Source organism: Protopterus annectens, chromosome 7.part0 (genome assembly GCF_019279795.1).
Source record: "Protopterus annectens isolate FY-2018-M chromosome 7.part0, PAN1.0, whole genome shotgun sequence".
Taxonomy (NCBI): Eukaryota; Metazoa; Chordata; order Ceratodontiformes; family Protopteridae; genus Protopterus; species Protopterus annectens.
In genome coordinates this window covers 273,782,874-273,927,052 of record NC_056739.1, presented here as the reverse complement: position 1 = coordinate 273,927,052, position 144,179 = coordinate 273,782,874, and positions in this window count along the sequence as shown.

Sequence of the window (144,179 nt, the reverse complement as noted above, 5' to 3'; positions counted from 1 at the left end):
GCTTAGGAAGGGTTAGAGAGAAAGGGGAGGGTAAAATATTGCAGAACACAGATAAGAAAAAGATACTGAGGCTGTAAGGAGAGAGGGAGATAGAAATGAGGATAGGTCAATAAATGTGTGAGTGTGTGTGTTAGAGTATGTGTGTGCATTGGTGTGGGAGGGTCAGTTTGTGTAGTAATATGAGAGTAAGAGGTGCAATTGTTATACAAATGCTAGAAATCAGTAATGCCACTGCTGTAGTTCTGTGGAGGGAGGGTAAATCTAATGGTTTCCAGAAATATCCTTCTACATAGTATTGTTACACTGAAAGGCAGACTGATCCAAATACTGATACCACAGACGTGAGGGAAAGTCTCCTGGTCTGCTATGCTACACTGATATGGTGGCTCAAAGAAACTTAGATAAACAAAGATTGTCTGTGGGAGGTGGACCATTTCCTTGATGACTGAAGGATAAAACATGCAAAACATGGTTTCGTAGCACTGTGGACAAACTGCTAGCACTGCTGACTCACACTTCATGGTTCTCCAGTTTGTTTCATGCCTGTGCAGACTCTACAAGGCCTCTATGTGTTTATGTACTACTCCTTTTTTCACATAAGAATGGCATGTTGTTGTTGAACTGATGGCCTTCCAAAACTGTAAGTATGCGTGCGCCTGTGGCAGGCTGGTATCCCAATCAGTATTAGAGACCATTGAGTGGAGAGACAGCTCTAGCTCCCTGCCATAGCCAATAATCAGAGAATGGAGGAATGGATGAATGCATAAATGAATGAGAATGGTGTGTGCAGTTCATAAAAGCCTTGTGTTACAGTATTTTTTTGAATTAAAGCCAGTGAATCTCCCACAGCAAGGTATACTGAATGAATCACTAATTGATAACCTCATGTGAATTTTGTACTCTTTTTTTAGGTTTGATTCAGTTCTGAGATGAGCTGAGGTAAGGAGAACATTAGATGATTATACAAGATTAGGAAGTAAATCTGTTTTAGTTGTTCATTGATGGACATGATCATGCAATATCCAGGACCATGGTGAAAATAATAGATTTGTGCTATCCAGCGAGTTATTTTTTAAAACTGAAATTGAGAGAATTGCTATATTTTTAGTACTGATTAGTGTAAGCCTACTGAATAAATTATATTCTGTGATTTCGTCTGTGGGTACAAAATGATGAATGGCTGAGTAATGTTAATGACCTGTTGAACATTTCATCTCTTTCCTTTCTTTTCTTTACATTTCTTTCTGTCTTTCTTTGCCCTTCTACCACACTTACTTTCTCTCACCCTGGATATGCAAAATAAAAGTGTCTTTCATAGATGGCTCTGTTCATAACTCCTTATGTCAGGGTACAGCAGTGATCCCTGCTGTACCACCAGGTCTGTATATAAATTTCTTAGCCAGAGTCTTATAAAAATTAAAGTATCAAAATATAAGTATCAAAATGCATACCTTAATTTCTATCTAATATCATGTAAACAAGCTGAAAACATCTCTTCAGTTTTTGTTTCTTTGTTAAGTGCCCATGTTAGGAAGCTTTTTAGACTGGCTGGTTTGTCCTCCTTGAGTCCTTTAAACCATTCAACAAAGAGACAGAAAGCTTTGTCATATCCCTTACAGTGTCTCTAAGGAATTAAACATGAGATTATAAAGGGTCAACAGCAAAATTACAAAATAAGAAAAAAAAAAAAGAAATATAAATTAAAGTAGGATGGTATACGTTTTAATAGTCCTGAGCTGGAATATGTCCCTTAAGGTTGCTATGAAGGATTGAACCCAAACCACTCCATCAGAGGCAGAGTGCAATCAGTAAGATTTGCATTTCACTCTGGACTATTACTAGCCTGAGGCCACTGTTTTTACATTAGACATTGCTTTCATTCTCTTTAATGTTTGTCAGCCCATGAGACCTACAGTGCAGTCCTTTTTGTAATTGGGTCTGTTTCATAAATGTGGCCCAGTTTCGGTCTGCTGTGTAGTTCAAAATTTGTCATTTAATTTTAGTTAAGTTTTTTCTATGGATGTCCCTGCTAATAATTAACAAATTGTGTATAGGACTTAAATAGCCACAGCAAACTGTTGCCCGAATATGGCCAACTATAGGAAGCACAGAGCCTCAGTTGCATGAAGGTGTCTTAACAAATACTGGCACTTAAGGTACAGCTCACTTGTGTATAAAGTATAAAAATGCTCCTATATACTTCCTCCAGCATAGATTTTTCACAGTACAACATGAGCAGTTCAGAAATACTCTTCATTTGCTACAATATTCCTATGATTTTATTTTTAATAAAGACTCATCTCACCCATTTCAAATACAGTGTAAATAAAATATGTACAGAATAGCAGTATAATGTATGTGCAGGCAAGTGGAATGGGTGCCATTTAATATATTTATGACAGTCAATGCATCTGCATTCTACATGATTTGTTGTTTATACATGACAGCCAGATAAAATCTTAATTTCTGGGAATCCCAGAGTCTGGTTTTGGTAAGGGACCTCTTCAGGGTTAAACATTGTGCAGTAAAAGGATATGGTAATGAAATTCAGGCTTATAGGATGCAGATTTCTTACAGGTGTAATTGAAATTTAGATTTTTTTGTTTATATTCAGATGATTGTGTTGTAGCTTTTATTTTCTGCCTGGCCTTATACCTAACTCATAACAGTCCACGTTTCCACCACTGTTACTACAGTGGGCACTTTTAGAGTCTAGTATACATTGCTTGTGTAGCAGAGGCTTTACTATAAGGGGAATGTGGCTTAACTGTCATTAGCAGGAGTTTGTAAAAGGATAATACTAGTCACATGCGGTGTATGTGTGGTGAAAGCTCCTTAGATAGTTCCCTATTTTGTCATGTAAATCAGAGTGTTGATGTCAGGCACCTATTACATTCTCCAGATGTAAACCATGTATGCACTGCTGAAGCCAGCATATCATACCAATAATGATTACTGGCGCTCTCGTTTGCTGGAGTGCCATGCTCATCAGTGGTGCATTTGGATACATTGCATATGTACATACAGATCTAGGTCGTTATAATTAATTAGCTTAATACTTAATACTGTGTTATATTACTATATGGAAAATATGCTTCAGTTAGCTAGTATTCTTTAAGGAAAGAGAGGGAATGGTAATCCTTCAGAAATGACAACTTCCCAGTATTTATGGGATTAAACTATACATTTTTCCAGTCTGCTGAACAATCAGTCTAAACATTGGAGAAGCTGGCTGTATATGTGATTATACCGCTATCTTGCCTGCCCATCTTTGGGGCACTGCGACTGAGTGTAACCTTTTTTCAGGTATCACTTGATTGCAGTAACTACCATATGCAGTAATTGTAGAAAACCAGTACAGCTTCCTGTTTCACCAGTTTAATACTGGAAATTCTGCTTACTGTCTGCCACATACTATTCAAGTAGCTTTACTAATAATAAGGAAGTTTAATTTCTATCAGAAGAGAACATCTTTTGTCAGTCAGAAGCAGCTATATTACATTGTATTATATGTGCAAGCAGGATGAGCCTAATAGCCATTCTAGTCTACTAATTTTTACAAATCATGCTACTTATTTATGATAATTTCATTTGCTTAGCAGCACATTTTTATACAGCATGTTATTTATTTAGTTTATGTTAATTTCATTAGCTTAGCGGCACATGACAAGGATCCAAGTAGAACATTTTCAGGTTCATCTCAGGAGACAGAAGCAACAAAGCTGATATTTTCAAATGGATTCCTGCATAGCACTGAACAGCAAAGATTGTTTTGCAAAGTAAAAAGACTCATAGCTCATATCATTTTCATCTGAATAGTCTTTTTCATTGCACACTGGACTCAAGGTAAGATCTAACAATTACTTGATATAGTGGAATCACTGCATCTTTGTATCTTGAATCTTTCACTTGTGAAATATACCTTGGCAGTAATGTTACTCCTGCAAGCAGTTTCTAAGTCAGTTGTTAATTATCAAAGTCGCATATAATAATTACCCTAAATCATTTGTTGTCTTATCTTTTAAAAATAATCAAACATTCTCTGCCTGATATTTCACCATAGAGTTATGAGTGTTTTTCCATGCCATCTATCTGTCCATCTATATAGTTTACCTAATGCTTTCCTGAGACTTTTCCCCACTGATGCACTTGTCTTTCTGTTATCCTCAAAGTGAACAATTCAATTTTCTATACCTTCCTGGCTTCCTATATGTCTGAAACAAGCCCAGCGAAGAAAAATTGCCTGACCTTGAGGCACATCATTAATCTTCATTAATCATCATTCATCATCGTTATCATCAACATCCTTCATCGTTATTTGCTTGTCCTGGTGAGGGTCACATTAATAGCAAGCTAAGCAGAGTAGGCTAGATGTGCTATCCCCATCAGCACCCTCCAGTTCATCCTGTTGGATCCTTGGGCGTTTCTATGAAAGCAGAGGAATATAATCCACCTAATGCATCTTGTTGTCACCTTTATTCCTTCTTCCAGTGATCTGTATCTGATGCACATACCAAGCTGCCCAAACCACAAGTGACTCCTCTCAACATTGACAATTAGCGGCTGTGCTCTCATGTCCACTTAGTGTGCCAGGCTCCTCATTCTGTCATGGACAGTGAGCCCAGCTGTCTAGACAAGGAATCAAATTTCTGTAAACTGTATCCATGATTTCAATTATTTGGTCATTACATACTGTTCATGCCCATAGAGAGGATGGAGACACAGAATGACTGGTAAACTGAGAGCTTAATCCTATGACTCAGAGCTTATTTTAACATCATAGTCCATTACAATGCCTATAGCACCATCACAGATCATATCTCTCAACCTCTTAGAGTAAAAAATCTGGACAAAGCCATAAATAAAAGTGGGTCAAATTCCAAAAATACGGGCAATGTTTAAATATTGCTATTACAAACTTAGAAAATTGATAGAATAACAGGTTTTGCATTAGCATGAATTTTCTGAGGGATATGAAGTCTGAAACTGAAATGTCTGGCATTATTTCCTAACTTCAATCATTAATGATTTGCCACTAATTTGCCAGAAAACCACAAATTTATGAAAAATGGACCAAAAATTAGAGGCCAAATTCTGGACATTATGAGAAAATCTGTACAGTTGAGAGGTATGAGAGTCCAGCAGTTCTATCTTAGCATATACTAGTGAAAAAGCACAATAACCACGTTTATATCACATTATTGAAAGATGAAAATAGCGAACACTATTTCATCAAACCTAAAATATTGAAACTACAAAATATCGAACATTCAGAATAGCAAATTTTTTCCCATGGAAAACATTTGCTATTCCAAAACACATACACACAACACAAGCACACCAAACAAACAGCAATCCACACACATACACTTAAAATCCTACATCTAACCCTACACTAAACTGTACATACACTACTATCTATCCACTTACCTTAACCCAAACCCTAGCACTAAAGTCTGTCACTATCGCACACACACCTCACCCATGCCCTAACCCTAACTCACTTAATCCACCCCTAACCCTAACTCACCTAACCCGCACCCTAACCCTAACTCACCTAACCTGTGCCTTAACCCTAACATCCACACAATCGCACACTTACCTGAACCCAACCCATAACTTTCCACCACAGCGCTGAAAATAGCAAAGCCACAGAAATGGCCTACCAAATTCATTCCCTAGGAAGAATTCGGTGTTCTGCAGCTTCACTATTTTTAGCGTTCGCTGAATAGGGGTTGATATTAGAACATTCGAAGTTTTAAAACTTTGATGTTCTGATATAGACCCCAATAACCATGCCACCCTAAAGATGTCCAGTATCTTTAACATTTCTAGATGGATTTCACCCTGTCCCACAGCCTTGAAGAAGAACATTTTAGTCACAGTGGTTACTTCATCTAATGCAGCGGATCTGTAGAAAGTAATTCATACTTGAGTGGATTGCCATGAGTAGTTTCCCATATTCTTGTCACACCATAACCCTTGAATTCCTAACTTTAATTCATACTGTAATATAGTCCTTTATTTTTGACCATATCGTAACTCACACACATTTTCTATCATATATGTTGGAGGTTGTTATATAGTATGAACTTTTTTTCTCAGAAATAAGGTTACAATGATATTTTATTACAACATGGAATTTCAAAAATAAGAGCATCTTTAACTGTAAAGTGGAAGTAATCTCTTGCTGTAGTTTTTGACCATTTTCTGCAGATCTCTGCGAACTGCTTGAAGACATTGCCTATAAATTTGAATTAAATTTTTAATAGGTGGCAAAAGATGATTTGGATGCTAAGTAAATTCAGTAGATGAGAGTGAGTATAATATTTGAAGCTGGGAAGATACATCATGTAGCAAAAAAGAAGGCTGAATAATTAATGTATGTCTGAGGGGTCCCTATTGAAATGTCAGCACCCAAAATACTGAGTGATAAAAAGCCCCAAAAAAGACAAAAACTTGGAGAAGAACAAATCTCAAAAAAAATTCCTCTCCTTAAAACTGCTTTTTGCAAGGGGACGGTAAGCCCCCGTGAATCCCCCATTTAGGGGGCAAGCCCTCCACCCCCCAATTTATATATGCCAACTCTGAGATCACTATACCTCATAAAAGGGAATATTCTGAAAAATGGCTTCTCGGACTTAGTATATGTAAACCAATCGATTCCCCCATTCAGTCTCCTTATTTTGGGACTGAGTAAAAGAACTAATAATTTTGCATGAACATTGACTCTTGTTGATATAATTAATTGAAAATGGTGTTTTGATATCTGTAGAAAGCAAACATGAAAAAAAGATCATAAGAACCATACATACTTGAATATCTGAACACTACTTTTGATCAGCTGATATAAAATATTTCTAATATTTTTTTTTTTTTTGCGCTATGAGCTAAGGTAATTTCTGGAAATGTGATGAAGGTTGATGTATAAAGTAATGTAACTGCAAAGTTCAAATAAAAAACAGTAAGGTGAGATACTGCAAAACTCTCTGCCTCATGTTATAAAAGAAAATATTGCAGGAACTCCTGGGGGACTACTCGCCTTAAAAACTTTCCAAATACTATGCATAATCACAATGAAACAATGTATTCTAAATGTAACATATCCAGTCAGATAAGAATTTTATTTTAAGGATGTTAATTCTACCTACTAAGGATGCATAATATGAAACTAGTTCTTTATATGCTTTGTTTTCGTGTAAACTTTAGGTATTTGACTCTTAGTTATTACATTTCCAATCAATGGATTTAAATCAGTCAACCAGCATAATCAAACAATGTAGTTTTGTGCTCCATTAAATAATAATAGTTTTTTCTTATCAAAATTATCTTTGTAACATCAAAGAGGCCAACTTATTCAGTTTATACAAAAAATGGATTAATATTATATTATTTGTTGGCTGGTATTTACAGTCCTGGTTTTTGAACTTTCGTAGCAGTAATCTTCAAAGTCATATTTTGATAAACATTCCTATTTTTAGCAGAAACAAAAAGTACTTGAAGATGAGCCTTAAGTCAAGATCAATCAGCTGTGTAAAGTGCCCTATGCATTTGTGTATTACTGCAGTTCATACAGATAAATGCAAAGGGATCTAATTTACATACAAAATGCATAAAGGACACTAAACTTACATGAATAGGTTTAACAGCACTGTATTGCCTTGGGATTTTTTTGAGTTAGGGTGCAAATAACTTAGGAAACTGCAGATTTTGTAAAGTCACAAAAACTAACAGAAATATTGGAAATTATTATTAATACTTCAAAATTAGGCAAGATTATTGAGTTCACTACAGGAAATGTTTGTTTTATACATATGGTGAATAAGCTATCATTTGTAAATGGGTAATCATTATAGCAACTATGGAAATGATTAGTGATTTGTGAGAAAACAATATACTTTGGTGTCTTTTAGAGATTGTGCATACAAGGTAGAAATGCATTGATTTAAACCTGACGTACTAAATTGGTTCAAGATGTGTCTTTACTTGGAGATTCCAGAGTGTCACTGATAAATGAGAATTGTCAATATTATAATTACAAGAATGGGGTAGAGGCTAATGAAGGGATGACTGTGTTAGTAAAATGCTTCCTTTACTCTTTTTAATTTCTCTAAGTCTTTTGGGTTTGTAATACCATGACATGAGTGGATGCCATTCCTAAGTCAAAGTATGATTAAAGTTAATGAAATTAGTATTGTTTAATCATTTTTAGCCAGCAGTGCTCTTCGCAGCACCCTCAGTGTGCCCAGAATTGGCTTCTCCTGCAATTCATACAGAGTTACATGTATTGGTAAGATATCTAAGTACAACTGTAAATTTTTTTTTATAAGACCCATTGCTCCTACTACTATTGAAACTGTCTGGGTGTCTTTCTTCTACATCACCCTCATTTCTGCCTGTAAATTCTAATATTTTTGACTTTGTATCTCTCTGTACATAAGACACAGTAGTCACTGAGTGTAACTGTTTTAGTGATCAATGCTACTTTTGTCTTCTTTTCATGGACTACTATATGTGGTTTTCTTGCATCTATTTTTGAACTGTTGGTGATGGGTAATCCCATGTGATATAAACTTCATCATTTTCTATACTGCTTTGTGACTCATGTTTCCAATGCTTCTCAGCTACCTCAATATATATAATGTTTACACAATCTCCAATGCAACAGTCTTGTCACATTATTATGCCTTTCATTTTACACTCCTGCTGCCATTAGTGTATCACACCAAAGATGTACAGCTGTTGCCAATTTGTTTTACAAAACCTGCATTTCTCCTACATGTTCAATGGATTTTGTAATCCAGTGTGTATGTAGTCCATTCTGGGCATCCAATATTAACCTTTCATCTTTTGGTTTAAATTCACCTCTCCTTAACCATTCTTGCATTCAATCCTGTTTGGCTTGAGGTTGTTCCAAGAGCTTTCTATACTTAAAACTATATTTATGGATTTTCCACATTTCTTGTCTGTCATTGGATACTTCACCTTATGTTCTTTATCTGTTTTTTTTGCACATTCAGTTGCTGCCTGATTTTTTTATCTACTTCTGGTTTGATTTCCATTCCTGCTTGATACCAATATGTTTCTGCTAAACTAAGCAGGGATGTCATCTTAGACATTTTCCTCATGTTTTAAAACCTTCACTATGTTAGGATCTTGTGAGGTCAAAAGATATGTATGCAGTCCTACAATTGTGGATCTATACATGTAATCAATTTTGAGAAGGCCCATACCTCCTACAGCATGGGGAATATATAATATTGGTATACAGTGATTTTTATAAATAATTTGATAAGCAAGAAACATTTTTCTTGTTTTCCTGTCTAGCTGATTGAATACCTTTTGGGGCCAGTCATTCACACCCAAACTATAAGTCTGGACAGGAAGAACAAACTGTTTTATTGCCTAGACTTTGTTCCTAGATGTCAGAGCTCTTTTCAATATTAATTTCGGTCTTTTAAAATGTTCCTTACTAAAAGTTTTATTCACATTTGTTCATGTTTTATAGTTGATCCCTTATCAATTTCCATTCCCAAATATTTATACACTCCCTATTGCTCATCACATTCCTGTCCCAGACTGATATTTTCTTGGTGCTGCAGCTTTCATGCTTTAAAGGTTGTTTTTAAACATTTTCAAGACCAAATTACATTCTTTTATCATCTGAGAAAATTTTGACCATTTCCAGTTGTGCTTTCGGCTCCTTGTCTGATGAACTATACAGTTTTAAATCATCCACAAAAAGAAGCTGAGAAGTCTTTATACTTTGCTGTTCCCTGGGAGTCAAGTTGTAACCATGCCTAATCTATTAAGTAGACAGTTTAACGGGCTAAGGGCAAGACAAAAGATCTGCAGTGACAAAGTTACCCCTTTGAATTTTTATCCTTGGAATAATCATTTCTCCTTTATCAGACATTAACTGCAAAGTGGTTTGCCACTGTTTCATGGTTGCTGTAATATAATTGATCAGTGTAGGTTGTATCTTATACATTTATAAGCACTCTGTTATCCATGAATGTGGGATGCTGTCAGATGCTTTTTTGCAGTCTGTCCATGTCATACTGTGATTCTTCTTGGTATTGCAGTTCTCCATTATGAGTTTATTTAACAACAAATGATTCTTTATGCTATATGACTTTCTTTTCTTACCCTTTTGTTCTATTACCATGATTGAGTTTTCTTCTAAATGACTATAAACTCTAGTGGCATCGATTCCAGTGTGTAGTTTATACATAATCAGAAGGCAAGTTATCAGTCTATAGTTTTTAGGACAGCTTGCAGGCTTCCTTTTAAGGAGGAGTATTGTTTTTCCTATTGTTAACCAGATTGGCATCTGTTTGGAGTGCTCATATAAATTGTTTTTATTCATGGCTAAATCTTCATGTAAAAATGTTAATACTTTTAGCCAGAGGTTGGGCACTGCATCTGGGCCTGGGTTTTTTCAATTAGAGGCTTTTCTTAACTTTGCTTCAATTTCTCTGGCTGTTACTTCATTCCATTTCATATTCTATGCATTTGAACCTCATATTCTTTCTTTTACTTCTTTTCTTCATTTAGCATCTTTATATTCCACAGGATCTTCATAGATATTTCTCCAAAATGGGTATATTTCTTCTTTTGTTTTGGTGGTGTTTTAATTCCTTTTGCCTTATTTCCCAGTTTTCTATAAAATGTTTTTGGGTCATCAATAAATTGCTTATTTTGCATTTTTCCTTTATACTTATCTGCATATCTTCTAAGTTTTTTCTGCCTGTGCTGATATCTGTAGTTTATTTGCATTACTGTGCTATAGATCCTGATCTGTTCTGATACTGCACGTTGCTTTTATCAAGTCTGTCTTTCTGAGTAGTTTTGTTGATCTGTTCCCTTTTCTGTTCTCTTCTAACAGTGACACTTCTTATCTTAATTGCTTTATAGTTTTTTCTGTTTGATACGTTCATGATGGCATTTGATTCCTCCCCATCCTTTCACTTAGTACTATATGTTTTTGTGGTAAGAATTTATCTCTTATTAATTCACTCGCACAGTAATATATCTTATTTCCCTATGTTATATTGCATGAATTTCTATGAACAGTCCTGATTACTGTGTCTTTCTGTGGTCTATTTTTTTCATTGATCTTAATGCATCTGTCCATCTGTATTAAATCAAGCAACTCTTCCCTTAGATCATTTTCTTCTAAACTGAGGGCACATTCTTTGTTTTCCATTTCCTGTAGGCATTCTACAGAAAGTTCCAAAGCATCTTCCTGTGCCACATGCTCTTCAGTTTCATCCTCCTGTCATCTGTTGCTCATTCATATGGGAACTCATTGACCTATCATTCACAACATTGACTGTGTCACAGTTGCCAGAGTTTCCTATTCCTTCCCTTGCTGGGGATCTCCAACTGAATTTTTATATTGGGTTCCTACTGAAGGCTCCAATGTATCTTCATATGGCAACTGATAAGATGTTTCCCACTCCACCGGTTTCTCCTTAATTTGGAGAATCATTGTTATCAGAGTTAGATTTTCTACACTAAATCCTTTACTTTTCAAGTAATCCTTACTAATACTGTTTTCTATTTTCCCTCTTAGTTTACTTATTTTTGTATTGTAAATGTTTCCATATCTGGATGCTTTTGCCTGTATTTCTCTTCAAATATCTTTGGTGTTGCACTTTTTGTACTGATTAGTTTTGCTTTCTCCTTTGCATAAATATTACACCATATTAAATCTTTTTTTCTTTCTCATGTCCATTTTTCTTTTTCAGATTTCTCCCGCTCCTCCTGTTTCTCCTTACTTGGGAGACTTATTGTTCCACCATGCTATAATATAACTTGTGTTGGACTTTCTACACTAAATCCTTCTCTTCGCAGGTATTCCATAACTTCTGCTTCTGTTTTTTTTTTAACTTCTACTTTACAAATCTTCTGTTCTACGTTCTGCCTTTGTGATATTATTTTTTTATATTGTGGCTTTGCCTGTATTTCCCTGCAAATATATCTGGGGTTGCTTTTTTGTATTAATTAATTTGGCTTTCTACTTTGCATAAATATTGCACCACATCGGAGCTCTCTTTCTTTCACATGTCTGTATTTCTTTTTTATACCTTTCAAAAATCTCGAGAATTTGTTCTTTATATTTTCACACTTTCTCAGTTACTTCTTTTTCCAAACTGCACAAGATGTTTTGGTCTATATAATGTTTTTCATGAATCTATTGTACTAATAAATGCAAATTTGCATTTGAAGCTGTTGACAGTTTTTCCTGTGCAAGTATTTTTCTTTCCTTTAATTTCTCACTTTATGTTTTTGTATATCTTCTGTCCGGAAATTCTGGGCTTCTTGCATTATAGTAACAATGCATAATTTCTTTCTTATCCTCAATAGTCCAAAGAAAACGCGGCAGGACACTGCTATTCCTCTAAAAACTTTTATTAAAACGTAATATGAACACAGGATGAGCGCTTTTGGAATACAACCCTTCATCAGATAAAGCTCTCAACATTACTGAACATTTTTAAAAGAAACATAATCCAATAACAATCAGTAAAAAACTCGCCTATTCTGAAGGGCGGGCTTCATGTGTATTACCTCATTTAATCCTGGTTTTCTATGGGCCATTAACTCAATGATCCACCTGGACTCAGCTAACTCTGTTAGATGCTTAATGTCCCCTCCCCTGTTATTTAATCTTACATTCACTATTGCCCTGAACTTGAACCTATGTGTGGGGTGGTCTTTCACATGCCTACTCAGGGCATTTCGCATATCACCATTTCTGATGCTGGAGAGGTGCTGCAGAATCCTCACTTTCAACATGTTATTGGTTTTCCCCACATAAAAACAGGGGCACAAACAGCATTCTGCTAGATACACTATATCCGTAGTTCGGCACGTAGCCCTCCCCTTCCAAAGGAAAACCCTATCAGTAACTGGAAGTCTAAAGCTAGTCTCCTTATTAATACAGCCACAAGCTTTACATATCCCACACGGTATAGTCCCTACTGTTGTCATTGCTGGGTTACCAGTGGTGACAGATCTCTCTTTACATAGCAAATCCTTCAGGTTTTTGTTCCTCCTATATCTGAAACTGGGGTTATTCCCCACTATACCTTTAAGGCCATCATCACTTGTCAGTATATTCCAATTCTTTTGTACTATGTTACAGATGTCTCCGATAGGTGGGTATTTTACTGATTGTTATTGGATTATGTTTCTTTTAAAAATGTTCAGTAATGTTGAGAGATTTATCTGATGAAGGGTTGTATCCCAAAAGCGCTCATCCTGTGTTCATATTACGTTTTAATAAAAGTTTTTAGAGGAATAGCAGTGTCCTTCCGTGTTTTCTTTGGATTATCTTGGTTCTGTTTCGCTTGGCTGGACATAGGCACAGTACTGAAATTTTCTTTGGGTTATCCTCACTAGTCCACTCTATCTTCTTCATGGCTATTTTTTGGCCCATCAATTTTTTGTGATTTTGTAAACTACTACTTTTTTCTATAAGGAGGGGGGTGCAATCCAATTGTGAATATATTCATGACAGTGCAAAGATTACTTCAGTTCAATATTACTTGCCTGGACTCTGCATGTGTATATAATTATGGGGGTTGTGTTACATTTTTTCTGAGAATGGCAGGCATGCTTTCATTCTTGTATTGTTTGACAGATGATTATGTTAAAAGTTTTTGTGTATGACTGTCACATTTTATGTGCAGTAATAATACAGAGCAATGGATCAAGGCAGAGGAAGGACAGCTGAAATCATTTTTACAAGGTCAGCAATGGAAACAGCTAAGCTGATGGCAAGTTTGTGGATTGCAAAGTACATGTAATAGACAGGACTCTGTGGACAGTGTGGAAATTTAACTATAAATCATAAGAAGGTATGAGAATGCTTTATTAGCATATGCAGGGTTTCATCATTTCTCATTTACCTCTCATTATGAGTTCATTTGCTTATGCTAACTCATGGCCCAAGTTCAGAAATATAAGTGGCCTGTATGAATCACAGCTTAGCTGTACTCATTTGCAAATAAGCATGGATGGCCATAACATGTTTGAGCAATAACTATGAAGACTGCCCGTTATTGTTAATGGCAGATTGTCAGCATGAACTGGTAACATTTGTTAAAACCTAGTAGTGAATCTCTAAGAATACAGTTATTGTATCTAAATGTCATCAAGCTATGAGATAACATAGGATGTTTGCTGCCCTTTGTTATGTCTAAATATTGGTAACTCAGAGGTAATTTCTTACAGTTTATGCTTAAAAGTGGGAGGGGTTGAATGGAAAAATATTTGGTGCAAATTAATAGAATCTAAAGGGTAAAATCCTGAAACACAAAAACCAAGTCAGCAGCACCAAGACCCACCACAGGAAGTATCAGGAATCCAAAAAATATAAAATAAAACAATTTATTGAAGCACTTTTCGTTGCTTGTAATGTAGCAACTTCTTCAGAAAAGATACACAGTTTCAAACAGTAGTTTATAAGTAATTAAGACATGTCATGTGATGACCACACCTCCAGTAAGTCAAGTTCTGAAAGAAACATTTGCTAAAAAAACACGTGTTCATAAAACCTGAATACAAAAGCTACAAATTTGTCAGATTGAAAGTGTCATCAAAACTATTATAAATAGTTATACAGAAGGCATTAAACTGTTAGACTCAAACAGTAACAAAGTTAGACTAAACTTCAAAAATACGGAATAATCAACCGGGTATATCTCTCTAAAATATTGTGGAACTAAAATGAATGGAATTATATTCAAACAAAATACCAATTACCGTCTCAAACTTCTTAGTTTCAGAAGACAGGCAATGTTACAAGCATGATTTAGACCTGGTACAACAAATGCATTCAAACGGATTTGCCATTCCAGTTCATGTTCTTCTAAAAGTAAATTGAGTAGGCCACCTCTCAAATTAGCTTGAACTTAATCTATAGCTTTGAAGGTAAATTTGTGGCCCACATTGTTTGCTATATGTCTTGCTAGTGGGTTGTTAATTTTATTGACTGAAATAACATAGGTGTGTTCATAAACCCTGTCCCGCAGTCTACGTTCAGTCTACCCCACGTAGAATGCGGGACAGCAGACACATCTTGCTATGTAGACTACTAGTCTAGAATTACAGTTGAGTTTAAATTTAATATCATACTTGTTGTCACCTATACAAAATGTATTGCCCACTTCCATGAATCTACACATCCTACAAGATTCACACAAATTCATTCCAGCATACCTATGTGTTTTAAGTTGTTGCCCCGCACATTCAAGTAAGTTTTTAAGGTTGTGGCCTCTACGAAATACAATATTTGGGACTGGACCTAGTTTACTGGATAGTGAAATGTCACTCAAGATAAACTGCCAGTTTTTACATAAAATATGTTTGACTTGGCCACTATCATTACTGAAGGTAGTGATAAATCCACCTTTGAAGTTAGGGGCTAAAGTTTGTGATGGAATTTGTGTTGGGACAAGTACACTGTTTTGACTATCTACCATGAGAGGAACAAGACTGGCCTGTTCTAAACTGTAAGCCCAAGGATGGGAGAGACAATTCCAAGTCTTCTTTTATCAGAGACTTCACTGACTACAGTTCCAATAAGGTCTCTAGGATACCCACTCTTTTCAAACATCTTCCTAAGTAAATCAAACTCTTGATGGAAATCGAGCTCAAGTGTGGTCATTCTAGCTGCCCTTATCAACTGGCCTTTTATAATGGACCACTTCTGGTGGAACAGGTGGCAGCTGGAAAAGTGTAGCTATATGGGTTATATCCTGCCATGCACTCAAATTGTCAGGCAGCTCAAGATGAGATGGCTGAAAGGCATGTTTGGGTGTGAAGTCCTTCAGAGCATTCCTGCCAGCAGAAAGGAGGAGGCTGAGGCCTGAAAGAACTACGCTAGGAACAACAAAACCTAAATGACCATGCCCTGGCATAAAAAACACACCAAAAACAAGGGGATGGAAGGACCATCTACTGCATCAGTGATTATTCAAACATCTACTGTTATGGTAAGTTTAACTTACATAACTGTAATTTGCTCATAATATTTATCACCACTGCAGTAGCCTGAGCTAGATGGGTAGATTACCATGGCTAACTACATTTGGGAGGTGGAAGGAGAAAAGTCCAGGAAGCTCTGAAGAATGGTCCTTTCAAAGCTTGATCTGGACCTAGAGAAGGAATCAATCATACAGTGCTTTGCAAAAGTTTGTACAGAGGACCAAGTAGTAGCTTCTAGAATATTTCTAGAAGCCAACCCTTTACAAAAAGCCATAGATGAAGCCAAGGCCTTGTTGAGATCCTGACTGAAATAGATTTGTCATGGTGAGTATAATAAAAGGTAATAGCCTAAGACAACCATTTGGAAATAGTCTGTTTTGACATAGGTTGTCCCTTCTTCTTACCTTCACAGGAAAGAAAGAATTAATCAGAAGATCTGAGAGATATGGTTTTGTCAAGATAGTCCCTGAGTTGTCCGCAGTCTAAAGTACAAAGAATATCCTTTTTCTTTTATTTTCAGATTCAGTAAAAAAAATGAGGAGATGGATATTTTGGCTTAAAGTAAACTTGTACACTACTTTAAGCATAAAGAAAGGATTAGCCATTAAAGAAACTCTATTGCTATGGAAAATGAGCTTGGGTTGACTCCGATGACTCACCATAAGAGCTTGCAACTCAAGATACAATTCTTACAGAGCTCAGAACAATCAGTAAAATTGTTTTTCATGTTAAAAATCCTCAAGTCACCCAGATTAGCGGGTTCAAATGGAGCAAGTATTAGGTTTTCTGACCCAAAACTATGATCCCAATGAAGTGCCACCAATTTATTTGGTGGTTTCTTATGCAAAACCCCTTTCACGAACATTTTGACATGAGACTACCTTGACAGAAGAGGATCTATGGGCAGACATGTTGAAATGCACAATAAATGTACCTTGATAGAGGAATAAGAAAGGCCATGAGATAGTAACTCACACAAATATTGTAAAACCAGAGAACATGTAGTCCTGAATGGGTACTGATTATGTTGTTGGCACCAACTAGAAACAAACTAAAAAACATTTCTGTTTGCTAATATATGATTTTCTAATAGCAGTCTTTCTGTCTTCATTAGTACGTGTTGCACATCTTCAGGAAACAGATACATAAAAACATGTGCCAAAAATAATTAAGACCTTATCATCCTGGCTAGCAATTGAAAATAATTGATGTCAGAGTGTAGCAAACACCCCTGTTCTTGTGTGAATAGATCCAATCTGCAAAAAAGCTTGTGGTAATTGCCAGTGGTCATTTCTGAAAGAATGGGAAACTGCAGTTGCCTAGGCCAGAAAGGAGTCACCATGATGATCTTGAGGGATTCATTCTAAATCATCAGAAGTACCCTGGATATTATTGGAAAGAGTGGAAAGCATATAGGAACACTCCTGCCCAAAGAAAAGAAAAGACATCTTCCAGGCCTTCTTGCATAGAGTCCTGGAACAGACTCTTGCCAGCTGATTGTTCCAAGAGGAGTTACTTAGGTTTACTTGAACTTAAACTCTCCACAGTTGGATCAAATTCTGAAAGAACCCCCTGATCTAGTTTCCATTCATGAAGGTCTGCCCTGTTCAACGTGTTTGCTCTAATGGAATGTAGGATGCCTGTAGAGTGAGATTGTGCTATGTTATGCACATGACTAGTCTGCAAAGGATGTACAGTCTGTTTCCCCCTTGCATTTTGATGTATCACATGACTGTTGTATTGTATGAAACAACTTTGAAGAGATCATGGGGGCCAAAGATGGTTCAGAAGTTGAATGCCTTGATCATGGCAAGCATTTCCTAGATATTTATGTGCTTTTGTCTGTCCTTGGTGTGCCACACCCCCACACTTATATTGCTCATAAAACTGCTCCCCAAAGAAAGTCCAAAGCATCTGCTTTGGAGTAGGGAGGGAGAAGGTGAGATCTGGATTTAAAGATATCTGTTGTCTTCATCAAAGATTTCTCTTCTGACATACCCCAGTAATGGGGTTTGAAAAGACAAAAGGTGTTGATGTTGGGACCAAAGAGACTTCAAATACCACTATATCTTTCTCTTGTGGTGTCTTGTTAGGGGTATCATGAGAATCATAGATGCCATGAGACCCAAAATCCTGAGGTATTCCCTTGCAGTGACCAAAATTTGAGTGGATATCCTCACAAACAGATCTAAATAAGGATCTATTTGTAGAGGAGCTCTGCCACAAGACCCTACACCTACAAGCATACAGAGAATTTTGACAGTGTTTAATGTAAGCATATTTATCATGAAGAACCTTGCTGTGTATTAACTTTAATCAGTTAAATTATATATGTTCCACTCACCAAGCTAAACAAGGAGGAAGTTGGGTGCCAGGATCTGCCACATAACGCACACACTCAGGTCACTCCACAACTAGTACAAATATGACTCTGTCAATATCCATGTTGATGTGAATGACCTGAGATGTACCTTCCTGGACTACATGAAAAGAGACATGGAGGAGCTCTCCAATCTTGTAGCCTAGGCAGGTATGACTCTATCCCTGAGTAGCATCCTGCCATCACTCAGAATGATACCACAGTACAAGGAAAAAATGATTGACTTCAGCAATTGGCTAAGCTTCTGGTGTCATTCTAAGGGGATCCAGTATCTGTCTGCCTGGGATGACAAGATCAACAGACCGCTATGCTTTGCCAGAGATGGCCTGCACCTGTTGCCCTTGGGATTCCGGATACTGGCTAAGGCTCTTGCCACCCCTATAGTGCCTTTTTTAGGCAAGGTTCAAATGGCAAATTCACCACCATAACAGGTAAAAGCAAGCAAAATCTGAGGGTAATGCTACTCAATGCTAGAAGTCTAAACCTCAAAATGCATTCACTGGAGGCACTCCTTAAAATGGAGAACATTGACATCTGTGCAGTGACAGAGACCTGGTTCAAGGCTCCAGTGAGCACCCCTGCATTATCAGGCTATAATTCATACCACACCTTTTGGCCACCTAACCTCAACCGAAACACTAAAGGTGGAGGTGTATCCATATTCATTAAGGATATCCACACCTCCGGGCTAATTGCTCAACATAATGCATCCAAGATTATCCAAGTGCAACTAACTCTGGGCAAAACCGCAATCAAAATTGTAACTTGCTGCAGATCCTCTACCATGCCCCAGGATTTCCACTCCTCATTTCTTGATACACTGGAAAATATTAGGGTACAACCCAACACCCTAATAATGGACGATTTCAGCTAACCCCACCATTAATTGGAAAACTACTCATGTACCAACTCTTTTGCACAAAGTTTTCTGGAATTCATAAATTCCAACGCCTTGGATGAACTTATTCACACCCCCACCAGGGACAGCAATATCCTAGACTTGGTCATTACCAACATGGGTGTTGGTGTTCCACACCAGAGGTCAATTCCTTGTTGGTCAGATCTGACCACAAGCTAATCAGCCTAGACATCCACATCCCACCCCTGCCCCCCATTAGTGAAATCACCGTAAAACATTTCTCCAAAGCCAACTTCATGCTTCTTTAGACAGAAGTGGCAAACTTCACAATACCCATGCAGACAGACAATAGCTGTACAACTGCTGAATCCTACACAAATGCACTTTATAAGCATTTACTCAAGTGCATGGATCATGCTATCCCTAAAAGAACCAAGATGCTATCCTCCAAAAAAAAAAAGAAGCTAATCTGGTGGTCCCCTGCCATAAACAAACTCTACAACAGAAGAAAGAAACTGTTGCAAAAAAGAGTAAAAGCCCAGGACTGGAAGAACTCCCTGGTCAGCCTCAGTAAGAAGCTGAGATCCTTCATAAAATCCTCCAAAGCTAGTTATGAAAACAAAATTGCCACTGATTCTATAGACAACCACAAAGCATTCTATAGCTATGTCAAGAATCTCAATGGCAACACTCAGATCTGCTCTGAGTTACAGCACAATGGCAATAAATATACAAAACCAATTGATATTGCCAACATCCTGGCAGACAGGTTCAGTGCTAACTTTACCCCCCTAAAGGGCCCATCTCTATACTGGAAGAATGCAAAGTTCCTGTAGTCACGGCTGCACAGGTAAAAACTACACTCTCCAAAGCCAAGAACACAGCATCCATGGGACCTGACAACATCCCAGGCTGCGTTCTACATGAACTACAGAATGAACTGGCACCCCACCTAAGCACCATGTTCAATCATAGCCTCACCTCAGGCTTTGTGCCCACTGAATGGTGCACAGTGACGGTTTTCCCACTCCACAAAGGGGGAGCCACCACGGACCCCAGGAACTACGGCCCCATTAGCCTAATGAGCCTGGTCTACAAGGCCATGGAATGTATCATCATGGAACTTATAAACAAAGACATTGGTAATCTCCAAACTCTGGATCCCTCCCAGTTCGGGTTTGTAAAAGGCAGATCATGTCTCCTAAACCTGATTGACTTCTTTGAAGCAGTCACCAAAGCTGTAGACGAGGGTAAGGTGGTTCACACAGCCTATCTAGATCTCACCAAGGCTTTTGACACCATCTCCCACTCAGGAATTATAGATAAACTCACTACACTAGGTATAAATCCCTATGTCACAAGATGGGTTGCCAAATGGCTCACTGACAAAACCCACACTGTGAAAGTAGCAGACTCCAAATCTGACTTCAGACCAGTGACAAGTGGAGTACCACAGGGTTCAATCCTGGGTCCTCTCCTGTTTGGTATCTACTTTTCTGAAGTACAGGCTAACACAGTAGGTCTTTGGCTAATGAAGTTTGCAGATGACTGCAAACTAGGAGCCATAACTGAAACTCCTAACAATGTGGACATCCTACAAAAGGGCCTCACTAAGACAGATGCCTGGTGTCAAAGCCATGGCCTTAAGCTCAATGCCAAAAAGTGCATTGTCATCCCCTTTGGTAAAAACTCTGTACCCATGAGCTACCACATAGGTGGTAGTCTACTTAACACTGAAAGTATGATAAGAGACCTTGCGACACAGGTGGACAGCAGTCTCTTCTTTGATAATCACATCACCACAGTAGTCAGGAAATCCTTCTACATGGCACACCTCATCACAAAAGGTTTCTTATCCAGGAAAAAAGAGGTCATTGTTCCCCTCTACTCGTCACTCATTAGACCTATTATAGAGTACAATGCCCCTTTTGGTATGTACCTCACAAGACATCTACAACAACTGGAGAGGCCAGCAGAAATACCTCACAAAGAGGATTACTGGCCTCAAACAGATGGCCTACGCAGACCATCTCAAAAAACTCCAGCTTTACTCCGTCGCATATCGTCTACTCAGAGGCGATCTCTGCCTAACATACAAAGCTATGTCAAACCCAGAGCTGTTGGACATGCTCCACTTAAAGAAATCCCAATCTCTCCAAGTTACATGCTCTAGGGACCTAAACATTGTCACCACAATAAGCAGAACATGCTGGAGGGATAGATTCCTGTCCCAGAAACTTCCCATACTTTGGAACAAACTACCTCTCTATATCAAACAAAGCTCCTCATTAGCACTCTTCAAGAAAAATCTTGATGATTGGATGGGAAATAGGAAATTCACCCCGGGATCAGCTCTGTGGCTCTGCTTGACAGGGGCACAGGAAAATAATTTTCTGGGGTGGAAAGCCAGGGTACCTTTTTGGCTAGGCTTGTATAGGCTCTAGGGCCGATAGCCTAGTACCTACCTATGAACCTATGAACCTCTATGCCTGTTCTGTGATTGAAAGCCTTTGTGACATAGCCCATGTACTCTAAAGACCTCTTACTAAGTAGGCTCCTATTATCTTTTGCTTGACCAGTAGACTTAATTCTCCCTCCAGGCTATAATATCCTAAGACTAGATAGGATAGGAAAGAAGGGAGGAGGTGTTGCAATTGTCTATAAAAATACACTTACCTTTCAACTTCTTCTAATTCCTCTACCAAAAGTTAATACTGCTGAGATAAAAGGCTCATTGCTACTCCTTAACAAAAGGTGCGTAAAGCCCTCCAGGTAATAACTCTCCAATGTTATTGTTGTGTCTTTCAGCTTTTCCTGGTTAGGGGTCGCCACAGTGGAATTCCGGTCCGCTAATTATTGGCAGTAGATTTTTACGTGCCGAGTTGCCAGCTCTGATGCACAACCTTCAACGAAGGTACACCCATTCATGCATGTCTCCACACAGAAGATGCTTTAGCTAAGAATCAAACAGGACAACGTCTTACTGTGAGGCGACAACGCTACTGCAGCACCACCACCAAACTCTCCAATAATTGAGGAAATTCTTCAGTGGGTAAAAGACAACCTCCCACAAGAGACTATTCTACTAGGAGACCTAAACACTGATTGGCTAGCTTGCAATTCTACAAACCCCACTAATAACATCAACCTGTATGGATTCTTTCAACACATTCAAGAACCTACTAGACTAGATAAAAAGTCTCAAAAGCAATCTATACTAGATTGGACATTGGTAAACTACCCAAAGCAAAACTACCAAACAGGTTGTCGGACAGATGGACTTAGTGACCACCTGCCAACTTTGCTCCTATGCAAACGTATTAACATGCCCAAATCTACAGTCTGTAGACAAGTCAGAAATTATTGCAATGTTAATCCTCTAGAGCTCAACTCTACATTATAAAAATGTTACTGGGAACCACTACGTATCCTCCACTTGGACCAAGCAGTAGACTATTTTAATAGTACTCTTACTAAGATCCTTGATTTAATAGCCCCCATATGAACAATTAGATCTAAACTTCAGCATGCTCCATGGCTTAGTAAGTCCACTAGAGCCCTATTAAAATCCAGAGATAATGCATGGAAAACCTGGAAGAAAGACAACACAAGTCTTTCCAAACAAAACTACCAACAACTTAAGAATTAGGTCAAACAACAAAGTTTGATAAACAGAACTACTATCTAAATATCCAAAACAAATACTCGCAACAACCCTCACAAGTTCTGGCACGCAATTAACACCCTACTAAAACCTGGTAAAACCACCACACCAGCTCCCACCTCAACCTCCACAAATACAGATAGCGAAATAGCCTCCAAATTCAACCATCACTTTACTGAATCCATTAAGTCTCCATCTACTCACCTATCCAATAATAGCTACTCATCCATGCCAACAGCTCCTAACCGCTCATCTCCTTTTACTTTCTCACCTATCCCAACCTCTACGACAAAAACACTCCTCTTAAAACTTAACCTACTACTCTTGCAGCAGATAGTTTACCAGCAAATTTCCTAAAAGTGGCTGCCGGCTTCATATTCTTCTCAGTCTCAATCCTGATTAATCGCTCTATACAGGAATCCTATATCTGTAAACTGTGGAAAATTTCCTACATTATTCCACTTCATAAGGGTAGAAACTCCTTTGATTTCTCAAACTACTACCCCATTGCCATTCTGCTCCCTTTGTCAAAGATACTGGAGAAATGCATACACTCCCAAGTTATGCATTTCCTAAATACAAACAATCTCCTCTCCCCTACACATGGTTTCCGCTCACACCACAGCACAACCACTGCCCTTCTCTCCTTCACAAACATGGTTAACCGACATAGAAATAACAACAAATTTGTTTCTGCCATGTTCTTGGACCTCTCAAAAGCATTTGATATGGTTTCTCACCCTATCCTAATAGATTCTCTAACTTCGTTAGCCTTTACCCCTAACACTATTGCTTGGTTTGATAATTACCTATCAGACCGACACAAGCTGTCCAGTGGCAAGGAGTTCTATCCCCTTTACTCCCAACTACCGTTGGTGTACCTCAGGGTCCCATAATGGGTCCACTGCTCTTTTCTGTCTTTACCAATAACCTACATACCTCCACCCTGCGGGCCTCTTTAATATAGTATGCAGATGATTCCACCCTAATCTGCTCAGCCCCATCTTTCACCACCCTACACCACCTGGCCCAAGAATCCTTTGCCTCTGTAGAAAGATGGATCACTAATATTCAACTCATCCTAAATCCTAACAAAACAAATCTACTTCTTTTCACTCCAAACAAAGCAAAAACCTCTCCATTTTCCTTCTCTACACATCCAATAATGGTACCGTCATTTCACCCTCCCCCACACCAAGCTCCTTGGTGTTGAAATAGTAGCAACCTCCATTTTGACATCCGTATCTCTCACACTATAAAAAAGGTACACAAAAAAATGGGTTCCCTATACAGACATAAACACTGTCTATCAGATCAGGCCAAGGTCACCCTAGCTCAAACTCACCTTCTTTCCACACTAATGTATGCAACCCCAATTCTCACTTATATAAGAAAATCTGACCTAGACAAACTTGACTCTTGTTACAACAAAATCGTCAAGTTTGCTACTAATTCCCCATTTCAAACCCATCACTGTACACCTCTTAAACAACTTCACTGGCTTGAGCTCCTACAACTACTAATCTATTATCAACTTGTCATAGCTTACAACAACCTAAAACAATCCAACAAAACTCCCACTCTTAGCCAATTGCTGACTATCTTCACACCAAATCGTCCACTCGGCTCTGTCAACAAGTCACTTCTCTCTATCTCATCAGTTAACTGCACAGCAGGCAAAGCTCTATTTTCACACTGTATAGCAAAAGCCTGGAATAATCTACTTCCATCCATCACTTCTGCATCTAATACCACACAATTCAAAAACTCCCTGAAGGCCCACCTTTTAAGTTCTTGGCTCTGCCCATGTGTCACATAATCCCAAAAAGTGCTACCTCTACACTTTCTCTCTTTCTCTCATAGTATATGCCTTCAGTAAACATGCTTGGTACAAATGGTATCCCTCAACAAATATGGACTTGTAATCTCTGTATGTTATTTTTATAACATACGAATTGTTCATATGTAGTTATTGCTGATTTTAATTGCTTTTTCTATTTTTCTGTTTTTCTTTTCTCACTAGATAATACTTGTATAACAATATTTTAACCCTATGTATAATATTAGTATTGTTGTTATTTGTGTTCATGAATTTATGTGGAGCTTTTCTCCCCGGGCCTCCACTGTAAATGGACCTCGTCCAATCGGACCATCCCGGTTAAGAAAAGAAAAATAAAATAAATAATTAAAATAATACAATTTAGTCTCAGGAAATAACAGACAACCTGTTTCACTTACATGTCTTTGTTAATTGCTTTAAAAACTGATTGCTCTCTGTTATAAATTGATCTGAGGGTCCATTTTAGCCTCATTCCCAACTGTCTTTCTCCCTCCCCATAGTGCTTTGCACTATATCCATCTATAATCACAACCCTCCCTAGTAGTACCTATCTATTCCGCATTGCATATTTTTCTTTTCTGAAGTAAACCCTCATTTCCTCTTATTTTGACTACATTATTATACTCTAGCCTTTAATACCGGGATAACCTACCTCTCTTCTTTTATAGAAAATACATCTCTCCTTTTACCTATCCTCTTCCAGCTTTCACTATCCACCATCACTGAATCTTCTAGAGTCCTTGAACTTGTTGTTTCCTTCGTTATTGTTACTTCCCCACTACCTGACATCAGTAATATAAACATCCCTGTACTTAATCATGTTACTCTTCAGCTTATCCTCTATTCTTCTCCTCCTACTGTGCCGTCGTTCATCCTACCATGACTCAATATATTGTGACATCTCTCTAACTCTGTCCCAACCATCTATCCATACTGCCTCTTTACATTCTCCACAAATTGCACCAAACCTATTTAATATTGCCCCTCATCTTTATTTCAAATATAGGCTGATTAATTGTACTTCAGCTCAAACCAAAACAAAATTAAGTTTAAGAATCCTCTCCAAAAAACAAGTATGCATAATTCCCCAATATGCTAAAATCCTTCTAGGAGGAGATATGCACTCTAATCCTGGCCCCACCTATCACAATGAACAGAAAGATAATTCTTTCCCACACACTCCTGTAACCCAACAACAGACAATCCCCAACCCTGGTGATCTAATTTTTGCTGCAATAAATGTTAGAAGTATAAAAAATAAAAGTGCTGAACTACATGCCTAGATTACCCAACATAAGCCTGATGTTCTCACTATAACTGAGGTTTAAACCCAGCATAAACAACTCTAAAGTTATATCTCCTTGCTATAATATCATCTGTAATAACTATATAAAGAGGAAAGGTGGTGGTATTACATTAATCTTTTCCAACACTTGCCACATTCCCTCTTACAGCAAACCAACACCAAAATTCAGTTCAGCAGAGCTTCTTATTGCTTTCCTCAAAATAAACAATTATAAACAAATACGTATTACTGTCCTTTATATCCCTCCTGGCAACAAATACAGCTATACTGGAAGATATTCTACATTGGATATCTATAATATTTCCACAAGAAAAAAATTTACTAGGTGATGTGAATGTCAACGGGTTGGACATAAACTCTAACCCCCCTACATCTAGTATGAATTTATATGGTTTCAGACAACTAATTAATAGCCCCCATATTATAGCAAGACATCAAATTCTATGTTATTCTGGATCCTAGTATCAAACCCTATTTACTCCATCACAGGTACAATGTCAGACTCTCTCAGTAATCATCTCTCAATCTATACAACTATACATCTCACACATCCAGTTAAACAGCATATTCATAAAACAACATGTAACCTTTCCAAGTTTAACCCAGAAATGTTCATTACTACAGGGATCTATTAAGAGCAACTTCCTAAAAATCCTCCCCTTAGATGATGCTGTAATTGAATTCAATACAACTTTTCAATATATTGTAAAATTCATTGCATCTCCAAGAAGGAAGACACTGAAAAGAAATAATGCAGTTTGTCTGTCCAAAAGAGTAGAATGCTAATGCAGGACAGAGAAAAAGCATGGAAAAAATGGCAAAATATAAAGAAACCTCAATATCTTGAAAACTTCCGAATGCTTTGCAATTGTACTAAAAAGCAAATAAATGAAGACAAAGAACTATACTATAATAACTTTCTGAATAATACTAAACGCGACCCTAAATAACTGTGGCTATCCATTAAAGAAATCTTACATCCCAACCAAAAATTCAACCCAAATCTGATAATTCATTATTTGAAACTGCAAAAAAGTTCAACTCTTTTTTTGTAGGTAATATATCATCTTTAACCAAGGATTCCTCAACATCTAACCCCAACTCTGCCCAACAGCCACATATCATCACATCCACTTTCACCTTCAATCCTGTGCCCAAATCCTGAATAAAACTACTTTTAAGCAAGCTTCTTCAGCTGATGACCTTCTATGCAAGTACTTAAAATAGCTGCCAATAACTATCCTGTCTCAGTCCTTAATTCCGGAATCCCATTGTCCCTCTCTATGGAAAAAGGCACACATTTACCCTCTGAACAAAGGAGGAAATTCAGCAGACTTTAATAAATTTTAGACCTGTAGCGATCTTTTCTTCCTTGCCAAAATACTTGAAAAATGTATTCAAAAATGATTGCTACACTATCTACTGCAGGAAGAACTCCTCTCCCCTACACAATGTGGCTTTTGTCCTTCCCATAGTACTAGCTCTGCCCTTCTAGCCTATATAGATGATGTCAATAAAGCTGGAGATAATGGCAAAGTAATCTCTTCCTTATTTCTAGACTTGTCTAAAGCCTTCAACACAGTTTGTCAAAGCAAACTTCTACTTCATATGTCCTCACTAGATCAAAAGCTACCTGTCCAATAGGTTTCAGTCAGTAACATGGCACTCCACACTCTCTCCTCACCACAGTCACCAGCAGTGTACCACAAGACGCTATCCTTGGTCCCCTTCTTGTTAAAATTTTCAGCAACACTCTTTATACTTCCAGACAACAGGCCACTCTAATACAATATGCAGATGATTCCACTCCCATTTGCACATCTGACAACATGATACACCTCCAAAAAAGGAAGCTTTAACAGCCACTGAAACATGACTTCTTAACTCACAACTCATTATCACCCCCAGAAAGACCAAATTATCCCCCCCCCCCCAAATCTGTCTCTCATGAAAAAACAAAATTTAAAGTCCACTCTCTTGATAATACAACCATTGAATTCACTTCAACTGAAACTACACTTGTCACTACTTATCTACTCAGATGGCAACCGGGGTGACAGAACAGCAGATGTATTAAAATAGACACAACTTTACCAAAAAATATTAGCCCTTTTGTCTTACAATTAAGACTTCTTCTTGTCTTGCAATATGTTTAAATGTCATGCATGTGGCCAATGCAGCCATATATTGGTCAGTCACTGTATTCAGATAAATGATAAAACTTTATTTATCAAAGGGAAATTTAATTGCCAGTCAAGTGGTGTGGTTTACATTGCAAGATGTGGGTCTTGCCCTGCTTTTTATGTTGGCAAGACAGAAAGAAAACTAAAACAACATATCTATGAGCACTTTTCTGACATCAAGAAATGTAAGGAAACCAATGCCCTTTATAGACATATCACATTATTTCCAGAGAATACATTTTGCTTTTGGGTCTTGGAGCAGGTGAGACCAAAGCCTAGGGCATGTCCCTTGGTCCCTATTGCTGGACGAGTGGGAGCTGTGGTGGCAGATATTGTTAAATGCATCTGTGCCACTGGGTCTGAATGATGTTATCAGTATTAAGTGCTCTCTAAGAAGGAGAGCGTTGGACAGATAGTGATGTTTTTTTTTTAATATTTCTGATTAATCTTGAATAGTTGTTTTTTTATAATTTTTTAAGGATTATTTAAAGCACTTTTATTTTAGTTTTGCTATAATTTTGTGTTATTTTCATGGTTTGTGCAGGCATTCTGTGTAGTTTTTTTTTTTTTGCAGTTACTGCCTGTCACTTTAAATTGATTTGCCTCTCTTTCGTACTTATAAGCTCATTGTGTTTTTTGTATCATGTGACCTTACTGGTCTTTTTAAGCTGAGTACTTGTTTTGTTGCACATATCTGAAGAAGTCTTAATTGTAAGACAAAAGTGCTAATATTTTTTGGTAAAGTTGTGTCTATTCTAATAAATCTGCTGCTCTGTCATCCTGGTTGCCGTTGGTGAAGTGCAGTTTGGCTAGTTTTGTTTTACTATTATCTCCTCCCCGCTCTTCTTTATGGCCCTCCCATCCTTACTGACCTCCAGACTTCACAAAAACTAAAACTTGAACAACACTATAACAAAGCTGTATAATTTGCAGCACATACCCTTTCCAGAACCCACCACTGTATAACACTGAAAAGCTAAACTGGTTAGAACTGCCACATCAACTAACATACACAGAACATCTTACCACCTATAAAATTATCCAGCATCCATCTGCCTGTCCAGCACTAAAAAACATTCTACACAGCTGTATTCCCAGTTGGTCATTGCTATCTAGTGATCAAGAACTCCTGTCAGTCTACAAAGCTAACAAATCTGCGGGCATTGTCTGTTCTGGTACAAAGTTGTTAAGGTCTGGAACTCCTTACCTGTATTCATCAGGTCTATATCCTCTCTCCCATCTTTGAAAACCACTCTGAAAGACCTTCTAGCTAAAATCTGGCTCTGTTCTTGCTCAAAACCTAAATGTGAAAAAGTATCATTTTATTCATTATACCTCCTTACTCTCCCCATTTCACTCACTTCCTTACTGCTGTCTAATTCTCTTCCCCGACTTTCTCTCTAAATATACCATAAGCCTTTTTTTCCCTCACTTCATATTGCAGTTCCTATGTGTATTAGACTAACTAACCTGCAATTTCTCTACAAACTGTCTTAAATTTCTCTAAATATGAAATGGTTGTCATATACCTTATATTAATTCTTAACCAATGTTTTTATAATGTCTAATTTGTTAAAATTATTTAAACTGCAGATGTTTTGTTTTATTTTTGAAGATTGCAAAATTATTGTTCTTAAAATGTTTTGTAATAATTTGGAGCTTTTCTCCCCAGACTTCCGATGAAAATGGACTTCCACCCAGTCTGACTTTCCCAGTAATCAAATGTCAATAAATAAATATATTTTTTTGTCCTGTAGAAGTAAATCTCTTTGAACTGAGGTGTCTAGTTGACATCCCAGGAACACAATCATGGGTGAGGCAGTCAAGAAAGACTTTTGGAATCCCAACTTATAAGACATCTCTCATTCAAAAGATTCCTGACACTTTGAAAAATTATCAAGTCATCTAAATATGGGAAAATGTGGATAACAAGTAGCCTACAATGAGCTATAACTGGAGCTTAACACTATGCGATCACTTTTTGTGTAGAGGATAGTCCAAAGGTTAAGCCAGACAACTGATATTGTGATCTAGACATACAAAATCTTAAGAAATGTCTGAATGCTGTATGGAGAGGGATATGATGATAAATATCGTTTAAGTCTGATGTTATCAGGAAGCTTGAAAGAGGAAGAAGAGGGAACAGGTTATGAAGTGACATCATTTTGAAATAGGGCACGATCACAAACAGGCTTAGGAAGGAAAGATCCAGAACTGGTCTCCAAGCATTTTCTGTCTTAAGCACTAGGAATATCCTTGAATAAATATCCATCCTCACTTGGGAAGGAGAAACTGGTTCTATCAGTCCTTGGGACAATATCTGATGAAGAACAAGTGTAACCAAAAGAATCTGATCTGGAAGATAAGGAACAACCCACCTGGAAAGGAGGAATTTCCTCCCACTGGCATGTGTAACCTTGATGAATGAAATTCAGAAACCATTTGTCTGAAGCAATGTGTTGCCAAGAAGAAAAATGGAGATTAAGACTCTTTGGATGAAAAAGGAGGCCAGGGTGGGAGTGGGACTCAAGGTCTCTTGAATAGTCATTCAGACATATTGGAATGCCCTTGGTTTGGGGGTGATAGAGACTTCTTTTTGGAACTCACTTGTCATTCCTTATTAAATGTCTGCTTAGCTGAATTTTGTTGAACACTGTTTTTTTCTGCTTTCTGCCAAAAATGGAAGAGGGGAAAGAAAATCCCTTGGACAGTTTAGAAAAGGAGAACTGAAAATCGCAGCGATTTCCTGGATCAGCTGGCCCCTTTTGTCATGCCTTTTGATTACCCCTGCAGCAGAGGGGCCAAACACTAAATCTCTATCCAAGGGAAGATCATACCTCTCATCCTCTTAGAGTAAGAAATCTGGACAAAGCCATTAAAAAGTGGTACAAATAGGGACAATTTTGAAATATTGCTCTTACAGACTTAGAAAGTTGATAGAATAACAGGCTTTCGATTAGCATGAACTTTCTGAAGGGTATGAAGTCTAAAACTCAAATGTCTACCATTATTTTCTAACCTCAGTCTTTGTTTTTTTCACGTTTCATTGTTTCTCTGGAGACTCGGAGTGTGGTTTGGTTTCTTTTTGCAGACTTAGAAAGTTGATAGAATAACAGGCTTTCGATTAGCATGAATTTTCTGAAGGGTATGAAGTCTAAAACTCAAATGTCTACCATTATTTTCTAACCTCAGTCTTTAAAGATTTGCCACTAATTTGCCAGAAAGCCACAATTTTATGAAAAATGGACCAAAAATATAAGGCAGAAATCTGGACATTCTGTGAAAATCTGTACAGTTGAGAGGTATGGGGAGGATTTAAAATCTCATTTTTAAAAAACAAAGAAACTAATGGTCTTAAAACTTCATTCATGAGCTCAGTCACAATAATTTCCAGAAATCATGAAATCCAGGTAGGGTTCCAAAGCTATAAGCCTTTATTCGTCATAGACAAGCAACCCTCAGAAGAAGAAACTGTAGTGGATGGGAGGGAAACTAGGTGGAAGGATGACATAATGATTAAGGTATTTACCTTAAAGACACAAGGTGCAGGGTTTGATTTTCACATAGGGTAATTGGCTAGGCTTCAAATGGCCCAAAAGGGCAGTTAGCTTAGTACTAATCTATGAACCGATGAACCTAAAATAGAACAGTCCAAATATTTTCACAATTTGTTAGAATGAACTTCAACATATGAATCTGACAATTCAAAATTATGAAAACCAAAAATCCTGCATAATACACTTTTTCCCATCCCTATCAATAATTGCCCCCATCAATATCAGAAAGAGTATGATTGGAATTATCTAAGCATTTAGCAGCGGTGGGATCAACTAGAGCTATAGCTGCTGGGTTAGGTTTGGGAATAGTGTATAAAAATTTAAATGACTGAGAAATTTTATACATCCTATATGCCTTTTTAGGTGCAGCTAGCTGACTAAATGGGAGATTACAGGCCATAACATACATATCCTCTAAAGCTAACAGAACAGGAGGAATTGGTATAGGATATGGAAAATCCCTATGTAACAACTCATATTATTTTTCTGAGGGACTGAGAAACCACAGTGTCCTCCCACTAAAAATACTGGTGCATTCTAGCAATAGTCTCAGAGAAAAAGAACCTCCCACAGGGAGAATCAGAAACTGATCTCTCCTCTGAGTCTGAATCAAAAATCTGAGGGGGAAAAAATGAATGCATCCATGCATCTTCCTAATCAGGTTCAGAATCTTGAATCTCTTCAGGAAAAGAGGAATCCCTCTTTCTTTTACCAGAAACTACTTTAAAAGAAGGTTCAATCTGAATTAAACCCTGTGCTAGACCCAGAAAACTATTCCTGTCTAAAGAAATTGGAGGAGGAATAGATACATACTTGTTTTTCAGTTTCTTTTTGACAGGAAAATGGGGCCAGTGATGTTATTAATGGCAGCAGTTGATGGGCACAGCATTCTGTCACAACAGGGGAGTCTTCTCTGTTCCCTCTCCTGGGACTAACAAGAGTGGCTTTCCCTTGCCCACTGAGGGTGCTCAGGCAGCTGCAGAGAATGTGGTTATCCCCCTGGTCCATAGTGACTATACCAGAGGGTTCCAGAGTAAAATGAGTGGTCTACAGTACAACAAATGCCCACAGCAGTCACCCACCTGTGGCTGAGGCAAATTACTATCCTGCTATGGTGGCAAAGGCTGTTTGCTTAGCTTTTCCTTTTTGTGACTGGAAGAAGGACTGACCATGGGGCAGATAGTCTGTTCCATGGTCAAGGTGAAAATGGTGCCTCTTTTCCTGGAGAAGACAAGTAGCAAATGCCAGTAAAACTGCCAGTTCACAAAAGTTGCTATTTTTTTTACAGAAAAAAACACAGTAAAAAGCACTTTCGAACATTATGCCAGCCCCACCAAGGAAAAAGAAACACAATTTCTTCAGAGAAAATATATTTTCAGTTAGTTAAATATATTTTGAAACTGACACAAAAATGAGTGCTCTGTTTAAAAGTATGTTATAGTCTCAAGACAGTCTGTTAAAACAAAACACTCCTAGCTTTAAAATAACTTTCCTGAATAGGAAAGTAATATATTAATTTAAGAAACTGGATTTTTTTTATTCCCTAAAGGAAACTTATGTTCCCGGCAAAGGAAAGGACAAGATTACCACTGATCCTCAAAAGCCTCAGAGGAGCATACTCCATTCACGCTCTTGGAGTCTTCTCATTGCATTTTGTGAACTGATTATCGAATCAGACTTTATTGATGTACTTTATTTTACTTTGACTTCCTGGGCATGAGTGCTGCCAGCTAGACGCTTCCTTCACAACCGATGGGGGTCTTAACCCACCCATGCCAATTGACCATAACAGATTGGAGGCAACTATAGGATTCAAACCTCTCTGAGACAGCCAAACATCACATTTATTAATGGCAGTGGTGGGATATAAAACCACACCTGTGCTAAATGACTATGATATACAGGTGATCGTGGTGAAATTCAAAACCTATCCATGCCACCTATGCCACATTCATATACATTGCTGCTTTTTTCCATTTCACTTTTACAAATCTTTCTTCTTATAACTTATAACGCAATTATACAATGATGATGACAGAATACAAAAAATCCAGAGTTATATTCTCAACAAAATAAAGTTGGATTTCTCTTATTTTTCCACATTATGTCATGTTATTGTTTAAACAACCTTAGACCATCCCATATGTACCACACTCAGAATAACACATATTTATCATATTCCATCTTTAAACCATTTTATCTGATCATAATATCGCTACAATATATTACTCAGATCAACTTTTTCTAGACTTTGAATTTTCAGACATTTTCTTGCTTTTTCCTAAATCCCAGTTTTTCTATTAATTCCTCTTCATTTATTTATTTGTTAAAAATACAAAGGTCCACTGCTCTAAACACTTCAAAGGCAAGATATAAACGATAAAAAGGCCAAAATATCAACAGTAAAATGTATTACTAGAGGTTGAATGCTTTTGTCAGTATTATCATTTAATTGTACTTCATCAGAACAAATGAAACTATCTCAAATAACTTTTAAATAACATCAACATGTAGTCACACGGTAGACCTAGGAAACTGAGAGCATCCTTCTGTCCGCAAACATAGTTATCATCTTTCAACATAAAATTTGATGCTAGTAATTAGGACTATTTAGGAGATACATAGGAGATCTAAGTGAGGAGATGAAAAGACAGAGAAGGTACACAGAAATGATGAAAACAGCAGAAGGTGTGAGTCAAAAGTGAACTGGATGAATTGTCAAGAATGTAAAAGAAGGCAAGAAGTTAATTAGCAAAATAGAGAACTGAAATGAGTGACCGTACTAGGTGAGCTGGGATAGGAAGAAGCACTCAGGAGATGGTGATAAATTAGTTACATTGAGTAAATACCTCTCCTCCCTCTTCATCAATAAAAAAGGTATGGAGATGCCATGTTTGGTGGATGGCAGGTCAGAGTGGGTTTAGGAATAGAGGGGGACCTAGAAAAGACTCAGAGATGTGGCGATCAAATTGACTACCTGTAAGGGAGGATGTGGCATGTGACCAGATGGGCTGTCTGCCATAGTTCCCACAAATCTGGCCAGCATGTTAATGGATCCCCTAGTGAAAAGGAGCGGATTGTCAGTAGAGCACGAACATGCAAAGAAGAACCTGCAGATTGAAACATGACAAGCATGGCGCCACTATATATTAGAGAATGTCAGAAAAATCCAGTGTATCATTAGCCATCTATACTATCATCAGCATCAGTGAGAAAGTGACATACTTTATCTTGAAGAAAAGTTTATTTGCTTTCCTAGATGACAGCGTACTCTGTTACAAAAACTAACAAGGGCTCATGGCCATAGAGGTTGTCGGCTGGTCTTTATACAGCTTCATGAACAGATTACAGCCTAATTTTACTATGAACTACAAGTATTTATAGTCTTTCTCTTCTTGTATGCCTTTGTGTCAGTCACATGCACACATTTGCAAGAAGAACTCAGACATAGAGGAAAGGACTGAAAATAAGGGTGTGGACTATGGCATGTTGAATGCCAGACAGAATTGTGGTGTGAGGGATAATGCTATGTTAATGCAAGTGAGTAGTGAGTACTCCAGTCTTTGGTACAGTATGTGATATTTTTCAATGTATTAATTTCAGACTTATCTGAATACATAGCGAATTTTCATCTTCACTGATGGTATTAGAATTGATGAAGTATTGTTGTGTAGATGAATGACTAAGGAGGGACATTGAAGGAATGGTCACTTAAGTAAATATGTAACAATAGGGATCAGTGTAGATAAGCGAATATTACTTCAAAATTGTAGCAAAACATATCATCTATTCATACCTCTTTACCTCTTAAAAGAAGAAATCTGGACAAAGCCAAAAATAATGGAGGGACAAGGATCCAAAATCAGGCACAGATTTCAGATACTGCTATTACAAATGTAGAAAGTTGCTAGAATAACAGGTTTTGTGTTAGCATGCATTTTCTGAAGGATAGGAAGACTGAAACTCGAATATATGTCATTATTTACTGACTTGAATAATTGGCCAGAAAACCAAACATTTTATGAGGAAGTGACGAAAAATATAGTGCAAAAATCTGGACATTCTAAGAAAATCTGGACAGTTAAGAAGTATGCATCAGTATTGCTTTCTTGATTTTTATATTCAGTGACTGTTTTTTCCATTATTTTGTTTCTGGAATCACAGCTGTATAATACTTTGTACAGACTTTCTGGACGTTGTGGACTATATCTGAGTAATAGAAAAGTGCTATATTTATGCATTGTTGAAGAAGGTTGTGGTTTTCCAGAATTTGCAAACACAGCAGAATTGTAAAATATTAGCATTCATCATGTTCCAATTAGTAAGCAATCACAGAAGTCCAGAATTTTGTAACATTACTTCAAATATTAGGACTGCCATAGAAAGGAAATATTGCTGCTGCCCTACTAATTACTTTTTCTAACCATATGTATTTTTTCTAAGAAGACACTTTCTCAAGAACAGAAATCTGGAATTTGTGGAGAAATAATATATCATTACAATTGGCTTAGCTACTGGTGTTACTCCAAGAGGGTCCAGTATTTGTCAGCCTGGGGGAACATGATTGACAGGCCAAGCTGCTTTGCCACAGATTGTTTGCATCTGTCACCACTAGGTTTTCGGATATTGGCCAAATCATTATTCAACTTTATAGTGCTTTTTTAGGCATTGCCAAACAGATAAACCTTCCAATATAGCAAAATCTACTCATGATAAGCTAAAGGTATTACTGCTCAATGCTAGGAGTCTAAACAAGGAACTATACTCCCTGGAAGCTCTCCTCACTCTAGTGAATGCTGACTTTTCTGCAGTTACTGAAACATGGTTCAAAGCCACAGAAAGCATCCTGGCAATGCAAGGCTATAATGCCTTCCATACATTCAGACCACCCACTGCACATGAAAGGACAAAAACTGGACTTGTATTAATCTAAATAAAATAAAAAAATGAAAAAGCACAGGAATCTGCCTGCTTTCAACCTCCTCACCAGCACAAGTGGGTTTCATGATTTTTGGAAATTATTGTGACTGAGCTCATTGATGAACTTTTAAGGCTACTAGTTTTTCTGTTTTTTTTATTTTTGTTTTTTAATCTACATAAAATAAAAGCATGCCTCAAGACTGGACAAACAATATGACATGCTTGAGCTAGTACACATCTAACTAACCATAGGTAAAATCCCTTACCACATCTTTACTAACTACAGGTCCCCCACCATAACCCAAGGAAACTATAGCTTATGCATTAGAATCGCTTACCATTCAGCCCGACACCATACTCATGGGTGATTTCAACTACCCGTCCATTAACTGTAAAGCTTACATGACCACTAACATGAAGGCTCAAAGATTTCTAGACATTGTCAATACAAATGCCTTGAAACAGCTATTCTGCATTCCCACTAGAAGAACAAATATCCTAGACCTGGTACTTACAAACATGGGGGAGCACTGCACCCCTCAAGTGTAATATCCATACTGGTTAGATCAGATCACAAAATGGTCTCCTTTGAAATAAATATACAGATAAAACCCCCATCTAAACCCCAGAACCTTTAAAAACTTTTCTAAGATTTCCTACCTTATATTTGGTTCATAGGTTCATAGGTAGGTACTAGGCTATCGGCCCTGGGACCTATACAAGCCCAGACAAAAAGGTACCCTGGCTTTTGCCACCCAAGAAAATTATTTTTCTGTGCCACTGTCGAGCAGAGCCAAAGAAGTGATCCCCAGGGTGAATTTCCTATTTCCCATCCAATCATCAAGATTTTTCTTGAATCAAGTGCTAATGAGAAGCTTTGTTTGATATAGATAGGTAGTTTATTCCAGAGTATGGGAAGTCTCTGGGACAGGAATCTATCCCTCAGGCATGTTCTGTTTATTGTGGTGACAAGGTTTAGGTCCCTAGAGCATGTAGCTCGGAGCGATTGGGATTTCTTTAAGTGGAGCATGTCCAACAGCTCTGGGTTTGACATAGCTTTGTATGTTAGGCAGAGATCACCTCTGAGTAGGCGATATGCGACGGAGTAAAGCTGGAGTTTTTTGAGATGGTCTGCGTAGGGCATCTGTTTGAGGCCAGTAATCCTCTTTGTGAGGTATTTCTGTGGCCTTTCCAATTGTTGTAGATGTCTTGTGAGGTACATACCAAAAGGGGCATTGTACTCTATAATGGGTCTAATGAGTAATGAGTAGAGGGGAACAATGACCTATTTTTTTTCTGGATGAGAAACCTTTTGTGATGAGGTGTGCCACGTAGAAGGATTTCCTGACTACTGTGGCAATGTGATTATCAAAGGAGAGACTACTGTCCACCTGTGTCCCAAGGTCTCTCATCTCACTTTCAGTGTTAAGTATACTACCACCTATGTTGTAGTTCATGGGTATAGAGTTTTTTGAGCTTGAGGCCATGGCTTTGACACCAGGCATCTGTCTCAGTGAGGCCCTTTTGTAGGATGTCCACATCGTTAGGAGTTTCGATTATGGCTCCTAGTTTGCAGTCATCTGTGAACTTTGTTAGCCAAAGACCTTCTGTGTTAGCCTGTACTTCAGAGAAGTAGATACCAAACAGGAGAAGACCCAGGACTGAACCTTGTCGTACTCCACTTGTCACTGGTCTAAAGTCGGATTTGGAGTCTGCTACTTTCACAGTGTGGGTTTTGTCAGTGAGCCAGTTGGCAACCCATCTTGTGACATAGGGATTTATAACTAGTTTAGTGAGTTTATTTATAATTCCAGAGTGGGGGATGGCGTTGAAAGCCTTGGCAAGATCTGGATAGGCTATGTGAACCACCTTACCCTCGTCTATGGCTTTGGTGACTGCTTCAAAAAAGTCTATCAGGCTTAGGAGACATGATCTACCTTTTACAAACCCAAACTGTGTGGGGTACAGAGTTTGGAGATTACCAATGTCTTTGTTTATAAGTTCCATGATGATACGTTCCATGGCCTTGCAGACCAGGCTCATCAGGCTCATCAGGTAGTTCCCGGGGTCAGTGGTGATTCCCCCCTTGTGGAGTGGGATAATCGTCGCTGTGCGCCATTCAGCAGTCACAAAGCCTGAGGTGAGGCCGTGACTGAACATGGTACTTAGATGGGGTGCCAGTTCGTTCTATAGTTCATGTAGAACGCAGCCTGGGATGTTGTCTGGTCCCATGGATGCTGTGTTCTTGGCTTTGGAGAGTGTGGTTTTTACCTGTGCAGCCGTGATTACAGGAACTTTGCATTCTTCCGGTATAGAGATGGGCTCTTTAGGGGGTGAGTGAGGGGTAAAGTTAGCACTGAATCTATCTGCCAGAATGTTGGCAATATCAGTTGGGTCTGTATATTTAGTGCCATTGTGCTGTAACTCAGAGCAGATCTGAGTGGTGCCATTGAGATTCTTGACATAGCTATAGAATGCTTTGTGGTTGTCTTTAGAATCAGTGGCGATTTTGTTTTCATAACTAGCTTTGGAGTATTTTATCAAGGATCACAGCTTCTTACTGAGGCTGACCAGGGAGCTCTTCCACTCATGGGATTTTACTCTCTTTTGCAACAATTTCTTCCTTCTGTTGTACAGTTTGTTTATTTTAGGGGACCACCAGACTGGCTTCCTTTTTTGGAGGATAGCGTCTTAGTTCTGTTTGGGATAGCATGATCCATGCACTTGTGTAAGTGCTTATAAAGTGCAGTTGTGTAGGATTCAGTAGTCATAACTGTATTGTCCATCTGCATAGGTGTCATGAAGCTCACCACTTCAGTCTTAAGAAGCATGAAGTTGGCTTTGGAGAAATTTTTTTACCATGGTTTCCTTAATGGGGGGTGGGGGCAGGATGTGGATATCTAGGGTAATTAGCTTATGGTCGGATTGGACCAATGAGGCATTGATTTCAGGTGTGGAACACTGGTCACTCATGTTGGTAATGACTAGATTTAGGATATTGTTGGCCCTAGTGGGGGTGTGGATAAGTTGATCCAGAGCATTGGAGTTTATAAATTCCAGAAAGCGTTGAGTGAAGGAGTTGGAACATGAGCAGTTTTCCCAGTTAATGGTGGGGTAGTTGAAATCTCCCATTATTAGGGTGTTTGGTTGAACCCTAATATTTCCAGTACATCAAGAAATGAGGAGTGGGAATCCTGGGGCATGGTGAGGGATCTGTAGCAAGCTACAATTTGGATTGCAGTTTTGCCCAGAGTTAGTTGCACTTGGATAACCTCGGCTGCATTATGCTGAGCAACTAGTCTGGAGATGTGGATATCCTTAATGAATATGGACACACCTCCACCTTTGGTGTTCCGGTCCAGGTTACATGGCCGAAAAGTGTGGTATGAGTTATAGCCTGGTAGTGCAGTGGTGCTCTCTGGAGCCTTGAACCAGGTCTCAGTCACTGCACAGATATCGATGTTCTCCATTTTAAGGAGTGCCTTGAGTGAGTGCATTTTGAGATTTAGACTTCTAGCACTGAGTAGCATCACCCTCAGGTGATGGCATAGCTAACTTCCTAGCACCTCCAAATCCAGAAGATACAGACACCTATGCGGAGGTGTACACAAAACCTCTGTGCAACCATGTAAACAGCTGCATAAAAATGACAATACCAGACCAAAATTAAATTAGGTCAAACAGCACAAATAAGCCACCCTGGTGGACCCCTGGTATAAATAGGTTGTGCAACAAAGGAAAAGAAAATCCTGTCCAGCAGTAGGAGAGGACATGAACAACAGGGCAAAAACTCTCTCATTATTCTAAACAAGTAACTGAGGGGCCTAGTCAAATCTTCAAAAGTCAACTATGAGGCAAAAATAGCCTTCCAAGCAAAGGAAAACCATAAGTCATTTTTCAGTTGCCTCTGCAGTCTTAAGGGCAACACCCAGCAATGTGTGGAGTTAGTTGTAGACAGCACCGCTATACTCAGCCAGAAGATGTAGCAAATCTACTGGACAATACATTCAGCTCAAATTTCACCCCACCATCACCTCCAGTTACCCCCAGGAAATTTCCTTCACCATTCCTCTACCATTTATAACAAAAAGAATAGGTCATCACTGAACTCTTTAAAGCTAAAAACATGGCCTCGATGGATCCCAGCAATATCTAGAGGGGCATCTTAAACATCTTGAAACATGGCTTATCAGGCCCACTAGGATCTCTATTTAACCACAGCCTTCAGACAGGCTTTGTCTCTGTGGAGCGAAGACAGCAACAGTCATCCCTCTGCATAAAGGTGGACTGACCCAGGAATTTAGTTTGATTAGTCTCATAAGCAATGCCATGGAAAGTATAATCATGGACTTGAAATACAGTGACAGAAAATCTCCAAACATTGGACCCAACCCAGTTTGGCTTCATCAAGGGCAGGTCATGCCTGCTCAATCTGGTGGACTTCATTGAGAAAAGTCACCGAGACTATAGATGAGAGTAAAACAATGCATACTGCCTGCCTTGTGCTGGCTAAGGCATTCAGCAGAATTCCCTATTGGATATTTTAGATAAATTTACAAAATTGGGCATACATCCCTATGTCACCAGATGGATACCTAAATGGCTCATGAACTGGACCCACATTGTAAGAATGGGGAAATCCAGATCCAACAAGAGGCCAGTAACTAATGGTGTACCACAGGGTTCAGTGCTGGGTCTTTTCCTGTTCAAAATATACTCCTCTGAATTCAAGACTAATGTGGATGCCCTTTGGCTGACCAAGTTTGCTGATGGCTGTAAGTTGAGGGCAATCACTGAATCCTTCAGTGACACAGCTATCCTTCAGAAAGGTCTGACTGAGACAAATAATTGGTGTCGGAGTCATGGCCTAAAACTAAAAGCAAAAGAATGCATAATCATACTCTTTGGGAGGTTGAGTATCCTTGCAAATTGCAACATTAATAGCACATCCCTAAAAGTGGACACAGTGGTGAGAGATCTAGGTACACAGATATACAAGCAACCTGAATTTTGACCACCATGTGTCCACAGTGGTGAGGAAGCCCATCTATGTGGCACTGCTTATAGGGCATGGGATCCCAAAGAGGTTATAGTCCCACTATACTTGGCCCTCATCAGACCAATTATTAAGTACACTGCACCTTTCTGCATGCACCTGACCAGGCACTTGCAACAACTGGAGCAGCCTCAGAGACTCATTACAAAAGAAATACAAGATATACACAACATGTCCTACGCAGATCACCTACAAGCCCTTCCCCTTTACTCTGTCTTCTACCAACTATTAAGTAGTGATCTATGTCTAATTTACAAGGCATTCCTGATGGAACTGTTACACATTTGCAAACAAACAACACAAGAGCTGTCCGATCCACGGATCTAAACCTGGTGAGGCTGAACAAAACATACTGGAGGGACAGATATGTATCTCAGAGATTACCCCTTCTGTGGAACAGGCTACCCATTCACTCAAAACAGAGTCCTTCCCTGACCATCTTTAAACACAATTTGGATCAATGGATCAGAAAGCATAAATTCAGTCATGGGATAGTGCTTATGTCTCTTATGGACATTGGCAGTCTGTAAAATAATTAAAGGCATACACACAAAGCTAAGCCATCCTCTAGCCCTATGATATTGAAAATCTGGGTAATAATGGCTAGGCTTATAAGGGCTCTTTAGCCATTAGCCTAGTAATCTCCTATGAACCTATGAACAAGTGCTACATGCAGAATATTAACTTCGTTGTCTGCAAGCTGCGACTTCATTATTAAAGTCTATGATGACCTGATTTTCATGTGAAGCATCTTGGCTGTACTAAAATTAAACATAAGTGGAAATCATTCAGGTAAGACTCTTAATTAATTGTTTTGCTTAAAAGTTGGCTGCAGAGGTGTATTAGAAATTCAGATACTTTTTTGTCTTATTAATAGAGAATGTTGAAACGGTGGGCAGAAATCCAAACCACTACTGCAATATTAGTTATTGACATTTTCCTGTTATGTTTGATGAAATCAGTGACACTGTTAATTAACTTCTTTCTGTATTTTAATGTGAAATTGTATAGTTTCATCACTAGTAGTGTTATGGGAAAACAAAGATGCACTATTTAAAAGGTTAGGCATGACAGAAATGTAAATATAAGATGGAGAAACTGTGACTGAAAAAAGTTGTTGACTATAATGAGGAAATTAAAGGTATAGCGGTATGTGGATGTGATATTTAAAAAAATGTATCCTAGTGTTTGCTCTCACTAATTTGGTTTCATGATTTCATTTTCAGATTTTGTTTTTACATTTATGATCAATGCTGAATACCTCTTCTTCTTAAACTATTTCTGTTTCCTAATAAAATGCATTTCTATCTTTATCAATAAATGCCATTAATGACCTTCTATGGTACTACAAACTCAGGCAGATGGAACAAGCCGCCTAACTCTTGTGCTAACCAAGCCCTGATACTACTGCCGCCCCTTATCCTAACTTATCTTTGAAACCCCCCTTTCCCTAGCAGTACCACTACTCACACAAATTTGATCTGATGACATTACTGTTATGCTTTGGCTTCAGAAAAGGAAACAGTTTTTTTTTTTGATCACTTGACGTTTTATATATATATATATATATATATATATATATATATATATATATATCCCATTCAGAAGATCAACTCAATGGAAAATCTATGTTTTTGCTGGGGGTAAGATCCCTGCACCCCTCCCACACCTCCTGCATATTATATATACCAACTCTGAGAACACAGAACAGTTGAGAAAAGGGTAAATTCCGCTATCCCCATTGTACCACATTCTCCATTCAAAAGTTTTGACAATGTCTTGACCATATGAAGTTCAACTTCCCATTGAGACGATCTTCTGAATGGGACCCACACACACACACATTTATATATATATATATATATATATATATATATATATATATATATATATATATATATATATATATATATATATATATATAGATATAGATAGATAGATATATATAGATAAATATATATATATACACACACACACACACACACACACACACACACACACACACACACACACACACACACACACACACACACACACACACACACACACACACACACACACACACACACACACACACACACATATGTATATAGATTTTCTACCATTTGATCACCATTTGGGACTTGGAAGTACTGGTACCAAGATTTTAAATGGTCACTGAACTAAGTTCCATTCATTCAAACATTAGAGATGTTATATTTGATAACATTTAAACAATGTAATTTTTGCAAAGTGGCAAGGTAAAATGGACTAGCTATGTCCTCCCAAGAGATCAGATCAAATGTTGTTCAAGCCACATATGTTATTCATCAGAAGAACAGATGCATTAACCTGGTGTGATGGCCAGCTCTCAGTTTTTTTTTTTTAGGATGCGGTATACATGTCAGACCACAAATCTGTCAACTTCATAATAACAATCAATTATGTGACCCCGGCTAACCCAGTAACATTTAGGAGCTATTTTAAGGCAAACTTCCTACTACTAAGTGATAACTTGTCAAAATGTCAAGCCCCCCCAAACCCTGAGAATGCTGCTGTCTGTGCAGAATTGTTCACAGAAACCCTGTATAATTATGGCAATATATTCATAGAGTCAGCTGTGCCTACAAGAAATAAGCCGTGAACTAACTCACAAAAAAAAAAAAAAAAAAAGGCTCCCTGGTGGAATATACAACATAAGCAACTTGTACAACAAAAGAGAAAAAAAGTCATTGCCATGATTAGGAAGTGCTACACCCAGCATGATAAAAACCCTCTCATCAATCTAAACAAATAATTAAGAGGGCAAATTAAGTCTATAAAGCCAAATTTGACATAAAGATAGCCTCCTAAACAAAGAACAACCACAAGACGTTCTTTAGCTATGTCCAAAATGTGAAAGGCAGCAAAGAGCAGTGCACAGAACTGATTCTAAATGGAGCCACTTACACAGAGCCAGAAGATTTAGCAAGCAACCAACACACTAGTGTCTCACAAACACAGCCCATAAGGCAAAACAATAAACCACCACATCCTACAACGCATAACAATAAACCAAACATATTAGTCATTGGCGACTCAGTTATGAGACACACCAATGTCCCCCTCAACAGGCTCGACAAAGAGAAGGTCACAGTCAGTTGTTTGTCAGGTGCCAGAATCCGCTACATTGCGCACACACTTAAGTATCTCCACAACAAGTACAAGCATGACTCTCATTATCCATGTTGGTGTGAATGACTAGAGACATACCTCTCTGGACTATATGAAGAGAGACATGATTGAGCTCTCAGCATATGTGTCCCTGGCAGGTATGACTCTATTCCTAAGCAGCATCCTAACTTCACCAGGAATGATACCACAATGCCAACAAAAAATAATTGACTTCAACAATTGGCTTAGTTTCTGGTATCATTCCAAGGGGATCCAGTATCTGTCTGCCTGGGATGACATGGTTGAGAGGCCTCGATACTTTGCCAGAGATAGCCTCCACCTTTCACCACTGGGATTCTGGATCCTGGCCAAGGCTCTCACCTCCCCCATTGTGCCTTTTTTAGGCAATGTCCCAAAGACAAATCTTCCAACATAAAAGATCTGTTAAAAAGCAAATTGAAGGTCATGCTGCTTAATGATAGGAGTATTAACCTGAAAATGGACTCACTGGAGGCTCTCCTTGCACTGGAACATGCCAATGTCTTTGCAGTCACAGTAACTTGGTTCAGGGCTCCAGAGAGAACCCCTGTCTTACCAGGCTATACCTCATTCCAGACATTTTGACCCCAAAATGAGGTTGTGAAGACTAAGAGTGGTGGAGTCTCTATCTTCATTAAGGACAGGCACACCTCCAGACTGGTTTGCCAGCATGACACACTGAAACTAACAGTTGGAAAGACACCCATCCAAGTTATAGCCAGCTATAGTCCCCCCTTCATGACTCAGGACACCTATTCCTCTTACCTGGATCTACTTGAATCCATCAAGATACCCTCTAACACCATGATCCTTGGTGACTTCAACTACCCCACCATAGACAGGGTGAACTATTCCTGCTCTAATGCACTCACTTAACAATTCCTTGACTTTATCAGTTGTAATGCACTAGACCAGCTAGTCTCATCCCCCACAAGGGGAGATAACATTCTGGACTTGGTTCTCACCAACATGGGTGACTGCTGCACCACTCCCATAGTATGTTCTTCCCTGGTGAGATCAGATCATCGATCATTGGACTGTTTCATTCGAAGTTTGTATCCAACCCAACCCCCCCCCCCCAGCTATAATCAAGCTAAAAAACTACTGAAAAACTGACTACAACCTCCTAAGGGAGGGCATCAGTAGCTTCACACTACCGCCCTCCTCAGATGATGCAGGCAGCTATGCTGAACAGTATGCCAATGCACTATACAAGCACCTGTACAACTGCATGGACTCAGCCATACCCAACAGAACTAAAACCTGCTCCTCAAGGAAATACAAACCTAATTGGTGGACATCCTCTATCAACAGGCTTTACAACAAAAGGAAGAAACCGTTGTCCAAAGGTAAAAAGGAACAAATTCCAAATTGGAAGAACTCCCTCCTTAGCCTCAACAAGCAAACTAGATCACTAGTGAAAACCTCCAAAGCCAGTTATGAATCGAAACTAGCCTGCAAAACAAAGGGAAACCACAAAGCCTTCTTCAGTTATATCAGGAACCTCCATGGCAAAGCCCAGGTTTGTTCCGAATTAGTACTTAGCAGTAACACTTACACTGATCCTGTTGACTTAGCCAACCTGCTAGCAGATACGTTCAGTTCAAACTTCACCCACCCTTCCCCCCAAAGGCCCGTTCAACATCCCAGATACTTGTCCTGCACCTCACATCTCCATAGATCAAGTGTTAAAGGCCCTAACCAAAGCACAAAAACACATTCCATGGGACCTGATAGTATCCCAGGCTGTATTCTACACCACCTCCAGCATGAACTGGCTTTGCCATTGAGCACACTATTCAACCACAGCCTAAGTACAGGCTTCATTCCAGCAGAGTGGAGAACTGCCATTGTCATCCCCTTGCAAAAAGGTGGTGCCACTACTGACCCTGGAAACTATCGCTCCATTGGCTTGACAAGTCTGATCTGTAAAGCCATGGAGTGTATTATTATTACAGATCTCATAAAAAGGACATAGGCAATCTCCAAGCACTTGACCCCACTGAGTTCAGATTTGCCAAGTGCAGATTTTGCCTGTTGAACCTGGTTAACTTCTTTGAGACTGTCACCAAGGCCCTGTATGAGGGAATGTCAGTACATATAGCTTACCGTGACTTGGCCAAGGCCTTTAACACAATCCCCCACTTGGTCATCATTGAAAAGATAATACAACTTGGCTTAAATGCCTATCTCATCAGGTGGGTGGCAAACTGGCTCACTGACAGGACCCTCAAGGTCAAAATAGGTGCCTCCACCTCCAATAGCAGACCTGTCACTAGTGGTATTACCCAAGGATATGTCCTTGGACCCTTACTGTTTGACATCTACTTCTCAGATGTTCAGGCAAAGACAGAAGGCCTGTGGCTGACCAAGTTTGTGGATGACTGTAAGTTGGGTGCTGTCATTGACTCCCCAAATGATGTTTACATACTGTAAGAGGGTCTCACAGCAACTAATGACTGGTTCCAAAGTCATGGCCTCAAGCTAAATGCAAAAAAGTATCATCATACCATTCAGCAAAAAAATGCCACCTACTGATTACCACATCAGTGACAACCTCCTAAGCACACAACCTGTGGTAAGAGACCTGGGTACTCAGGTTAATAACAATCTCACATTTGACCATCATGTAGCAGCAGTGGTCAGAAAAGCCTGTTACTTGGTTCATCTCATAAGCAACGGGATTGCATCCAGAAAAAAGGAGGTTATTACCTCTCTATACTCCTTCCTCATTGGACCAGTAATTCAGTATAATGCCCCATTAGGTATGTACCTCTCCAAACGTCTGCACCAACTAGAAAACCTACAGAAATACCTCACAAAGAAAATCCATGGCTTCTAACACCTGTCCTATGCTGATAGGCTGACATCACTATCACTCTATTCGGTATCATACAGATTGCTCAGAGGTGATCTGTGTCTTGCCTACAAGGCAATTTGGACCCAGCCCTACTAGAGATGCTCCATATCCATAAGTCTAACTCCTTGCACATTACCTGCTCAAAAGGCCTGAATCTAATATGCAACAATGCTCGAATTTCAAAACTACCTTATAATTCCTCAACTCACTATTGCCCACAACATTTTACACCTACCTGACAACACCCCAATACTCTCTCAACTTCTAATCCCTTACAACAATCTCAACTCACTTCGCTCCTCTTGCAAACTCATGACAAAATCTATAAAGGCAAACAACACAGCAGGTGATTCTTTATTCACTAACACAATAGGTAGAAGTTGGAATCTCCTACCTAGTGACATAACTCTGACCACATCCCTGCCACTTTTCAAACAAAAAATTAAACACTACTTCCAAAATCATTGGCTGTGTTCCTGCAATGCAACTGACTAACCATTTTCTCTTACCCTGTTTCCCCTCCACTCTTTTCTTCTCTACTCACCTCTGTTTTGTTTCTTTCACTGTTTTGAGATTTAAGTATGTACTTTTTGTACAATTGTGTATATTTAATGAACTGCTTATTGTAAACTTTTCTTTTTTAAATTATCTTTCCTTTTGTTTTTGTAATATCTGATCTTAGCTATTATCTTAGAGTAGTAAATTTTTTATGTAATGTACTTAGTATATAGTGGAGCTTTTCTCCTCGGGCCTCTGCTGAAAATGGACATGTATCCAGCCAGACTAGCCCGGTCAACAAATGTAAAATAAATAAAATAAAATAAACATCAACAAAACTTGCTGGAGACACAGTTTTGTCTCTCAGAGGTTGCCCCATCTCTGGAATAGACTTCCCATACATGTCAAACAGAGTACCTTGCTGACCCTTTTCAAACAGAACTTTGATGAGTGGATGGGAAACCACACCTTTGTCCCAGGCGTTTCACCTTTGTCTCTCACTGACAGGGGCGACAGGTGCTGACTGAGGTTTCTTTTTGGGGATAAACTCTTGGCTAGGCTTGTAAGGGCCCTTACGATCCTATAAATCTGCTGGCTGACAAATTTAGTTCTAAAACATTTCATACGCAAAGCTAAGGAAAGATTTATCATGGAAGCTATTAGTAAGGACATAAAAAAAACTTCAAACACCGAATTAAACCCAGTCTGGTTTTGTCAAGGCATTTCTTTGAGAAGGTGACCAAAGCAATGGATAAGCACAAAACAAGTTATACTGCCTACCTTGACTTGGTTAAGGCATTTGATGCAATACCCCCACTTGGGCATTGTAAACAAACTCATGGTCTTGTGCATAAACCCATATATTACATATATTGCTGGATAGCAAGCTGGCTTTCGAGCAGGACCCAGGAAGTAAAGATAGGGGAGACCACTTCCAAAAAGAGGATGGTCACTAGTAGAGACCCTCAGGGCTCTCTGTTGGGTCCACTTCTTTTTGGCATCTACATCTTGGAAGTCAAGGCTAGTGTCAATAGCCTCTGGCTGATCATGTTTGCAGATGTTAGCATAGTAGAAGCAGTCATTAAATCCCACCAAGACACTACCGTTCAACAGGAAGCACTATCACAGACAAATGACCAGTGTCAAAGCCATAACCTTAAAACTCAATACCTAGAAATGTATAATAGTATCCTTTGGGAAGTCAGCAACCATAGTAAATTACCTCATTGATATCATAACCTTAAGAGTAAAACCAATAGTCAGGGATTTGAATATCCATGCAGTGAGTAACCTAGCTTTCGTCCAACATGCGACAAAGGTAGTAAGGAAATCATTCCATGTTGTTTAACTTATAAGCAAGAGCATGGCATCTAGGTCCACGGAAGTCATTGAACCACTATAATCGGCCCTCATCAGACCCATCATTGAGTATAACACCCCCTTCGGTATGTATTTGACCCCGCACACACATCAGTTAGAATGTCCACAGAGGTTTCTCACAGAAGGAATAGAGGGTGTAAACAACATGTCCTTTGTAGATCACCTCAAAGCCCTATCTCTATACTGTTTCCTACAGACTGCTGACAGGTGATCTAAACCTGGCATATAAGGCATCCTTATATCCCACTCTGATGGACCTTTTGCATATCTGCAAAACAAGTAACATCAGAGTTACTGAATTTAGGGATTTAAACTTTGCTTGTCACATAAATAGGATGCATTGGAGGGACAGGTATGTGTCTCAGGAAATTTCACTTCTCTGTAACAGGCTTCCCATCTATGTGAAGCAGAATTCTTCCATAACCTTATTTAAGAGAAATCCGAACAGTGGCTAGAAAATCATAAATATACCCTGAATCTAGCACCTATGTCTCTAATGAACAGAGGCAGCCTGTAAATCTTGCCCTAGCGTACATATACCACTTATAATAACTTCTAAGGCACATAATGATGCAGTATACAATTGGGATGCTTGGCTAGTCTTATAAAGGCCCCAGTGGCTGTTAGCCTAGTGTACACTTGTGAACTTATAAAATGTATTCCATAATTTTAGACATTGTACTATTTAAGGTTGTTTGACCTGAAGTGATATCATCCAGAATAGCTGAGGATAACCTGAAATGACATGAGAAAAAAATGTAAGACAGGTGAGAACACTAAACATTTTCAGAAAGAAAATAAAACCTTATCTAGCAAAAGAATCCTAGTATCAATGGTTTAGATGTACTGATTAACCATTAATAGAATAACATTCTTGTCATAAAGTCTTCAATAAACCATTTAAGTCCATTGTGACAAGCCACAAGCTGTTAGTAGATGCTGCCATGATTATATGTATATTACTGGGTAGTGTAGGGAGGGCACATGCATAGCTTGCTTTGTAATTGCTAGACACTATCATAAATAACAACACTACTATAGGTACTGTGTTTATCAAATGTGTTATATGGCTGATATAACTATTTTGATAACAGTGAATCATATCTAAGTTTTCTTAGATATACTGTCTACAGTGCTTTGTGTGTACATTATCTACGACCCAATTATGTTCTGATGTGCTATGATTCATGCTAGGCTACATCGCTGTGTAACTGCTGCATAGCATTTTATTGTGTTACAACTCATTTTCATGGTCTTTGCCAAACATTCTGGGTTGTGTCTAAAATGATCTTAAAACCATTTCACTTACCTGTAAACAACTGAAAGATAATGTAAATAAAGAATAAAGCATGACTGTTTTTCTTTACTATTTTAAATGCATGTTGGCAGTCTTAAAGCCAATATTTCAGCAAAATATCCCAATAAATAAAAATAAATGGGCACTTCTGAAGGCCCATTAGTGAGTGTATAATGACATAATTGGGGACAATAGAATAAGAGACTGAAACTCTCATGATTATTTGACAGAACACTATCACAGCACTCACCAACCCCTTCTATTTCAAGAATCTGTGTTTCTTTTCATGACCCTTTTACCTTTTTGTCTCACAGGAGAAAGCACTGCTTTGCTGGAGGGCACAGACTGTAACATACAACAACACAGAAATCTCTAAGTCCTTTTTAGGATTCCTTTGAGAGGGGAGATCTAAGAATGCCTGACACAGAATATGCCTCCAGCAATGTCAGCTCTCGAACAGCTTGCTGACAATATTCACAGCAAGGATTAAGGCTAAGATTAAGGCACAGGGAGATGGATGCAAAAAGCTGAAATAACATGCAAACAACATCAAATGGCATTGGCTTTTGAAGAGGTAATTTATGGTGATATAACTTCCCCTAAAAACTATTTAAAGTACAAATTCATTTTATTAAATATTTCATATGACCATCTAGAAAGATATGATATCATTAATGTAGGGTGCAAATCTGGCATATTCTTCAAAAAGTTTGTTGCTATAGGTAATATTCCTGCTTACTTCAACAAACATATAAATGTAGTGAACTCTGTTTCCACACACACACACACACACACACACACACACACACACACACACACACACACACACACACACACACACACACTTCTTTTGAGAATGTGTCGGTAAATGCACAGAGATATCTAATGTATATGTGGAAAGCACTTGGCTTTCATTGCAGTTGCATATTTGTACTAATAGACAGGAAAAGGAACATGACTTTATAGCAATAAACTAGTTCAAAAATGTGTCATATCTTCATTGAAGTTCATATGAAATACCTGTAATTAACTTTTGCACATATAAAAGCGCGCGAGTGCACACACACACACACACACACACACACACACACACACACACACACATACACAAGTATGTGTATAGTCAGACAGATAGTATTTTCTACTTTAGTTAAGTGTTATGTAGAATTTTTTTTAATAATTTCAGTGGTTTGTGTTTCATTCTGATTTCATTTTGTTAAAATGTGAGCTTGTTTCATTATTTTCCCTTCTATGATGGTTACTCTTAACTGAAGTCAGGCAATACTTATATACTCATGGGTACAGGTTGAAAGAGTGAACACCCATATGAGCGAAAATTCTTTTAAATGGAGTCTTTGCTAGCAGCACTTTATATAAGATCAAGTTGCAGCAGGGAATATGACATTAACCTGTACTGTGCAATCTCAGAGTTAGCATATATGATTAGCAAGGGAGTGTGGGTGCAATATATATATATATATATATATATAGATGTTTGTCTATATATCGAAAAAAAATAGACAGCAAGTGATCGAACACAACCAGTCAATCCCTTGTCAATCAAAAATTACAAAAAAAGAAAGACTTTTTTCAGGGGCCAAGCCCCCTATATCTCAACATCCCCTGATAATTATATATACCAACTCCCAGATTTCGCAATATTGAGGAAATGACAAATTCCCCAAGCCTCACTGTACCATGACCTTGCATAGAAAATAAGCCAGTATGTGAGATCAGCTAAGTTTCAATCAGTTTCAATCAGCTGTAGCAGCTTTTATTTATTTATTTTTTTGTTCAACAATTTGAATTGTTGGTTACTTGTCTGTAACTCATGTGTATACTATATATATATACATATGAGTGCACCATCTCACAACATCAACCTAAATTGATCACTCTAAAAAAGTCAAAATACTGACAAAAAAAAAAACAAAATAAACACACAAAAATATTTTCTTGTCCCCTGCTATATATATGTACCATTTTCAAGATTCACTCAACGGTGAGGAAAGGGCAAATTCCTAATTGCTTGTTCTGCAATCCCCATAAAATAGTGCCAGCTTTCTGTGATCATATGACTGACTATTTGATTGCTTGTGTCAGCATTACAAACATTCAATATTCCAAATATTCGACCAAAGTGCTGTTCCCATAGATATATATATATATATATATATATATATATATATATATATATATATATATATGTATATATAAAATATAGATCGATAGATATAGAGATACATAGATATATATAGATATAGATAAATTATTTTTATTTCTAAGCCCTGTAGTCAATCAATTGCATTTTTTCAAGGCTTCATTCATCAAATGCCTGATTCATCAGAGTCAATGTGTTACTTATCTTGACATAGTTACAGTAGTGGTAACGATGTTTCACCTCCCCCCACTCACAGACACACACACATACACACACATATGTGCAAGTCATACCTCTAAGCATCTTAGCACAAAATATCTCGACAAAGCCAAAATTAATGGTGGGACAAAGGCCCAAAAATAGACACATTTTAAATATTGCCTGTATAAACTTAGAAAGTTGCTAAAAGTTTTGTGTTAACATACATTTTCTGAAGGATAAGAAGTCTGAAACTTAAATGTCTGTCATTATTTAGTGAATTCAGTCCTCACTAATTTGCCAGAAAACCACAAGTTTTATGAGCAAAAGGTCAAAAGCATCAGGCAAATATCTAGTCATTTTGTAAAACCCTGGACAGCTGACAGCTGTGTGAGCAGTGTACATTCTCACAGGCTACTGTTAGCTATGACTATCTTGCTTGTGTGCTATATACACTATTATGAAACAGTATCTTGATTCTATAAAATGAACTAATATCATAAGTCAACCTCAAAAGATAAATATCACGTGTCTTTTTCACAGTATAATGCTTTGACTTTATATTGTGGACTGATACCATAATCCAGGAAGATGCATGAACAATCTTTAAGGAAAGATCTGTGCATGCAATAAGGTATGCAAGAAAATGCCATGGAAGTTGGTTGCTATAACATTATAAATTTGGTGTGTGTGTGTGTGTGTTTGTGTGTGTGTGTGTGTGTGTGTGTGTGTGTGTGTGTGTGTGTGTGTGTGTGTGTGTGACCCTCCGGGTCTGAATCAAATGGTGTCGCTTAAACCATTTTTAAAAACTCAACCATTGAGGCATTGAGTTTTTTGAATGGCACGTCCAGTATATATATATATATATATATATATATATATATATATATATATATATATATATATATATATATATTTTTTTATATTTTTATATTTTTATACTTATGCATGTCTATATGCTGCTTTTATGTGTATGTAAATACACAAGCATATTTTAGCATTAATTTATATATTATTTATTTATATATTTTTCACTATTTATATTACGCCTATATACTCTTAGCAAGGCACATGCATTAGTACATATACTCATTGGTATCAAGTCAGATGTATTTTGTACACATTTTTCATAGATATATTTTATATATTTTTTATATGTTTTTTGTATGTATTTTTTCTATGCATGTTTTAACAGTATCATTAGCTTGGACAAGGAATGTGTGATGTAAGATATTCTTATTGCATTATTTAGTTTTATATTTTTATTCTGCATTGGCAACTGTGTTTCTTTTCAATTAACAGTGATTAGGGTAATTGCTTGTATCATCATGTGACTGACTCAAGTATTTAAGGGAGTGTGGAATTTCAACAGTTGTCTGATGAAGGGGTAGATCCCTAAAAGCGCTAACCTGTGTACTGTTTGTACTGTTTAACTTAAATAAATAGCTGTGGTACTGTCGGTGCTTCTTTACGTTTGTAGTACCTTATTTTCCGCTGACAGTTTTGTGCCTAGAGAGGACTCTGTGCACCTATTTGTATTGCTCTTAAGTAGGACTATTATTTTTCCGGGTCTATATTAGAACATCAAAGTTTCAAAACTTCGAATGTTCTAATATTGACCCCTATTCAGCGAAAGCTAAAAATATCGAAGCAACAGAAAACCAAATGTTTTCCTATTGAAAGAATTTGGTTGTCCGTTTCTATTGCTTCTGTATTTTCAACGCTGTGGTGGAAAGTTACGGGTCGAGTTCAGGTAAGTGTGCGATTGAGTGCAGGTTAGGTTAGTTAGGGTTAGGGTGCGGGTTAGGTATGTGTGCGATTGTGTGGATGTGAGGGTTAGGGCAGGTTAGGCGAGTTAGGGTTAGGGAGCGGGTTAGGTATGTGTGCGATTGTGTGGACATGAGGGTTAGGGAGGGTTAGGTGAGTTAGGGTTAGGGCACGGGTTAGGTAAGTGTGCGATTGTGTGGACATGAGGGTTAGGGCGGGGTAGGTGAGTTAGGGTTAGGGCGCGGGTGAGGTGAGTGTGCGATAGTGACGGACCTTAGGGTTAGGGTTAGGGTTTGGGTTAAGGTAAGTGGATAGTGGTATGTGTATAGTTTAGTGTAGGGTTAGGTGTAAGATTTTAGGTGTATGTGTGTGGATTGCTGTTTGTTTGGTGTGGGGAGGGGGTAACTTCATTACTAAAAGTGACAGTGTCATTCCTGGAACTTAAACCTAGCAGGGGAATATATTTATTACCCCATTCAGACAGAATGACTTCATTGCTACCCTGAATAAAATGTAGGGGGTAACCTCTCTCCAAAAACATACCATCTAATTTATGAAATTCCTTTTATAAATCTTCTACATTGATCTCATACAAGACTCCTTTTCTGGGGCAATGGGTGGAAGCTATTAAAATGATGGTAAGAGTTACTGAAAGTGGGCTTGCAATATATTCTAGATGTAACCCCATTACTGTGCATACTAACATAAGTATCTAAGTATTTCATATAATTTTTGTTGAATTGCCATGCACATTTCAAAAAATGTTGTGGTAGTTTTTAAGTAATTAACAAACTCACCCCTCATGGACTCTGGACCTGACTATAAAAAGAATATCATCCACATATCTGAGAAATAATTTATAATATTCAAAACAAGGTGAGTTAAAACATGGTCTTTTTCCCAGGCTAAAAGAACAAAATTGGCATAGGTGAGAGTGCACACTGTTTCCATTGTTATGCCTTTAACCTGCCTAAATTATTCATCCTCAAAAAAAAAAAAAGAAGTTATTATTTACAACTAAAGTCATGAGGTTCATAAGTAGTAAAACATCATCACTTGAAAGGTATGTGTAATCCACAAGACTGTCACGAAAAAGCTCCAATCCTTCTGCTTTAGGAATACATATAAATAAATCTGTAACATCAATGGTAGGGAAAGAAATGTCCTCTGACCAAAGTGAAGGGGAAATTCTACATAGAAAATCTCATGAATTTATCAGTAAATGTAATGTCTCTTTAAAAATAGATTTCAATTTTTTGTCAACATATGTGGCTAATGGATACGTTTTTGACCACTGGGCTGCCACACTCGGGTTATATTTTAAGTTTCGATGCCCTTATGAATATTTAGAATTCCAGAGAAGGAAGGAATCAGTGGATTTTTAATTGTAAGAAATGTATGCATATACAAGTCAATTCCTCCCTTTAAAATTAGTTCTTCCAAAAAATAAATCAATTTTATTATGAGCTATATTAATCTCATTACATGAAGGTGTAATGTATGTGTAATGTATGTGTTAAAGCCACACATTTTCAACATCTTCACAGAATATTGAAGAGAATCATGTATAGCAGTTACTCCACCCTTGTCTGGTCTCATCACCCTTATAGATCTATCCAATTTAAGTAAGTCAAAATAACATGTTCTTGGGTACTTACATTTTTAATTTTAGGGGGTTTACATTCATTAACCAATTTGCAATAGTCATTGGTACCTGCAATGCCTGTAGTATGGGGTGTGTGGGGGATTAAAAATACTTTTTTCTTTATTCAGTTACTTGCAACATCTTCCTTCTCCGTATTATTAAAAAAGGGCCCAAATTAAGATTTCTTAAAAAAGGTTTAAGCTCAATAAGTGAGTCAGCCACATTAAATTGAGGGGTCAGGACAAATCTGAAACCTTAGGAAAATAAACTAAAATAGGTGTGTCACTAAAATTATAAATATTATATCCATTATATGACATTATAACACAATCATTATGTAAAATAATTACCATCTTCTCTCATTCCTTTTCCCTCACCCTTTCATTTTCTGGTTATCTGAATTATATACCCTCTGTCAGTGGGGGTATCAGCATGGACCTGGGTCTTAGGCATAAGAGGTTTGGGCATCTATTCTTTCTGACCTCCTAAGGTCTGGAAAATACTGTTTATCATGTATGTCAAACGTTTGTACATTAACTATGTGATTGGTCATTAAAGTTAGAATTTAAAAAACGTATTTGACATTGTAGGTTAAATGCCAGTCACCCTCAAGGTTTGAATGAGATGGAGTCTACTTCTTCAGTTTTAAAACTGAGGTCATTGCAACTATAATTGGATAAGTTTTTATATATATATATGTGTGTGTGTATATATATATATATATATATATATATATATATATATATATATATAGACAAATATTTACACACACACATACACACACATATATATATATATATATATATACATATATATATATATATATATATATTTATATACAAGCTCATATCATATATTAAACACTACATATTTAAGATAATGAAATGTATTTATTTATGAATTCATTCATGGATTTATAGGATCAAGTTGTAATTTAATACTGTTTTAATTATGTATGTTACGCAATGATTACTATTATTTTTTCAAAACAGAATATTTTTAAAGAAGATGAAACTGCATTTTAACCGTTTGGATCATCATGTTCACATAACACATTAGTTTAGATGTATTTGTGCTTGTCTCTTTAAGGGGTAACTTCTTAAGCAGCAGGGTGACATTTTAGATTGCAAGGAAATTCCAGTTAGTGGAATGAAAGTATTTAATCAAGTTTAATAAAATGTGATTTGCATACACATGGTGTGCTTTAGAGACCTTTTATTAAGTTCTTGGTGGAATACCTGCACATTGTTTAATGAACTCTATGTTCTTCTATTAAATGGCATGTGTTACATATTCAGGCATAATTTTTTTACTAAATGTGACATCAGCCATGCCATCTTTCTGCTTGCATATGTTGCACGCTAAGGCCACTATATTTATTAAAGATTTGCATTTTTGAACTTTTTTTATAAAACCTCAGATTAGTTTATTTTGCAAACCTTGTAGCATTGCACTAGGCAAATTATTTTATAACAAGTCCATTTTATGTAACTTTTTTATATCCAGATGATACTTTAATTTTGTTATAAAATTGTATAGTTATCCCATAGTTTCTATACTATGCAACCTTTCTGGTGTTCCTTCCTAAACATATCATCTCTACATGAAATTCAGTGAATATCTGACGTTTTTGTATCCAAAAATCAAGCTGCATTGACAGTATACTCATATATATTGGTATAGTCACAAAATCACTGTATGATCACATATTTGTAACTAATTCCTCTAAATAATCATTTGCAAGTATAAAACCAAAGTATATTTCTTACAGAATTAGCAAGCAAACTCATTATGGAAAAACCCACATTGTGTTCCTTTTAGAAAATTATTTTGTATATGCAATCCACTATATTGGAAATGAAGTGCTAAAGCCGTTCTACTCTCATCACCCTATGCACATAATGTTTTACAGGATATCAAAAAATAAATAAAAAATAAATTAATGAAGGCACATCAGAAGTAGTATGCTATCAAATGGAGTATACTACTAATTTAGACTGTAGCTGTTCAAAGTTTGCCATCAGAGGTTTTTAATACACCTCATACACAGGTTATACTGTAAGACTAAAGTAATGAGTCTTATTCTCTAAGATCAGTAAAAGATATTAAAAAAATGAATATTACCCTTTAAGTCAAATTTGTATTTTACATAAGGAAGAATAGGAGTTTATTGCTGGAACAATTTCACTGCTCAAGACAATTTATTTAGTCAACCAGCAGAACTACAAAATTATTATTATGGGTGGAAGAACATAACCTACAAAATCAACTGTCAAGTATCATAGGATCAAAGGATCATAGGAATTCACTAGACTATTGGGCCTGAAGCCCTTTACAAGCCAAGCCAAGAATTTAGCACATGTTCTGACAAGTCAGCTCCCGATGCCCCTGTCCAGCACAGATACAGGTGGAATCTCAGGGATGTATTTTCTGTTGTCCATCCAGTTATCTAGGTTGTGCTTAAAAGGGTTAATGAGGTACTTTGCTTGACATGGAGAGGGACTCTATTCCACAGAAGGGGGAGTCTCTGGGACACAAATCTGTCCCACGAACAAGTCCTATTGATGTCACAGACCAGGTTGAGGTTGCATGTTTGGTTTACTCGAGTGGAGCTCGACTTGCGGATGTGCAACAGTCCCATCAAGACAGGGTCTGAGATTCTTTTGCATGCCAGACAGAGGTCAGCTCTGCAGTGTCTGTGTGAAATTAGGTAGAGGGACAGGGCTTTTGGTCTATCTGTGTAGGGTAGATGTTTGAGGCCCTGGATTCTCCTGGTGAGGAGCCTCTGTGGTCTCTCCAGCTGCTGCATTTGCTTTGTGAGGTACATGCCGAAAGGGGGGTTGTACTCAATAAAGGGTCTTATAAGGGAAGAATACAGGGATGTTATGACCTCCTTGACCCTGGATAAGATATCCTTCCTAAAGAAGTGGACCATGTAGAAAACTTTCCATAGAACAGATGCAATATAGTGGTCAGAAGTCAGTTTGCAATCAACCTGGGTACCCAAGTCCCTCACGACTGATTTCATGCTTAGGATCTTGTTATTAATGTGATAATTTTTGGGGACATCACTCTCCCCAAAGAGGATTATGATGGCATTCGGTTTGAGGCCATGTTTCTCACACCAGTGATTTGTTTGGGTGAGAGCCTCTTGGAGGATGTCCTCATCACTAGGGGAACTGATGACAGCATCCAACTTGTCATTTGCAAACTTGGTCAGACATAACCCACTGGTTTTGGCCTGCACCTCAGAAAAGTATATCACACAAACAACAAAGGCCCCAAGGCCAATCCCTGGGGCACACTGTTTGTTACAGGTCTACTGCTTGAAGTGCTCTATTTTGCCTAGGTGGGTTCTATCAGTGAGCCAGTTTGCTACCCATCTGGTAACATGCAGATTTATGCCTAGTTGAGAGAGTTTATCTATTATACTCAAGTGGGGAATAGGATTAAAGGCTTTGGCCAGGTCAAGGTAGGCAGTGTGTACCATCTTTCCCTCATCCATGACTTTGGTGATTCTCTCAAAGAAGTCGACCAAATTTAACAGGCATGATATCCACTTGACAAAACCAAACTGTGTGGGATCAAGCATTTGGAGGCTGCCAATGTCCTTGTTAATGAGGTCTATGACAATCTCTTCCATGACCTTGGATTGGATGACAGTGGCCGTACTCCACTCTGCTGGGATGAAGATAGTACTCAGGCATTGATTGAATAGGATGCCTAATGGTGCTGCAGGTTCCTGCCTGAGTTCATGTAGGATGCAGCCTAGGATGTTACTGGGTCACATGGAGGCTGTATTTTTTCCTTTGAGAGGGCAGTGATGACTTGTTCCCTAGAGATAATGGGAGGGGTGCTGGGGATGTCCTGATTTACTGATGGGGGGACAGAGGGATGACATTTTCACTGAACTAACCTAGCAGGTTGGCTATATCTATGGTGTTTGTGTATGTGGTGTCCTTGACTACCAGTTCTGAGCAGATCTGAGTGCTTCCTTGAGATTAAGGACAAATGTGAATAAGGCCTTATGAATGTCTTTAGCAGTTGTGGCCAGTTTGGACTCAAAGTTAGCTTTAGAAGATTTCAGTAGTGCTATTATTTGCTTGTTCAGGCTAAGGAGAGATTGCTTCCAATTTGGCACCTGCTTCTTCTTAGCCCTGGACAGCATTTTTTTCCTTTCATTATAGAGTTTATTTATTGCAGATATCCACCAGACACATTTACTCTTCCTTGAGGAGGAGGATTTTGTCCTGTTGGCTATTCCTGACTCCATGCAACTATATAAATGCTTGTATAATACTTTGGTGTAGGTTTGGACATATGTGCCAATTCCTATAGAGGGTGTAGAACAGAGTATGTGTTGTAACTTTAAGAAGAATTTCCAAGTCTAGGCAGGTGCATATAAATAGTGAGCACGTGCAGGCAGCAGTGCCATTTTGAGAGAACAGCCAGAGTGCTAACTTGTATGAGTGCAGTAGTCAGTCTGTTTATAAGTTTATTTAAGTTTAAGTTACAAAGCCTTAATTCTGATGTGTTTGTATATAATAAAAGCTGCTTGAACCAAACACACAACTGTTCATCTGTTTTATCCTGACTGGACGAGTGACATGGTGTCAGAACTGGGATTAAGAGTGCAACTTCTTCAACCCATGAGGTGCAGAGTTGACAGTGAAAGTATATTGAGCAGGTTGTGTGATACAGTGCTCAGACTGTTAAAAAATGCCAGAAATGAGCTTCAGATAGCCAGTACTTGCACAAATGATTTATTTTGCAGAGAAAATGATACGAAGCATTCGTAAAGCACAAAACACATTGTTAATCAAACGAGTAGCACAAAATGCATTATTAATCAAATGAAAGGCACAAAATGCATTATTAATTAAATGAAGTGCTAGAAACCACGATATTTGATAAAATTATCAGAAATATTTATATGAGGTTCATAATTACCTCCTGTTTGCATAACCAGCATGTTTAAAGTAAAACAAGCTCAAGAAAAGTATAATAAGTATGATAAGAGGTCAAATGGGGATAACGAGTACAATAAAAGGGCAAAAAAAGCTTAGAGAAGCAAGGAGACTGCATGTTTTTTAGTAAAAGGCCATAATTTGGCATGAGCTACTATTTTGTATTGGCCAAAGCCATTCAAAGCATACCTAGAGTTGTTTGAAGTATTTCAGAGTGAGCTACATTCAGTACTCCATTTGGTAGATACAGATTTCTCAGAATTCCTTTTGGAATAAAGTTGGCCATTTTTTTGGGTTATCCGTGTGCTATAATAGTGGATGATTTACCAGTTGGAGGTAATGGAGAAGCAGAGCATGACTGGAACCTCAGAAAGTTCTGGACAGAGTGTGTGAAGTGAACTTAAAGCTCAATCCTCTGAAATGTAAATTCAGACTACCAGACATTACTTATGTAGGTCATTTATTTACCAATACAGGCTTACGACCAGACCCTTCCAAACAAGCAGCTATTCTTGAGATGCCAGCTCCAGACAATGTCCAAGCCCTACAGTGGTTCCTTGGTATGGTTAATTATTTGGGCAGGTTTATACTTGACTTTAGTGAGTTATCAGCACCTTTAAGAGAGCTGAAATGCAAAAATGTTGCCTGGTCATGGTTGGAACAGCACCAGAGGCGTTTGATAACCTTAAACAGCAAATTCCCAGCCCATCTACATTGAGATACCATGATCTTCACAAACCAGTAATTCTTTCCTGTGATGCTTCAACATTTGGGCTTGGTGCAGTTATTCTTCAAGAGGGCAGACCAGTTCCCTATGCATTTAGAAGTCTTACCCCAATTGCAATGTAGTATGCTCAAACTGAGAAGTAACTTTTGGCAATTGTGTTCACATGTTCAAAGTTCCATAATTATATTTATGGCTGAACTCTCCAGATTGAGTCTGATCATCTACCTCTAGTCATTTATTTAAAGAAGTCCATGCATACTGCTCCAGCAAGACTACAAAGAATTACAAAAGCTCAGATTACAAAAATAAAACGTCAAAATGGTCTATACAAAAAACAGACTTCTTTATCTGGCTGATACCTTATCCAGATCACCCAGAAATATTACAGAAAGGCTTGATGCAGAGAATTTTGACTTTGATGTCAGGGAAGTGCGTACTTTTTCTACCATGAGATTTGATGAGCTGAGAAATCATATAAAGGCTTTTCCAATTTTGCAGACCCCCAACCACTTCATCAATGTTGGATAGCCATTATGTCAAAGAAATCTTGTGTACCCCCAAAAGTACAACCTTATTTTCCTTACAGAGATGAGATGCTGATGGAAGATGGTATAATTTTCAAAGGTTCTAAAGTTATTGTTTCTACTTCCTTACACCATGAATGCGTTCAGATTCTGCATCGTGGCCACCCAGGTTCTGAAGCTACCAAAAGAAGGACAAGAGGACTATTATACCATGACCCCCCATTAATATTCCAAAACGTGCACGCTGATTGGCCAGCGTGCACATTGTAAATCGAGTTATACTAATGGAAAAAGGTTCTGTCGCCCGGACTTTTTTCCGTTAGTATAACTCTATTTTTAAAACACTGTCTCGCTATGTTAAATGGGTTTAACATAGCGAGACAGCTTTAAAGTAAGCAATGGAGATCTCTGTTGCTTATTTTAAAGCTGTCTCGCTATGCTAAACCCATTTAACATAGCGAGACAGGTTTTTAAAAAAAAGCAACGGAGAAAGCAAGATCTCCGTTGCTTTTTACTGTTTCACTATGTTAAATGGGTTTAACATAGCGAGACAGTTTTAAAATAAGCAACGGACATCTCCGTTGCTTATTTTAAAGCTGTCTCACTATGTTAAACCCATTTAACATAGCGAACAGTAAAAAGCAACGGAGATCTTGCTTTCTCCATTGCTTTTGCCCACAGCTCTGATGTACTGCGCAGGCGCGCAGTACATCAGAACTGCCGCGGATGCCAGACATCTGCGGAAGGGCAGCAAACAGGCATTATACTATGCCATTATTTAAGAAAAGTAATAGTTTCTTTTCTTAAATAATGTCATGGTATAATAGCAATAACCCACTTCTGGGTGTGGGTAATGCAGTATTTACCCACGGTTGGCTTTGTTTGGTCCCTCGGCCGCCTCGGGACCAAACCACGCCAACCGTGGGTAAATCCAGCATTACCCACACCCAGGCGTGGGTTATTGCTATAGTATTTCAGCCTTCTCTGTCAAAAGATATTGATACAGTGCTTTTATCTTGTTCAATATGCAATAGTACTAAACCACGTTTGCAAAAAGAACCACTTCACTTAAACCAGATTCCTAAATTACCTTGGCCAACAGTAGCCACTGACATATTTGAGTGGAACAATCATCATTACTTAATGTTGTTAGACTCTTACTTGAATTGGTTTGAGATCAATTTGCTACCTAACCTGACATCCAGTACTGTCATTACTAAGATGAAACATCATTTCTCAGTCCATGGTAGTCCACACAAAGTTATTTCTGAAAACAGTACCCAGTTTACCAGTCAATTATTTCAGAAATTTGCAAAAGAGTGGTGCTTTATCCATATTACTAGCAGTCTGTAATGCCCACAGTCAAATGGCCTGGCTGAACCTGCAGAACAGAGTGCAAATCAATTAAAAGAGACTTCAAAGTGTGACAATACTGATGTCTTCTTGAATTTACTTAATCTCAGAAATATACTCTGGGACAACTTACTTGGCTTGCCTGCTCAGAGACTTCCATCTAGCAAACCAGAACAACCTTGCCATACCTCTCCACTGTACCGAATCTCCTGGTTTTCACCAGTTTCTGAGGTCCAAATAATGGGGTGTCACGATTCCCGAGTGGCACTGCCTAATTTCCAAATTACCTGGCTTTTTCTTTGTTTAATTTTATTTCCAGCTTTTTTTGGACTGAAGTTATCATGTGGAGGCGTGCGCAGTGATGTCAACTTCATCCAGCCTGTCAGAATTCAGCTAAGGGCTGCAAGGGGAGGGACGGATGACAAGAAGCCTGACAACATAAACTGCTACAATAAAGTTATAGACAAGAGCCTGAACTAACCTGTTTCATCTTACAACATGAACTGCTTCCAGGTAAAGAAGACTGAGCTGCTACTACAACCTGTGTTGTTTTCTGTAGATGCAAGCACTAAGCAGCTGCCTGCCTGCCATTCAGAATGAACAGGCACGCAGTTTGAATTGTGTCCACTGCTGCTTTGTTTTATTGAAAAGTCTGCTGCTACTTTATTTTATTGGAAAGTAATGAACTGCTACTGCTTTATTTTATTGGAAAGTAAGTCCGCTGCTGCTTTATTGGGGTGTGTTTGTTGGAAAGTAAGTCAGCTGCTGCTTTATTGTATTGGAAACTCCACTGCTGCTTTATTTTATTGGAAAGTAATGAACTGCTACAGTTATTATCTTCCAGGTAAAGAAGACAGAGCTGCTACTACAACCCGTGTTGTTTTCCGTAGATGTAAGCACCAAGCTGTCAGCCTGCCATTCAAAATAGACACGAGCATAATTTGAATTTTTTGAATTGCGTCCACTGCTGCTTTATTTTATTGGAAAGTAATGTAATGAACTGCTACTGTTTTATTGTATTGGAAAGTAAGTCCTGTGTGTGTGTGTGTGTGTGTGTGTGTGTGTGTGTGTGTGTGTGTGTGTGTGTGTGTGTGTGTGTGTGTGGCTCTCAACTGTACAAATTTTCACATAATGTCTGGAATGTGTTTGGCTCATACTTTTGGACTGCTCCTCTTAAAATTTGGATGGTGAAGTGGTAGTGCTGTTGTCTCACAGTAAGAGGTTCTCTGGTTTGATTCTTGGCTGAAGTTCCTTCTGTGTGGAGTGAGCATGTCCTCCCTGTCTTTGTGTGGGTTTCCTCTGGGTGCTCTGGTTTCTTCCCACAATACAAAGATAACTATCTATAACATTTCTCCTCAGGCCTCTGCTGAAAATTAGCTTCATTCCAAGTCAGACTTTCCCAGTAAGCAAATGTTAAAAACTATAAATTTTATTTTATTCCTGGCAAATCAGTGAGAACTGAATTAAATAAATAATGATAGCCATTCAAGTTTATCTTCATATCGTTTAGGAAACATATGGTAAAACATTTTATTCTAGCAAACTTCTAAGATTATATGAGCAATGTTTAAAATGTGTCCCCAGTTTTGGGCCTTTGCCCCCCCCCCCCCAGTAAATTTTGGACTTTTCCTGATTTCTTGTGCTGCACAGTTCTCCAGGGAAAGATAAGTTTAGTGCTGCTTATGCACCATCTACTTGTATTGTTAGTAGCACAACATTTAGTATACTTACTTTTGTTGCAGAAAGCTGTGGGTTCTACTCCCAGTCTGTAGATGGATTGCTGATACTGTACTGTGTTATACTTTTAAAGGGGGTGGAGGCTGCAGTCCTGAGAATATCTTCCTTTGGCATATATACCTATTAGCTATGAACCTGTTATCAGTTTGCCATCCATTCCCTATTGAAATATTACTAGCTTATCATTTTTTAATGTAACATAGGCAATTTATTCTTCAAGGGAAACAGGCACTTTACTTGCGGATGAAAAATGAAATGTAAAGTTGTTTACTATCAGCAACTTAGTTACAGATCTCTTTAACATGGAATTTAGATGATGTTTACTTCTGCCAGAGATTGTGTATATTTACTGAAACTGGTGGATTGTAGAAGTTTGAGTAGACTTTTATGATGGAAATCTTCTGAATTGGGCAGTTTTGTCATTATTGGTTCATGCATTTTGTCTCATTGCTTACTGGAAAAAAATGTTCAAACAATACATTTAAAATGTGCTCTAACAAGTGTGCTGTATTATACAAGGAGTATAATTTAATAAAGTCAGGAAGGTGTATCACAGAACACATGTATATTTTTTGTTTTGTGTGCAAGGGATCTATGATTTGAAAACAGCCCAAAGGTAATTTTTATCCACCACTGGCCAGATGCATTTTCTTTGGATGTGGGTTTCAATGCCATTTCAATGAATGTGAGTTTCAAGGGCAGAGAAGTTTTAATGCTAAGTCTATTTTCATTGGGAGACTATATTGCACTGTTTAGCAGATATCTATTAGTGTTTGTGCTATACAATGGAAAATAAAATCCAAATAATCATAGCAAAAGTAAAGCAGTATGCACATTAGTGTTTATGGTAAATGAAGCAAAATAGCCAGGTAATGGAACATTGGAATGGCTGTAGGGGGGGCTCTGCGGCCATATTTTGGTTGTCTGTTCTTCAGTTTGTGTTTGAAAGTTGGCATCCCACAATCCCACTGGAGTGGGTGGGGTTACATAATTATGTATACAAATTTTATGTTAATCAGCATACAGATTTGTACCTATTTTTCATGGGCCTTTGTCCAGATGTTTGATGTTTCCAGGTTGAAAGTTATGAATGCTAAAAACAACAGAGCAATCAAAGCCCAACTATTTAAGAAGCATTCTTTTCAGAAGTCCATCTATGATAAAACAAGCAGATTTCTTTATCCGTTGAAAGAAGAAGAGACTGTGAGGATGCAGACAGAGGCAGACTTTGATCGAATTGGTCAAGTGAGAGGTATATGTGCTAAACCGAGATACTACTTAGTGGAATCTGAGGTTATAGAATACAGGAGAAACCGCAGACATCTTCTGGTGTCTGAATCAATATCACAGCATCATACCTGTGCTACAGACTCTTGATCTCAGAGCAGCCCAGACAATGTTCATGTTGATGAACATGTCTTGGTACCTATTCCCATTCCTGATGATGTCCCTGATGTCCCTAAAGTTGAACATTCCTTAAAGACAGTCCCCGTTGCTAGATCCAATTCTGATTTTATGTTACCTGATCAGGTCATATTTCTAGACCTAGTGTAAAATACACAGCAACCTGGACATGATTGTTTTATATGTGTTTAGTTTTGTATGATTGCATGTCAAAGAATTAGTTCTGCTTAATTGCATGTCAAAGAATCATTTTTATATAACTGCATGTCAGTGAATGCTGTCATTTAGTGTATGACCTATTTCTCAAAGAGGAAGGATGTAGAACAGAGCATGTGTTGCAATTTTAACAAGCATTTCCAAGTATAGGCACCTGCATATAAATAGTGAGCTTGCAGGCAGCAGGGTCATTTTGAGAAAACAGCCAGAGTGTTAACATGTATTAGTGCAGTAGTCAGGCTGTTTATAAGTTTAAGTTTAAGTTATTAAGCCTTAATTCTGATGTGTCTGTATATAATAAAGCTGCTTGAACCGAAACCACAATGGTTCGACTGTTTATTCCTGACCAAATGAGATCAGAAGGGGGAGGAGGCTGTGAAGGTATTTATACCTTCCCTCAGGAGGTTGTAATCAACTTTGGAGAAGTTTTTATGTTTAATCCTAGCTGGGAGGGGGGGGGGGGTGACTTTGAAAGTGACCGCTTTGCGGTTGAATTTTACCAGGAGAGGATGACAATGTAAGGATGCTGCAGTGGTTACTCATGTTGGTTAATACTAAGTCCAGGATATTATCACCTCTTGTGGCGGTGTCAACCAGCTTGTCCAAGGCATTTGCATTGAGGAAATCAAGGAATCTCTTGGCATTAGTATTTTGGCATGAGTAGTTCTTCCAATCTATGATTGAATAGTTAAAGTCACTCAGGATCAGTGTAAAGTGTTGAATCTTGATAGATTCAAAGAGGTCCAGATAGGTCGAGTGGGCATCTTAAATCAAAGTTGGGGGCATGTAGCTGGCTATAATTTGAATAAGGGCCTTGTCATTTGTTAACTGCACCTGTCTCATACTGTTTGACCAGCCTGGGGGTGTATATGTCTTTAATATATATTGAAACTCGACCTCCTTTTGCTTTGCTGGCCATGGTTTGGGGTCTGAATGTATGACAGGATGAGTAACCTGGTATGGCTGGGGTCCTCTCTGCAGCTTTGAACCAGGTTTCCATGACTGCACAAATGTCAGCATCTTTCAGGGTTAAGAATGCTTACAGTGAGTGCAGTTTCATGTTTAGACTCCTAGCGTTTAGCAGCATGACCTTTAATTTGCGTTATGATTACATTTTATGTTGGTAGTTTTGATCTCATGGCATTGCCTAAAAAAGGCACAATGGGGGAGGTATGAGCCTTTGTCAGAAGCCTGAAGCCCAAGGGAGACAGATGCAGGCTATTTCTAGCAAAGCACTGTGGTCTGTCGATCATGTCTTCCCAGGCTGTCAGGTACTGGATCCCCTTGGAATGACACCAGAAACTAAGCCAATTGTTAAACTGAATCATTTTCTGTTTGTATTGAGGCATGATTCTGGGTGATGGCAGAATGCTGCTTAAGGCTAGGGACATACCTGCCTGGGACACATATTCAGCAAGCTCGATCATGTCTCTCTTCATATAGTCCAGGGAGGTATGTCTGAAGTCATTCACGCCAACATGAACTATGACAGAGTCATAACAGTACCTGTGGATTCTGGCACCTGACAAACAGCTAACCGTGACTTTCTCCTTATCTAGCGTGGTGAGAGGCACATCTGTGTGTCTCACAATAGAGTCTCCTATGACTAATACGTTTGGTTTATGGTTAGGCCTTAGTGGCTGTGAGACACAGGTGTGTGGACTATTTGTGGTGTGTGGTGTGGTGGGCTATGGAGTTTGTGTGTGTGTGTGTGTGTGTGTGTGTGTGTGTGTGTGTGTGTGTGTGTGTGTTTGTGTGTGTTGTGTAGGTGAGGGTGGTGTTTGATGTGTGGTGTTTGTGCTGACAACCTTTTCAGTGCCAGATATACTGGCTTGTGAGGGAGAGAGCATAGACTCTAGGTTCCTAATGTAATTGCATCTCTCACAAATTCTGTTCCTAGGTGGTACTAGGAGAAGGTTGTCCATGTATATGACGCAGTTGCTAGGAAAAACTGTAGGAAGTTGTCTATCCGTATTTATCAGAATCTGAGGGAAGGAGTACAACTAGGTGATCACACAAGTGCTACTAAGGGAAAATTTCTGGTTGGAATACCTCCCAATGAGTTAAAAACAGTGCAGCTGTGATGCACGATGTGCAAACAAGCCCAAACCAGCTCAAACATGGGGTTTAAATACCACAAAAAATAGAAGATTCAATTAACACAGAAATCTAGCCAATCCTGCTAGCCCTTTCTCTCGTTGCCAATCAGCTTTTGCCAGACAAGGTCTAGGCAGCTCTGCTACTCTCACTAGCAGAGAAGATAGGCCTCTATAAACACAAGATGGCTGCCAGAAACACAGAAGACAAAAACAAACAGCTCTGGTTGCAGCAAACCTGTATCTGGACTATGCTACTCAATTTAAGGGTTAGGAATACAGTAAATTCACAGAAAAGCACAGATTAACCACTTATAGACAAAAACAGAACTCACAGTATGACAAAATACAGTTAAACAGTAATGAAATACAGTAAGATGTAGTTAAACAGTAATGTTGTTGTTGTTGTTGTTGCGTCTTTCGGCTTTTCCCGGTTAGGGGTCGCCACAGCGGAACTCCGGTCCGCTAATGATTGGCAGCAGATTTTTACGTGCCGAGTTGCCAGCTCTGACACACAACCTTCAACGAAGGTACGCCCATTTACGCATGTCTCCACACAGAAGATGCTCTAGCTGAGAATCGAACAGGACAACGTCTTACTGTGAGGCGACAACTCTACCGCAGCACCACCACCGCAGTTAAACAGTAATGAATTGCAGTAAATAGCAACAACATACAGTTAAACAGTAATGAAATGCAGTTGATCAGTAAATTGCTTTAAAAAAGAGCAAATGTGATAAATTAGCTATAAGGCACAGATAAAAATGATAGGCAAGTACAAATGCAATAAAATAAATGAAAATAAATGAAAAAGCACTTAGATTGGTCTTGGAGTTTCAAGAATTTTATAAAATGTCCCAGAGATGATGCACCTCAGCAGAACCTGGCTCAAACAAGCCCAAGCAATTATATTTAATAACCAGTTTAGCCGGAAACAATGAAAAAAGAAAGTTGACTCCAGTGGTTAAATCATATAAATATAAAGATAATAATGTAATGTTAGACATTTTAACGGCAAAAATGGAATCAATTCAGATTCACAAATTTACATGTTTTAATCAACTGCATTTTGTTTTTTCAAATGGAATGATTATAGACCTCTATTTTTAGTTTAGTCAGATAAATGACAGCATTTGGTCAAAGCATTATTTCATTGGTCTAACTATATCTGCTTCCTGAAAATGAAGGGTTGTCTTCTAAAAATTTATAAGGAAACTTTACCTGACTGTGCTGATAACAATCTAAGTGTTTATTTGGGAAACCAATACATATACAACATTCTAAAGTGGATTTTATTTTCTGCTAAATATCCATTGTCATTTTGGAACATACCTTCATTCTTTCTCTACTCTAATATAACTCTTTGCTAACTAGACTGCTGGCACTGCCTGCTATATTTACCACATATATTCAAACTTATATCTTCACAAGTGTTAATCACTTACTGATAATTATAATAATTAATTCTACTTCTGTAAACCACTTTATCCTTACTATTGTACTGTAATTACTGTACACTGACTCTAAATTATCATCTGCAAACCTCCTATTGTATTGTACTGTTCATATTGATCTATTGTACTGTACTGCATGTTATGTATTGTATATTGTGAACATTATATATACATTCATAGGTTCATAGGTGTGTAATAGGCTAATGGCCCTGGAGCCTTTACAAGCCTAGCCCATAGAAGTGCCCTAGCATTGTGCTGCCCGACATTAGTTCCCAGTGCCGCTATCAAGTTGTGATCCCCTGGAGTGATCCCCGGGGTGAACTTTCTATTTCCCATCCACTCATCAAGATTTCTCTTGAAGAGGGCCAGTGAGGTGCTCTGCTTGACATGTATGGGAAGTCTCTTCCAGAACATGGGCAGTCTCTGAGTTATGAACCTGTCCCTCCAGCATGTTCTGTTGATTGTGGTAATGAGGGTGAGGTCTCTGGAGTGTGTGGTTCATAGGTTCATAGCTTCACAGGTAGGTACTAGGCTATTGGCCCTAGGGCCTATATAAGCCTAGCCAAAAAGTTACCCTGGCTTTCGCCACCCAAGAAAATGATTTTCCTGTGCCCCTGTCGAGCAGAGCCACAGAAGTGATGCTTGGGGTAAATTTCTGATTTTCCATCCAATAATCAATATTTTTCTTGAAGAGGGCTAATGAGGAGCTTTGTTTGATATAGATAGGTAGTTTGCTCCAGTGTATGGGAAGTTTCTGGGACAGGAATCTATCCCTCCAGCATGTTCTGCATATTGTGGTGACAACGTTTAGGTCCCTAGAGCGTGTAGCTTGGAGGGATTGGGCTTTCTTTAAGTGGAGCATGTCCAACAGCTCTGGGTTTGACATAGCTTTGTATGTTAGGCAGAGATCGCCTCTGAGTAGGTGATATGCAATGGAGTAAAGCTGGAGTTTTTTGAGACGGTCTGCATAGGGCATCTGTTTGAGGCCGGTAATCCTCTTTGTGAGGTATTTCTGCGGCTTTTCCAGTTGTTGTAGATATCTTGTGAGTTACATACCAAAAGGGGCATTGTACTCTATAATGGGTCTAATGAGTGACAAGTAGAGGGGAACAATGACCTTTTTTTCCGGGATGAGAAACCTTTTGTGATGAGGTGTACCATGTAGAAGGATTTCCTGACTACAGTGGTGATGTGATTATCAAAGGAAAGACTACTGTCCACCTTTGTCCCAAGGTCTCTTATCACACTTTCCGTGTTAAGTAGACTACCGCCTATGTGGTAGTTCATGGGTACAGAGTTTTTACCAAAGGGGATGACAATGCACTTTTTGGCATTGAGCTTGAGGCCATGGCTTTGACACCAGGCATCTGTCTCAGTGAGGCCCTTTTGTAGGATGTCCACATCATTAGGAGTTTTGATTATGGCTCCTAGTTTGCAGTCATCTGCAAACTTCATTAGCCAAAGACCTTCTGTGTTAGCCTGTACTTCAGAGAAGGAGATACCAAACAGGAGAGGACCCAGGACTGAACCATGTGGTACTTCACTTGTCACTGGTCTGAAGTCGGATTTGTAGTCTGCTACTTTCACAGTGTGGGTTCTGTCAGTGAGCCAGTTGGCAACCCATCTTGTGACATAGGGATTTATACCTAGTTTAGTGAGTTTATCTATAATTTCAGAGTGGGGGATGGTGTTGAAAGCCTTGGTGAGATCTAGATAGGCTGTGTGAACCACCTTACCCTCGTCTACAGTTTTGGTGACTGCTTCAAAGAAGTCTATCAGGTTTAGGAGACATCATCTGCCTTTCACAAACCCAAACTGAGTGGGGTCCAGAGTTTGGAGATTACCAATGTCTTTGTTTATAAGTTCCATGATGATACATTCCATGGCCTTGCAGACCAGGCTCATCAGGCTAATGAGGCGGTAGTTCCTGGGGTCCGTGGTGGCTCCCCCTTTGTGGAGTGAGATAACCATCGCTGTGCGCCATTCAGTGGGCACAAAGTCTGAGGTGAGGCTATGACTGAACATGGTACTTAGGTGAGGTGCCAGTTCATTCTGTAGTTCATGTAGAATGCAGCCTGGGATGTTGTCAGGTCCCATGGATGCTGTGTTCATGGCTTTGGAGATTGTGGTTTTTACCAGTGCAGCCGTGATTACAGGAACTTTGAATTCTTCTGGTATAGAGATGGGCCCTTTAGAGGGTGAGGGGGGGGGGGTAAAGTTAGCACTGAAACTGTCTGCCAGGATGTTGGCAATATCAGATAGTTCTGTATATTTAGTGCCATTGTGCTGTAACTCAGAGCAGATCTGAGTGTTGCCATTGGGATTCTTGACATAGCTATAGAATGCTTTGTGGTTGTCTTTAGAATCAGTGGCGATTTTATTTTCATAACTAGCTTTAGAGGATTTTATTAGGGATTTCAGCTTCTTACTGAGGCTAATCAGGGAGTTTCTCCAATCATGGGATTTTACTCTTTTTTGCAACAGTTTCTTACTTCTGTTGTAGAGTTTGTTTATGGCAGGGGACCACCAGATTGTTTTCCTTTTTTTGGAGGATAGCATCTTGGTTCTGTTAGGGATAGCATGATCCATGCACTCATGTAAGTGCTTATAAAGTGCATTTGCGTAGGATTCAGCAGTTGTACCTCTATTGTCTGTCTACATGGGTGTCGTGAAGTTTGCCGCTTCTGTCTTAAGAAGCGTGAAGTTGGCTTTGGAGAAATTTTTTACAGTGGTTTCCCTAATGGATGGTGGGGGCAGGATGTGGATATCTAGGGTGATTAGCTTGTGGTTGGATCTGAACAATGAGGAATTGAACTCTGGTGTGGAACACCAGTCGTCCATGTTGGTAATAACCAAGTCTAGGATATTACTACCCTGGTGGGGGTGTGGATAAGTTGATCCAAGGCAATGGAATTTATGAATTCCAGAAAATATTGAGCAAAAAAGTTGGTACATGAGTAGTTTTGCCAGTTAATGGTGGGGTAGTTGAAATCACCCATTATTAGGGTGTTGGGTTGTACCCTAATATTTTCCAGTGTATCAAGAAATGAGGAGTGGGAATCCTGGGGCATGGTGGGGGATCTGTAATGAACTACAATTTGGATTGTGATCTTGCCCAGAGTTAGTTGCATTTAGATAATCTCGGATGCCTTATACTGAGCAACTAGCCTGGAGGTGTGGATATCCTTAATGAATATGGACACGCCTCTGCCTTTAGTGTTTTGGTCCAGGTTAGGTGACCGAAAGGTGTGGTATGAATTATAGCCTGTTAATGCAGGGGTGCTCTCTGGAGCCTTGAACCAGGTCTCTGGCACTGTACAGATGTCGATGTTCTCCATTTTAAGGAGTGCCTCGAGTGAGTGCATTTTGAGGTTTTGACTTCTAGCACTGAATAGGATTACCCTCAGATTTTTGCTTGTTTGTACCTGGTGAATTTGTCATTTGAACCTTGCCTAAAAAAGGCACTATAGGGGTGGCAAGAGCCTTAGGCAGTATCAGAAATCCCAATGGCAGAGGGATTGGGATTTCTTTAGATGTAACATTTCTAACAGAGATGGGTCAGACATGGCTTTGTAAGTCAAGCAGAGATCTTCTCTTAGTAGATGATATGAGACAGAGAATAGCTTTTGTGTTATACTTATATTGTTTATTGGTTAATTTTGTGTGGAGCTTTTCTCCTCGGGCCTCCACTGAAAATGGGCTCACTATGGTCCAGTGGACCTTCCTGGTAAACAAATGCAAATAAATAAATAAATAAATAAATAAATAAATAAATACATAAATATCCAACATAATTAATGAAGGTCAAGATTAATTCAAAAACTAAAGAATTTTAGGATCTTTAGCTGAGAATTTAACTTTCCAGACATAGTATTTTAATAGTTTATTTTCTGATATTGAAAAAGAATGCATAAATGATGCAGAAATTATTGCATCAGGGATCTCCTCTATCATTAAAGTGACACAAGTAAATCAACCAACAGGAATGGTTGTAGTACATTTTGCAAAACAGAAATTCAGACAATTTCCTTTAACTGATGCAGTGGAAAATATTAACTTTTGAAGCATTTTTTATTTTTCAGGATATGTTTAAGTAATAAAGTATAGTTACATATAGTTATGGCTGTTCACTTGTACCTTCATTTATTGGGGTAAGTTGCATATTGAAGCATACTTTTTTGCTAAATGTGATCAATGATCAGTCATGCCAACTGTCTGCTTGCATATATTGTATGCTAAGGCTGCTATATACAGAGATTTGCACTTTTGAACTTATTTTTGTAAAACCTTAGATTATTTATTTTGCAACTTTGTATTGCACTAGGCAAATTATTTTATAATAAGTGCATTTTCTCCATTTTTATATCCAGATGATACATTAATTGTCTTGTAAAACTCTATAGTTATCTCATAGTTTCTTTATTATGCAAACTTTCTGCTATTGTCTTCTTAAACAAGTCACCTTTATATAATAGTGAGTGTATATCTACAGTTTTTTGGTATACAAAAGCAAGCTGCATAGACAGTGCTCCGTATATAGTCACAGAATCAAAACCACTTCCTCTAAATAATCACTTGCAAGTATAAAACCAAAGTGTATTTCTTACAGAATTAGCAAATAAACTCTTATTATGAGAAAATCCACATTGTTTTCCTTTTAGAACATTATTTTTTATATGCAAGCCATTATATTCAAGTCCCTTCTTTGTATGATCTATAAATAGCCTCATTATGGAAAACACATTCTGTATCACTAAGTATAAATTACCCGTATGCCATTTCTGTACATGTTACTCTTATTTTGCTTTTAAGTAAACCAAGGTATGACTTAGCTGCTAGCCTGTAGGTAATGGAAAATTATGTTGTGTTCCTTTGCACAAATTGTTCTGTGCATAAATTACTTTACAAAATACATTCAACAATTAATGTATTGGAAAAGACCATTATCTTGCTTCCAAGTATATCATTTCACATACAGAATTACTCCACACTAAGCACTTATTTGTGTATTCAAGTATTCCCTGGTCTCTAAAAATACTCTCTGTTATGGCATTAATTGCTTGGTTCTTACATACTCACTGTATTACACTTCTAAAGGCCATCGGTGTGTTTTTCTTTTCTGTACCCTTTGATTTTTTTTGACTTTACATTATTTCATTATTTTCCCCTAAAAAATATATTGCACCCATGGACTGCTCTTGTTTCCCAACCTGGACATTGGAACACTGCTATGCTAAACACAAATAAAAGCCATTGCATGAATCATTGCATCTTTTTATGGTAGGGATACGTATTATAATGCTGAGACCTACAGGGCATGCATTTCCACATGCATATGTGAAATGCTCCCTAGTGTTAGATACAACCCATTACCAATACTTAACAATCACTAAAATCTGACAAATGGAAATATCATCAGATCTGCTCTGACTAATGAAGAAATATAAATTACAAAACTAAGAAACCAATTTGCTTTATTATGCCTTAGAGAAAAATGTTTCTTAACCATGTAACATGCCACCATTGTTTATTTCTTTACTAAGTTTGGTATTCATTTCCTCCATCTGCTTATTGCCTGCGCACAGAACCCCATGAGCCACTCCTTTGACACCATCTCTATGCCTATCTTTGTTTAGGTGTATAATAATCAACACAATACATTTCTATCTCATATATGAAAACTACTGCCCCTCCTGGTAGAAGATGGAACATGTCTAAGACATACAGCATCGTTCATACCTCCTAAATGTTTTGTGCCATTTCTCCCACAGTCCGTCATTATATGTCCACTTCTGAGAATGGTACCTCCAACCTGCTCTTCTTGCATCTCCTTGCCATATCCTCAGCCCCCCTTATTATTACTCTAACTGTACTTAACTGTCTAGGCAGATAGATCATTGGGGCCTATGTGTACCACAACACATTTCGATGTTATGATGCATTTGTTGTAGTTAGTACAATGCATACAATGTTATCATAGTTTTTACATCCAGTTATATAAGGTAAAACAAACTCTGTTCCCAGCCCTATTATCAAGAACTCTTAAAGTTATTAATTATGTTAACCTGTCTTATACTGAAAGGAAGTCAGTTCCATAATCCAGCAGTTCTGATGTTAAAATATTTTGTATTCCATTGTTGAATTTTCCCCCAACAGTTATTATTTTGAGTATAACATAGGTTATTTAAGAAGGTAAAAACACAGTGCTGGTTAGTGAGTCATTTTTTTGAAATATTTGAAAATCACAATTTATCCATTCACAATCCATTTTTCTCATTTTTTTACGTGGGGCTGTGGCATCATTTTCAACACAGTGACAGTCAATGTCTCCATAAATCAATATCTGTGTCACAGCATAACATCCAGCAACTAATTTAGTAAAGGATTTTTAAACCCATTCCTGCTATCTTATTTGTTGACACACATGATTGTAAAATGTTGCCCAATGTTCTGCAATAGTTCTTGCCACTGTTTTATAAAGGGTGGACAAAAAATCAAGGCATCTAAAACAGAGTGTTCTAAAAGATATCCTTTATGGCCAAATAATTCATCCTTATTAAAATATTGACATTATGTTCAAATTTCAGACATCTGTCTGTCATAATACCCAAGTCCCTTCCATAGTTAGATAGATTTAAACTTTCACTGGTATGAATAACAATCGATATCTTTATTCTATTAGCACAGTGCTGCACCATATGCCTTTTATACTAAAGCTTATATAATTAGACATAGCCCATTCAAATAAGGAATAGACACTTCTGCAATTCTATCTCATCCTGAAAAATAGCAATTGATCTCACCTTAGCATTATCAGTAAATTGTGATGATCTTACTTGTAATAATAATAATGTGAAGGTTAACAAATACATTTTAACTATGGTGTGGTCATGTCAGACCCTGTGAAACACCCCTTTTTATTGTTCTGGAGGTAGAGTAAATGCTGTTTAACTTTTCCTCAACACTTTTTGGGCACAGGCATATTTTCAATCCAGCTATGCAGATGTCTATCGACTCCAAAATCTGATAATGTGTAAACATTGTCTTGGGAGGTATGGTGTTAAAGGTATTACTTAGATAGATCCAAATTCAGAGCAAGCGGTGGTACGGTGGTAGCATTATTACCTCACAGAAAGAGGTTCTCCCGTTCGATTCTTGGCTTGGTTTGGGAGTGCCTTCCATGTGGAGTCTGCATGTCCTCCCCGCGGTTGGGTAGTGTTCGAAAGACATATGGTTGTGCCTTCATTGAAGGTTGGGCATCAAGCTAACACCTCGGTGTTTCGTAAAAATCTACTGCCAATCATTAGTGGATCAGAGTTCCGCTGTGGCGACCCCTTACCGGGAAAAAGCCAAAAGACAAACAACAAACAACTGGGCTGCCATTATCGAATCCTTCACTTATGTTTGCATAGAAATTCAGAAGATTTCTTACATATAATCTTCCATGGCAAAAAAAAAAAAAAAACATGCTGGATAATAATAATAATATCAAGTGCATTATGTGTAAAATATCATTTTCAAAACATTTACTTAACTTACAGGTTAAACTGACATGTCAGAAATTGTTAACATCATTTGATTTGTCATTCTCAGTAATAGGGATTAAAATCGTTTCTTATATATTACAGGGAGAAATACCTTCTCCTGCATGTGGTGAAATAAAATAGTCATGCAAGCTAAGACTGACTCTGGAATTCAGAGAAACAGTTTTCATATTGCAGTAGCATATTTTGCATGAAGGACCACCACTCACCAGGTGGGAATGATTCAGAGGCACAATGAACTTGATTGTGGAAAGGTGAGAAATCCTACAGCTTAAATCATACACAGGCTTAGTGAAAGGAAATGAGCAGCAGTATTAAATGGGGTTTAATAGATCCATATGAGGGTAAGCAATATGGCAAAATGAATCGGTAAAGTATATATTCCAGACGGAGATGCTACTGTCATTGCTGCAACCAAGACAAAATGCTGAAGTTACATGAGACAGAGCACAAAACATGTCCAATGTAGCTACATCACCAGTAAATATGTATATGCAGGAGGCTATTCTTATTGATGGTTGCCTTGATGTTCTTTGTGTCACCTTCAGCAGTGCTGAGTCTTCCATTGCTGTCTGATATATCATGCCCTCCATTACACATCGATTGTAGATGACTACCATGTGGATAGAGTCATGCAGACGTTAGTCAAGACGTGTCTCCCTCATATTCAGGACCAGGGATGCATGGAGTACCTATCCCTGTAGAAGTCAAGGTATGTGTGTCTTTCAGAATACTAGGTACAGTAATCTTTCAATGACCAACTGGAGACATGGTGGAGGTATCCCAGGTATTTGCCTCAAGGATGCCATATCAGTTCCTTGAAGCCATGCTACAGCATCTGAAGAATTGTATGTGGTTCCCACATGCCACAGAAATGACGGGCAACACCATGGGAATTTTCTTGCTATAACTCATTTCTCTGAGGTATTGGTGGGCATGGACAGCACCCGCATTATATTAAATGATCCACCTCAAGATACTTGTATATCAACTAAAATTAATTCCACTCATCAGCAGTCAGGTGTTTTGTAATGCATACAACATAATGTATAATGTGTCTGCAGGCCACAAAAGCAATGCCCATAACTCCCATGTATTGCTCATGTGTGATATATACCAGCAGTTTGTGCTGGGGGATTTTGCCAGGGGTCATATATTATTGATGATTCCAGATATGTCCTGGAGCCAGGGCTAATGACACCAGTGGCAGAAAATAGCAACAACATTTCCTTGTCACAGACCTAGGCCAGTGTGTTTGGCCTGCTTGATGCCTATTTCCACTTTATAGATGTTTCTGATGGTGCTCTGCAGTACAGCCTTGAAATATGCAGTAAAATCTATGCAGTCTATGCAGTGTAACACAACATCATGATCTGCAGACAGTTACAGTAGGAAGAAGTACCAGACACGACAGTGAAGGAAGGAACAGACGAGGAACCTATGAAATAGTTAGCTGCAGGGGATGGAGGCAGGCATCCTATGCCATGGCACTGGCAGACAGGTTACATTTGGTTCATAATAATGGGCCAGAATAAAGCAGTTCATAAAATAAAACTTGATTCATGCAAAAGTATGCCCAAGCTGTGTTATATCATGCATAAACTGGCCAGACTATGTATCAGGTTACACAAGTAGTACAGTGCTGAGGGCAGGGCATTGTTGCTGTTTGCACAGGTGGGAACAACTGCAATATCACGTTTTAGCAGTAGGTAGTATGTGTGGGGGTTGGGATGAGGACTAGTCCTGTACATGTGAGTGAGTGTGTATGTGTGTGTGTGTGTGTGTGTGTGTGTGTGTGTGTGTGTGTGTGTGTGTGTGTGTGTGTGTGTGTGTGTGTGTGTCATGGATGAGAGCCTGGGCAGAGCTGAATAGACTGGGCAAGGATAAGGGAATGTGTGCAGCATTGTGCAAGTATGTAGTAGTAGGAGATGCAGGTGTGTGTGTGTGTGAGTGTGTGTGTGTGTGTGTGTGTGTGTGTGTGTGTGTGTGTGTGTGTGTGTGTGTGCGTGTGTGTGTGTGTGTGTGTGTGTGTGTGTGTGTGTGTGTGTGTGTGTGTGTGTGTGCTATGACACAGCTTCAGAAAAGGATGCAGCAGTGTGCAGGGATCTGGAGGGTAGAGCTAGAGCACCAGCAACAGACATATGGGCTGACCATGCATGTCCATGTCCATATGGGAACCCTGTCCTGGGAAGTTCACAGGAGTGATCCACAGCACCGTGAGAGGAAGGAGAGCTCCATGAGTGCAAATAGCAGCTCATTAGACTGGTAGTCTCCTTAAGAACATGTTGTCCATGTGTATGTCCACTTTGCCCCATAGTTACCTCAACAATAGATGGTAGTGTTGTGGTGGTGGTATTATTGGTTTGAGACTATAGCATAGTATGGGCAAGGCCAATCTATAACCAAATAGGATCGGTTAATCTGAGCACAAAAAAGGAAATTGGCTAGGCTTAATATGGACCACAAGGGCAGCTAGCCTAGTACTTACCTATGAGATTATGTCATCATCCTCCCAAGGTGGGCCTTCCCACCACAGGCAAGGCTGGAATGGCTATGGGAACTGCATTGGCCATGATATGTAGCCATACAGTGGTACCTACTGCGTGCAAACTCCCTACAGCACATGTCCATGACATTGCACATGTGGTCTACACACTCCCCTCGTCCTGTCGTGCAGACCACATACTAACCCAATCTGCCCAACGATGCCAGTGTTGGAGTCTACCTGCTGCTGGATTATGGTGCTGCATAAATGCATATTAGTGGTCATGGACACACTTAACTTGGGATTTAGATGATTCTCAAGACTTTCTGAGCTTAAAGCTGCTCTCATCTGATGTCATCCTCATGCTCTATGAAGCTTTAGGCAACCAAGTGTGACTGTGCCACTAGTGATGACACCACTCTCTGGGAAAATGTACCTGTGTCTTTCTGTCCAGAGATGTCATCCTATGTTTGTGGAGTGATTTACACAGTCACAGAAACTGTGTCCTTGGAGCGGGTTGAGGATGGCCAACACATTGCCCAAATCTACAACTGCCACCACAATCCTGACCATGCAAGCATATGGCTGCCATCATCATCAGAGCCAGACAGTTCCCTGATATCAGGCAGACCTATACCCATGGTAGAGGACTCTGGTAACACTGTCTGTGCCTTCCTTCAGTTCAAGAGGTGTCTTTTTTTTTCCTGTTTCTGTTTTCTAGATCATAATTTTCCATCAGTTTGTATGTCTCATTCAGGAAAGGTTTATATGTAATTCTGACTCCTAAAGGCAAAGTCAGTGTAAGAAACTGCAGTGTCCAATTCCCCAACATTGGTCATCATAAGCACAGTTTTAATTTTGATGAACTGGCCCATTATAACTAACTGAAAAACTTCAAATTATTTTGTAAAAGTATCCAAGGAATGCAATATCAGTTTACTAAATGAGTTTGCTGAAGCAGTATGTGTTTTTATTGACAAAGTCATCATCTGCAGGTATGTTGGAACCAATGACTGACTCTGAAGATATAACTCAAGTGTGGTAAGTAGTCACTCAGCACCCCCTTTTCATTTTATGGAAGGATTTGGAATATCTCTGAAAGCGGTTTTGTCATACTGTGAACAAAATTAAGTGATATTGCACTTGGCAGAAATTCACGGTTTGCACTTAAGACAATTGTGGAGGCATGGCTAGCTACTACTTTACTGGAAGCAGAAATCGTGAAAAGCATCCCTGGATATATAGTACAAAACACTAAAGGAAAGAGGCAACTGCTCAGTCTTAGCAAAAATACCAACATATTACCCATACTAAGCAAGAATCCTAACCAATACCTACATCCCAGTGAATAAGCTACAACTACCTTAATAGAGTGGTACAGTAAAATAATAGATAACATACCTTAGGCAGCTAGTGTCTGCAACTGAATCCTTCAGATGCCTTGGCCACAGGTCGCTATCAAGCAGACTTTTATCAATACGTATCATGTGGTATGTGCTAATGGGCAGCATGACTGTGCAACATAGCCCAGTACCTCCATACAGTCATGCGTCAACAACTTTGCTGTCAGGGTGGCTTGATGTGCTAGAAACAAGGTATCAGTCTTTTACATACCATCTTGGTGTATGTACATTGTTGTGACACATTTCCCATAGGTACTAGAGACAGATTAAAAAGCCCACAAACTTGTGGAAGTCATGGACCTGGCCACACTCACTCAGACCACTTTGCAGTCTACTGTAAACAGGCAGGCATTAGCCTTATTGCACAGTCTAGATCTGGTGCACAATGCATTGAATGTGTGATTTGCAGACCTTAAGTCACCCTTTTAGCATAACTATTGGGATATGAACCCTGAAACAGCTCAAAGGCAACAACTGTAGACAGTGTAGTGCTCATTGCACTATTGAATTGTTTCAGGAATAGCAAGGGGCTCACAAAGAAGATATTTATATTGGCCTACAGAGGGAAGAACTGCTCTGCATCACCTGAGATAAGAATACACAGGACAATGGCTGACAGGGAGATTAACTAGACAACTGAAAGACTCTCATGTTTTGGGGTGTTGCTCCACAGCATGCTAGCATAGCTCAGGGAGGGTTGTAATAATGAACGAGAGAAGACAGAGCACAGGTTCAGGCAGGACTATCCCACCAAGTGTATTGTTGTGAACCTGTGAGATGCAGACTATATTCCCTGTAGGCAGCTAAGAAGGTGAGGCCTGTGATGCAGTGCAAAAAAAAAAAAATCTGCATCTGTGGCTTTTATGTGGAACACAGTAGATGGGGTGAGTATCTGGAGCATATGATGTCTATGCATTTATGGCAGAGGTGACTTTAGGCTGATAACTGGTTGCATGTCATAACACATTCAGTTCCCATGCTGCCCTACTATATCACAATAGGAAGTATCCAGTGATAATGCTGTATGTTAGGCATGCCATTGTGTGGTGGCTTATTTGGCATGCATGCATGACTAGTGTAGATTGTGCCTTACATATTTTGTGTACATTCACTGGACATAGTTATACACCTGTACAGGTTGAGACATTGTGCCTAAAAAGTGGAAATACCTCAAGACGTTCTCTCAGGCAGATACCAATTTGCTACTATAGGACCTCCATAATCATGGATCGCAGATACTGAGCACAGACAGGAAGGACTGGGCCTTCTGGGGAATGTGTGTAGTGTGAGCTGGCTGCAGATGTTCATGTATAGTGTTCTGACAACAGAGTATGTGAACATTTCTGCTGCAGGGTCAGAAACATGATCTTGCTTGCCTACAAAAAGGCCCAATACATTTCACAGGTGACGATGACCATGGTTGGGGATTCATTGTCACAGACCACCATTGCTACCATGGAGGAGATTTATTGTTCTTGTCTTGGGGAGAGTTAAAGGACCCTGATACCTGTATGATGCCTGGGTGGGGGGAGATGAAATCAATGCACCATCCTGTTATTCTACTGGGGATGCACCAGGTCAGTATTTCCTTGTGTCATTAATACATTTAAGAGGCATGCCAATGCCATGAGCTCAGAGATGTTCAGCACTGCCATATATCCTTTATAGGCATCTCTGGGAGGTACATTTGTTTATATTCTTTGCATAGCTGTATCCATACCATTGCTGCATTACTAGGAATTAGATTGGCACATGTTATCAGCCTGTCAGTGCAACATGGAATACTGGTGATGACAGCAGACCAATACTAACACAGTCTAAGGGTACAGGCCTACTGTCAGCTGTGATGACTGTGAAGGGCACAGTACCATCAATGTCCAGTGACATAGCTTTTTTGCATTTGGAATCTGCCTCCACATTTCCAGAGTCCAAGGAATGATGGGTCATCCCAATCACTCATACTCAGGGACACACTCTTCTCTTGCTCGTGCAAGAGAAGACTACATGTATCATGGGGTCAGGGGTGTTAAGCAGCAAGGTGATGTCAGTGAATGCTGTAGCTCCTCACTCCTTATCTGCACTGGGTGTTAAAAAGTGCATTATTCAACTGATGTGCAGGGTTCGACTCCAGACACATGCAGATGTAATCACTGGCATGGTAGAGATGATAGCTATACAGTATGGTTTGTATGATGATATAAATATAAAATATAAAAGTTTTTGTCCAATTGACTGACATACTATACAGTCATATGTCTACATGAGAACACCTGCATCTACGTGCAAGTGCCAATGTCATTCTTGCAACTGCCACTCATCTGACTTCACTGTGGGCACACCTCAAAGAGGAGGTAGATGAAGATTATATACTAATACCACTTCCACATGACCTACTAGGGATCATGTGGAAGTGGTATTAGTATATAGGGGTGTACCTCCTACTGCATGGCATGGCCTCCCACATAGACATAATCTACATGGAGGTGAGGAACATGGAACAGCCAGGTAGTCTAGGTCTTATGGTTAACATTTGCCCTTGCTGGTAGGTGATAGTCCCACCACCATTATTTGGAGGGGATGCTCCCATAGCAGACGATATTCATGCTCTGAGTAGTTCCCATCTGAGAACCCACAAGATGTGCCAAAGATACATATACAAAGTGCAAACACATCTGCAGAAGTTGTGTCCCCTGGAATCCATACTGTACAAGTGCCGACTACATCTGGAAACCTATTCCCTTTGGAAGCACTTCTCCTTCACTGCACACAATACAAAGCTCCTAATATGTATCACACAATTTATTCCACATCTTTAGTCATGCCATTGGAGGAAATGGCTTGGAAATGGCCAATACCATTGGAAAACACTGGAATCAACTTCCTTCTGAACTTACTTCCATTGCTTCCACTGTTTTGTTTAAACAAAAACTCAGAAATTACCTTAAAAGCCACTGGATGTGTCCCTGTTCTAATCCTGATTAAAATAATTTCCATCTATTAATCTCGTTTCTCTCCCTACTCGTCTGTCCCTTCTGCTTCCTCCCTTACCTTTCTTTTTTCTACCTTTACAGACTGCTCCTCGTCATAGCTCATCTTTATGGCCCTGAGTCTCTCTCTAACTACCTTATGTCTATCTGCTCTCTCTCTACTGTTGCTTCTCTTTCTTTAATCTTATACTTCCTCCTTGGTATTAAAACATGTTAGAATGTTCAACATTATGTTACTTAGATTCGCTAGAAAGTTAAGTACTGTTCTTTCGGTTAACTTATTACATTTCCTTTTCCATGTTCTTTCACTTTTTTTTTCCTGTTTTTAGATATAGGTAATAATGTGTATTATGTCATTTGTCCTCATGATGTATCTCCTTTTGTCTATATGTGGAGCTTTTCTCCCCGGGCCTCTGCTGAAAATGGAAATATATCCAGTTGGACTAGCCCGGTCAACAAATGTAAAATAAATAAATAAATAAAATAGTCATCCCATCACTATGCCCACTGCTGATTCCTGCTATTGTGCCCCTTTGCATCTATGCACATAATGAAAAAAACATACACATATAATGTAAACTGCACCTGGTAATCACTGTTGTGTGATATTGGCACATGATATTTAATGCACAGTGCTATCACCCTGGTGTTGCCCATGACCACCAGTGAATTTGTACACCCAGTGTGGCAATTTGCAACATAGCCTGGGTGTAGTGCTGCATGAATCAATTTTAATCTTTGCTGTATCTAGTCTGGTATATAGTTTTGGATCAGACTTGGACTGGTTGCCAATACTTGCAATGTGTTGTACCCAGTCATGCCAACATGGTATTACTTTGAAGCCATTTCCTCCAATGGCTTTTTAACTGGCACCTCTTTCACTTCTCCTCTTCCTCGTGGAAGTGATGGTATGATAGACATGATAGGAACCTTCTGTGACATGGAGATAGAGAATCTGCATCATCATAGACACTGGTGGAGGGAGCAGCAGTTAAAAGTCACTGTTTCGTTAATACAGCTATTGCTGTTGGCAGCTTAGCGCAATCTTTATTTCTCTTCAGTAAGAAATCGTGGTGTACAAATTCACTGGGGGCTGTGACTGATATTACAATTTGTAAATATTTCTGAACCAGTATGTCATGTTGTTTACTCTGAATTACGTTCAAATTTGGGCTCATTACCATCATGTTGTTCACTTCCATGTCATTATATGGTCATTACCAGAACTTTTTGAAATGTCGGGACCCACTATAGTGAATCCCTAACGTTGAGACAGAATAGCCAAATATCCAGACTTACATATACTAAGATTGCCATTTCTTGGAAAATTTCTTTTTCTCTGTGGTATGTAGATCTCAGAGTTGGTATACATAAGTTCAGAAAAAGAAGCTTTTATGAGAAGAGTGATGTTCAATGCTCATTCCTCTCCTGCATTTTCAGTCTATGTAGGCATTTTGAGTGAGGACATCTAAGATGTACTGTAAGCATGTTTAGAATCATTTTTTGTTTTGCCTATTTTACCAGTGTGATCTTTGCAATAATTATATATCTCTTTCCACAGCCCATGAAGCTATAGCAGAGAATGCCCTGCAATGGAGGAGAGGGCTGTCCCACTTCTCCAGGTGCAGGGGTCAGTATAATTGTTTATGGTATACCATTTGTTGGTATTACTCTTGAAATAAGTAATTCTTACAGCAATACATGAGTACTAGTCAACTTAACTGTGGAATACTATTTTTAATCTCTGTGTCACTCTTGAAAACATATCATCTGTTAAAGTCAGTTATGCCTCTGGAGGAGTCCATTAGCATGTGTGCTTGGTCATTACTGGGTGCTTGGCTTTAGCAATTGGTGTCACTGCCTCCACATACAGAAAACTTCCCTTTGATGGTGAAAGATCTGTAGGGTGTGCATTCTCTATCCATCACAGATTATTTTAGTCCATTTTCCAGCAATTAAATATAGCAGGCGGCTCTACTCGACAGAGGCACAAGGAACTAAGGTTGGATGGCACAAAGCCAGGGTATTACTATGGGCTAGGCTTGTAAAGGCTCCAGGGCCATTAGCCTACTATGCACCTATGAACCTATGAACCTACACTTCTGAGTGTGCTGTTCTTTGAATAAGATTTTCCATGATGGCCTCATGCGCCTGAGTTGGTGATGATGGATTTACAGGATCCCATGGCACATATTGAAAAGCAAATGATTAGGTTCAATAGATATCTGGCAAAATTTCCATAGTCCATAGGGATTTTATATTGGGTCTCTTGGAAAAGGACACTTGCTTAATAGATAGGACACAGTCAACAAAATAGAAATACATATTCATAGATTAGTACTAGGCTATCTGCTTTCATGGGTCATTTTAAGCCTAAAACCAAAAGACACTCTGCATGTAGGGCATACCTCCAAACCATACCGAATTACTCGGTTTTTACCGAGTTTTGGGGTCCAAATGAAGGGATGTCACAATTCCCGAGTGGCACCCCTTCATTTCCGATTTTTTCCCTTATGTTTTTCAATTTGCATGCTGTCGACGATGACGTTATCACGTGCACGATGACATCAGTGCTGTCAGGGCTACCAGCCAGTTGGAATTGAGCTGCAGGAGCTCACATCCTGCAGACATAATTTCTGGCTGGCCGCAAATGTGCACGGGAACTATATGCAAGAGAAGCTTAATAAGCATGAACGGAACTGCATTCTGACTTGTTTATGCATAAGTTGAACTTTATTTATCAGCATTAAGAACTGAACTGGCTGGCTTCTAATGGTTATGCGAGCAGAGCTTCAGCCTTAGGAACTGAATGGCTTCTTATGCGAGCGGAGCTGTATCTGTGCAGCATGGAAGAACTGGCTTCAGCAGCATGAAAGAACTGAAGGTAACCGGTGTGTGTGTGTTGTTTATGCGTAAGTCAAGCTTTATTTCTCAGCATTAAGAACTGAATGGCTTCTTATGCAAGTGGAGCTATATCTCCAGCATGAATGAACTGAAGGTAACTGGTGTGTGTTGTTTATGCATAAGTTGAGCTTCATTTCTCAGCATTAGGAACTAAACTGGCTGGCAGCATTAACGGCTTCTTATGTGAGCAGAGCTGTATCTGCAGCATGAAATAACTGAAGATAACCGGTGTGTGTGTTGTTTATGCATAAGTCGAGCTTTATTTCTCAGCATTAGGAACTGAATATCTTCTTATGCGAGCAGAGCTGTATCTGCAGCATGAAAGAACATGTGTGCGTGTGTGTGTGAAAATGCCACCCATTCAAGGCTAGAAGTACTCAGGCTCAAACCCTGTACCTTTAGTACAGGGTAAAAAGTGCCTAAAGTCCCTAGCCACCACCACTTGTGAGCTTTGCCTAGGCATTTTCTGCTAAGAGCTGAGAGCTATAGTGAGAATTGAATCTATATTCCCTTTCCCTCAGGTATTTTCTGCTAAGAGTTGAGAGCTATAGTGAGAATTGAATTTGTATTGTCTTTCCCTCTGGTATTTTCTGCTAAGAGTTGAGAGCTATAGTGAGAATTAAATTTGTATTCCCCCATTATTGACTTTGCTTGTCCAGGTTTTTTGTGCTAAGATGTTGAGAGCTGTGGTGAGAAGTGAGAAATGAAGTCACTAAATGATAGCCAGTAAGTGTCAGTCTCCCTATTTTTCAGGAAGCTGCTAATTTAGCATAGTGGTATGTCGCTCTTACTGTAGTGTATAGAAACCTGGGTTCTAGCCTTACTAGTGAAATGCTTGGTGGCAACACAACATTTTATTCTAGCAACTTTACAAAATTATACAAGCAATGTTTAAAATGTGTCCCTGGTTTTTGACCCCCCCCCCCAAAAAAAAAATGAAATTGAAAATGTGTGAGAAACTGCAAGATGCCTATGGCTTACACTGCTGTCATTCTATTTATAGTGTGGGTGTGGTGTGGAAGTAGACTTTTATGAGGGAAATGTTCTGAATTGGGCAGTTGGTTCATGCATTTTGTTTCATTGCCTACAGTACAGTCTACTGGAAAAATGTTTAAACAATAAATTTATAATGCAGTCTGTCTAACAAGTATGCTGTATTATATGAGGAATATATTTAATAAAGTCAGGAAGGTGCATCAAAGAAAAGAACACATATATGTTTCTTGTTTTATATGCAAGGGGCCAATGATCTGAAAACAGCCCAAAGGTAATCTTTATCCACCACTGGCCAGATGCATTTTCTTTGGATGTGGTGTGCTGTTTCAATGAATGTAAGTTTCAAGGGCAGACAAATTTTAATGCCAAGTCTATTTTCATTGTTAGACAGCATTGCTTTTACCAGATATCTTAGTGTTTGTGCATTGTTGTGCTGTAAAAATAAAATCCAAATAATCATTGTAGAAGTAAAGCAGTATGCACACATTAGTGTTTATGGTAAATGGGGTGAAATAGCCAGGTAATGGGACATCGGAGTGGCTGCAGGGGGACTCTGGTGCAATATTTTGGTTGCCTGCTCTTCGGTTTGCATTTGAAAGTTGGTATACCACAATTCCATTGGAGTGGGTGGGGTTAAGTAATTATGTATCAAACCAGATGTTAATCAGCATACAGACTTGCACATATTCTTCATGGGCCTTGTCCAGATTTTTGATGTTTCTAGGTTGAGAAGTATTAAAAAACCAGTAAACCAAACACGGAAGTATGATGTAGGGCACAGGTGCAAGGCCAAACCACTTCAAAACTTGAACCAAAAACAGTGGCCAGCACACAACTTCAGTGATAATAATTAGATATTTATATTATCATAATAGAAAACAACCTTGATAATAATATAACAAAACAAAAGGCAAACCGGTTTCGGCCAAAGCCTTCATCAGTGCCAAAAAGGCAAATCACCAGCATAAATAGAAAGTAAAACCTGCCCTCTAAAGAATCAGACCAATTATAATACATCATTTAAGCCAGGGGGAAAGAATGCCTCCAACTTAATAATTCAAAACCGTTCTCTTTTATTTAACACTTGATGTTAGCCCCGGTCCAATTATGAGGAGCAGCTTAGGTTGCTGGGCTCTGGGCCCGTAATGCATGAGCAGGAATTACCATCTCATATTGTCCAAAAATAACGGAGAAGGTAATATTGGATAAGTTATTGTCAGAATTGGAAAGGTTGGGACTTGAAACCATATATCAAAATGCATATGTTGAAAATAAATCTATTACTACCTGTAACATGATGTTATAAAACAATATAATAGCAGATTTAACTTCAGCATTTGTCAGGGTCACACACAAAACAATGATCAATAAATTAAAACAACTAGGTATTGACATACTCTTAATAAGATGGATAGCTGCAAGGCTTATAAATAGGACATGGTAAGTATCATGCAGTAATTTGACAGATGAAATTCTTGGTTACAGTCAGGGTGCCCCAAAGGGCTCTGTCCTAGGCCCATACTTGTTTAGATGGTATCTTTCAGACCTATCTTTTTCATGTGAGGTGTTCTATACTCTGTATGCAGATTTATTTATTTATTTATTTATTTATTTCATTTGTTTACCGGAAAGGTCCACTGGACCAAAAAGTGCCCATTTTCAGTGGCTGCACGGGGAGAAAAGCTCCACAGTGATATATACAATACATACAATTTGATAAAAACTCAACTAGCAATTATAACAATTTAAACAGTATACAGGGTTTTTGACAAAGCCCCTCAAGCCCACACCATCAGAGATGCCTGTAGCTGAGCTTCCCAGGGCTGGCTGACTAGTGCCATATACTGGGAAGCCTGATAGACCCATAGCCCTGCTCCTGGTTGGATTTCACCAATAGAGACCATCTTTGTTTCAAGGCTGGCTCTGCTAGGCAACAGAAACATGTCAGCCAGATGCTGCTTGTAAAGGTGGTAGGGGAGATGTTGTACCAACTTTTCAATGTCTGCCTCAGATACCTGGAAAGAGCTGAATTGTGGCTTGCAGAGTTGCATCCATGCCCACTACTGACAGTTCCATCATAGCCAGGACCCACAGGTGTGGGACCATAAGGAAGTCTTAAGACTCTCACTGGGTTATATATGGACAGGGTATTACTGGGGGTTATATACATCCTATCCCCTATCCTAGTGTACACCTTCCTTTTGTGTCATTGACTTCCCTTGTTTGTTGTCCAGTCTTCCCCATAGCCTTTCCCTTACTTTCTTCCCCTTCCTTTCCCACCTTACCTTCTTGGTATATAGAAAATGGACACCTGTCCTGCAAAAAAAATAAAATAAAATAAAATAAAATAATCACCCTTCTTTTCCATTAACCATCCTTTTCAATCCAGTTTACCTTAATGAGCGTCTTTCAGTTTTGCTTTCCCTTTATTCATACACTCCTATACTTCCATTCTCACCCTTTTATCTCATTAAAAAATAAAAGTGCAGTGAGCCCTTTAAGGATGATGGCTTAATTTCCCATCTTGCCACTCCTATGGCCACATAAACTTGCTGAGCTGACTTAATTCACACACGTGAAGCATGTTGTTGAACATTCCTCATTGGAATACTCAGTCACTCTGTAGGGCATACATTCCCTCATTGCAGGCCCTGCACTGGCCATGAGTGGGTTTTCACATGGCCTTTTCACTTTGTTAATCATTAATAAGCATAGAGCTGCTTCACATCTGGGAGCTAAGCAATGACTGACTATATGCAACTGACCATGTTTCTGAATCCAAAGGTCATTTCAAGAATGTAACCTAGTATCCAAATATTGAGAAAAAACATCCAATCTTCCTGCCTAGCCTTCTGTACAGATACATTTGTTCTTTTGGAATCACTCATTTTACCTAATGCTCAAATACCTTCATGTATAAAAATAAATCAGTACTCTCTCATATTGATACAAGCATTGTTGTCTAGGTATTGTTATATAATCTTTTTAAATTTTATTTCTGTTAAAGAAAGCCATTGGATATAACAATGTCAAACTTTTACATCTTAACTAATAAACACATTTACAAAAAATAATTCAATATTGCCTCTGAATATCAAACTACAGAATCTGTTCTAAGTTGTATCATCATAAGTTCATAAGCTCATAGGTATATGCTAGGCTAATCACCACCAGGGTCTTTGTAAGTCTAGCTGTGCAACCCAGCCCAATTGTGTCCCCATGTGTCATGGGCAGTTTAGGAGGGGGTATGCTAGTCAGGAAGTTTGAATATCCAAACCGAGAACAAGAACAACACCTTAAATACGACCTGCTAATTGGCTGCCAACCGTCTATATAATGTTAAATAATGCAGCGGGTGAACACGACTCGAACCAGGAAGACAAAGTATTTAATAGTGAACACTGCAAGCAAAAAACTTCCAATATATCTAGTTAAGCGCATTCATCTGTACAAGCAGACTTCTTCAGAACAATTCATTCAATGAATGTACTTCATTTTTAAAAACTTTTTGGCGCCAAAGCAACCATCAATTGAGAATTAAAGTGCTAGTGTAACTAAATGTACTAAACCATGTAACAGTACCTAAAAGACTCATAAACATTCATTAACATTGTATTCTAAACATTCCATACAACCTAACAAATTATAATTCTATCTAATACTATTTAATATAATATTTCTATAATATGTGTTTACATAAAATGACTTTAAAAACCTATTAAAAAACATTTAAAACCATTAATAATAATAATAATGAATAATGTACATGCATACTGTATGTCAGATTAGGCATATGTATATAATTTAATACTTTTATATACTTTAAAACATTTTATAACAATTGCAGGAAAGGTTTTATAGCAATAAAATCATTAATTCCAGGCTCTCTAGTAGCATCTGTCAGAATTTGCCATACACTCTCTCTTTTACCTAGGAGTGCTTTATAATTACGTTTACGGGGTGATATATTTATTTGATCAATTATGGCAAATTTGAATACATGTGTACCCACATTTATTAATATGGCGATACGGTGCATTATTCATATCTTTGACCCTAATTTTATATAAATGGTCATATATTCATTTCCTAAATTGCCTTTCGGTCTTTCCTATATAAAATGCTGTGCATAACATACACTTTGCCATATAAATAATATTTTTACTATTACAATTACCTGCTCTAAATTTGACATATGTCTTATTAACATCATTCAATCTACATCCTTCCATTTCACATATAGCATAACATTGTTTACAAAACCCACATTTTTTATAGTTCTACTTGTGTTATATGTCTCTGTGTTATTCACCATTTTTTCTAACTGTCTCTTTATATTCATACCCATTTTGTTGATGAAACTAGAACTTTCTCCTATTACTTTTTTAACATCTTCATCATCTGCTAATATATTCCAGTGTTTTCTAATAATATTCCTTATGTAATTCACATAAGCTGAGTATGTTAACACACACACTCTATTATAGTTCATTTCCTCAGGCTGTTCTGTACACGATTTTATATTCTTCATTTTAGTCCCCAAAAGGGGTGGGTATTTCTTATCCCATTCACCGATGACATAAGCTGTAACGTCATTCAGCATAGACAGTGGGTACCCCCTATTAATAAACATAGATCTAATAAATCTGATTTCTTTTTCCATTAACTCAAAATTAGATGACATTACGGGCAGCCTTTATACACTGTCCTTTGAATATATTTTTTAACATTTGCCTAGGATGATTATTAGTATATTCTAGATACCCATTAGAAAAGGTATCTTTCCTATAAATTTCTAATTGAAAACCTTCATTGGTGTGACTAATACATGTTTCCAAATAAGCAATGCCCTCACTACTAACATTATATGTAAATTTTAAGAAGTCACTGGTATTGTTTATATATTCAATAAACTGTGTAATAATATCTACTGGCCCATTCCATAACACAAACATGTCATCCAGGTATCTGGAATAATAAGATATGTATTGGTAATATTCACTACTGAATAAGTGTTTCGACTCCCATTCGAGCATGACCAAGTTTGCAAAAATAGGGGCACAAGATGCCCCCATAGCCACACCTCTTGTTTGTCTAAAGTGTTCCCCCTCGAAATATATATAGTTATGGTCTAAAACCAAGCTCATCATATCTGTGATCAAATTAATATGATCCCAACTCATATTAGAATATTTTCTCAAACTGGTACTAAAATCTTCCAGTCCTTGTTGTTTGGGAATACAAGAAAATAAATCAATCACATCTATAGTGATGTAAATTAGATCTCTTTTCCATATATTAGGAGTAAGATGGGCCAAAAACATCCATGAATCCTTTATCATGTGTGGTGTGTTGGCATATATGGGCTTAATCCATCTGTCTATAACTACCCCTATTTGGAAAGTCTTGGATTTGCTCCCTGAAATTATTGGACGGAAAGGGGGGTTCAAAATATTTTTATGCACTTTGGGGATACCTACTATCGCGGCCATTACATGATATTCTACCTTTAAATAAATATATAAATTAATAGTAATCCTGCTGTCTAGTAGGTATTCATCCAATGCTAAATCTCTCTTCCTATATCCAATATTAATTTCATTAATAGAAATTGTTTAAAAATTTCCAGAATCTAGCAATATTTTGTATACCTCATTGATATAGTCCATAGTGTTATATAAGACTATTCCTCCTCCTTTATCCAGTTTCATTACTCAGATGTCCTTATTCTTAATCAATTCTTCTAAACAATTTCTTTCATCTACGTTCAAATTGTCCTTTATTTTCTGTTTTTTAGTCTGTCTATTAAACTTGTACATATCTTGACATACTATTTTTTCAAAGCTAGTCAACTTGTTATGGGCCGGTGGTATAAATGTACTTCTCTTTCTAAACATATTATAGTCTCCTGACATTATATTATTATTATTATTATGTTTAAATAATACAGCCAAATTCAGTCTTCAACAATACAACTTGATCTCTGTAATGGTATCTACTAAATTACATTTTTCTGTGAGTATATATTTCATTCCTTTAGTGAACAGAGAAAAATGTTCTTCCTTGATGTCAACATTAGTGTAATTATAAACCTTTAAATCATTAAAACTACTTATAATCTTCTCTGTTTCATCGCCTTCATTATTCACTATGTAATGTAAATTTTGATTTCTTTATGTCTAATAATATTGACTTTCTTCCAATAAAGCATCTTCTTTTAATTCAACTTCTGTGTCTAATATCTCTCGTGTCTGTTCCACTGATTGTAATTCTTTTTCAGAGCTGGAAAATGTCTGCCCCCTTGAAAATTCGTCCCCTTGTCCCTATGTGTTTCTTCACCCCATTTAGTCATGTTTCTATTATCACCCTTATGCTCTCGCTTCCAAATATAAGCCCTATTTTCTTTGTATTGTTCAATGTCATGCTGAATTTTTCTACTTTTTCTATCATATATCCCTTTTGCCTTCATATCGGCCATTTTATATTGTTTATTGTATAATTCATGCCACTGTGGAAACAACAAATCACTAACTATATCCTTGTCCAGTTGTTCCACTTCACTAACCAATTTACTTAATCTCTCATCGTACTTTTTGATAAGCATTTTCATATAACTAACACCAAAACTATTAAATAATGTGTTAAATTCAGCCATAGTGTTATTGTCTAAACTTAACCCCATGGGTACTATACCTAAGGTGATACATTTCAATAAATAAGCATTGTCAATTTTGATATTTTTTACTGTAAGCAAACATTTCCCCAAGGTATATATCATATCCTTTAGGGTTCCCTTGTCACCATCAAGATATCTTTCTTTCACAACATGTTTGTTACCAATTTCATTAACAGTAAAATCAAAATCACTGGTAAGAAAATTGTCCAAGTTATTCATTTTTCGATCGACCTTATTAGTTACACACTTGTTCTTGCCTCTAGGGCTAGAAGAATTTATCACAGTACCTTTAGATGGATTCAAGTTCGATTTTCTAGTCATAGAGTATGTTTTAATGGGTAACGGATGCTTAGGATGGGCTCCCAAGTGTTCAACGTCTTCATCAACATGGAAAAGAGAGAAATCAAAAGTAATTTAATTGTCGGAGGTAATACTGACATTGCTGTTGTGTTTCTGCAACAGCGGAAGTTCATTAGAATATGGTTCCACTCGATTCAGCTGTTCACTTTGACCATTCAGTATCTCCACTTGAATGGACACATGACTAACCGTAATGGATGTGTGTCTCCCTTGCAAAATGCTCGTCGGGCTCCCAGCTGTTTTCTGGATCCGCCCAACAACGTCAACTAACTGAGAGACTTCCTCTCTCAACATGCTCATTTCAGTCTTTAATTTATTAACCTCTTCCCTGTTCAATGAAGCCTCAGTCACCTCACTGACATTATCCATTACAACCGACTGTTGAATATCCAAAATGAGAACAAGAACAACACCTTAAATACGACCTGCTAGACAGCTGCCAACCATCTATATAATGTTAAATAATGCAGCGGGTGAACACGACTCGAACCAGGAAGACAAAGTATTTAATAGTGAACACTGCAAGCAAAAAACTTCCAATACATCTAGTTAAGCGCTTTCATCTGTACAAGCAGACTTCTTCAGAACAATTCATTCATTGAACGTACTTCATTTTTAAAAACTTTTTGGTGCCAAAGCAACCATCAATTGAGAATTAAAGTGCTAGTGTAACTAAATGTACTAAACCATGCAACAATTGGTTGCAGTGTTCACTATTAAATACTTTGTCTTCCTGGTTCGTGTCGTGTTCACCCGCTGCATTATTTAACATTATAGAGTCAAGACGTTTGCAAAGATTATGTAAGTAGGGATATGCTAGTTTGGGCACAGTTACTGTCAGCCTCTGTCTGTCAGAAACATGAGTGTCAGACTTGGGGGAGTATTACCAATCCTCATCATTTTGCTTTAAGGCCTAACTTTATTAAGCACTGCACTGAATATTTACCAAACAATCTTATCTGACTTTTTAAGAGCCTGTATCATCATATAGCACTCAGTAATTTAGCCATATACTAGAGCAAACAAATAAACAAACAGGATCTACATACCGAATCAAGTGGATGCAATCTTTAATGGATCACATAAGATATTCATAGTATTTTTGTCACCATACACCCTCCACACCCTATTTGAAGTAATTTCTTTGAAATTTCTCCACTATGTTTTTCTTGCATCACATGAAATAATAAAAATACATAATTTGCTCTCTCACTAATGTCAGGGTTATTCAGCTAGTATCTCATACTGATAAGAAGGTGTACTTTTTGTTTACGGTATTCTGAACAGGATATCTATCACATTATCTGGGACTTAACTTTTCCTTATCAAAATAGTGATTTTCAATAGTTTGTCACCTAAACTTTAGTGAAATATTTTGAGGATAATATTATCACCTGCAAGGAAATGAGTTACCAGGTCATGGAAAAACTGCAGTTGTCCATGAACTCAAACATAGGTCTTCATTCTTGATGATGTCTGTGAATGAAAAGTGCCTTCTGGAGAAGAGAGCACTTTTTTCATTCCATTAGCAACCTCTGAAATTTGAAAAAAAAATAGTTAAATTTTAATGATGATATAATCCAAAAGAGTTTCTTATCTTGATCTGCTCTGGCTGGCATTTTTATGTGTTCTAAAAATACTATAGAAAAGGCTATACCATGGCAATCTTATTGACCAAGTTGTCTTTTTTCAGATTGGTTCATCTATTTCACTAGGTTTCATTTGTGTTACTATTATAGACATCCCATCCTTTTTAAAAGTTATTCTTCCTGATTCATGTTTGAAATGAAATATGCTATGTAGTGGTTTAGCTTGTTATCAAATATGCTAGCCTGATACATAAGCTCATTTCATTTTATGCCAATTGTGTCTTCAGTCTTGAACTACATTCATCTCCCTTTTTGCCACACTTTTACTTACTGATTTGTAATACAAATAAGTAAACAAATTCCTTAAAATAGCTACTGTTAAATAATGGAAGGCCATTTGCAACCCCTTTCACTCCCAAAGGCATCTGTGCATATTACTTATAGTAACTGCAAGCCTTCTTCTGACAACTGATACCATGGATATGGTGAAGCATATATCATTTATGCCTTGGCATACACTTTGCAATTTTTTTGTGTGTGCAGTGAGTTGTGCTGTGAATTAACTGAAATAAATAGCATATTTGCTATGGCTCATGGTTTTATATTTTATCATATTGTTTTACTCTTCATAAAATGCTTGTTTTTTTTTTCAAAAGCAAAAGTTATGCTCTGCAGAAAGTTACCAAATTCCAAAACCCTTCTTGTGCTCAAGTCTAATGCCACTTTTCTCATCATCTACATTAAAAGTAGCCAAAACATGCCATATTTCAACTTGTTAATGCATTTAACCTGCCAGAATGTGTTAGCAGATCTCATAAATACAAATGTGTTAAGGTGGTACTAATTCTTGAACCTTTCAATGAATATTTATGGAGTTTTCAAAAACAGAGTTTATAACCTAGCAAAATGCAGTGACTCCAGTCCTGACTGTGGTATATTTATTTTTTGGTCTATGTCATGGATCATGGAGTCTACACACATCATGATTTTTCGGGTCTATATTACATCATCGAAATGCAATTCTGGCGAACAACTATCCATCGACACCAAATCAGCGAAATAATTTGCTGAATGTAATAAGGGCAAAGAAATACTTGCCCGCAGCACAACGTACCAACATCTACTTGAAAATGAACCCATCTAAGAAGGTGAATTCACCCTCCCCAATGTGGGAGGCTTTGACCCCCCCCCCCATCTATATATACCAACCAGATCCGAGATTGTACTACAGTGGAGAAAAGGGCAAAGTTCTGTTGTTGGCCAACTACATCTTTGTCCGTATTACATTCAGTGAATTATTTCACTGATGTGGTGTCGATGGATAGGTGTTCACCGGAACTGCATTTTGCTGACATAATATAGACCCTGCTTTCTACTGAAATGTTTGTTTGGTGTTGTACATTTCAACAATCAATTTTTATATATTTAGGCCTAATTTTTCTCTACTCTTCAAGAAAAAGCACAGTAAATTATAGTTCAGTTAAACCCACTCTTCAGAAGTTAAGTGGCATAGACACTTACAACTAGCATGTTGTAGTAGAAAGAAAAATCCCATGGCAGACATAGAGAATACATAGATGTGTACAAAGATATGTACTTATTTCCTTATATCAAGTTATCTTGGGAGAGCTGCAAATTTCCTATGAAAAAATGGAACTGTTTCATCACACTTACTAAAGAAAGCTGTTATATGTATGACTTTAATACTGCAGTTGCATTAGCTAGCCAGACTTTTGACTTTATTATGACTTCTTAATCCTACTTAAATACTCATCTTAAACAGAAGCCACCAGTTTTATAATCATAGAGGTAGGAAATACATTATTTATGCATATATTTGTGCAATTTGAAAAATTGTTGAATTGGAAAGAGATGAATCTAGTACTAAACAAGCTGAAGGCTTCAATAAAATGCAACTTTCATTAATAATCTGGATCCAGCACACTAACAGACATATTATAGGCATATATTAGGCTTTTATGTACATCTTTGCTGATCAATGTCTTCAGCTTCTGGATTAGTATGAAGGTTCAGATTTTGTAAATTGCTTGTTTGGCCTTTCTCAATATGGATGTTCTCAATGTATGCTAGTTTCTACTCACTTCCAAACAAAAAAAAAAAAAATGACCAGCTGTTCCTGTTTAGTGCCCATTTAAATTATGGTTGTCCTTACCATTTTGCCCTGATAATACATGGCAACTTTCTACAATGATTAGTTTATTTACCAGGTTAACATTAACATTTAATTAAACAAACAATAAATAGCTAAACTGTAGGGTATAATATTCCATTTTGACAGTTACACTCAAATAGAATGGTTTGGCTAACGTAGCAGGTTATTTAAACTTTCTGCGACATTCTAAGGGGTGCACCAACATTCATAATCCCTTGTTTTTGCTTTTCTTTATTAGGGAATGTAGCAATAATGTTGTGAAAAGCTCTCCCTTCATTTTACATATGTACACTATCAAACATGTGTAGCATGGATCTTACTTCACCTGGGCATGTAGAAAGGCATGCAAACCACTCTATACTTATATATGAGCCAAAGTGTGGGTGGGAGGTTTATACTGCAGACACAGACTCTTACACCCCACTTCCACAGGACAAATACAATAGTGGGTCATGACTTCACTGTATCCTTGTCTAAAGAGTTACCAAGAACCAGAGGTAGAGTCCTAATTTTTAAAAATCAGAAAGCACTCTAAAAATGTGGGTCTATATTACCTTATCAAAAAGCCATAATATCGAACGGCTTTTCATCGAACCAGAAAATTCGAAAGCTGAAAACAGCGAATAAGCAAATTCTTTCCCTGGGAAAGAAATCACTAGCCCTACCACAAATTACACACTAATCTAAACATAAAGTGAAGGGGCTTTGCCCCACACCCCCAATGTGGGGGCTGTTCTCCCCACACCCCCCTTAACTAAATATACCAACTCTGAAATTGCACTACAGTGGGGAAAAGTACAAACTCACAAGGATAGCCAAGTGGTTTCTTTCCCAGGGAAAGAATTCGCTCATTCGTGTTTTTGCTATTTTCAGCTTTCGACTTTTCCGGTTTGATGAAAAGCCGTTCAATATTACAGCTTTTCGATAAGGTAATAGGAACCCAAAAATGTAATATTTGCTTACTTCAGGATGCAATGTTTTCAGGCTGAGGCTGAGAATTGCAATGTTTCAAAACTCAGTACAGAGGAAAACATGAAATGTTTATTATATCACAATAATATGTAATAACTGAAAGTTGTACCTGTGAAGAAATGTATTCTACATATAGGATTCTATTACATGGTTACTGGTTTGGCTGAGTGGTAGACACTTTGTCTCTCCATGCTGAATGGTATCTAAAATATCACAAGAGATGAATAAAAAGATTTAGGTAAACAGGAATAGCACTAAAGATAGATATTCAGTACTTGACTGACTTGTCAAATGCTCATTATTTAAAGTACTCCATTCCTTGGGCACATTAATACACTTCATGTTTAAAAATGATAAGAAATGTAAAAAAACAATTACTTATGACTACAGAGTGCAATTACACCAGGGATTTCTAGCTCCGAGTTAAACATTAAATAGAAGAATTTTTTTTACTCTGTGCAGAGATGTAATGTATTTTAAAGTAATACATATTAAAGAAAAACAACTGTGTATATGAATAACTTGTATTATTCTGAAATTCAGATGTTAAAATATGTGTGCAGCAAACTCCCAGGGGGAATGACAGGGTCTATCAAAAGATGCGTTTTATCAATTACAGTTTTCTGTTGTGACAGTTCGATGGTGTACTACTCTTTGTCTGCCTTTCCCCTTGAGAGCTTACAGATGCCATTTCTGTCCACAAGAATAAATGATAAATATTTTAATAATGAACAAAAAAGTCAGTTTCTCAGGAGCCACTGAGTTCTCCTATAAATGTGATGCTTAGAACATAAACAGCAGCTATTCTAGTCTGGCTTTGACCTATTTTCTGAACAAAGATGGTAGCCACCCTTGCTCTGGCCATATAATCTAGCCAACAATAGATTTTTGAGCTATGGTACTTTCACCATTTACCTTCATGAACAGAATCAGGTGATCTCAACATTTAAAGAGAAGGTTCAATTTTCATAGTTTGATTAAATAATATACATTGCATGCATCCTGACCACAAAGAGTAAGAGTACAGTCTGACACTGTGCTGTAGTTACTTATCTGATCACGATGAGTAAGAGTACAGCCTGACACTGTGTTGTAGTTATTTATCTGACCATGATGAGTAAGAGTACAGTCTGACACTGTGTTGTAGTTACTTATCTGACCACGATGGGTAAGAGTACAGTCTGACACTGTGTTGTAGTTACTTATCTGATCACGATGGGTAAGAGTACAGTCTGACACTGTGTTGTAGTTACTTATCTGACCACAATGAGTAAGAGTACAGTCTGACACTGTGTTGTAGGTACTTATCTGACCATGATGAGTAAGTGTACAGTCTGACATTGTGTTGTAGTTACTTATCTGACCATGATGAGTAAGAATACAGTCTGACACTGTGCTGTAGTTATCTGACCATGATGAGTAAGAGTACAGTCTGACACTGTGTTGTAGTTACATATCTGACCACGATGAATAAGACTACAGTTTGACAATGTGTTGTAGTTACTTATCTGACCACAATGAGTAAGAGTAAAGTCTGACACTGGGTTGTAGTTACTTATCTGACCACGATGAATAAGTCTACAGTTTGACACTGTGTTGTAGTTACTTATCTGACCACAATGAGTAAGAGTACAGTCTGACACTGTATTGTAGTTACTTATCTGACCACGATGAATAAGTCTACAGTTTGACACTGTGTTGTAGTTACTTATCTGACTACGATGGGTAAGAGTACAGTCTGACACTGTGTTGTAGTTACTTATCTGACCGCGATGGGTAAGAGTACAGTCTGACACTGTGTTGTAGGTACTTATCTGACCACAATGAGTATGTCTACAGTCTGACACTGTGTTGTAGTTACTTATCTGACCACGATGAATAAGACTACAGTTTGACACTGTGTTGTAGTTACTTATCGGACCACGATGGGTACGAGAACTGTCTGACACTGTGTTGTAGTTACTTATCTGACCACGATGGGTAAGAGTACAGCCTGACACTGTGTTATAGTTACTTATCTGACCACAATGAGTAAGAGTACAGTCTGACACTGTGTTGTAGTTACTTATCTGACCACGATGAGTAAGAATACAGTCTGACACTGTGTTGTAGTTACTTATCTGACCACAATGAGTAATGACACTGTGTACTAGTTACTTATCTGACCACGATGAATAAGACTACAGTCTGACAGTGTGTTGAAGTTACTTATCTGATCAAGATGGGTAAGAGTATAGTCTGACACTGTGTTGTCGTTACTTATCTGACCACAATGAATAAGAATACAGTCTGACACTGTGTTGTAGTTACTTATCTGACAATGATGAATAAGGCTACAGTTTGACACTGTGTTGTAGGTACTTATCTGACCATGATGAGTAAGACTACAGTCTTACACTGTGTTGTCATTACTTATCTGACCACAATGAGTAAGAATACAGTCTGACACTGTGTTGTAGTTACTTATCTGACAATGATGAATAAGGCTACAGTTTGACACTGTGTTGTAGGTACTTATCTGACCATGATGAGTAAGACTACAGTCTGACACTGTGTTGTCGTTACTTATCTGACCACAATGAGTAAGAATACAGTCTGACACTGTGTTGTAGTTACTTATCTGACAATGATGAATAAGGCTACAGTTTGACACTGTGTTGTAGGTACTTATCTGACCACAATGGGTAAGAGTACAGTCTGACACTGTGTTGTAGTTACTTATCTGACCACAATGAGTAAGAGTACAGTCTGACACTGTGTTGTAGTTACTTATCTGATCACGATGAGTAAGAGTACAGTCTGACACTGTGTTGTAGTTTCTTATATATGGTTTAGTGTCCCAACTGGTGGAAGTCTCTGATAAAGGGAAAGCTGAGAGCCAGAGTATCTCTTAGCATGTCTGTACAGTAGTCAATGCAAGACACATTTTTTGTACTTATTACACATGGACTACAACACTCATTTGTGCTCTGCCATAGTACGATCATTTCTGCTCTTCTACATATGGTACGGAAAAAAATAGGTAGGCCTAGGAGGCTGAGACATAGCTGCAGATGATTAGGCATTAAAGATGTCGAATAAGGTATTGGCACTGGACAGCAGCTATACAGTGAGCTATGCACAAGTCTGTGTCAACTACAATAACTTCAGTTGAAGACTCTTAAGAGAGGTTAGTCTAAAACACTCTTTGTGAGCTGTCTTAAGATTGCATTACTATTATGTTGTTATAGGTATGGATGCCAAACCTAAACCATGCAATGATATTTTTACATTTCTGTGTTATACTAGTCTTCACTATGTGCTACAATGAGCTTACAGAAATATTGTATTAAATGGTGTTAGATACTTCACTCTTCATGTAAATTGAAAATAAAAATATAAATAGAGTAATAGTAAATGTTCCCTTTTAAATAGTCCATCTCCATTCTTTGGATCACTTGGAATGAGTGAAGGCTGGGACTTGTAAAACGTAGTTCAGTTTCTTATTCTTCCAAGCAGTAGAAAAATAATATAATTGCTGAGTAATACTGACAGACAGATGTAAAAATCTTAGATATAAGCATCATTTATCAAGTGACATTTCCAAATACACCTTTTTTTAAAGGTATAGCTAAAGTAATATGACCTAGGCATTAAGAAACATCTCTTGATGTTAAACTGCAACCAAAAAAAAACACTATTAGTCTCTGAAGCACACTCAGATATTTATATAACTATCATACTCTGTGGAGATATAGAAATAAATCCATTTCTACTAGAGAAGTAAAATTTCAAACAAAAATAAGTCATAATAACCCTGTAAGTTTAATAAGCAGAACACAATGCTTTCAACTTTGGACTTATCATCACTATTAGGATACAACAGCTGAGGGAAAAGCACTTGATAAAGAAAACAGTGAGACTAAATTAGAATAGAATATTTAAGTAGATTTAGGGATAAAAGACTGCTGTTGGAAAACTGACGTGCAAGGTTTTACTTTACAGTCGGACTTGAGGTGGTTGAATAATTAGTGAGACTAAAAGTCTTGAAAGAGATTAGAGTATTATGTTTATATGTTACAGCTATATATCTCGTATATGGAACTCTCTTCCTAACTCCATCCTCTCAATTTCGTCCACTAACTACTTTAAGCCATCACTTAAAACTTATCTAAAACATAAGTGGCTATGTTCCTGTACTAACCCTTATGAATGCTCTGATATATCACAGTATACCCAAAACATATCCAACTTCCTCCTCTGTGTTTAATCTTTTATTCCTACCGGCCATACCTCCCAACCATACTGAATTACTCTGTTTTTATCAAGTTTTGGGGTCCAAATAATGGGGTGCCACAATTCCCGAGCGGCACCCTTCATTTCCGATTTTCCCAGCTTATTTTTAAATTTTAGTTTTTTCCGCTTTTTAAGCTGATGTCATCGTGTGCACGATGATGTCAGCTCCGTTAGCCTGTCTGAATTGAGCTCAAGGACTCACATGCACACATTTCCAGTTTCTGCCGGCCGGGAAGGACTATGAATTTTTTGCGAGTGCAAGCAGGAATTGAAGGATGAGCAATTGAACTGCCCAAGAAGAAGGACTGTTTACTTCTGCGAGTGCGAGTGGGAATTGAATGCTGGCTGGAAGTACTGCAGAGCTACTTGAGCGAGGATACTCGAGTCTGGAGTGCTTTGAATTGAGGTATCATATCATGCTGTTTTGAAGGTATTTTATTCATTTGAACATTTCAGGTAGGTGTGTGCCTGTGTGTGTGCCTGTGTGTGATGTATATGTGTGCGTGTGTGTGTGTGTGTGTGTGTGTGTGTGTGTGTGTGTGTGTGTGTGTGTGTGTGTATGTGTGTGTGTGTGTGTGTGTGTGTGTGTGTGTGTGTGTGTGTGTGTGTGTCTAGTGGCAGGAAGTTGAGAAATGCAGCAATACACACTAGAAACGTTTATCAGCTATCATCCTATCTTCATGAATCATTTTTTTTAAGACCTTTGCCAGACAAGGGTAGCCCTGGCCCCTTTTAAGACCAGTGACAAAATGAATGCATTTTTCCAATTAAAATAAAATGAAATTTTAGGCAAATTAGTTGAATAAAATATTTATTGCTATAGTAATAATGTGTGCACTATACCTCTTGTGTTTTGGTCAGTTTTAATTGTATATTTATTTGTAATAGCCACAGAGCTCACTGAAGTTGCTGCATGAGAATCACATTGTGTAATGATCCATTATTGTAGTTAAGTTTACTAAAACAGATGCTACCAGGTCTTGCATTGCTAAATTTTAATATTTCCCCAAAGAACTGACTTCCAAAATCACTGTAATGAATTGTTTTCTAGCAGGGACAAGGCCACCTGTACTCTTTGCATTATCTAACTTGGTAATGCATTTGTAGATCATATACTGCATCTTGAAGAAGACAGTGGTTTCCGAAAGGGTGACAGCAATGGAATAAAGAGACCATCTCGTAGTGAAACCATACTTGGTCCTAGTAAGGTGGTCTTTTTTTTTTTCTTTACCATCACTGATTATGATAAATTCAACAAATACGAGGCTACTGATGTAAAAATGAAAATGAGTGTATATTTGAAAAAATGCTACAGCACTCAAAATTAGTTCTGACATCAAGCAGTATGTTATCTTTAATTAATGTTCTGTTCTGTTTGTAATATCATTGCGTTATCTGGCTCACTTGACAAGTGCTGCAGAAGTGTGCTTTCTAGTTCTTCCATAACAAATACTGCTGAGATGGGTTGGTCAGAGGTGTTTTTCTTATGTTGTTGCCGTCTGTGGGTGGGGCAGGTCTGTTGAGGTATTTTCTCTTAAATTGTTGTTGTATGTGGATAGAGCAGAGCTGCTGAGATGTGTTTTGTTATATTGCTGTGTGTGGGTGGGCAGTGTTGATGAGATTAAGGCATTTTTGTTACTTATGGTGACTCTTAGTTACAGACGTGTTTTATCAGATAACATTTTAGAATGCTGTTGTTTGAGTGATGGTGGAAGTGTATGCTGTTCATTGTCAATGCTATTCTGTGAAAGGGATTCTCCATTAAATATTTGCAACTTTCACAGATGGAGTCATTTGTGCTGAGAAAATGATTATCTGTGAGAATAAGGCAGTTGCAACACTGCTTAGGTGTAAAAAGTATTAAGAGACTGGGAACATATGGACAGCATATGGGTTGAACTTATATGTTGCACTAAAACAGCCCAAAGGTAATTTTTATCCACCACTGGCCAGATGCATTTTTTGTGGTGTGGGTTTCAATGCTGTTTCAAAGAATGTGAGTTTCAACAGCAGAGAAGTTTTAATGCCAAGTCTATTTTCATTGTGAGACAGTGTTGCTTTGTTTAATTAGCAGATGTCTATTAATATTTGTGCATTGTGCTATAAAATGTAAAAATAAAATACAAATCATTGTAGAAGTAAAGCAATATGCACACATTAGTGTTTATGGTAAATGGGGTGAAATAGCCAGGTAATGGGACATTGGAATGGCTGAAGGGGGACTCTGGTGTCATATTTTGGTTGGCTGTTCTTCAGTTTGCGTTTGAAAGTTGGTACCCCACAATTCCATTGAAGTGGGTGGGGTTACTTAATTATGCATGCAAATTTTATGTTAATCACTGTGCAGATTTGTACCTATTTTTCATGGGCCTTGTCCTGATTTTTGATGTTTCCATGTTGAGAGGTATGCTACCGGCCTGTCTTAACCTTATATCTTGACATAAATCATACTTTACAGGTAGTACTAGCTACATTCAAAGCCTAGGTTTTTGTTGTCATGATGTAACAAATTTTTATTTTCTTATATATACTACATTTTGTTTACTTTATACTTTATTGATTATTGTAATTAGTGCATTAAAATTTACTCATGGGCTTTTCTCCCCAGGCCTCCGCTGAAAAAGGACCTGTGTCCAGTTGGACTTTCGCGGTAAACAAATGTTAAATAAATAAAATAATATAAATAAATGTTAATAGTTGGACATTTTTAGATTACTATCTTAAAAGGATTTCCATGCATGCGCTACAGGGAGTGTTCTAATTGATTATGTGAGTGCTGCTTTTGGAAGTATAAGAAGACAGAAGCTTGAAAAAAGAGTTTTCAAAATCTAAATACAAAACAGCTGAGAGAGCTGCAGAAGAGGACTGATACTGCTTTGGGACACTAACATACGCTGATCCTGAATTTTATATCTAAAACTTGATACTGTATTAGGAGACTATATCTACTATAATGCCCATGTGCTTGTTAAATGGAGAAAAGGTTCTAGGACTAAATTAGCTGTTCCATAGGGTACAATGCTGTTTCTCTTATGTCTCACTTTTAGTTTAATATGTGGTTTTAGAAAATAGTGGAATTACTGTCTATGCCATGTTTGATAGTATCCAGGTTGGTCGCTTAGACAGGCATGATATATTTTTTATTCATTATTTGCTTGGTCTATAAAATGTATTACCGAATTCCTGTTTGATTGTCTTATGTTGAGCTGAACTGAAACGCATCTGCATGGTTTGATTTACAGATCCCTTTTATTTGTATGAGAGCGCTCATTTCCAACAAACTGCACTGAACTGTGCTTACCCAATATCTTTGAATCATGGTAAGTTGTGAGCAATGATAGAATAGCTACACAGATTTTTGCAGCTTCCAGGCATTCCAAACAACGCTTTTCATAAGAAAGGGAAGACAAAAATCATTTATTTCAATTTTGATTGTGTATTTGTTTTGCACTTAGTCACCTTTCTACTGATACTCTTACTTTTGCAATTTTCTGCTGTTCTACTTGTTTTCAGCTTGAAGTTATTTACTCATATTTCTTGATGGTCTGGTACCTATACTTGAGGTGTGCTTTGCAATAATGGGAATCTTGTGATTTACAACTGCTCACTTTCCTTTCCCAACTCATTGAAATGAACATCCAACACCAGAGGGGGAACAGAAGAGGGCAAGCCTGTCCCTCTTCTCTGCCCACCAGCCTGAGCAGGCTGTCCCCCCTCTATCCTACCAAATTTCCAACCTAACCGCGCATTAAAAGGTATTAAGCCAAACATCATTCAGTGTACAGCATCCTCTCTAACCAAGCTGGATCCATGGCATCATCTCCCAAAGCCCTATCACATAAATAGCCAAAGTAGCCAACTGCTTAAACAGCTGAAATTAAACCCCAGTCCCCCTACAATGATAAAGTGACAAACCATAACCTCATAACCTAGTATAACCTCTGTATATTGTGTAAACTCTCCTTACCTAACCACCAATAGTAGCTTCAGAATGATTCTCATGTCATTACTTGTGAAATGCACCACCAAAACACTAAACCCATGCCAGATGAAACCCCTCAAGCACAATGTACCACCAAAACTCTGTTGTTGTTTGCCTTTCGGCTTTTCCCGGTTAGGGGTTGCCATAGCGGAACTCTGGTCCGCTAATGATTGGCAGTAGATTTTCACGAACGCCGAGGTGCCAGCTCGATATTTAACCTTCAACAAAGGCACACCCTTTTACACTTGTCTTTCGAACGTCCACCCAACCATGAGGAGGACATGCAGACTCCACACAGAAGGCACTCCTCACACTCCAGCCGAGAATCGAACGGGAGAATCTCTTGCTGTGAGGCAACAATGCTACCGCTGCACCACCGCGGACTGCCGTACCACCAAAACTCTAAGAAGCCCAATGTCACTGAAACAAAACAAGGTCAATGACATGCCTAACTGCAGCCCTTTTTTCTACACAGTGGATATACTAATGACCAAAATTATATTTCTTTTTCTAATGGATCACTTGTCTAGTAATCCTGCCATCATAATCACTATCCATTATAAGGCAAGAAAGCATTTGTCAAGCAAAAAAACACCCTGTTAATGACATCAATACATCCATGAAGGAATAACCACACAAACTGTAGGCCAATGACCCTCCCTATGGCAATGCCAATCCTTGTAAACAGCTTACTTTGACAATAGCCAAGGTCTGCCAGTCCCCACACTATCATACTTACCCTTCCAGCATATGAGCCACCGTCCAAAATTTAGTAAATTAACATAACCCTGTCACCCATGAAAATATAGACATTGCAGCTAAATCCTCCCTGACCAAATGAAGTTTTCCATCCTGTTCACAAGCCTGAACCAAATAACTCAACAACCTGTCCCACCAGTCTCCTACCTCCTGGTGGCTGCAACACAATTTGTCCAAGCTAGCAACACCCCTACCATATGCTTTACTTATAAAAGCTGCCCAAGAGTCCTGCAACAAGTGTTTAATCCTGCTAACCCAGCGTTACAACCGGCAAACCATACCACTGTCATATCAACCAAGTCAAAATAGACCTTATCCCCCCAACTTCCTCTGCTAAAACTGATACCTGCTAAATTGAAACCAAAGTCACATATCCCTTCTCCAGTCGTTCCACCCTTCTGATGGACTAGCCACAAACCAATCCCCAAAAGCATGCTCCAACACAATTCTCCTGCTGCATATGCAAACCACTGAAAATCCCCATGAACAATGCAATGCATCTACCAAAAAACTCAACAACATCCTTAATCCACTGCTTGTCATTGGATTTCCTCTTTAAAGCTTTCCTTTCAATGTGTAACCTTACATCCAATAATAAATCAACCCTAAACATCTGCTAGGAGACCCAAAACCATGCCCTGCTTAATCCTTATCACTTCAGCCTAGCCACTGGAACACCTACGTCCTACTTGTCCTCAACCCTCGCATACCTGCAATGCCCATCAAACCCTACCTACTCTTAGAAGATGCACATGTAACTTATAACCTCCTATGAGTCCAAGGAAAAGAATAGCAAACAAACTAAATAAGCCTACCCATCCCGATCCCTACTCCACCCTAGCTCCATAATCACTTCTTCCCTTTGTAAGAGACGAATAGTCCTACATATTATCCCCAGCACTCCTTGATTCAATAGAAAATCTTTAAGAAAACCTCATCTATTATCCACATAACAAAAACAGCCTACACAATTAACCAACATGCCTTCCCTATCTGTCACCTATACCACTGAATATCTACCCACACACCTACACGCCACCCACAAACATATCGCAGTTCCGCCCCCTTTAACTTAGCAATATTGACAAGGCCAAGGCTGTATCCTACTGGAACAAAACCACCATACACTACATATTACCTAACACCTAATGTAACTTAACACCCAGAGGTCCCCTTATATGCAGGCAGTAAGCCAGTAAAGCCTCAAACCTTACTTACAGTTTAAAATTCCTAATGCCATCAGACTAACCCCATCCACATCATTGAAGTCACATGTCCTTGTACTCCCCCATTCCCAACCCTTCTTCCCAGTAACAGTGAAAGGTCTGGAGTTGGCATCCTTGCTAAAGGAGGGACTGTACCTACCATATGCCTCTAAGCATTACCAAAGGTACAAATTTCCAATAAGAAGCATGCAAGTAGTAGCGGTACTTGCCACCCTAAGAAGCCAACATCCTCATTCAAACACTTCATACTCACAAAAGACGACACCCACAAATCCCTTTCATAGGTCGTGCTTACCAATTCACCATCACACATATACTGGCACTGCACCTCCCCATGGCCCCCAATCAAAGATGGAAAAAAAAAGCACACAATACAGGGAAAATTCTGCCATCCACAATTATGATGACTAATTTAATGTAACATTCACCAATTAACATGAGAAGTGATATTTTAAGTTTATTAACCTATACAACACCAAACGACAGCACTGCGAAGCCTACAACATTGTCTCATCCTGGTCATCCAAATGCAGTCTCCATCATATTCATGGAAAAGAATTTTGGGCTCATCTTCCCACGCCGATCTGCCACAGCTGCTTTTATTCCATGGAAGCCAGCTTCTCCTGCTTTCTGGGATGCCTCGAGTTCTACTGCCGCTGAGCCGTCCCTCTTTGTTGCCCCCATCTGCAAAAGGAATGAAAACTTCAATAGCAAACTGTAGAGAGAATAAACCATGGAATAGGGGCATAATTGACACATTCCTGTCAATATCTGGGTCTGAATATCTTTTCTTAGAAATGAAGTTCATGACAACCTACCTCTATGAAGGATTTGCAGTACAAAGCGCAATTGCATGCCATTATTTAGTGATAACAATGCTCATATTATTCCACTGATATGGCAGAAAGCATGACTGTTATGAGAACACCCCAAAACACACAACAAAGTCCAGACCACTGGGCAGCCTGCCTACCTTGAATCTGCTAATTAACAGCATGACCATTATCATAGCCCCCCACCCCCTGCCAGGCACTAGCCTGTATATGAAGGTCATACCTTCCCACCCCTCACTACAAGAACCTTAATAATCCCTTACTGTAAGAACAAATGCAAACAATCACAGACCTATGTCAAAATTACTCACCTATCATGACCCATGGGATAATGTATCCGATTGCTCTAGTGTACCTTCATTGCAGCACTTTAAGTCCGTAATTTAAATGCCTATCCTTACTCTCAATGCTTGAACTGCACCCAGCAGTTCCCCCTTCAAACAAAACTTTTGTTCCTTGACTTTTCTCTCTCTCTTTTTTTTTTCTCCTTCCCTCCTCCCCCTCCCTTCGAACCAGGATGTCCCCATATCTCTAACCTCCATGTGGAAAACCTAAAACAATGGAAAACAAAAACCCCAAAACCAGAGAGACTTTAAATATTGCTCTCCTAACTTATACCCCCCAAGGAAGTTACTAGATTAACAGGATTTGTATTAGCTGGCATCACCCGAATGCCATTAAGACCTAACCAACTGTATGACAATCTCTTGTGACTTCCTGCCATATCAATTTACCAGCAACCATAAATGTCCGATTTACAGACCAAAACCAGCACCAGGATGTGTACCCTCTATGGAGATCTGCACCACATCCAACTGGTGCCCATCCTCCCCCTTCAAGGACTAAGCCCCAAACAAGTAAATATTTGAAATATCACTCATATAAACTTAGAATAAAAAACTCCAGAATTAGCATGTAATTCTGAAGCCTCAGATGATTGTCATTAACCTGTGCAAGCAATCCTCACCGATCTGCTACAGAATTCCAGTAAATCAAAACATTACACAGAACAGACCAAGTATATGGCAAAATTCTGGACCCTATGCAAAGATCAACACTTGAGCACCAGAATAATTGTCAAGTCCATACAGATTCCAAGTTTCCCACCACGAAAAGGTCCCACTGATGCTCCTGTCCCATGAACCACCTCGTCTTTCAACCCTGTTCCAAGCTTATTTGCATCTGAAATTTATACTACCAGTCTTTTTTTTTTGAACCACTTACAATATGGCTTAGCTGAACCTTGTGCAGATGCTTAAACTCTGCACTTCTGACAGGTGTAGCTAACCCTACAGCAACCCTGATTAGCATGTTACACCTAGTCACCTGAATGCACGCCTCCCCCTAATCACCTTCGTGTTATGCGATGAATATCCTGCATTGGACAATGATACTCCAGATCACTAGAAATAAGCGTGTGCTCAAACGTAAATGTCTATCTTTTTTTTTCTTGCATCCAATAGGCGCTCCTATGTAAGCAGTCAGAAAGTTTGCCCTCCCCCCATGACTGTTAGTGCCTTACTGAAAACATAGAGGATGAAGGTAGCTAACTGCCTGCAACCCACAGAAAATTAATAAAACAATGGCTTTGCATTGGTACGAGTGTACCGAAGGGTATGAAATTGAAAGTCAAAAGTCTGTTATGACTTCTAAACTCAATCTTCTCACTTCTTTCACTGGAAAACCACAGGTTTATGAAAACGGACCCACACTATAAAGCAGAATTCTGGTGAAAATCTGTAGAGTTGAAAGGTATACCAACCATCCCCAACCAACTGAACATCATCTATGCATACCCCTTCAACAACTTAGTACAAGTGTACAAAAACAAAGTTACAGGCCTGAATAGACTGATCTCTGCTAGGAACGTTCCTCCTTCAGGAGTTACACATTCCATACTCACAAATCTAAGTACCAGTCCACTATCCCTTGATAATCGTTCAGGAAATGTAAAGAAACAGTTAATTGAACTCAGGCAGGATCTTGCAGCACCATTAGATGCCCTATTCAACCAAAGCCTGAGTACCAGCTTTGTCCCAGCTGAGTGGAAGACAGCCACTGTCATCCCTTTACATAAAGGTGAAGCATCCACCGATCCAGGAACTTATATTTTGGGACTGTTTATAGAAAAATAAGTAGCTAACTGGCTATCAATCCTTCCCTCACAAACCCATTAATTAATTATTGAATCAATAAAATTATAAGATTCCTTAATGTCTATGAAATCAATTTTTCTGTAATACTTAGCATCCTGCAACATACAATCCATCACTACAGTAAATAAGGCCAAACATGCACCAGAACAGGGCGGATATAGTTCATCCCATAAGAAATGATGCAATTCCACTGTAGTGGGAATGTTTAGACTACAACGTGCAAAGTATGGGTTACAAGTGTTGTAATTCCTTTCCAGGCCCAAAGACAAATGCACAGCAGTAAACTTCTACCTCTGTTAGGATTTTCCACAAAATAATAGCAAAAAAAGAGCAAAATGTAACTAGTTTAGGAAAAAAGGGAAATAAGGCCAATTTCAAATTGCCCGTCCTTAAACAGTGAATCATATTTATCAGAAATGAATGTATGACACTAATACCATTAACCATAATAGCTGGTGGAAAAATGTGCAATTCATTAATTGTTTAAGGGAAGCATGTCTTTACAGTGACTCATTTCAGTGACTACTGACTCAGTGAATCTAACATGTCAAGTCCCAATTGTTGTTGAACACATTACTTGTCATACCTATAGCTAAAGAATTCATATAATTTGGATAAGCAAGTGAAGAGGCTTACACACAGGTCTCGACACCATGACATTTTACATAATACCGCCTCTGGTCACGAGGTCACATAATTGTGCCATACTAGTAGAGTTAGCCCTCTTAAAAGTATAAACACAGTTACTCACATATTATTATAAAAGTATTAGATGCAATTTTTAGCATTCTGTGTGTGTCATGACTTACACTGAACATTAACTTGATATTTGTTCAAACAAAGCTATCTTAATGCATATTTTTCTATGTGCAATCATTATACTTTGTTGTTTTTCTATCAAATCTTGAATATTTATTGATCTGATATATTTCAAATCATAACTGACTTTGTTGACTGCATGTAAAACTGCTTTACACTCAAAAAACATTTAATTACATTTTACTAAGCCTTACTCACAGCTGCAGATTACTGTTGCACCTCACTGTTGATTTAGTCACTCTGTCGGATGGTACCATCTTTTTGAACTCTATTCGACTACGATTATATTTTGTAATGGTTTGTATTGCTTTGATCACTGGTTAGCTGAGTAGTAGTTTATATGAATTCAATTGAAATTGGGATTAATTGAATGTAATTAAATGTATTAACACATTAATTTAGGGAGTATAATAAAGGCTGCTTAAACTGTATCAAGTTATTCCTTAGAAGGCTTGTGGAGCTGAGGTACCGGATGATGAAGTAAAATAAAATAACTTGCAGCTACAGCAGTGCTTCCAGACTGTTTATTATTTCATTTGGGGAGAATTCCTTGTTCCCTTTGGGGAACTGTTGATGTGTTTTTCAATAAATCCTAATTTAGTCATTCATTCATTCATTAGTTTCTAACTTCCGCGGTGGTGCAGCGGTAGCATTGTTGCCTCACAGCAAGAAGTTCTCCCGTTTGATTCTCAGCTGGAGTGTGGGGAGTACCTTCTGTGTGGAGTCTGCATGTCCTCCCCGCGGTTGGGTGGGTGTTCAAAAGACATGCGTAAATGGGAGTGCCTTCGTTGAAGGTTGAATGTCGAGCTGGCACCTCGGCATTTGTGAAAATTTACTGCCAATCATTAGCGGACCGGAGTTCCGCTGTGGTGACCCCTAACTGGGAAAAGCCGAAAGACGACAACAACATTCATTCATTAGTTTATTCTGTATCTGCATACTACATTGAATTCAGGTTCACGGGCACTTACTGGGTACAGTGAAGGATGGCGCACCTACCTTTTTCAGGATGCTCTCACAGATGGCATGCATACTATGGAAAACTTGCAAGAACACCAATTTGACTATACCAAATTTTTAGGACTGGGGTCACAAAAACACAGCAAAACTCATGTAGACAAAAGGAACATGTAAAAACTGCATGGAAGGCACCCTATGTGAGAACTGAACTTGGGAACCAAGCATTAAAAGGTGGAGTAATTTAATGCTGATGTATTTGAGAAGGAATTTGATGACTTCATTAAATGCTTCCCAGTCCTCTGGCAGACTTTATGATCATGATCAAGAATAAGGTAAAATCTTGGAAATTCTGTTTTACTGAGAACTTTACTTGGAACGGTACTTTTGACTCCAAAATCTTCATTCTGACAACTCTTATAGTAGAAGGTTTGTCAAAACAAAATTTCTGCTTATACTACCTTTCATGCAGCAAATCCACAGCAGTTTGCTTAGTCTATGTTAACAGTGAATGGAGCTGGGAATTTGGTTTTCTAGAAAGTACATATAAGTAAAAGTGCTGGAGATAAACTGACAAAGTGTAGGGGAGTGTGGTTATATTCTTTTAAGAATGGACAAATGACAACTCAGATGAGTCAGAGTATTCACACTTATTAATCATTTTTATTCACAATTTGCACAAAAAAATTCCACTTTGTGCATTACTTTGGAGATAGTTGGGACTCAACAGAATATGTCTAAGTTCCTAAAGCGTAACAAAGTCATAAAATTGCTAGTTCACAGATTGAATATGTTATATATGTGGGGGTAACATAAGTGAGTATAGTATCTGTCAGATCTAATTATGTAACATATGTGTTTGGTCTAAGTTTGTGTCTATGTTTATCTGTGCAGTTGTAACATAAGCAATTTCCTGCAGGATCAATAAAGTATTCCTGATTTCTGAATATCATTATATGTCACTACCTCCTCATTAATTCTATGTGTTGGAAATAATGATTTCAGCACAATAACATCACTGTGATTTGTACTGTGTATCGGCACAATGAGTAGAAACTTTGAGGAGTAATCTCTGCATAGAAACATGTATAAGTGAATGTGCATCTGTGTGCTGAGATAAGTAATCTGCTACCTCCATCCATGGCAAAGGCAGAATGCTATAAGGCATCATCTCCTTAGTTTGGTTTTGATTTCTGAATATGCTGCATATTTCACAGTTTTGAATGATCTGTTCTCTTTGCTTACTCATGCCAGACTAGAGGAAGACATCATAAATCCTTTCCTTACGCTTCCATGGATTCTGTTTTGTGTGTTATAATATAACTGTGTAGGAATAATGACACTATCTCCTATACAATAATTGGCCTTGAGTGCAGGAAAGCTCATTTCTATGGGAAAAGTCATGTCTTATAATAGGATTAAGTAGTTTAGCATAATCTGGCCAATCTGACATAATGCATCACACTGTAACTGCTGTCATCTTGTGCATATGCTTTAGGATTTTGTAGCATCTCAGCAGACATTAGCAAGCGAGAGACATCTCAGCAGACATTAGCAAGCGAGAGACAATCTGCAATGAGTTCAGATCTTTTCAAGGCGAGTCTTCATTAACCTTATAGACATGGCCTTCTCAGTATAAAAGCTATATGCATTAGCTTGCCAAGTTTAATTTGAACTTGCTGGTCATACGTTTGCAGTGATAATGACATTCTCTTGGATCCATACAGGTGATTCTTGCAAATATTTTAATTTTGCTCTGAAATAGTGCATAATCTGAATCCATATGTATCCAGTATTATTGCTTTATCATGGGTAAATTCATGACATTTCTGATAACCACAATCTTTGGATAAAATCTCCTTAATCTGAGTACAATATATCTGAACAACAGTTAAAACTTAGAAGCTCCAGGTCTACTGCCTGCAATAATACAAGATATTGTTTTACATCTACGTGCAAAGTAATGAAATGTTACACATCACATAAACTGACTCTACATGTTGCAATGACCAGGTGTTTAAGCATTTTTAAACAGTTTTTCCTACTCCATTAAACAAAACCATGCTTTGTCCTTCTCTAAAAACATTATGACTGTTGTTGCTGCACCTGCCGATCTAAAGATAAAAAAAATAAATAAAACATGCTATGAATCTGCATGCTTAGAATTGCTTTAACCTTTTCAGCAGAAGGTTTAAGTTGTTCTGATAGCCATGCATGACCCATGAACTTGCAAAAGGGTACATAGATTTTAAATTTCCTTCTTTTCAACTTTATGACTATCTCCTTTGCCTGTCCAATAGTTGAAAAAGACAAATTATGCTCACACTTTGTAACTTACCAAAGTAAAATATCATCAGTTATGCTGACTGGAACACCTAGCTTTTCAACTATATCTGTTAAATCCTTGAAGTAAAGCAACAACGGCAATCGCCTCTCTTGGAATGGCTGTAAGATGTTCACTGGCAGCAATAAATAGAAGGGGAGTTAATGTGCAACCCTGCCTAACTCCCTTAAAAACACCTAGAGGCTTTGATAGATAAGGCCCCAACCTTACAGCTTCTGCTCAACCTGAATAAATGGATTTAGGAGCTAGCACAATGACTTCTGGGAGCACAAATAAATCTAAGATTTGACAAAAGGGCTGAAGGTTGACTTGAAAACTACCATCTTTCTAACCATCAGGCTTCCTGCAGAACATTATATCAGGAGGTTCTGTCCTTAACAAACCCAACCTGCTCTAGATGTGTGAGTTTGCAATAAGCAAAGATACTGTAGCAGCACAAATTTGCATATATATTTTGCTATCCACATTCAGGAGAAAAATCTGCCTGTAACTGGCCAAGGTGAAAGAGTCTTTACCAGGTTTCAAAACGGCAATCATAAGAGGCTGTTTCAAAGATGGGGGAAAGAAGCACCCCCACCGCAGCACTGCTGCAGGCCTTTCAAAGGAGTGTAAGACTGTACCATATATACTTCAGAGGGTAGGCCTTCCATGCCTGGTCGTTTTAATATCTTGATGGCCATTAGCATTTTTTGCTCAGAAATAGGCTGAGAAAGAGTAACCGTGATCATGGGTTAGATGGGCCAGTACAGGAATAGCAGGCCTAAATAATCAAAGCTCAGGAGAGTCTTGATATAACCTGCAGAAATAAGCCTAAAAGGCTCTCAGGCATCCTCAGTTATTGCAGAAAATTGTGGCTTTTGTCTTATGCTATCTATAAGGGGTATAGACTGCCTAGCCTTTAACATGCATTTCTGAGCTAATATAGAGTAAACTACTGGGGACATCTCATAATATTGAAGTTGAAGCTTATCAAGACCTGTCTGGGTTTTAACATTAATAATCTTCTGCAAATCTAGACAGACAGACGTGATTTTTGCTGTGACTGCAAATCTGACAATCTCTTGCAAATGGGTCAGTTCCTGACTGTAGGACTTCCATAAATCACTGACCCAAGATTTTAGTTTTGCATGCATGGAATTGATGGTTTGATCCTGATGAGATGACAAGATTTCCTGGGTAATATCAGAGATCTGTTGTGACAAATCTGATCTACGCATATTATATGGACATGATTTCTCAGGGGAGGGCAGTGATTTCTTTGAAAGAATAGGTAAGAGCATCATGATCTCAGTAGGGTCAGGGAAGAACACTGAGTGCCAAACAAAAATTTTGTAGGTCATTATCTATATAAATCCTATCTATTCTGCTCTTGGTGTCAAAGTGTGAAGAATGGTGCATGAAATTGGCCAATTGGGGTTTGTTAGGATTACCCAAATCCAGTAATGACATCTCTGGTACCTAAGATCGGAGATATTTAACAGAAACAAAGAACAGAGTGAGTTAATAAGCTGAAGAGTCAAAAAGTGATGTGAAAAAAAATTAAAATCACTGATTAGTATTAATGACCCCTGGATCTTCTCTTGGATGTAGGAAAGCCATTCCTGGTGTTTTAACACCTTTAGCAGGTAGTAAATAGAGAGTGATGAATATAATTCTCCAAACTCCTATTCACAAAATCACACCAGCCACTTCACCCCTGGAGTAACAATGTACCCCTTATGTAAAGAAGTGGGCTAGCCTGCTTAATCATGATAGCTACCCTTTCTCTCTTAGGAGTAGGATGGGCAGAGAAAGCAACCAAATCATAACCTTAAGATACCAATTTTAAACACTCATTGTAAGAAATACGTGTTTCCTGTATAGTCAAGATATATGGCATATGCCTTCAGATCTATGTACGTAGTCATCACACCCTCTTGACAGGGGAGTTTATGCCATTAATATTACCACTAAGTAACTGCACTTGGCAGTAGGAGTTTTGTAAACCATGGACTCCCCACCATGCAGCTCAACAATGTTATCAGACTTATAAATACCAGAACGGTAAATAAATTATGAATATTACTAGCTGAAAAAAGCAAACCATTATTGAGATCAGGGTCACGAAAATAACAAAAAATATTGATGACAGTTGAGTGAAAACACTTCATTAGCAATATAAAACCACAAATAAATGTCTGTAGCAATCCTAGGTCAATACACCCACAATCTCTGGTGTCAGAATTTAGGTGAGAACTATGTACAGTCCATTATATGGGTTTCTAAGGTCATGGGGCAAAAATCTGTCCTAAGATTTCCCCCTCTTACCATTCTCCAGGTGTGGGGGGGTATCACATAGAAGAAGCACCAAGTACACTATCATATCCAGAAGTCAAGGCCAATGTAAGTGGTCTCTGGCTGACTAAATTTGGAGATGATTGCAAATTAGGAGCTGTCATTGAATCTCACACTGACACAAGTGTTCTCCAGGAGGGGCTGACACAGACAAACAACTGGTGTCAGAGCCACGGACTAAAACTAAATGCCAAGAAATGCATAATAGTATCCTTTGGGAAGTCATCCATCCCTGATAACTATCATATTGATAAAACACCCCTTAGAGTAGACCCACTAGTCAGGGACTTAGGGACACAGATAGTAATCTAGCCTTTGACCATCACATGTATACAGTGGAGAGGAAATCATTCTATGTTGCACAACTTATAAACAAAGGTATGGCATCCAAGTCCAAGGAAGTCATTGTTCCACTGTATTTGGCATTCATCAGACCTATCATTGAGTATAATGCCCTCTTTGGTATGTACCTAACCAGGCATATCCAACAATTGGAATGTCCCTAGAGGTTCCTCACTAAAAGAATACAGGGCATAAGTAAAATGTCCTATGCTGACTGCCTCAAGATGCTATCCCTGCATTCTGTCTCCTACAGGCTTATGAGGGGAGCTCTATGCCTGGCATACAGGGCATTGTCAATGGACCTCCTGCATATACACACAATAAACAGCACCAGAATTACCCATTCTAAAGACTTAAACCTTGCCTGTGATATAAATAGGACCTGCTGGAGAGACAGGTATGTATCCGAGATAATACCCCATCTATGGAACAGGCTCCTATCCTTGTGAAGCAGAGTTCCTCCCTAACCGAATTCAAGTGCAGCTTGGACAATTGGATAGGAAACCAGAAATTCATCCCTGGTTTGGCACCTATGTCTCTAGTGGACACAGGTAACTTGTAAATAGTTCATCTCCCAGGCCCATGCTTACATTTATCAAGGGTATCCGAACTTGTCACAGATTTGGGATGCATGGCTAGGCTTAAAAAGGCTCCTGTGGTTGTTAGCCTAGTAAGCCTAGTAAGCACCTATGAACCTATGTATGCATCCACATCCAGATACTGCATATGTGTGAACATATACCAAATGCCCATACTAACCCAAAACTCCTTCATAGGACACAGGAAAATGGAGAGGAAAGCAAATACAAAGTAGAGGGAAACTCAGATTATAAGTCCTTCTAGATTTAAGCTTATGTCTTCAGTAGCTTACTTGGATTTCTTAGGGCCTGGCAATACAGGTGATGACTCTATAGTGACTCTCCATGTTTGTCATGATGGTAATGCCAAGGATTTCTGGGCAAATTCAACTGCTTCTCCCATTCTGCTGAAAAACACGAGGCTTTTTTTGAAGAACTATGCATAATCACGCTGGATAGGCAATGGACACCTTGAAGCCCCTTTCTGTAAAAAACACACTAATAAGAGCCATTCATTTATTTTAGTCATCACCCACTTTGAGTAATTATTGTCAAAATGAAATTTTCTTCCAAGTATTGCAAATCTTTCCTTATCCGGGTAGCCCATAACACTTTTTCTTTCTGCTGGAAGGAAAGAAAACAGTCAATCATTGGTCAAGGGGAGTATCTTGCTGAAGAAGTAGGCTAGTGATCTGTGAGCCCATTCAAGGAGCAGTTTGGTAGTGGTATCCAATCCCGAAGTAGCAGCGATCCACATTTAGAGAAAACTTAGTATAACCTTCTTCTCTTGAAGTCCCATGATGCGAATGTTATTCCACCTCCCCATATTCTACTGATCATTCTGGTTTTCATTCAAGATTTAAGTAAATTCCATTAAAAAAGATATTTGATATTTTGCCTCATCCAAGCAAGTTTGATCATACTTAATTTTTTGTTCCAGCTGATACAGGAAGAGCAGTCTTTTATTTCCTACTGCTGGAGTTTTAGCTCTGGTTGATTTGTACAAATGAAAGGAAAGCACACTTGTTATACAAGGGAGCTGAACAATATGGATCATTTATTGTGTATCTTAAATCAGTAAGAACATGGCCAGATGTAATATCAACATTTAAATCAACAGCACATTAAAAAGTGAATGTATAATGTTCAATGCAACAAACTGAAATATTCAATCAAAGCTTTCAGCAAAGGAAAATTGACCATGAAATCTTAAGTGGTCAGGGTCAAGAACTTGCATTTCATTTGGTGATAATTTTATGATACTGATGCCCTCATCTAGCAAGCAGACTACTTCCCTAACAACCTTTAAATCCAGCCCTGTTGATTGTATGGATAATTGCAAATTTTCTCCAGGATACACGGAGAAAGTGTATTTAATGCAGGACACACACACGCGCACACACACACACACACACACACACACACACACACACACACACACACACACACACACACACACACACACACACACACACACATATGCGCCTACAGGTGATTTGGAGAATTAGCAAGTCAACTCTGGTACATCTTTGGGGCACAAGAGGAAATCAGAACACATGGCAAAATCTTAAGCATATTCCACACAGAAGGCACACAGCTGAGACACAGACTGCAGAACTAAGCACTGTAGTAATGTACTTCTGTTATGCCTACCTTACCATCTTCTGTATAATTAAGCTTGCAGCCACAGAGTCCCCAATAAGTGCCCATTCTTCAGAATCTGAAGAAGCCCACACAGATGGGTGAAAGCGCTTAACTGGTTTGTTTGTTTTTAAAGTTTTTAAAGTTTTTCATTTTATCGTTGTACAATAATTATTTTATCTGTGGATGTTACTGCTGGATTTCATTTATTACAACACCAACTCTGAGGTGAACGGGCACTTATTGGGGACTCTGTGGCTTCAAGGTTACTTAGTATTCTTTCAGAGACAATGTTCTGTATAATGCTTATTCTGAGAATAAATATAGTCAAGCAGGTATATACAAACCATATATGACTATTATACATTTCTACAGTGTTGTAGTGTTTTTAGATTTTTGCTAATAATCTAGAGATTCTGCAGTCATATCAATTTATGTGGCAGTATTTGACATCTCAAATGTCAGTGCATACATGATAAAAAAGAGATGCAGCTTAATGCACATAGAACAAAAACCTACTTGTACAGCCTCCCCTACCTAGGAAGAAATTTTATTTGATATACTCAACCCTTCCATATTAAAGTCATCTTTTCTTGCTATACCTGTCAGTTACCATTATCTTTCTCTGGATGTACTCACCTATTTCTTTGTCTATGCACTTCCCCTTTCAGGTCATGATGTGAACGCTGCCTAAGCATTGCATGTAGTACTTAATCTAGAGTGTATGCGTGGTACTGTGCATGTGGCCTTTCAGATGAAGTGGAGTGTGACCCTACATGCTGCTACGCTCCACTACTGCTTACACTTCACACTAGTGCAGTAGAGGGTCAGACCAAATCTCGACACCCCCCATCAGGATAGTGGAGGTGGTTGGATCTGCTCACTGCCACCTTCTACTATGGATAGCCCAGTGCCTGGGTTGATAAGTCCTGAGACATCTGGATTACGACTAGAGCTTTATCATTGTACACTATTGAGCCAGTAGCAGTAGATGGTGTCAAATCCCTGACTGTTCCTAATGAACAATAGGAGTGTAATTAACTCACACCATTATTTTTATTGTATTAATCATCTGCTAAGCCTTAATCAAGTACAAAAGTGCAAAAGTCAAAGTGAGCATAGACAGCTGTGGGTGTATTTGGACACCTATCATATGTAGCACTTTTATACCTCTCAACCACTTAGTATGAGAAACCTGGACGATGCTGAAAATAATGAGGGGACAAAGGCCCAAAAATGGGGACAGATTTTAAAAATTGTTCTTAAAAATTTAGAGAGTTGGTAGAATAAGAGGCTTTGTGATAGGATGCATTTTCTGAAGGGTATAAAGTCTGAACCTCAAATGTGTGTCATTATTTAATGACTTCAGTACAAATTTTATGAGGAACAGACCAAAAATTTGAGGCAAAAATCTGGGAAGTCAGCAAAAATCTTGACAGTTGAGAGGTATGAGGAAATTTGTTGTGCTGATACTAAGTGGAAGGTGAATAAGTCAACTGAAGTGCTAATAAACAAGATTGTACTTGGCAAGACCGAAAGAATGTTGCTTCCCCGATGATTATTTGGGATACAATCATATGTAAAAAAAAAAAAAAAACACCAACACATACTATCATGTTAAAAATATCATTTTACAGGAGGTAGAAACCTCCGCACCGTGGATGGAGGAAGGAAGTCCTCTATCCCCTTCCTATTTTATATATACTAACTTCATGGTTTCTCAGCAATGGGGAAATGAGATCCCGCTTTAGCTATATAAAAACAAAAGAAACTATGGTAAAAGTCAAATTCAGCCAGTTATAGGATCACAGGATTATAGTATTACAAACCTGGCCAAGGTCTACCATTATTCAACGATCAGCACCTATTGCCCCTCTCCAACAGAGACACAGGTGGAACTCCAGAGTGAATTTACAGTTACCCATCCAATTGTCCAGATTTCATTTGAAGAGGGCTAGAGAGGTGCTTTGTTTGACATGAAGTGGGTTATGACTGGGCAGTTAGATTCAGATCAGTTGGTGTAGGTGGCATGCTAAATGGGAATGCAAGTCATAAAAGCAAATGAAACAAAACAAGATCGGCACTCAGATTGTTTGCCCAGTCTTTGCTTCTGTGCATCATCCTATGATCTTTCTACCCAGCACCCATTATCCATGCCAAGTCTGCCAGCGTCAATATTCCTGAGCATACCCAAGTCACAAGAGAATGAGGATCAAAATGTCAGTGACCACTGTCCATAGGAAACCACTACAAGTGCAGTGTCTGAATGTTCACCACCACTGATTCCTACATTTGGAAGATGTCACCCTTCTTTGTGCTGGTGTGACCATGGAGATGGTATATACACATTTTGTGAGGGTGTGAAGAGCTTTCCGCCCACATGAGGAATTCAGTGGGGCTTGTCCCTGCAAAAAATGCTTACATGCTTACAATAAAGTTTTTACCCTTGTGGTGTTTCATGTATTTAGTTTGGCAATGTGGTTCATCAGCATGTTGTGCTTCAAAATTTCATAGTGGAACCAAGATGTATACTTGATCTCTGATTCTAAGATATTTGATTGTAGGTACTTTTGACTGAAAGAAAAACAGGTGGTACAAATGACTGAAAGTATCCATCCATCCATCTATCCATTCACAACCCCATCTTCTAATTTTTGCACATAGGGTCAGGGTATTTAATTAAAATACATTTGACTGAAAAAAATGGAACTGAAAATATTATACACAGCACATTTGCCATAGCCCCCCACACCCCCTAACTTACATATTCTAATTCCATGGTCACAAACGCATGGAGAAAAGAAGAAATATCACATGCACAGTGAATCAGTGCTGATGCAAAGACAGACATCTGCAGAACTGGTAGAATGGCAATGACAGTGGGCATTGGCAAGCCAGACAAATTCTTCTAAATTACTTCCCTAACAACTCCCATAATCAACAATGACACCATAAATACCACCTATAAACATTTTCAATTTCCAGTCAAATATACTTCCAGTTATTTGAACCTAATGATTTTCCTTTCAGTCAAAAGTACCTTTGCTCAAATGTCACAAAACTGTATGTGTGTGTGTGTGTGTGTGTGTGTGTGTGTGTGTGTGTGTGTGTGTGTGTGTGTGTGTGTGTGTGTGTGTGTGTACATATATATATTAGCAGGTACTTAACATAATCATAATTCCCGTATGTCAAGACCATTAATCTTAACACATAAAATTGAGGAATCTGCTTTTGACTGCCCTGTCTTCTGGTATAAAATTAGTTCCAGTTGTTATTAAATTGACAAACTGTTTGTGATTTTTGTGTTTTGAGAGATTCCCAAAATAATTTGATGACCTCTTTTGTAAGACATTTTGCAGGTGGGGTAGGAACTTTTAGCTTAGCACCGTATTCTTTTTGTGTAAATGGGATGCATAGACAACCTGTTGTGAGATTTTTGGTGTTCTGTGCTCCTATTTTGAGATGTAGATGAATTTGTGTAGTGCAGTGTGTAGGGGCTAGTTGATACAGTAGCCATGGGGCTAGTTGATACTGTAGCAACTAATTCCTTTTATAGTAAAAAGTTAGTCACAAGCAAATATTATTGTCTTGGAGTCTATTCTGATACTTTAGGCCTAGTATCTGACATGTTTTCAAGCATTATGGCCTAGGCCTTTACTTTGTCCTAGGTTGTATTGCGGTGCTTGGTCATTAAAACCATAACTGACTTTAAACACAAAATATTTGATTTAGTGGTATGAGCTTAATTTGAAATGATATTTTTTTTATATTGTGTAATATGTTTAATTATTGTAATTATTTTCATATAGTAAGAACTTATAAAAGAAAAAACGCGAGAGTTGTTGCGCTGGATGTTCTGCAACAAGCTTCATAAGAAGCGCTTTCTCAAAACTGATCCCCTCAAACTGTTGTAATAGCATATGGCATTGATAAAATGACATTATATTGATATTGCAAGAAGGTTAAAGCTCACAATATAGAAGCTAATAATGATGCAGATTCACCGAATGTGGTGAATGATCAATCTTCTGGCATCGTGTTTGAATATTCCTGACTAAGACAGCTACTTACAGATGACAAAGAGCAGCAACTCTTCAATTATCTCATCAATGACTCAGAAATGTTCTTTGGCTTTTCCTCTAAAGAAACAAGGAGGCTTACATATGAATATGCCAAAAATCTTGGTCAGGAATTTATCTGCTGGTATCCACTGGTTTCCTGGTTTAATGAACAGACATAAGAATGTTCTGTCAGTTAGAACCCCTGAAGCAACATCCTTATGTCGCATGATGAGTATTCTTCAGACCAATGCAAATTTATTTTACTATAGCTTGGAAAGTTTATACAAGCAGTTTCATTTTGAGCTGCAGTATATATGGAATGTAGATGAGACAGGACTGACAACAGTTCAAATTCCTGTTAGGATCAAAGTTCCTAAAGGGATCAAACAATTTGGAGCTGTAACCAGCGCCGAGCAGGGATTTTTGGTAACATTATGCTGTGCAGTCAATGCCTTGGGTCATGCTATGCCTCGCATGTTCATCTTTTCAAGAGTCAGATATCACTAGTGTATGGTTGATTGAGGTCCACCTGGCTGTACTGGAGCCTGCCGCAAGTCTGGCTAGATGACTAAAGACAATTTTCTGGTGTTTTTGCGGCATTTTGTTAAACACAGCAAGCCAGCTATAAATCAGCTTGCTCTACTGCTGCTGGACAGTCATGAATCACATTTACCTGTTGAATTGTTCTCACTGACTTCAGCCATTGAATCAGTCAGTATATTTTCCATTGACGCAATTTTACAATGCACAGTTTGATGTCTGGTGCAACAACCATCCTGGATGACCGATGCACCCTCTTGACACCCCAGCTGTTTTTCCCACTGATTTTACTTTGGCCATAACACCAGCAGATATTCAAGCTGGATTTGAAGCTACAGGGATTTTTCTACTTAATCAGTTTTGAATAAGTGATGAGGAGTTTCTGCCATCATCAGTCACTGACAGGCCAGATCCCGGAATTTAACCAACTTGTCCAGCCTATCACTTATTTCATCCTCGCCAGCCATTCCAACAGAGGAAATAATTCCTCAGCAACAGATAACACAAGGCCTACTATCCTTCCAGAAGTTGCTACCGACCCTTCCAACAGTTAAAATGAAAGTCAAGCGACAGCATCTGGTCAAGGCTCCTCAAACCATTATGAATCAGCACGGGCTGAGAACTTTGCTTGCCCACATCGTCAAGTACAAGTAAGCCATCAACGTCAGTCGTGGAGCAATCCTCTGTAATCACTGAAATAAGTGCATCGATACTGAAATTGCTTAATGACATCTGACCACTACCAAAAGCAGGGCCATGAACAGGAAACGAGTGCACAAAAGAAAGGAAAAACATGGATTCTAACTGACACTCCAGAAAAGCTCATGACTGAACAGGAAGCAGAACAGTGCAATTATGAAAAAAAAGGAAGAAACAACCAGCAGAAGAAAACAATAAAAAGTTGAGTAAGCAAATAAAAACAAAAGCTGCAACTACTGCAAAACAGCAGCCAAAGAAGAAAACCTGCAGGACATTTTTGTTTCAAATGAAGAAGAAAATGGCGGCTGAATCAAACTCTGATGAAGAGGACACATTCTGTATAGTCTGTGCTGAACCTTATTCCAGCAGCAAATCTGGAGAAACATAGGTTCAGTGCCTGGACAGTAGGATGTTGGCCTTTACAGAACGTTGATCATATGGTCTTGACAATATGACATTTAACTTTCTGTTGAGTTAGTCTTCTGAAGTAGATCCATATTTAGATAGCTAGCTAGATAGATAGATATGATTATATAATAAATGGTTGACTTGTTAAATGATTGACACATAAACTAAACTATGTTGACCATTCATTATAGTGACAAAAGATTTCCTGCACCCAGTACATCGAAAAAAAAACAAATTTTCTTCTCAGATGTACTGCCCATAAACCTACCAATCATTCAGCTTAAATTCGTCATTTCATAAAGGCTGCTTAGGTGGTACCTTCTATTACTAAAATGGCAGTAATTATCTGGACAGGAAAGGAAGGAAGGAAACTAACTTTTTGTCATACTGAAAAGTTACTGACAGAATTGTGGAATTATTGTGTTTAATAGCCTTGCTTTCCACCTCAACAGCATTGCATCATATTTGTTATATACCCTCTAATGTAGAATTAATTCCTGTGTCTTCGTGGCATCAGTGGAGATTTTCTCTACTGGCAGCTGCTGAAAAAGGACTTCACCCAGTTATACTATCACTGTCAACAAATCCAAATGAGTACATAGCATAGATAAATAAAAATTGCTAAATAATATGAAACAGTGGCTTAGATGACACCCAAACTTTTTCTGTAGTTACTTCTTAGCACTCACATGTTATCAATGAGAAGCAATTCTTAGCAAAATAATTATGAGATAAATAGTTTTTCCAAGTCTCTATAGTAAGTGGTTTACTTCACATTTTTTTTTTTTTTTTTTTTTGTTTTCGCAAAATAGTATAGGTGAACTAATCTTGAGATGGCACACCTACAAAAGATGTCATTGTTATATCATATTGTTTTTTAGCAAAGGATGCCTATTGAATGGCAAATATGACAAAGTTGAAACTTTGATACTGACACGTAAAAACTCAAACTACTAAATAATATTTGGTCCAAAATAAGATTATTCATTCATTTTTAGTTACAGCCCTGTATAGGACAATATGAGTGGCAGTAACCCCTTAGTAGGCTATTCATTTGCCTTTTCAGATTGAGGTTCTTGTTCAGTGAGATGGTAGCCACTTAGCTGGTTGTTATGAGCTCAGTTTTTATTCAGGATTTGGGCAGTCAAAATTGTATACTATTTTCTTTAAACTATATTGTTATGCACTGCCCTGAAAATATTTATTTTGCAGTATGTTGTGCATTTATTGACTTAAACACAATAGGCATTAAAGCTTGTTTTGTCTGAAAACATTGAGAGTGAGGAATGCAACTTATTTTAGTCAAGTCATACAGCTTTGCTTAATACAAATAAAACCCAAGCTTTTTTGCTAGTTAAGATAACTTAATACACAAGCATGTACTCTAACTTGTAGATCATTATATCAGTTGTACCATCCAGTATAAACTGCAATATTATGGAGGTGGTAATTTATTGGAATATAATCTTAATTTGCCATATTCAGTGATGAGAGCAATTTCATATGAAGTAACAAAATCATTAGGTGAAAGTAAAAGAAAACTGTTCAATGTATTTGAGTGAATACAGAGCTATGATAATGAATTTAAGATCTAAATTTTAAAAAGGATCTGAAATGCACCCAGGTCACAAACGCTGCATACACAATAAATTAGAAACATACTCAAAGTGCTTTTAGTGGCATATAGTCAAAACAGTCTGGTTTTACATCACTGGGAAACAATTCTTCAGATGAAGCAAACATATAATTTGTTTAAAAAAAAGGTCAAACAGTTGAGAAAAATGAAAACTACACTGTCTGTGAAAGTTATTTCACTCCTTTTCATTCAATCGCACTTCACTCTATGAAAGACACACACACACACAGACACAAGGCCTAGTTTAGAAGACTGACTTTTCAGAATGTCAAATTTCATATGGTTGAGACCATATGATCAACTTTCTGAAGCATTAAACTGTTTGTACTGAGACTGCAGTACAGTGTGGATAGACAAATTTGTCCCTTTTCCCCACTATAGTGTGATCTTGGTACTGGTTTACATTATTAGCAAGGGATGGGGTCAGAGGGATTGTTCCACTGCAAAAATAGTGTTTCTGTTGTTAGTTACTTTTTCAACATTTCAGAACGTCAATCTTCTGAACTGGATCCCTATATACACACACATGCATTCTTGCGTGTGTGCGTGTGTGTGTGTGTGTGTGTGTGTGTGTGTGTGTGTGTGTGTGTGTGTGTGTGTGTGTGTGTATACATGGATTGAAGTGAAGAAGCATGCAAATTCTTTAAACTATTCCCTTTTTTCTCTCTGCATCCCTTTTTGATAACTTTACAAGAAAAACAAACTGGTGTATCTGTAAAGTAAATGGCTATTACATGGACATTCCTGTAAGATGTCATACAATTTAAAAATCACTAGCAGAAATGGAAAACCACAGAAACCAAAGTATGTGTAACATGCCATGGCCAAAACTAAAAAAAAAATTGTTTGATTTTTTTCATATTATTTTCAGTGACCCAGTAATGTAAAAATAATACTCAAAAATAGAGAAAAGGAATTTTAGACTATTCATATGGTCTACTGCATTTTCTACATAATTATATTGACATTGCAAAGCCATTGGCAAATAAAAAACACACAGTTGTGTCAATGGGCCATTGTATTTTTCTTCTTGTAGACACAATAATAATTGGAATGAAGTGATAGTTCTCAGTGGAAATTGTTGGTAAGAATGATCCCTTCCTTCAAAGTATAAACTATGAGTAGGTCGTGTTAGCCATGCAAGGCTTCAGAGACACACAATAAGTATGTAATAGACTGTAAATTACAGATTACAGAAAAATTACTGCACAGTCAAGTATTCCAAAATCACTTAATGAAACAGTTATGCTACATCATTGCTAATTGCAGAAAAAAATACTTGGGAGATAGGACCAAATTATCAAACATGACCTCTAACTGGAATAGATAATTTATGTGCAGAGACAGTCTACACAGCACAGCACTGCAGAAGAAGACGGTGCCATTGCTGTTTAGCACCAATGGTAATAATAGCTTGCTTACAAACACTTCTTCTTCTTCTGTGAATACCTTGTCTTCAAATGTTCATCTCCTCACAGTTCAGTTCTCCTAGCATAACACAGCAACAGAAACAAACACATTAGTTTTCAATCTGTATGCTTATTGGTCGCTTATGCGTGTTGCATTAAAGATATTCAACAGAATGCACACTAACACACAAGCAAATGTTCCAGAATGTGACATACTAAGATGTATCCCTTCATCCATTCACCGATCCACTCATCCTCCCATTTACCAATCCACCCATCCACCCATCACCATTCCATCCATCCATCCGTCCACCCATCACCAATCCACCATCCACCCATCACTCATCTATCCAACACCAGTCCACCTAGTTACCCATCACCAGTCCACCCATCCACCTATCATCATTCCACCCATCCACCTATCCATCCATCACCAATCCACCCATACACTCATCACCAATCCACCATTCAACTCATCATCAATCCACCCATCCATCTATCACAATCCACCCATCCAAATATCACCAATCCACCCATTCATCCATCACCAATTCACCTATTCACCCATCAGCAGTCCACCCATCCACCCATCACCATTCCACCCATCCACCTATCACCAATCCACTCATCCATCTATCACTAGTCCACCCATCCACCCATCCACCCATCACCAATCCACCCATCCATCTATCACTAGTCCACCCATCCACCCATCACCAATCCACTCATCCATCTATCACTAGTCCACCTATCCACCCATCCATCCATCACCAATCCACCCATCACCATTCCACCCATCCACCCATCGCCATTCCACCCATTCACCCATCACCATTCCACCCATCCACCCATCACCAATCCACTCATCCATCTATCACTAGTCCACCCATCCACCCATCCACCCATCACCAATCCACCCATCCATCTATCACTAGTCCACCCATCCACCCATCCATCCATCACCAATCCACCCATCATCATTCCATCCATCCATTTTCTAGCAACCCGCTTTATCCTTTACTAGTTTGTGGGGATGTTAGTTCTTGTCCCAGGAGACAGCTGTTGCAAGGTCTTGAAAACCATTCTAGACAGGTTACTAGTCTGTACTTATTCATTTATGGGAAAATTCTGTGACAGCAGCAATTTCAAAGTCACAGAATTATTTGTGCAGATCATAATCCATTTTTGTAATACACATATTTGTCTAAAATGTAATTGTTTGATTTCTGACAGAAAAGGTTTTATAGTTCTATGAAGTACACATCATTATTTTTGATCATGCTGTTTATTTTGTACTAGTCCCTGAAATAATGAAAGTGCTGCAGAGTCCCCTTCCTTAAGTTATCCTACAGTCCTCAGTTCATGATAGCATAATGTCCTGTTGGATTTATTCACCTTGGCAAAATACAGTCCATGCTCTTGCTATCCTGAATACATTGCAGACCTAGCATTCAGCATGTTCCTTTACTTCAACAATTGCTTCTTTTACAAACTAGATGGATTTTTGTAATGTGATTTTTTTTAACAGTTTTCTCAATGAGTAATTCTTGTTCTGCTGTAATCTGTCTTCAGTTATGATGCTTTTTATTTCCTGATTTAGTTGCTGAACAATTATTATATTTACTTGGATGAAAGGTGTTAAGTCTTTACAATCAGCATCTTCTACTAATATAGACATGATAAAATATAGCTTATCAGTATGTGGTGTGCTGGAGACCGTTTGTGCAACTTTCATAACTAAGAACGAGCACATGAATTCGGCATGTATAGCAAACAATCAACAAATGCTTAACAAGCCTCTGAGCTCAGTAAATTCTAGCTTTGTTCATTAATAAACTCATATTCTGCAACATCTGTAAATCATTAGCCAAACACTTAGACCTGAATCAAACTGTCAAAAAAATAGGGGCAGCTGCTCTTTACAAATCACAACTACCTACCCATCTTCACCATGTTACCTGCTTCGCATACACTTGTCATTACAGCTCCTTAGCTCTGTAACTCATGCCAGACATTGAATCTCTGCTTTCAAATCTTCAAAAAAAAAAAAACAGTTAACTTATACTTCATCAGCAAATCAGCTGTACCCCACAATAAGCAAGCAGCATGCATACTGTTTGAAATGTGATTTGTAGGCGAGGAGTTAAGAATATTACTAGATTTGGAGTTAATCTGTTCTGAGACAGTAAACTTGGTTACCATCTAGGTTCTAGTAGATGTACAAGACACTACAAATTCACTTCCTACAACATTGGCCATGTGTAGTCTAAAGTCTCAATTTATACATATAACTCCAACTCTATGAATGCATTCAGCATGTCATCAGATTATTGAGACTGTCCATTTAGTACTCCGTAAATGTGGAATCTTTGTCCTTACTGGCTTCTTGTCTGAACACAGGTACATCTTGAACTGTGAATTATGGATTTCATATACACCATCCTCTATATACATACTTCCCTTGACACTTGTCTCCAGAAACAAATATGAGTCAGCAACTGGTTCTTTTATTTATTTATTTATTTATTTATTTGCACCTCTTATCTCAACTGAATTCATAAAAAATAATGTTACTTCTTAGGCAAAACAAATACAAGTACTGCTGTTTGTAAAACAGTTCTTCTGATTTCTCTTGAGTTATTGGAAAGACCATCTATAACTCTCCTTTAATGAAAATGCACTTTATACTTTGCTGATGATATATAGGAAGTCAATGTCATGGATAAATATGAACCATTCTAACCCAGTTCTTCTACCTGAGTAAATAAAGTAAAATACAATAAAACAATTAACATGGCATAATCAAGGCTGCTGTATGCTGGAAGTCAGCCTCTGCTAATAGCAGTTCTGTGTCTCTCACTGCTAGTATACTTCTGTAATAATTTATTTAGTAAACACTCAGGATGTGGGAAATACCCTATTCCCCTGCCTCTAAAAAGGTATGAATAATATCGACCTTTAACACTTTTTTAATGGTTTAGCATTCAACAGGACCATCAGCTCTGGTTCCAGTGGCTAATATATGTTAAAGACCACAGATTACCTCATCCCATCTCCAAACACATGGTAATACATTGTTTGGTAAATTAGGAGAGGATAATGATGTTTTGCCAACATCTTCTTAATGAACCAATACATTATAAAACGTTGCTATATACCAGCTTTTTATTATATTTTATTTTATGTATTAATTAATTGCTATGATATGCAGCTTTAGTTGCTAAGTTATCTTTGTAGGCAGTGTAAATAACAACAGGATATACCAGTATTTGAAGTGAAACTGAAACTTCACTGCCACAAAAAATGGCTGCACAGCAAGAAAGTTATTAACAGCTTAATTTATCATCATCAATAAATTAGCAACTGATGAACCAGACTCATTGCATGGTGAGATATGCCACTTTTTAAAGTTACAGTACTCTTATACATATTCACAATATATATATATATATATATATATATATATGTATATATATATATATATATATATATATATATATATATATATATATATATATATACTCTGGCCTGCTATACATTCTAATGGGTCCCCTTCAAACCATCGAACATTTAAAACATTGAAGTTCAGATCATAGAGACCAGAACATCGAGTTTTAAAACATTGAAGGTTTGAAGGGGAAGAAAAAGGTAAGTGTAGGTGGGGGAATGTTTGTGTTTTTGCAGGGCACCAAGGTGCCCTGTATACTGTGTGTGTCTATGTGCCATCTGTGTGATGGCACTACAGATAGGGTATGAAAAATCTCCTGTTTAGCGCTTCTGCATATAGCGCTAAATGGGAGATTTCCCTTTACTCCACTGTAGTGCGGTCTCGGAGTTGGAATATTAAAGTAGGGGGGTGTGGGGGCCCCCTGCATACAATTGTTAAAATTTCTTTTTTTTTTTTTTTTTTTTGGCTACACTTGTAACCTTCAATGTTTCAAAATTCGATGTTCTGGTCTTGATGATCAGAATTGCGATGTTTTGAAATTCCAATGGTTAGAAGTGGAACCATTCTAATATATATATATATATATATATATATATATATATATATATATATATATTATATTATATTAGAATGAAAAACCTTCACTTGTCTGTCCACATTAACGGATTGCAGTCTCAAAATCTTTCTGAAGTATGAATTTCATGACTACTTCAAATTGTAGGAACTGAACTCAAACTTATGGAAAGAAAACAGTTACAAACAATTAAAGGAGCCAACACTAAGGAACTCCGGCTAACAAATTTCGCAGATGACTGCAAATAGGGAGCCATTATTGAATCCCCAAATGATGTGGATACTCTTCAAAAGGGCCTTACAGAAACATATGCTTAGTGCCTGAGCCATGGGCTCAAGCTCAATGCCAAGAAATGTATAGTTATCCCCTTTGGGAAAAAACATGTACTCGTGAATTACCACATATGTGGCAGTACACTAAACATCGAAAGTGTGATAACAGACTTAGGGACACATGCGGACAGTGGTCTCACCTTCAATAACCACATCGCCACAGCAGTCAGGAAATCCTTCTATGTGGCACACCTCATCAATAAGGGCTTTTCATCCAGACCAAAGGAGGTCATTGTCCCACTGTACTCATCCCTCATTAGACCCATTATAGAATACAATGCCCCATTTGGTATGTACCTGTCAAGACGTCTGCAACAACTGGAAAGGCTGCAGAAATAACTCACTAAAAGAATCACAGGCCTAAAACAGATGCCCTATGCTGACCGTCTAAAATACTCCACCTATACACTGTCGAATATCGTCTACTCAGAAGCGATCTCTGCGTAACATACAAATCAATGTCAAACCCAGAGCTGTTGGACATGCTACACTTAAACAAATACCAATCCCTCAGAGCCACATGCTCCAGGGATCTAAACCTTGTCATCACAATAAACAAAACATGCTGGAGGGATAGGTTCCTGACCCAGAGACTCCCCAGACTCTGGAATAGACTGCCCATACATGTCAGGTAGAGTGCCTCTTTGACCCTTTTCAAAAGGAACCTTGATGACTGGATGGGAGAAAGGAAATTAACCCCGGGGATCACGTCAGTCGCCCTGGTAGACAGGGGTCCAGGGAAGTAAATAGTGTGGGAAGAAATAGCCAGGGAATTGTTATGGCTAGGCTTGTATGGGCCCTAGGGCCAATAGCATAGTACCATCCTATGAACCTATGAACCTATGAACAGTGTCTGAGAAACAGAGTGAACAAAAATCATACTTGGATCAGCAGTACAGAGACTGTCAGAACACATTGCAAAAATGAAGAGAGGAAATCATGCATTATATAGGCATAGTGTAGAATGTAGATGTTTAAAAAATATTCTATTTGGAGTACTAAAACAATTCTGGATCGACCCTAAATGTGTAGGGTAACATAACATATTACAATTACATGATTTTTAGTTGGCATTAGTTACTGCAAGCTGATAAGCCTCCTGGCCCCAATGAAAATTTTAGTATTTTATCATTCTTAACATTGACGGGTAATTTTTCTCCACTTTTGACAGTTTAAATTTTCATTTAAGTTTTTTTTTATATAAGGCAGTCTATAACTTTAAGAGTTGTGTCACATGACTGTGACAAACATTTAAATAATTGCTCTGCATGATAGAATAAATTTGGTCTGATTAAATTTAAGCGACTATAGATAAAAGTGTACATTGTGTTATTAAAGTTAATATTTTTTAGTAGTGTATTTTTTTTGCAATTACAAGGAAGTTAAAATGCTTTAATACTCCCCAAGAAATATACACAATGCTCACTGAAATACAGTGAGACATTGATTGTTCACTTATTTTATGTTGTGTCCTTGGAATCTGAAATAGCATTTGAATTAAATGTTCAGTAGCTGATAATTTGTTTTTTTTTCCCACCATCTCTCTAGCACTCCATCTATCTCTGAAACACCTGGAGAAAAATACACCTACGCGAGGGTACTATTCATTGACTTCACCTTTGCTTTTAACATGGTCATCCCTCTTCATCTGGTAATGAAGCTACTCCAACTAGGTGTCAACACTCCACATTGTAACTGGATTCTTGACTTTCTCACAGACAGACCTTAGAAAGTGTGCGCAGGAAACAACTCCTCAGATAGCATCATTCTTAACACTGGAGTTCCACAAGGATGTGTACTCAGTTCCTTGCCGTTCACCCTGTTAACACCTGATTGTATAGCCAGGTACAATACAAATCACATCATCAAGTTTGCTGATGACACAACAGTGGTGGGTCTCATTAGTAACAATGATGAAGCAGCGTATATAGATGATGTGGAACAACTGATTATCTGATGTGGAAATAACTTAGCACTAAATGTGAACAAGACAAAAGAGATAATTGTAGACGACAGGAAAAATCGCAAGGAACATTCGCCCCTCACCATCAATGGGTAAACAGTGGAAAGAGTGAGGAGCATGAAGTTTATGGGAGGGCACATTGATGAGGACTTGTCTTGGAACCCAAATACAAATGCCATAGTCAAGAAAGTGCACTAGAGATTGCACTTTTTAAGAAGGCTGAGGAGAACTAATCTCCCATCGACAGTTCTCACTACCTTCTACAGAGGTATGATAGAAAGTATCCTGATGAACAACCTCATAGTATGGTATGGAAGCTGCTCTACCTCTGACCGTAAATCTCTCCAGAGAGTGGTGAAGACAGCCGAAAGGATCATTAAGACCACCTTACCACCTATCCGTGACTTGTACTAATACAGATGTCTCAGCAGGGCCAGAGGAATAATTAAAGACTGCACTCACCCTGCTTACAGACTGTTCCTGCATCTATCATCTGGAAAGCACTTCCGAAGCATACATTGCAGAACTACAAGATTCAGAAACAGCTTCTTCCCTATTGTCATCAGGCTACTGAACTCTGGTAACCACTACACTCCATGATGTCCACCTGGGTCAGTAGAAACTGTCTCAAGTTGTGCTTTAACCTGGTTGCCAGTGTCATCTAATACTTAGTGCAATATTCACCATGACTGTAACTTATAGGCCATCTAGAGCAGTACCAGTGCAGTAAAATATCTCTTCTTTCAGTTCAATATATGCTGCAAATTCATAAATTAATCATAGTGCAATACTCTTAGGTCCATAGTGCAATACTCTAATGTTCACAGTGTAATGCTCAAATGTCTCTTTCTGTGCAAGGATCAATGCAATGTCTTAAGCAAGTACCTGTGCAATACTACAGTCTCATGCAAGTAAGTGTTCATTTCAAAAAGTGTTAAAAGTGTTAAAATGTGTTTCTAATTATGTGCAATATTAGTCTGTCTACCTGCATGTCCGTGATGCAAAAGCTAGGTCTTATATGTGCAAATGTCTGTGAAAATAGTCTATATGTTGTCTGCACATTGAGTCCAGAGACATTGAATTTCATTCAGTGTTTGCACTTGTGTGACTTCTGAATGACATTAAAGTTTACTTCGACTTTTGACAGTTGTACAGCTCTGTAGAAGCTCATCTAAAACAAACAATGCTGCTTTTAACCTAATATGGCCTCAGATGTATTATTTTACAGTAAGAATTATCCCTGATTTCGGAGTGTTGTGCTGTGTTTTAATGGACCTGTCTCAAGACTGTAACGTGCTTTTAAATGCAGCACTCATTTTTTCTGTCAGTTTTAAAGTAGTGTAAACTAACTACTAACATATTTCCTGTGGAGAAATTGTGTTTAATTTTCCATTGTGGGGTTGCCATAGTGTTTGAAAGTGATTTTTACTGTGTTTTGTTTTTTGTCAAAAAAGTAACATTTGTGGACTAGCAGTTTTCCCAGCATTGCTACTTGTCTTCCCTGGAAAAGAGGGACTGTTTTCAGTTTGACTATGGAATAGATTATTGGTCCTATGCTTAGTCCTTCTTTCAGCCACAAAAAGAAAATGCTAAGCAAACAGCCTTTAACCCCCACAGCAGGCTACCAATTTGCCTCAACAGCAGGTGGTTGACTCTACTATGACCTTTTGTTGTACCTCAGACCACTCATGTTTTACTCTGAATCCCTCTCGTATAGCACCTACAGCCACTATGGAACAGGGATTAGCCATGTCCTCTGCAGCTATTGGAGTACCTTTAGTGGTCATGAGAGAGCCACTCTTGTAAGTTCTGGGACAGGGAACAGGGAAGGTTTCCATGCTCTATCAGAATGCTGTGCCCATTCCTGGAGTAGCAGCGGCTGCCATCATTAACATGGTTGACGCGATTTTTCTTGTCAAAAAGAAACAGCAAACCAAACGTCTATCCACTCCTCAAATTTCTTTGAATAGGAGTGTTTAACTGGGACAGGGTCAGGGTTTAATTCAGGCTATTGATCCTTCTTCTACAGTAGTTTTTGATTAAAGAAAGAAGGTTGCCTCTTTTCATGAAAATATTCAAGATTCTGAAACTGAACAGGAAAATACAGGGACAGATTCAGGGGTTTGTCCTCAGATTTCTGATTTAGAGTCAGAGGAGTGCTCAGTTTCTGATTCTCCTTGTGGTGGTTTCTCTTTCTCTGAGACTATTGCTAGAATGTTGAGTGTTTTCAGTGGGAGAACATCGAGGTTTCTCAGTCCTGCAGAAAATACTATAAGTTGGTACAGAAGGATTTTCCAGTACCTACACCCATTCTTCATGTTATGTCTGCTTTATAGGAAGTGTGCAATTTTCCTGATAGCTGTCACTAAAAAAGCAGGTAGGATGTATAAAGTTCCTACACACTATTCCCAAACCTGGAAAAAAACAAAAGAAACAGCAACTACACATCCACAAGCAACTAAAATAAAAAACAGGAATCTCACTGTATCCTGGCACCATTATTCCCAAATCTGACCCAGCAGCTATATGGCTTTAGTTGATCCCACTGCTGCTAAGCACCTAGTTAATTCCAGTCATACTCTTTCTTATAAGGATGGAAAAATTATTGATAGGTATGGGAAAAAAGTATATACTTCTGCAGCTTTGATTTTCAGAATTTTAAACTGTGAGGCCCATATGTTAATATTTGCTCTGACATATTGGGAATGTATGAGAAATGCTTTATCAACAATTTCTTCTTGTGAAGAAAATTCTGCCTTAAAAACTTAGTTTCTGTTATTGTGTAGGCCACTAATCACTGTTTGAAATGTGTGTATGACTCTGTTGATACTTCTTCCAGGGCTATGACCTCTGGAACTGTTTTAAGGAAGTTTGCTTGGCCGCATACTCAGAACCTCCCAGATGATTAAAAAAATAGATTTTAAATTATTTCTGAGATAGAGATTTAGTGTTTGTCCCCTCTGCTGCAGAGGTAACCAAAAAGTGTGATGAAAGGGGGAAACTGATACATGGAATCTCTAATATTTTTCACCACCCTTTCGAAATGGTCCAATACTTTTTCTTACTCCTCATCTCATTTTGGCAAAGAACAGAATACACTTTCTCAACAGAATTTGGGTAAACAGACATTTAAGAAGAAGTGTCAAGGGGATTCCAAAAAAGAAGTTTCAAACCTCCTAAAACCAAGGACAGTCCAAAAAGTCTGAATGACTGTTCAAGAGACCTAGTGACCCCCTCCCACCCTGTCCCATTTTCTGTTCAAGAAAGTCCGAATCTCCATTTTTCTCTTTGACAACAGACTATTTCAGACAAGTGGGTTCTGAAAAAGCATTCAATAGGGTTACAGATGGCAGTGGGAGGAAATTCCTCATTTACAGGGGCACATTTCTTATCCTGCATATCAGACTCTTTTGTTTCCGCCTGTTTTTCATCGCACACTGTCTCAAGGAGTGATAGAACCAGTTCATCCTATCCCAGGTGGGGAAGAGCTTTTATTCAACTATGTTCCTTTTTCCAATGAAAGAAAATGCTTGGAGACCAGTTCTGGATCTTTCTTTCCTAAATCAGTTTGTGATAGTGCTCAAGTTCAAAATGCTCAGGATTCCATGCAAGAAGGCCTGGAAGACATATGCCTTTTCTTTTCTTTGAAGGTGAATGTTTCTGTATGCCTTTTCACTCTTTATACTAATATCTAAGGTACTTCTCAAGATTCAGAAGGTATCCTCAAGATCATTGTGGTGGCTCTCTTCTTGCTCAGGCAACTGTGGATCTCCCTTCTTTTGGAAATGGCCAGGGGCAATTACCACAAGCTTACTCACAGAATGGATCTACTCAGACAAGAAATGGGGTGTTTGATTCACCCAAAAATCAATCATCTTCAATTGACTACCTGGATGATAAGGTCTTAATTCCTTTTTTGGCACTTGTTTTCTGTGGATGTGCAGTACCTACTAATGGAGGCAAGGAAGCCTGCTACTAGAAAATCATATCTTAGAGAATGGAAAAGGTCGGTTTCAACAACATAACAAGCATACATTCAGGGCTAGTTGTTCTACGATTTTACAGTATTTCTGTGAGCTACTATGCTATGGCCTTTCTTATTCCTCTACATGGTTCATTTATCAGCTATTTCAGCATGTCTTACCATGGATCCTTGTGTTTGAAGGCAGTTTCATGTGAAAACATTCTTGAAAGGGGTTTGCATAAGAGGTCTCCAAGTAAACCTGTGACCCTTCACTAGGATCTTGAACCAGATAATCCAAAGCACTTGAGGTTCCTAATATGGAAAACTGTTTTACTGATTGTTCAGACCTCTACAAGAAATGTACCTGAGCTGCAAGATCTTATAATGAGTCAAATTTAGCTCATTTTCCTTAGTGATAAGATTCCTTTGAGAATGAATCCATCTTTTCTTCCTGTTAATTCTTCTTTTATGCCTGAAGTGTTATCCAAGTGTAGTTTAAGCCAAACACTCCATCTATTAATTTTCTTTCCTGAACCTGGAAATGAAGGAGAAAGGATACTCCATACCTTGGATGTCCACAGACAACTCAGCTGCTATATTGACAGAACTAAATCTTTCAGATCTTCAGATCAATTATTCATTTGTAGTGAAGGTAAGAAGAAGGGACAGTGGTGTCAAAACAGACTATTTCCAAATGAATTGTCTAAGATTATTACCTTTTGTAATACTTAGCATGACAGATCTATTCCAGGAAGGGTCATGGCTCACTCCACCAGGGTCGTGGCTTCATCTATGGCTTTTTGGAAAGAGTTGAATTCTAGAAGTGTTCTAGAAGCTGCTATTTGGTCCTCTGTACATACTTTTACAAAGTACTACAAGCTTGGTTCTTTTTCTAGGTCTAGATCAAGTTTTTCTAGGACTATTCTCCAGTAGCTCCTAGAACTTTCTCCTTCCTCCCCCAAAATATAGTTAAGTATGGTAAACTAGCCATATAGCTAAGGCTACTGCAGCACTGATCACTATGAAGAACATAGTACAGTTGTGTAAGGCTAACTTAACATGACAGTAGATGTTCAAATGATCACTGCTGCAGTAGCTGCTCTCTAAATCATTCTTGTATTTTTTTGGTGCATTTTTTATGTCAGACTATGGATATTTATTTTTTGTCATTCCTATCATAGTCCTTTCAGGGCTCATCCTCCTTCCCCTCTGTTGGCAGGAAAGCAATGAATGGCTTTGCACCCAAACTTGTGTTTTAGTCATCTCATCTCAAGCTGCCTGACAGTTTGGGCACATGGAAGGCGCCCTGACGCTTTGGAAACTGGACAATTGTTATAGCCTTGGCACTATCTAACCCCATATAGCTAAGGCTATTGCAGCAGTGATCATTCAAATATCTTCTGTTGTAGTAAGTTCATGTTATGCAACTATATTGTATGTGTGGAGTTTAATTCATATTCACCTGTCAGACCTATGCTCATTAAAAAAGTACAGTCCAAGCATGGCACCAACTTTTTTTCATTCAAGCTGCAAAGAGGTCCTTCACTAGTTTTGATGACAGTAAATGGCTCTAATATTAATTTTCCACTTG